The 144,179-nt window shown below is 44.5% G+C and overlaps 1 pseudogene; it reads right to left on the bottom strand.

The window, feature by feature from the left end:
• Nucleotides 1-50,365: 50,365 nt before the first annotated feature.
• Nucleotides 50,366-129,676, bottom strand: LOC144762600 (uncharacterized; annotated as a pseudogene).
• Between the last annotated feature and the right edge of the window lie 14,503 nt (nucleotides 129,677-144,179).

Raw genomic sequence — 144,179 nt, 5'->3', positions numbered from 1 at the left:
TAGTGCAGTTTTATTACAACATATAACACAATACACACTATACACAGCTACAGCAATAGATACAGTTGCATCAGACCTAAGTGAAGTAGTCAAAAAAAATACTAAACCAGTTACCAGCAGACAGTACTAAAACAATGGGCCTGCCATCAATATTACATATTGCATTACAATTAAGATATGACTTAACTTGCAATATAAATGTCAATGATGGATTAACAAATGGTGCAACAGGTATAGTGGAATTTGTAGAAACAATCAATAACAGCCCAACTGTAATTTGGATAAGTTTTGATAAAGAAACAGTTGGAAAACTAACAAGACAAGCAAACAGACACATATATCACAGTAACATTTTGCCTCATTGGACACCAATTCATGCTATAACACGACATTTTCAATTTACACAAAAATATATAACAATTATACGCAAACAATTCCCATTGCGCCAATCATCTGCACGTAAATGTAAATGTAAATGTAAATGTGCTGGACTTGTAGAGCGCACAGCTGCCCGTAAGCGTCCCTGCGCTTGCTTAGGGAACCCGTCCTGGTATTCCCCTGTGGGAAACCCCGGCAGGGTGTCCACAAGGTGAAAGCCAGGCATCCCGCCGCGAGGGGCCGTACTATACATAGGACACAGGGAGAAACTATAGAACCACTTTACATACACTGTAACAATAGCAAAGTACATCATTTGCATTACGTAGCTTTAAGCAGAGCTAAATCATTAGCCAACATATATGTAAAAAACTTCCAGCAAGACAAAATAGCTGTTCATCCAAAAGTACATGAAGAAATGACACGCTTACGCACAGACATGCAATTGCACATATCAGTACCACAGTTAGAGTGCTATAACGAACACTGTAACATAATTGTGCATAACATAAGATCCCTGCAAAGAAATTACAGTGCTATAAAATCTGACAAAAATATCATGAATAGCGACATAATATGCCTCACTGAGATAAACACCACTAGAAAAGCAGATATGAATAGTTTTTTACTAGAACAATATCATCTAGTAATATTTGATAAATTTAACAATCAGCAAACAAAACATGGAATTGCCATTTATTACAGAAAAAACATTTGCTTATTACCGATATATGAAACACTACATGAAATTGACATTTTATATTTCACTCAGCATCTTAATAATTGTGACTACTTATTTGTTACACTATACAAACCACCACATGTACGTCTACAAACATTATTACAAGTTTTAAGTACCATACTCAACTTTTATCCAAATTCTAAATATGTAATCATGGGAGACTTCAACATAGATTTAACACAAACCACACAAAACACAACTTTGCTACTACAATATATGCTAGAACAATTTCAATGTCAGCAAAAAGTACAACAATACACAACAGACTACAATTCAACATTAGACCATATCTATAGTAATGTAGATCTAATGCACTATGGTACATTAGAATCATATTATAGTGATCACAAAGCATTATGGGTAGCAGTTTAAATGCAAACAATCTCCTTTAACATGTGCTTTTATTCCAGCTAATTACAAAGGGGAAAACATGTCAAGAATGTGTACTAACATTTACTCTCATTTCAGATGATTTCCATAGAAGAACTTAAACAAACAAAAGAAGCCGAAAGCAAACCTTACCAAAAATCCATCAGAGCAAACGTTGTGAAATGTTCAACAAAAACAAACTATAAAAACGCAAAACAAGAGGACAGAGTATTATATCACCTTGCTCTAGCTGATCACAGTGCTTCCATAAAAGCAACATGCTACAATGAGGACTTTTATCAACAAACAAAAGAAGGAAATGCAATACTAATTCGGAATTTCCTAACCAAAAACAATGTGGTCATCCTCACAAAGCAAACTAAGATTGCAAGATTAAAACCCTTAACTATACCTCCGGAAATAATGCAGGAAGCAGAAAATATTCTACAACCACCTGCTCATCCAATTTCACCAATAAAAACTGTAAAAGGGGCAAAATTACGCACATTGATGAGCATATCAGGAACAATTACTGAAGTAAGCTCTTACACAATCTTTACACACACCCTTTCCAAAACAATCTTTAAAACACACTCTTCACACAAACTCATTCGCACACACACACCTCACACAGAAAAAACCACAATCTTTCACAAACACACTTCCTCAAACACTCTGTCACTCCCACACTCTGTCGCTCCCACACTCTGTCGCTCCCACACTCTGTCGCTCCCACACTCTGTCGCTCCCAGAGTGTGGGAGTGTGGGAGCGACAGACTGTGGGAGTGACAGACTGTGGGAGTGTGGGAGCGACAGACTGTGGGAGTGTGGGAGCGACAGACTGTGGGAGTGTGGGAGCGACAGACTGTGGGAGTGGGGGCGCGACAAACTGTGGGAGTGTCGCTACTACACTCCCACACTCTGTCACTCTGTCGCTCCCGCACTCTGTCACTCCCACACTGTGGGAGCGACAGAGTGTGGGAGCGACAGAGTGTGGGAGCGACAGAGTGTGGGAGCGACAGTGTCGCTACTACACTCTCTGACGCTCCCACACTCTGTTGCTCACACACTCTGTCGCTCCCAGAGTGTGGGAATGTGGGAGCAACCGACTGTGGGAGTGTGGGAGCGACAGAGTGTGGGAGTGACAGAGTGTGGGAGCGACAGAGTGTGGGAGCGACAGAGTGTGGGAGCGACAGAGTGTGGGAGCGACAGAGTGTGGGAGCGACAGAGTGTGGGAGTGTGGGCGCGACAGACTGGGAGTGTGGGCGCAACAAACTGTGGGAGTGTAGGAGCGACAGAGTGTGGGAGCGACAGAGTGTGGGAGTGTAGTAGCGACACTGTCGCTCCCACACTCTGTCACTCCCGCACTCTGTCACTCCCACACTGTGGGAGCGACAGAGTGTGGGAGCGACAGTCGCTACTACACTTCCACACTCTGTCGCTCCCACACTCTGTTGCTCACACACTCTGTCGCTCCCAGAGTGTGGGAATGTGGGAGCGACAAACTGGGAATGTGGGAGCGACAAACTGGGAGTGTGGGAGCGACAGAGTGTGGGAGCGACAGAGTGTGGGAGCGACAGAGTGTGGGAGCGACAGAGTGTGGGAGCGACAGAGTGTGGGAGCGTGGGAGCGACAGATTGACAGAGTGTGGGAGTGTAGTAGCGACACTGTCGCTCCCACACCCTGTCAATCCCACACTGTATCGCTGCCACACTCCTACACTCTGTCAATACGTCGCTCCCACACTCCTACTCCGTCGCTCCCACACTCTGTCGCTCCCACACTCTGTCGCTCCCACACTCCTACACTCTGTCGCTCACACCTCCTACACTCTGTCGCTCCCGCACTCTGTCACTCCCACACTCCCACACTCTGTCGCTCCCACACTCCCACATTCTGTCGCTCCCACACTCTGTCACTCCCACACTCTGTCGCTCACACCTCCTACACTCTGTCGCTCCCACATTCTGTCGCTCCCACACTCTGTCGCTCCCACACTCTGTCGCTCCCACACTCTGTCGCTCCCACACTCTGTCGCTCCCACACTCCCACATTTTGTCGCTCCCACACTCTGTCACTACGACACTTTGTCGCTCACACCTCCTACACTCTGTCGCTCCCACACTCTCACTCTGTCGCTCCCACACTCTCACTCTGTCGCTCCCACACTCTGTCGCTCCCACACTACCACACTCTGTCGCTCACATACTCCCACACTCTGTCGCTCACACACTCCCACACTCTGTCGCTCCCACACTCTGTCGCTCACACACTCCCACACTCTGTCGCTCACACACTCCCACATTCTGTCGCTCCCACACTCTGTCACTCCCACACTCTCACTCCCACACTACCACACTCTGTCGCTCACACACTCCCACACTGTCGCTCCCACACTCACACACTCTGTCGCTCACACCTCCTACACTCTGTCGCTCACACCTCCTACACTCTGTCGCTCCCACACTCTCACTCTGTCGCTCCCACACTCCCACACTCTCACTCTGTCGCTCCCACACTCTCACTCTGTCGCTCCCACACTCTATCATGCTCCCACACTCTCACTCTGTCGCTCCCACACTCTCACTCTGTCGCTCCCACACTCTCACTCTGTCGCTCCCACACTCTCACTCTGTCGCTCCCACACTCTCACTCTGTCGCTCCCACACTCCCACACTGTCGCTCCCACACTCCCACACTCTGTCGCTCCCACACTCACTCTGTCGCTCCCACACTCCCACACTCTGTCGCTCCCACACTCTCACTCTGTCGCTCCCACACTCTGTCGCTCCCACACTACCACACTCTGTCGCTCACACACTCCCACACTCTGTCGCTCCCACACTCCCACACTCTGTTGCTCCCACACTCCCACACTCTGTCGCTCACACCTCCTACATTCTGTCGCTCCCACTCTCACTCTGTCGCTCCCACACACTGTCGCTCCCACACACTGTCGCTCCCACACTCCCACACTCTGTCACTCTGTCACTCCCACACACTGTCGCTCCCACACTCTGTTGCTCCCACACTCCCACACTCTGTCGCTCCCACACTCCCACACACTGTCGCTCCCCCACTCTGTCACTCCCGCACTCTGTCGCTCACACACTCCCACACTCTGTCGCTCACACACTCCCGCACTCTGTCGCTCACACACTCCCACACTCTGTCGCTCACATGCTCCCACACTCCTACACTCTGTCACTCCCGCACTCTGTCACTCACACACTATCACACTCCCACATTCTGTCGCTCCCACACTCTGTCACTCCCACACTACCACACTCTGTCACTCACACACTCCCACACTGTCACTCCCACACTCACACACTCTGTCGCTGCCACACTCCCACACTGTCGCTGCCACACTCCCACACTGTCGCTCCCACACTCCCACACTCTGTCGCTCCCACACTCTGTCGCTCCCACACTACCACACTCTGTCGCTCACATACTCCCACACTCTGTCGCTCACACACTCCCACACTCTGTCGCTCCCACACTCTGTCGCTCACACACTCCCACACTCTGTCGCTCACACACTCCCACATTCTGTCGCTCCCACACTCTGTCACTCCCACACTCTCACTCCCACACTACCACACTCTGTCGCTTACACACTCCCACACGGTCGCTCCCACACTCACACACTCTGTCGCTCACACCTCCTACACTCTGTCGCTCACACCTCCTACACTCTGTCGCTCCCACACTCTCACTCTGTCGCTCCCACACTCTCACTCTGTCGCTCCCACACTCTATCATGCTCCCACACTCTCACTCTGTCGCTCAAACACTCTCACTCTGTCGCTCCCACACTCTCACTCTGTCGCTCCCACACTCTCACTCTGTCGCTCCCACACTCTCACTCTGTCGCTCCCACACTCCCACACTGTCGCTCCCACACTCCCACACTCTGTCGCTCCCACACTCACTCTGTCGCTCCCACACTCCCACACTCTGTCGCTCCCACACTCTCACTCTGTCGCTCCCACACTCTGTCGCTCCCACACTACCACACTCTGTCGCTCACACACTCCCACACTCTGTCGCTCCCACACTCCCACACTCTGTTGCTCCCACACTCTGTCGCTCACACCTCCTACATTCTGTCGCTCCCACTCTCACTCTGTCGCTCCCACACACTGTCGCTCCCACACACTGTCGCTCCCACACTCCCACACTCTGTCACTCTGTCACTCCCACACACTGTCGCTCCCACACTCTGTTGCTCCCACACTCCCACACTCTGTCGCTCCCACACTCCCACACACTGTCGCTCCCCCACTCTGTCACTCCCGCACTCTGTCGCTCACACACTCCCACACTCTGTCGCTCACACACTCCCGCACTCTGTCGCTCACACACTCCCACACTCTGTCGCTCACATGCTCCCACACTCCTACACTCTGTCACTCCCGCACTCTGTCACTCACACACTATCACACTCCCACATTCTGTCACTCCCACACTCTGTCACTCCCACACTACCACACTCTGTCACTCACACACTCCCACACTGTCGCTCCCACACTCACACACTCTGTCGCTGCCACACTCCCACTCTGTCGCTGCCACACTCCCACACTGTCGCTCCCACACTCCCACACTCTGTCGCTCCCACACTCCCACACTCTGTCGCTCCCACACTCCCACATTCTGTCGCTCCCACACTCTGTCGCTCACACCTCCTACACTCTGTCGCTCCCACATTCTGTCTCTCCCACATTCTGTCACTCCCACACTCTGTCGCTCCCACACTCTGTCGCTCCCACACTCTGTTGCTCCCACACTCTGTCGCTCCCACACTCTGTCGCTCCCACACTCCCACATTCTGTCACTCCCACACTCTGTCACTACGACACTCTGTCGCTCACACACTCCCACACTCTGTCGCTCCCACACTCTGTCGCTCACACACTCCCACACTCTGTCGCTCACACACTCCCACATTCTGTTGCTCCCACACTCTGTCACTCCCACACTCTCACTCCCACACTCCCACACTCTGTCGCTCACACACTCCCACACTGTCGCTCCCACACTCACACACTCTGTTGCTCACACCTCCTACACTCTGTCGCTCACACCTCCTACACTCTGTCGCTCCCACACTCTCACTCTGTCGCTCCCACACTCCCACACTCTCACTCTGTCGCTCCCACACTCTCACTCTGTCGCTCCCACACTCTATCATGCTCCCACACTCTCACTCTGTCGCTCCCACACTCTCACTCTGTCGCTCCCACACTCTCACTCTGTCGCTCCCACACTCTCACTCTGTCGCTCCCACACTCTCACTCTGTCGCTCCCACACTCCCACACTGTCGCTCCCACACTCTGTCGCTCCCACACTCACTCTGTCGCTCCCACACTCCCACACTCTGTCGCTCCCACACTCTCACTCTGTCGCTCCCACACTCTGTTGCTCCCACACTACCACACTCTGTCGCTCACACACTCCCACACTCTGTCGCTCCCACACTCCCACACTCTGTTGCTCCCACACTCTGTCGCTCACACCTCCTACATTCTGTCGCTCCCACTCTCACTCTGTCGCTCCCACACACTGTCGCTCCCACACACTGTCGCTCCCACACTCCCACACTCTGTCACTCTGTCACTCCCACACACTGTCGCTCCCACACTCTGTTGCTCCCACACTCCCACACTCTGTCGCTCCCACACTCCCACACACTGTCGCTCCCCCACTCTGTCACTCCCGCACTCTGTCGCTCACACACTCCCACACTCTGTCGCTCACACACTCCTGCACTCTGTCGCTCACACACTCCCACACTCTGTCGCTCACATGCTCCCACACTCCTACACTCTGTCACTCCCGCACTCTGTCACTCACACACTATCACACTCCCACATTCTGTCGCTCCCACACTCTGTCACTCCCACACTACCACACTCTGTCACTCACACACTCCCACACTGTCGCTCCCACACTCACACACTCTGTCGCTGCCCCACTCCCACACTGTCGCTGCCACACTCCCACACTGTCGCTCCCACACTCCCACACTCTGTCGCTCCCACACTCTGTCGCTCCCACACTCCCACACTCTGTCGCTCCCACACTCCCACATTCTGTCGCTCCTACACTCTGTCACTCCCACACTCTGTCGCTCACACCTCCTACACTCTGTCGCTCCCACATTCTGTCTCTCCCACATTCTGTCACTCCCACACTCTGTCGCTCCCACACTCTGTCGCTCCCACACTCTGTTGCTCCCACACTCTGTCGCTCCCACACTCTGTCGCTCCCACACTCCCACATTCTGTCGCTCCCACACACTGTCACTACGACACTCTGTCGCTCACACCTCCTACACTCTGTCGCTCCCACACTCTCACTCTGTCGCTCCCACACTCTGTCGCTCCCACACTCTGTCGCTCCCACACTACCACACTCTGTCGCTCACACACTCCCACACTCTGTCGCTCACACACTCCCACACTCTGTCGCTCCCACACTCTGTCGCTCACACCTCCTACATTCTGTCGCTCCCACTCTCACTGTGTCGCTCGCACACTGTCGCTCCCACACACTGTCGCTCCCACACACTGTCGCTCCCACACTCTGTCACTCCCACACTCTGTTGCTCCCACACTCCCACACTCTGTCACTCTGTCACTCCCACACTCCCGCACTCTGTCGCTCACACACTCCCACACTCTGTCGCTCACACGCTCCCACACTCCTACACTCTGTCACTCCCGCACTCTGTCACTCACACACTATCACACTCCCACATTCTGTCGCTCCCACACTCTGTCACTCCCACACTACCACACTCTGTCGCTCACACACTCCCACACTGTCGCTGCCACACTCCCACACTGTCGCTGCCACACTCCCACACTGTCGCTCCCACACTCCCACACTCTGTCGCTCCCACACTCTGTCGCTCCCACACTCCCACACTCTGTCGCTCCCACACTCCCACATTCTGTCGCACCCACACTCTGTCACTCCCACACTCTGTCGCTCACACCTCCTACACTCTGTCGCTCCCACATTCTGTCTCTCCCACATTCTGTCGCTCCCACACTCTGTCGCTCCCACACTCTGTCGCTCCCACACTCTGTTGCTCCCACACTCTGTCGCTCCCACACTCTGTCGCTCCCACACTCCCACATTCTGTCGCTCCCACACTCTGTCACTACGACACTCTGTCGCTCACACCTCCTACACTCTGTCGCTCCAACACTCTCACTCTGTCGCTCTCACACTCTCACTCTGTCGCTCCCACACTCTGTCGCTCCCACACTACCGCACTCTGTCGCTCACACACTCCCACACTCTGTCGCTCACACACTCCCACACTCTGTCGCTCCCACACTCCCACACTCTGTCGCTCACACCTCCTATATTCTGTCGCTCCCACTCTCACTCTGTCGCTCCCACACTGTCGCTCCCACACACTGTCGCTCCCACACACTGTCGCTCCCACACTCTGTCACTCCCACACTCTGTTGCTCCCACACTCCCACACTCTGTCACTCTGTCACTCCCACACTCTGTCACTCCCACACACTGTCGCTCCCACACTCTGTTGCTCCCACACTCCCACACTCTGTTGCTCCCACACTCTGTCACTCTGTCACTCCCACACTCTGTCACTCCCACACACTGTCGCTCCCACACTCTGTTGCTCCCACACTCCCACACTGTCGCTCCCACACTCCCACATTCTGTCGCTCCCACACTCTGTCACTACCACACTCTGTCGCTCACACCTCCTACACTCTGTCGCTCCCACACTCTCACTCTGTCCTTCCCACACTCTCACTCTGTCGCTCCCACACTCCCACACTCTGTCGCTCCCACACTCTGTCACTCCCACACTACCACACTCTGTCGCTCACACCTCCTACACTCTGTCGCACACACCTCCTACACTCTGTCGCTCACACATCCTACACTCTGTCGCTCACACCTCCTACACTCTGTCGCTCCCACACTCTCACTCTGTCGCTCCCACACTCTCACTCTGTCACTCCCACACTCTCACTTTGTCGCTCCCACACTCTCACTCTGTCGCTCCCACACTCTCACTCTGTCGCTCCCACACTCTCACTCTGTCGCTCCCACACTCTCACTCTGTTGCTCCCACACTCCCACACTCTGTCGCTCCCACACTCCCACACTGTCGCTCCCACACTCACTCTGTCGCTCCCAGACTCCCACACTCTGTCGCTCCCACACACTCACTCTGTCGCTCCCACACTCTGTCGCTCCCACACTACCACATTCTGTCGCTCACACACTCCCACACTCTGTCGCTCACACACTCCCACACTCTGTCGCTCCCACACTCCCACACTCTGTCGCTCACACCTCCTACATTCTGTCGCTCCCACTCTCACTCTGTCGCTCCCACACTGTCGCTCCCACACACTGTCGCTCCCACACTCTGTCACTCCCACACTCTGTCGCTCCCACACTCCCACACTCTGTCGCTCCCACACTCTCACTCTGTCGCTCCCACACTCTGTTGCTCCCACACTCCCACACTCTGTCGCTCCCACACTCCCACACTCTGTCGCTCACACCTCCTACATTCTGTCGCTCCCACTCTGTCGCTCCCACTCTGTCGCTCCCACACTGTCGCTCCCACACTGTCGCTCCCACACACTGTCGCTCCCACACTCTGTCACTCCCACACTCTGTTGCTCCCACACTCCCACACTCTGTCACTCTGTCACTCCCCCACTCTGTCACTCCCACACACTGTCGCTCCCACACTCTGTTGCTCCCACACTCCCACACTCTGTCGCTCCCACACTCCCACACTCTGTCGCTCCCACACTCTCACTCTGTCGCTCCCACACTCTTTCGCTCCCACACTCCCACACTCTGTCGCTCACACACTCCCACACTCTGTCGCTCACACACTCCCACACTCTGTCGCTCACACCTCCTACATTCTGTCGCTCCCACTCTGTCGCTCCCACACTTTCGCTCCCACACTGTCGCTCCCACACACTGTCGCTCCCACACTCTGTCACTCCCACACTCTGTTTCTCCCACACTCCCACACTCTGTCACTCTGTCACTCCTACACTCTGTCACTCCCACACACTGTCGCTCCCACACTCTGTTGCTCCCACACTCCCACACTCTGTCGCTCCCACACTCTGTCGCTCACACCTCCTACATTCTGTCGCTCCCACTCTCACTGTGTCGCTCGCACACTGTCGCTCCCACACACTGTCGCTCCCACACACTGTCGCTCCCACACTCTGTCACTCCCACACTCTGTTGCTCCCACACTCCCACACTCTGTCACTCTGTCACTCCCACACTCTGTCACTCCCACACACTGTCGCTCCCACACTCTGTTGCTCCCACACTCCCACACACTGTCGCTCCCCCACTCTGTCACTCCCGCACTCTGTCGCTCACACACTCCCACACTCTGTCGCTCACACACTCCCGCACTCTGTCGCTCACACACTCCCACACTCTGTCGCTCACACGCTCCCACACTCCTACACTCTGTCACTCCTGCACTCTGTCACTCACACACTATCACACTCCCACATTCTGTCGCTCCCACACTCTGTCACTCCCACACTACCACACTCTGTCGCTCACACACTCCCACACTGTCGCTCCCACACTCACACACTCTGTCGCTGCCACACTCCCACACTGTCGCTGCCACACTCCCACACTGTCGCTCCCACACTCCCACACTCTGTCGCTCCCACACTCTGTCGCTCCCACACTCCCACACTCTGTCGCTCCCACACTCCCACATTCTGTCGCACCCACACTCTGTCACTCCCACACTCTGTCGCTCACACCTCCTACACTCTGTCGCTCCCACATTCTGTCTCTCCCACATTCTGTCGCTCCCACACTCTGTCGCTCCCACAGTCTGTCGCTCCCACACTCTGTTGCTCCCGCACTCTGTCACTCACACACTATCACACTCCCACATTCTGTCGCTCCCACACTCTGTCACTCCCACACTACCACACTCTGTCACTCACACACTCCCACACTGTCGCTCCCACACTCACACACTCTGTCGCTGCCACACTCCCACACTGTCGCTGCCACACTCCCACACTGTCGCTCCCACACTCCCACACTCTGTCGCTCCCACACTCTGTCGCTCCCACACTCCCACACTCTGTCGCTCCCACACTCCCACATTCTGTCGCTCCTACACTCTGTCACTCCCACACTCTGTCGCTCACACCTCCTACACTCTGTCGCTCCCACATTCTGTCTCTCCCACATTCTGTCACTCCCACACTCTGTCGCTCCCACACTCTGTCGCTCCCACACTCTGTTGCTCCCACACTCTGTCGCTCCCACACTCTGTCGCTCCCACACTCCCACATTCTGTCGCTCCCACACACTGTCACTACGACACTCTGTCGCTCACACCTCCTACACTCTGTCGCTCCCACACTCTCACTCTGTCGCTCCCACACTCTGTCGCTCCCACACTCTGTCGCTCCCACACTACCACACTCTGTCGCTCACACACTCCCACACTCTGTCGCTCACACACTCCCACACTCTGTCGCTCCCACACTCTGTCGCTCACACCTCCTACATTCTGTCGCTCCCACTCTCACTGTGTCGCTCGCACACTGTCGCTCCCACACACTGTCGCTCCCACACACTGTCGCTCCCACACTCTGTCACTCCCACACTCTGTTGCTCCCACACTCCCACACTCTGTCACTCTGTCACTCCCACACTCTGTCACTCCCACACACTGTCGCTCCCACACTCTGTTGCTCCCACACTCCCACACACTGTCGCTCCCCCACTCTGTCACTCCCGCACTCTGTCGCTCACACACTCCCACACTCTGTCGCTCACACACTCCCGCACTCTGTCGCTCACACACTCCCACACTCTGTCGCTCACACGCTCCCACACTCCTACACTCTGTCACTCCTGCACTCTGTCACTCACACACTATCACACTCCCACATTCTGTCGCTCCCACACTCTGTCACTCCCACACTACCACACTCTGTCGCTCACACACTCCCACACTGTCGCTCCCACACTCACACACTCTGTCGCTGCCACACTCCCACACTGTCGCTGCCACACTCCCACACTGTCGCTCCCACACTCCCACACTCTGTCGCTCCCACACTCTGTCGCTCCCACACTCCCACACTCTGTCGCTCCCGCACTCCCACATTCTGTCGCACCCACACTCTGTCACTCCCACACTCTGTCGCTCCCACATTCTGTCTCTCCCACATTCTGTCGCTCCCACACTCTGTCGCTCCCACACTCTGTCGCTCCCACACTCTGTTGCTCCCACACTCTGTCGCTCCCACACTCTGTCGCTCCCACACTCCCACATTCTGTCGCTCCCACACTCTGTCACTACGACACTCTGTCGCTCACACCTCCTACACTCTGTCGCTCCAACACTCTCACTCTGTCGCTCTCACACTCTCACTCTGTCGCTCCCACACTCTGTCGCTCCCACACTACCGCACTCTGTCGCTCACACACTCCCACACTCTGTCGCTCACACACTCCCACACTCTGTCGCTCCCACACTCCCACACTCTGTCGCTCACACCTCCTATATTCTGTCGCTCCCACTCTCACTCTGTCGCTCCCACACTGTCGCTCCCACACACTGTCGCTCCCACACACTGTCGCTCCCACACTCTGTCACTCCCACACTCTGTTGCTCCCACACTCCCACACTCTGTCACTCTGTCGCTCCCACACTCCCGCACTCTGTCGCTCACACACTCCCACACTCTGTCGCTCACACGCTCCCACACTCCTACACTCTGTCACTACGACACTCTGTCGCTCACACCTCCTACACTCTGTCGCTCCAACACTCTCACTCTGTCGCTCTCACACTCTCACTCTGTCGCTCCCACACTCTGTCGCTCCCACACTACCGCACTCTGTCGCTCACACACTCCCACACTCTGTCGCTCACACACTCCCACACTCTGTCGCTCCCACACTCCCACACTCTGTCGCTCACACCTCCTATATTCTGTCGCTCCCACTCTCACTCTGTCGCTCCCACACTGTCGCTCCCACACACTGTCGCTCCCACACACTGTCGCTCCCACACTCTGTCACTCCCACACTCTGTTGCTCCCACACTCCCACACTCTGTCACTCTGTCGCTCCCACACTCCCGCACTCTGTCGCTCACACACTCCCACACTCTGTCGCTCACACGCTCCCACACTCCTACACTCTGTCACTCCCGCACTCTGTCACTCACACACTATCACACTCCCACATTCTGTCGCTCCCACACTCTGTCACTCCCACACTACCACACTCTGTCGCTCACACACTCCCACACTGTCGCTGCCACACTCCCACACTGTCGCTGCCACACTCCCACACTGTCGCTCCCACACTCCCACACTCTGTCGCTCCCACACTCTGTCGCTCCCACACTCCCACACTCTGTCGCTCCCACACTCCCACATTCTGTCGCACCCACACTCTGTCACTCCCACACTCTGTCGCTCACACCTCCTACACTCTGTCGCTCCCACATTCTGTCTCTCCCACATTCTGTCGCTCCCACACTCTGTCGCTCCCACACTCTGTCGCTCCCACACTCTGTTGCTCCCACACTCTGTTGCTCCCACACTCTGTCGCTCCCACACTCCCACATTCTGTCGCTCCCACACTCTGTCACTACGACACTCTGTCGCTCACACCTCCTACACTCTGTCGCTCCAACACTCTCACTCTGTCGCTCTCACACTCTCACTCTGTCGCTCCCACACTCTGTCGCTCCCACACTACCGCACTCTGTCGCTCACACACTCCCACACTCTGTCGCTCACACACTCCCACACTCTGTCGCTCCCACACTCCCACACTCTGTCGCTCACACCTCCTATATTCTGTCGCTCCCACTCTCACTCTGTCGCTCCCACACTGTCGCTCCCACACACTGTCGCTCCCACACACTGTCGCTCCCACACTCTGTCACTCCCACACTCTGTTGCTCCCACACTCCCACACTCTGTCACTCTGTCACTCCCACACTCTGTCACTCCCACACACTGTCGCTCCCACACTCTGTTGCTCCCACACTCCCACACTCTGTCGCTCCCACACTCTGTCACTCTGTCACTCTGTCACTCTGTCACTCCCACACACTGTCGCTCCCACACTCTGTTGCTCCCACACTCCCACACTGTCGCTCCCACACTCCCACATTCTGTCGCTCCCACACTCTGTCACTACCACACTCTGTCGCTCACACCTCCTACACTCTGTCGCTCCCACACTCTCACTCTGTCCTTCCCACACTCTCACTCTGTCGCTCCCACACTCCCACACTCTGTCGCTCCCACACTCTGTCACTCCCACACTACCACACTCTGTCGCTCACACCTCCTACACTCTGTCGCACACACCTCCTACACTCTGTCGCTCACACATCCTACACTCTGTCGCTCACACCTCCTACACTCTGTCGCTCCCACACTCTCACTCTGTCGCTCCCACACTCTCACTCTGTCACTCCCACACTCTCACTTTGTCGCTCCCACACTCTCACTCTGTCGCTCCCACACTCTCACTCTGTCGCTCCCACACTCTCACTCTGTCGCTCCCACACTCTCACTCTGTCGCTCCCAGACTCCCACACTCTGTCGCTCCCACACACTCACTCTGTCGCTCCCACACTCTGTCGCTCCCACACTACCACATTCTGTCGCTCACACACTCCCACACTCTGTCGCTCACACACTCCCACACTCTGTCGCTCCCACACTCCCACACTCTGTCGCTCACACCTCCTACATTCTGTCGCTCCCACTCTCACTCTGTCGCTCCCACACTGTCGCTCCCACACACTGTCGCTCCCACACTCTGTCACTCCCACACTCTGTCGCTCCCACACTCCCACACTCTGTCGCTCCCACACTCTCACTCTGTCGCTCCCACACTCTGTTGCTCCCACACTCCCACACTCTGTCGCTCCCACACTCCCACACTCTGTCGCTCACACCTCCTACATTCTGTCGCTCCCACTCTGTCGCTCCCACTCTGTCGCTCCCACACTGTCGCTCCCACACTGTCGCTCCCACACACTGTCGCTCCCACACTCTGTCACTCCCACACTCTGTTGCTCCCACACTCCCACACTCTGTCACTCTGTCACTCCCCCACTCTGTCACTCCCACACACTGTCGCTCCCACACTCTGTTGCTCCCACACTCCCACACTCTGTCGCTCCCACACTCCCACACTCTGTCGCTCCCACACTCTCACTCTGTCGCTCCCACACTCTTTCGCTCCCACACTCCCACACTCTGTCGCTCACACACTCCCACACTCTGTCGCTCACACACTCCCACACTCTGTCGCTCACACCTCCTACATTCTGTCGCTCCCACTCTGTCGCTCCCACACTTTCGCTCCCACACTGTTGCTCCCACACACTGTCGCTCCCACACTCTGTCACTCCCACACTCTGTTTCTCCCACACTCCCACACTCTGTCACTCTGTCACTCCTACACTCTGTCACTCCCACACACTGTCGCTCCCACACTCTGTTGCTCCCACACTCCCACACTCCGTCGCTCCCACACTCCCACACACTGTCGCTCCCCCACTCTGTCACTCCCGCACTCTGTCACTCACACACTTCCACACTCTGTCGCTCACACACTCCTGCACTCTGTCACTCACACACTCCCACACTCTGTCGCTCACACACTCCCACACTCTGTCGCTCCCACACTCCTACACTCTGTCACTCCCGCACTCTGTCACTCACACACTATCACACTCCCACATTCTGTCGCTCCCACACTCTGCCACTACCACACTCTGTCGCTCACACACTCCCACACTGTCGCTCCCACACTCACACACTCTGTCGCTCCCACACTCTGTCGCTGCCACACTCCCACACTATCGCTGCCACACTCCCACACTGTCGCTGCCACACTCCCACACTGTCGCTCCCACACTCTGTCGCTCCCACACTCCCACACTCTGTCGCTCCCACACTCCCACACTCTGTCGCTCCCACACTCCCACACTCTGTCGCTCCCACACTCCCACTCTGTCGCTCCCACACTCCCACACTCTGTCACTCCCACACTCTGTCGCTCCCACACTCTGTCGCTCCCACACTCTCACTCCCACACTCTGTCGCTCCCACACTCTGTCGCTCCCACTCTGTCACTCCCACACTCCCGCACACTGTCACTCCCACACTGTCGCTCCCACACTCCTAAACTCTGTCACTTCCACACTCTGTCACACTTACACTGTCACTCCCACACTGTCGCTCCCTCACTCCTACACTCTGTCGCTCACACACTCTGTCGCTCACACACTCCCACACTCTGTCGCTCACACACTCCCACATTCTGTCGCTCCCACACTCTGTCACTCCCACACTCTGTCACTCCCACACTACCACACTCTGTCGCTCACACACTCCCACACTGTCGCTCCCACACTCACACACTCTGTTGCTCACACCTCCTACACTCTGTCGCTCACACCTCCTACACTCTGTCGCTCCCACACTCTCACTCTGTCGCTCCCACACTCTCACTCTGTCGCTCCCACACTCTCACTCTGTCGCTCCCACACTCTCACTCTGTCGCTCCCACACTCTCACTCTGTCGCTCCCACACTCTCACTCTGTCGCTCCCACACTCTCACTCTGTCGCTCCCACACTCTGTCGCTACAACACTCTGTCGCTCCCACACTCTGTCGCTCCCACACTCTGCCGCTCCCACACTCTGTCGCTCCCACACTCTGTCACTCTCACACTCTGTCACTCCCACACTCTGTCACTCCCACACACTGTGGCTCCCACACTCCCACACACTGTGGCTCCCACACTCCCACACACTGTGGCTCCCACACTCCCACACACTGTCGCTCCCACACTCCCACACTCTGTCGCTCCCACACTCTGTCGCTCCCACACTAGCACACTGTCACACCACACTAAATATTTCAATTTGTCTTACAGGAAGAAGAAACAAAACCGATTTTTGTCGCTGGCCAAGAAACCAAACTTAAATCAATAACAGTAAACGATACAACTGACTCAATCAAAATAACACTTTGGAGAGATGCCACAGATTTCCCAATATAAATCGGCTCCTACGTCAAAATAACTCACTTAACAGTGCACGAATTTAACAACAATAAAATATTAAATACAACGCGCAATACGCAATTTCAAGTAAGTAAAACTATTTATACAATATTATACCTTCATTTACTACTACATCTATAATAAAAAGTTTTTCTAACTTTCTGAAACTCTAATAACACACTACTACTAATTCTGCTACTTACTCATTACTATATACAACTATAGCTCTATAATCAATTTCTACTAATCACGACGACAACAGTAAATAATACTCTCTCCTACCTAATACACTACTAGAACTTTACTACTCACTCTTTACTTCTCCCTACTTAAAACTAACACTTTACTACTCTAAAAATAATGCTCAAAATAACTCACTTTTCACAAATAAAAATTACCTACTCTACCTTTACTACTCTTCACTTTCATACTCACACTTTACTCTAAAATGTTGTAATACAACTTGAATACTCTATATACTACTCACCCTACTACTGCACTATATACTCAACAAATATATAAAAATGCACTCACAAATATCTAATCCCTCTTTACCAACTCTATTAAACTAACAACTAATCGCAAATAGGCCTATACTAATAACTCTACACTATATGCTACTCCCTAAAAACTTAAACAATATACTACTCCTTTTACTACTCAATACTACTAAACTCACTAATACTGTACTACAAACTACACTAATACTACTATTGCTACTCACCATTAATACTACTTAATACTAACACTTTAATACTCACTCTCTACACTATACTTAAAAAATACCTCATAGTCTACAACACTAAAAAAGCCTATATTAACAGCTACTCTGTCTACTAATAACTCAACTAGTCACCACACACAGTACTGTATTCAATACTTACTATACAACTCTACAACTAACTAATATTCACTATATATTAATACCTCTTTCTACTACTAACTCTATCAGCACACTCTCTAGCCCTTTAATAAACACTATATCATAACTACGTAATATATATACTCACATAAATGCTATCTTCAATTACCCTCACCGTGTATTAACTTCATTTGTACAAAAATATTTAAAAAAAAAATTATCTTTAGGTCTACAAAAATAATAAATAAAAAAATTATACAGCAACTAAGCATTTCTTTTTTCTTCACAGAAAATACAACAGCCACAAGAAGAAATTACGTTAACAATATATGCAATGGAAAAAACAACTCAAGAACAAAGTACTATTGCAATACAAATAGAAAATGCTGAAAACTGTCAATCCGTTGACATAAACAATACAGTTATAATGGACTACTTCAATATACCAGCCGACGTTGATGACTTGGAAGAAGCATTAATAGAACACCTACCAAAAACAGTTAATGTGATTTTCCAAAATGGATACATCATTCAAATACTTACCTAATAAAATACTGCACAAAACTTTGCATTGTTAAAAAGTAAGAAAAAAATACAATATATTTACTTTAATAAAACATTTTAAACTTTTTTTTGTGTCCTTTCATTATTATAAACAAAGTACATAAATATATATTACTGTGCTATCATATATATTACACCTCTAAACAAAATGCTAACATGCTTTATCAAATAACTTGTATTATAATACAATGTGCATCTGCAAATAATTGCATTATAAATGCACTCCAGATTTCTGTGGAAAGTAAAACACATCAACGTTTTAGACATAATTCAAAGAAGATACAAAAGACCATTTATCAAAAGCTCAAACTTTAACAAAGGGAGTGGGGAGTGCAGAGTGGGGAATGCAGAGTGGGGAGTGCATAGAGCATGGGGAGTGCATAGAGCATGGGGAGTGCATAGAGCATGGGGAGTGCATAGAGCATGGGGAGTGCAGAGTGCATAGGGAGTACAGAGTGCATAGGGAGTACAGAGTGCATAGAAAGTGCATAGGGAGTGCAGAGGGAGTGCATAGGGAGTGTAGAGTGCAAAGTGCATAGGAAGTGCAGAGTGCATAGGGAGTGCAGAGTGCATAGGGAGTGCAGAGTGCATAGGGAGTATAGAGTGCAGAGTGCATATGGAGTGCAGAGTGCATATGGAGTGCATAGGGAGTGCAGAGTGCATAGGGAGTGCAGAGTGAGTGCAGAGTGCATAGGGAGTGCAGAGTGCATAGGGAGTGCAGAGTGCATAGGGAGTGCATAGTGCATAGGGAATGCAGAGTGCATAGGGAGTGCAGAGTGCATAGGGAGTGCAGAGTGCATAGGGAGAGCAGAATGCATAGGGAGTGCATAGAGAATGCAGAGGGATTGCACAGTGCATAGGGAGTGCATAGGGAGTGCACAGTGCATAGGGAATGCAGAGTGCATAGGGAGTGCTAGAGAGTGCAGAGTGACTGCAAAAATTAAGCTAATGGCAATGTAAATGACAATGCCATTTACTTATCTGTTTTCAAAACAAAAACATAAATACAAATTTTGGCATTTACAATGCCAATAACTCTAACTTTTCCAAAGGCGAAACCATTGCATTGTAAATGCTTGTTTAATCTGTGGTCCTATTGTGTGTTGGTCTATTATTGATACAGAGGAATCTTTGCTTATTTGCACTTGGTATCTTCTTTAAGGGGCGGCCATATTGGGGATCTTGCAGGGTAGCAGTCCAGTCTTCCATGCTGCCTATTTAAGAGGAATGCTGATGCGGACGCGCTGTTTTGCCTAACCGGTGTCGGAGCTGCGTTTAATGCCCGACCAGTTTTTAGACCTTGAAAACACTTTTTAACTTACCCGCCATACTGTGCACTGAGGATACTTTTTAGGTTTCGCCTGGGGCAGGGAGCTTTAGCTCCGCCCCCAGGAGAAATCTTTAGTTTTCAGTATGGGTGCCTTGAATACGCCCTCTGTTCCATTGGCTAGCTCCATAAATGGAGGCTAGCCATTGGAACAGAGATCTGTCCGTCATTCTTGGACCAGATTCGTGGGCGTTCCTGCATTTTTTTCCCTCTCCACCCCTCTCCACCCTTTTCGCATCGTCATCAAGGCCGTGGGCGGGGTTTATTATTTTTTTTAGTCCGTTTGGTTTGGTCATTGTGCGGCCGATCTCCGTCAGAGGAAGTCCAGGTCCAGGTGAGTGCTGGCCGTTCCCGCCCCCCCTCCCGCTGTCTGTGTGCCTCCCTGCCCCCCTCCCGCTGTTTGTGTGCCTCCCCGCCCCCCTCCTGCTGTTTGTGTGCCTCCCCGCCCCCCTCCCCCTGTCTGTGTGCTTGCCCGCCCCCCCCCTCCGTGTCCTCGTAGGTGCTTGTTTAATCTTTCTTTTTCAAACTTTTTTGTTTATTTTGTCATGACACAAAACAATTTCTACTTGGTACAGGAATAAGCAGAGATTGATGGCAGAGACTGCGGCCGCTTGGAAGACGTCACTCGAGACGTCCACACCCCTCCTATCAGCCGATGAGAGTGCCTGGCTGGCATCTCTGTCAGGGCCGCACAGTGATCAAAGGCACGGAAGAACTTTCCGGACACACGAGCAGCCTCTGAGGTTCCCGCCTCCAAACACGCTGACGGGAAGACTGTGTGGCGTGACTGGCTTTGCAAAGGGGCAGTGGAATCTGCTATTAATGTATGGTTGGTCCTACTGTTAATGTCTCCTGTCGGAGTTAGGAAAGCTATAGCTCTCATATTTCACCTTAGCGCCTCAACTGCGGGTCTTACCAAACATTATCAACGAGGATATTGTCTGGATTTCTATTGACTGTATTCGGAGGGCACAGGAGGTCCGTGTCTGTGGCCAGGTGTGTGCTTCAAAGCCTCGATAAACTGGTGCATGTGCATGGGTAGGTATGCTCATCTAGCAGCCCCCGTCCACGCATACTGCCTTCTGATTTTCATTTGCTATGACATTTCTGTCACTTCCTGGTCTTCTGAGACACGGCTGGAAGGAATAGTACAATATCCATTGTCTGCCTGTGCCTAGCAACAGTAGACACATGATGAAGGGAGCACACTGTTTACAGCCTGCCTGTGCGTCTGATTGCACTAGGCATGGCATACAAACAGCAGTGTTCACGTCTGCCTAGTGTCTGGCTCAACACGCGCATTACACAAGTAACACCGTGTTTACAGCTTGGCTGCGGGTCTGATTGCATTAACCATGCGATACACACAGTTATTTATTAAGATCTATTTGTGTGTCTGCAAAAACAAACACATGATTTGAAAAAAAACATACTCGTAAAAAACAGAAACATAAAAAATGCAGGTCAGGCCTTGGGCTTTTCCATTGAGTTTCACGCAGGTACATATCGCCGTTAGAAATGCGGGTTTAATCAGGCACTCTTTATCAAACTCACAGTAGCAAACAATTTCTATGTTGCTGCCAGGTAGTGCACTTCAGGGGTCGTTGTGCCGAACCTTCCACACTAGACCTGCAGAATCAAATAACGTGAAATAATAATTGCACAACCACTCTTATTATTTAGCAGAAAGTGTTCAAAGGCTCTGATCATATATGCCACAAGTCAAATATTAAAGTTATATGGGATAAAGCAACATCTGTATAATCAAAAGGAACTAGCCTGAAAAAAGAGGGCCTCGTCAATGGCTATTAACGACTGACTCTTTTGGTCTTAGCTTCTGGGGTTCAGGCTGTGCATGAGAGCTATCAGTTGCTCGGCCAGGACCGTTGTGCTTTACAGGGCGGCAGTTGCCTATTGGTCATGTGTTATTTCTAGCATATGTTGAATTTGAAATATGATTTACAAAGCGCAGCTTATGCCTAAAACAGAGCCTCAGGGCGCAAACATCACAAGAAAGCAACAGTATGCGTGAAGGGGTGGCAGAGATCAGCTTTTCGCAAAGAGGCAGTTTTTCTTAGTGAACCTGGCTCTATCAGATTCAAAACGACAAAAGAGAGGGAGATAATTCCTGATCTGCATTCACAAAGACTTTGGCCTACAGTCTGATCCCAATAAACTCCTGTGCCTGAGCTGGTTGAAACATTATCAGGAGTGCTTCATCGTGCCGTAGCCCTGGCAAGATCTGATCATGAGGTGCTTTGATTTGTGGCGCGTCCTAAAACAAATGCAGATGCCAGAGAGCTAAGGTTAGTTCTGGGTATCTCAGGGGGTATGCACTTGGCAGCGTAGCCAGTACTTTGATTCAGGTTCCCTCACGTCCACAGACCTAGCTGTATTTTACAGTTGAGGCAATACGGAGTTCCAGGGAAAGAGTAAGCCTGACTGATCCTACCACACTAGAAACCAAATCTGGGTAGCGACTCTAGTTGGAAGCACTGCTGAACCTAGACCCTCTCAGTACCGCAGTCCTGTCCTAAGTGACTTTTTTCTCTGATCTGCTTTGTTTTTGCATTCATCCGCTTAACAGTACTCAAGTTCGTTTAAGGTGTGACTCCTGTCTTAGATCTAAATCAGGGTGTGTGAAGAGCTCCTCCTTTTCACTGCTGTAAAAGTTTACTGGAGAGTGTGGTAAAATCACTTCATTTTCTTATACTACTGGCTGTTGCCTGGCGATGAGGGCTCCGTGTCTCAGAATTGGTAGTTAATTTTTTTACTTTTGCACACCCAAAGTAGGATGGTTATCAGTCTCTTTGCACCAGTAACTGGTGCTTCACCTGGACTTTGAGAAGTCCTCGCTTCTCAACTGGAAGAGATTGTCAGCGACTGGTCCTTCTTTGCCGGTAGCTTTCCATGTTTGGCACTGGAGAATATGTGCTGCTGTGACCAACCAGGAGAAGGTCAGTGGGGAGGAAAGACCAGCAGGCAAAGGAGGTGATAGCCAGGAAGAGCTGCACCGGGCCCTGCTGACTGCCTCTGGGTGTGTGTGTGTGTGTGGCTGGCTCTGGGTGTGTGTGTGTGGTAGTAATTGCTGTCTGCTGAGCTCGTCCGTAGGGTACAATAGGTCTCACATTTGCGAGAGATTAAGCTAATGGCAATGTAAATGACAATGCCATTTATTTTTCTGTTTTCCAAACCAACACATAAATACAAATTTTGTCATTTACAATGCCAATAGCTCAAACTTTTCCAAAGGCGAAACCATTGCATTGTAAATGCTTGTTTTTATTTGCATTAGATCTTTATAGTGAGTAGGATATTGAAATATATATTTAGATGCTCACTTGTTTTTGTAAAAAATAAAGACATTTGATATCTAGGTCTTTTTGCACATGGAAACTTGTGTTTGTTGTTCAGGATTCCATGTGGACTGTGAGATTTGAATGCCGGTCTGTTGAGGCAGGAACTGTGTGCCACCAGCAGCTAGCCAGTTTGTATGCTGAATAAATGTTTCTTTTCAGTTACCTTTGGCCTTCGTGGTGTTGATTTACGACAGATTACTTGGCACACAAACTGTTTGTAGTTTGTTGATCATTTCTGGGTAGGATGAAGAGCAATTTAAAAAGCCTTTGAAATACGAATTAATGTCAAGTGCTTCTTGAATACTGGTTTTTAAAAGGTCAGCTAGTCAGAGCATGTAGATTGGTAAATACGCTATCCCTAGTCCAGGAGAAAATAAATAAATCACATTATAGGAATTGAGGCGTCAGAGTCCAAACTTGTTTGCAGCTAGCGTGTCATTTGTCAACTGCCTGAATACATTATCAGCTGTTGTTTACATGTATCTTTAGAACTCCCGTGCACAGCCTGGTTATTTCATTTTCACGAGGGCAAACTAGAATGAACCAAATATATCCCTGTGCACAAACACATATTTCACAACATCTGTTAAGCGTGTATTGTTTTGCCTGACAGTAGACCTTGTTAGCACTTGTACCGATTCGGAAGTACACAATAGCATTGATAATGAACGTTTGGTTGTGAAATCAGTCTGAAGCTGAGCATAGCTTTTTCAGAAGAGCTCATTACTCGCCGTGAAAGTGAACAACTATTACACTGGAAGAAAGTGGTCCACACTGCCCTGGTCACTGGGGAGGTATTTCCTTCTTCCCACTGTCTACTCTGAAAGAAAACATTTTGTGTACAGTTGATCAAAGAACTCTACATACTACCTACCCTAATAGATGTTGGAGTTCAAAGGCGCTTTCCTATTGTCATGTCTTTTAGGATAATCCCATTGCGGTATACCTCATCTTTACATACATTGTCCCATCCACACGACAATAACGATTCTAAACAGGTGACCTTTTACCTAGTAGCTTGCTCCTGTCTCCTGGACACCAGGCTCTAATAATTTTATCATAATCCCTGTACCTGACGTACATAAAGATGTCCGCAGGCACTGAAGATTTATTCTGTATAAAGGTTACCACTTTTTTTCCTCCTTGGCCAACAGCCAGCTGTGCATGATCACACTTGTTTAGAAAATCATTGGTGATTGTTTTCAAACATTTATGATTGTTTTCAAACCTTCCATGGTTGCTTTTAAAAAAACATATTTATTCTAGAAAACCCCCAGGTGTGACCACTTTAGTATAAAATACCCTCACTGCCCCGTACAAATTATAGGAAAATTCCTTCCAAGCTGAGACAGGGGTCCTGCATGCTGAATCTCCGACACATAGGGGTCTGACATCCCTTGCGGGTTGTCATCCTTGACGCAGAAACGGGGTCCTTCATTCTAAACCATCAGGTGAGGGGACTGGTTCATCCCTAGAGGTTTCGTGGCTACAGATACACATAGCTTTACGCATATGCACCTATACATCCTGGGATAGGCTAGGTACATTTAGGCAAATTACTTAGGGCATGCATTGTAGGATATATGCAAGTGCTTCTGGTTTTATCGGAACTGCTTCTGTTCATCTTATTAGCACTATGGTATACATGTATATACTATTTATGATATTGGTACTAGCAATCTCTTTCGTATGTTACAGTCCTGATTGTCGCAGCACATATGTTTTACACAAGACTGTCGCTGGACCAATAAATATTTATTGAAACATTCTAATTGCCATCCTTTGTAGTTTCTGAGAGAAAGCAAGCACGAGAGTCTGAGAGAAAAGTACAGGAACGTTTTATACGATCCCTGAGGAATGTTCAGTGGTTGCCAGAAACTACCTACACCACTGTAGAATACAGGGGGGTGGTAGTTGCACTGTAGAGGTAGCTTGCTTAACTGCTGACATATCCTGTGGGGGGTGTCCGGAAGCGGTTGGGGCACCAAACCCTCAGTTTAGGTCATCCAAAACGCACAGGCCCTGGGGGACTCCTAGGCGCTACATGACACTATTTCCATAACCACAGCTTACAAAAACTTGACTTTCCTTTGTCAAATCTCAAATCTCAAGTTACTTTATTTGCATAGTTAATTAAAACCATTGCAATACAAAAAATATACTCATTTAAAAACTGTCATGTACATATTAAAACTCTTGTATCTAAAAAGCCATATTGTCTGGATTCCTAAATCATATCATCAAAGTGTTCACAGACCCCTTGCGTTTATGCAAGTGCTATTTCTGGTTCGGTTCCTATTGTCAGTAATTCTGGCATCTTGCTGCGGCACAGTCTCAGATATTTTACTGTTCTACAGTTCAATTGTGGGTTGCTCGGTTCAAAACATGCTAGCAAAGCTTGCCTCCTGGTGCGGATCCCTCGTTGATTTGAAGGTTGTTTGAGGAATTTAACTTGTTCCTTTGTAAGTTCTTTACAGGAGCATAGTAGGTGCAGCATGTCTTCCTGAGCCGATCCACATAGGCAGCACGCAGAGCCAGCTTGGATCCGAAGCCAGGGAGGGAGATGCTCGGCACAAGGGAGCAGTCCGAGCCTATTTCTCATAAAAGCAATTTTTATGTTTTTATCATAACCCAAGTTGAAATAGGTTTGTATGCCGGGCTTTGTTTATGTGTTCAGGGTCATCCAGCCGTGGGATCTCTTTGATAGTGCATCCTTGTCCTCCAGCCATGAAAGGAGTTTCACAGTTTTCCACACTATGTTTTTTAAAGTATGGCTGGTTGTCGGTATCTCCCAGAGCTGGTTTAGCCTCAAATTATGAAGGCTACTGTGTAGATATTCCGCGTCTGGTAATGCTGGGTGCGATTGTAGCTCCTTCCACAACTGTTCATTTAGCGTGCCGCGTTCTGCTCTTCGCACTTTGTCCCAAATGATGATAAAGGCCCCTTGTCTAGCAAGTGATTGTTTCAGAATGCCAAATTAGAGTCTAATTTGGGCAGGTGAGGTGTATTTCGGCAGCCCGAAGATGACCCTATATGCCGTTGTTACTGTGGCATCCAGTATTTTTGCATCCTTCCCTTTCTGTACCTCACTGCCATAGGTGATTGTTGGCAGGAGTTTTGCCCGAGCAACCTCAACGAGTGGTAGGATCGATGTGCCTGTTAATTTAGAGTTTAATGTTTTTAGGGTAATTGCCAGAGCTTTGTGTCTTATGCTGGTCTTCTGTGCCACGAACCGGCCTCCTGTATCCAACTTCACGCCTAGATATTTATATTCCATTGTGTCCTCTATTCTGGTCTCACCCCAGAACCAGGCAGCAGTTTGACGTCTTTTCCTCCTGACTATCATTGTTCTTGTTTTGCCAAGGTTAATGGTCAGGTCATTTGCTTGGGAAAAATCCCGTGTTGTGTTTAAGAGATGTTGTAGCCCTACTTTTGTTTTGCTGATCAGGACTATGTCATCTGCGTAGAGGAGACAAGGCAATAAAATATCTCCTAATTTCGGGGCATGAGAGTTGCAGCTGGTTAGTAGCGGGACTAAATTGGCAATGTACAGATTAAAAAGTGTGGGTGCTAAGACGCAACCCTGCTTTAACCCTTTTTCCGTCTGTATGCGCCTTGATAGATGCGTTCCGTTTCCCAGCTTCACCTGTAGCCATGTATTCGTATGTAAGTTCATTATTAGTTTGAGTAAAGGCTGTGGCAGCCCCCAGCTGTGTAGTTTGGACCACAGTCTGGTGTGGTTGACATGGTCGAAGGCGGCTTTATAATCAATGAAACATAAAAATAGAGACAACCGTGTGGCCTCAGCCTTGTCCATAAGCATGGCCATGCTTAGTATGTTTGTCATTGTCCCAACCGATTTTATAAAGCCAGTCTGTTGTAGGGGAATTATGGATTTTTCTTCTGCCCAAGCCTGGAGATCCTCCAATAGCAAACCAGCAAAAAATTTGGCTTCGTTGTCTAATAATGCCACTAATCTGTAGTTTTGTGGATCCGACTTCTCGCCGGATTTATAGACGGGGGAGATGATTGAGCCTCTCCATGAGCTAGGCAGGGAGTTCAGTGATCTAGTTTCTCTGAAGAGTGGACCCAGAGCTTCTGCCCAGAAGGTTGCCTCCTGTTTATACAATGCTGGTGGCAGCCCATTTGGGCCAGGGGCGCCTTCTCTTCTCCCTTTTCCTATCTGCCGTTTGATGGCATCTATATGGTTAGTATGGGGGTCCTCGAAAGATGTAACTGTTCCTGAGTTCTCAGAGTCAGTGAGGTTGTTTTTCCGCCCAGGACTTGTGTGTCTTTTGGTGATCTGCTTCGTTTCGCTCTGCTTGATCATGGTCTCTCTGGCCACTGCCTCGGTGGAAATGGGACCTGAGGTAGTTTGCCCAGACTTCCTCAGAGATGTAGGAGCAGATTCCATTTATTGATGAATTGATTTATGGTCCTCCAAAATCTGGAGCTGTTGTTGTGTTTGACGTCGGCGTGTAATTTGGCCCAGAGATCTTCCTCCTTAGCTCTGTTCGCTTCCCTTTTCAGTTTTTTAAGGGCTGCCCTTTGGTTCTGTAATGCTTTCAGTCGAGTTTTATCACTGGGTTTGTCCCGAAGGTATCTCAGAAGTTGGTTAATCCTTTTTTTTGCATATTTAATTTCTTTTTTTGCCATGTGTGACATGGGCCTTGTGCCACTGAATCTTTGCTGGTTTGGTGGTTTAACCTTGGTAGCGTATGACTCCATCCCAGATAAGAAGTTTTTCCATTTCTCGAGTTCTCCGTTTCCGACCCTTTAAAAAATAGTTGTTTTGCATTTTCCAGCATCTCGCTGCTTGCTGCTAATTTGAATTTAATTCGTCTTAGGTCGATGGTAGTTGTTGTTCCTTGAGGCTCCCGGCAGCGTTCGAATGTTGAGGTCACTATTCTCAGAGCTATTTCTTGGGGCCGGTGATCGCTGTCGCCTTTATTGCCCATCTGGAAAGATGTGATTTGGTGGAAAAGGCCTAAAGAAACAAAGGTGTAGTCCAGAAATGAGCTGGTTTTTGTAGAGTTGTGTGTGGCTACAGGAGGATTATCTTCTGGCAGTCTGCCATTTAGAACCCTCAGGTTAAGATGTTCTAAATCCTCCAAGATCGTTTTTCCCATCTTGGTTTGCTTACACATTTCTGGTTTCCCTTGCAGCGGGATATTCCAGTTGACTTTCCTTTGGATAACCACTTCAAATTAAAGTTAGTCTACAGAACGCAGTTTCTTTTACTTAAAATAACTTTGCAACACCCTCACCCAGATCTATCTGCCTGGCCACCCATCTGTCCATCCCCCCATTCATCCCTCCATCCATTCATCCTCCCTCGCTGTGTCTCCCTCTCCATCCCTCCTTCCTTTCACCCTCTATCATTTTTAGCCTTCCTCCCACCACTCCTTCTGCACTTCCTCACAGCTAGTCCCGGTTCTGCTGGGCGCTAATAATGTTTGCGTAACTGACCCTCAAGAAATAGCGAATCACTTTGCTAACCATTTTGATGCAGTGTATACCGCAGTAGCACCCTACACCGAAGAAGACTTTGCTGAATTGTTGAGGGACATAACTCTTCCCACCCTCTCCTTGATGAAGCGGCAACTATTGGATAGCTCCTTGACTGCGAAAGAGATAGCGCAGGTGATCAGATCGCTAAACTCAGGGAAAACCCTTGGCCCTAACGGCATTCCAATTGAATTATATAAACTTAACCCTGATAAATTGGCCACTTATCTTAAAGCCATGTTCGAGGAGAGCAGAGAGAGTGGGGAGTACCAAAGAACCAACGAACAGCCAATATGGTAACTATACATAAGGAAGGCAAGCACAAAACAGACTGCGCCTCATATTGACCTATCTCCCCCGTAATGCTGAGCCTAAGATGCTTGCCAAAGTTCTAGCTAACCGACTAAATAAAATCATTTCTAACCTGGTGCACCCGGACCAGCCAGGATGTATACCGCACCGGAACACGACGCTAAATTTGCGCCGAGTCCATGGGGTCCTAGGTAGGGCGGACACGATCCTGGAACAGGCTGTCCTTGTCTCCTTGGACACCACTATGGCGTTTGATACTATCGAGTGGCCTTATCTCCTGGTGGTTCTTCGAAAACTGGGGTTTGGCCAGGAATTTATCCAGTGGATTCGCCTTCTGTACTCGACGCCACTGGCACAAGTCGTGGTTAATAATAAAAAGTCAGACACATTTGCCTTGAGCCAGGTTACCCGTCAGGGGTGCCCACTCTACCCCCTCCTATTTGCTTTAGCATTGGAACCTCTAGCGGCATGGATCCGACGGGATCCAGTTATTCGAGGTATGCTTTGGTCGCCTGAATGGGAGGATGGCATCTCGCTTTACGCGGATAACATATTACTATATCTAACTTACCCTAAAAAATCCCTGATTGCAGTGCTAGACATATTTGGCAGTATTCAGCGGATATTCTGGGTTTACGGTCAACTGGACTAAGTCCACTTATATGTCCTTCAGGGAGGCCTACCGGCCTTTCCACGTGATTGTCCAATCCAGATCAGTACCACGGGACTCAAATTCTTGGTGATTTTTCTTTCCACAGAACCCGCACTTTGATACGAAAAAACCTTGTTCCTCCAATACTACGGTTAAAACTAGATATAGCCAGCTGGAAATCTCTTCCCCTCTCTCTTCTGGGCAAGGTTGCTTTTTTAAAATGATGTCCCTCCCCCACTTCCTATATGCTCTACAAAACTCACAGGATCCTGTCCCCCTGACATATTTTAAAGAAATTGAACGCCTTCAGAGAGAGTTATTGTGGAATGGGACTCCATGCATAGCCCTGGGTAAACTTACATTAAAATGGTATGATGGAGGCATCAGCCTCCCTGACATAAAGAAATATTACTGGCAGCTATCAATCATGGCACATACGGTGGCCCCGATGATCCAGGATACCGTATGGATAGGTGGCTTCTTCCGGGAGGGAATTATAATAGATCACTTACTCGAAACCGGGCCGACCTCGGTTGACGGGCCCCACTGGTCACTCAGTAAGTGTATAGCACGCCGCAAACAGATCCCGCGGATGGGAGCATAGACTGACGTTGGATACCCCCCTATGGGACTCTGCACAGTTAGGGAATCTATGGACGTCAAAGGGATTTGATAAATGGGACATGAGCGGTATTTCACAAATTAAAGATATATGGGAGAAGGGAGAAGTAAAAACATTTGCCGCTCTCCAAAGCCAACACGAGCTGGCCTATACTGAACTTTTTCGTTACACACAGGTTCACCATGCATTACACTCACTCCTTCCAAAAGGCTCCTCCCTATCGAGTCGTACCCTTTGGAGGATAGGATACTGGATGGCGACCTCCTGGATAAGACCATCTCATTAATCTATAACAAATTAATACATAATATGGAAGATCCTCTCTCCGTATTGTGACAGAAATGGGTGGCAGATGGCGTAAAAATGGATGATGAGGAATGGCAGGAGGCGATATCCTCTCCTCGGGTAGAGGCTATCCCATGACTACGGCTAGTACAGCTTAAAAATCCTATGCAGGATATACATGACCAGCCTCCGGCTAGTACAGATGGGCAAAGCGGGAACAGGAAACTGTTGCAGAAGGTGTAGGCAAATAGGCACCTTTATGCACATCATATGGGAGTGCACACACATTCAGGCATACTGGAGGGAGATACATGAAGTGATGAGGGCAGTACTCACTATTGGTATTCTGCCTAAAGCACGTAGATGACTACTGAACATATGGGAACCGACAGACTTGAACGCCCATCACACACAGTGGCCACTTTGGGGTTCATGCTTGCCAAGAGAAAAATCGCTCAGGCCTGGGGAGCGGCAACCCCCCCTCACTGGGGGCATGGGAGACGAGTATGAAGTGGTGTATGTTCAGGGAAAAGACAGTATAGGTTGCCCGAGGCTTCCCCAGAAAGTGATCCCGCATATGGGAGATGTGGAACTCATATCGAGGAGACATTTGTGCTACCCCGCTGAGTATTGATCTGGATGACCTGCTCCCACCTTGAAACGTTCTTACTGTGTATAATGTGAGAGATTGTTGCCTCCATTGTCATGCCTATATTGATATTGATCTGATTTTATGATTGCTTGTTTGTCGATGACTGTTAATAAAAAGATTTAAGGAAGCTAACGGGAATAGGATGCGTCCCAAATAAAGCTGTTAGGAGAATTTCCCACAGGACATTTGTTGCCAGTTGTTAAAAACAGTCTACAGCATAATCTGGATTCAGTCAGTACAAAGTGAGACTTTTTGTAAAGCCATTTTATTCTCTTGGATGATATTTGACACATTTTCAGTCACAATAAAACTGTAAATGAGGTTGGTGGGCTCGAGCATCAATACAATGTTTTTGAGGGTCTGTGATGTAGCATCTGGACAGTAGTGGCCGGTATGGCTCGTGGGTGGGGGAGCCGGCACGAGGGACCTCGGGGGGATTTGTGGGGGGTGTTGCGGGGAAAGGAAAAAAAAAGATAAAAATTAAACTCACGTTTCCGCTGGCCGGGTAAAATGTAATGTAATGTAAAAAGCACTTATATAGCGCAAAAACTGTCACCCTATGGGTATCCTGGTGCTTTTAGAAATGGTGATGGGTCCCACGTCATCTCTGCTCCTGCTCCCCTGCTCTCCTGCCTCCAGGAGAAACATGAAGGAAGCAGCCAGGCTCCCTCCTCTCAGCCGATCACAATGCTGCAGTGCAGTGTTGTGATTGGTCGGGACGGCCCCCAGCCAGGGGCTAGTGGGGTGGGCATGTTCTCCAAGCAGGCTGCAATGCAGCCTGCATGGAAAAGAGCAGTGTGTGCATGACTGGTTTGGGTGGCCCGAGAGGGTCGACCCAACAGTCTTTGTGCACTCAGGAGTGGGAATACCACTCCTCTCCTGCCCTGCTCAAAGATCAGAGCAGACCCGTCCACCGCCCGCCCGCAATGCATAAAGCAAACATAAAATGGTAATAACTAAAAGTTATGACCATTTTGTATTTTGGCTTTCTCACACTGCGAGAAAGCAGTGGGGAGATGCTCCTCCACCCTAGTGGAATAAAGTGTCTCTTCCCAGCATAGTTGGTGAAAAGGAATGATCCTACCTACACAGCATAACCTAAGGCTCACTGGCACGTACACTGCCCGATAAGCACTAGCGGATGCCCAGCGCGTAACATAGGCATCAGTACCAGAGAGTGATTGGGCCTCAACACGTCCTTTAGGAACTAGAAGAAGTAAGCGGAGTGGGGTCGGGCATGTTACCCCCCTTTAAGGGAAAGAAGAAGATCTGACTGTAAAGGAGGAGAGTACCTTGCACTGGTCCGGTTCTTAGCATACACAGGGGAGGCCTAGGAGCAGAGGAAGTGGTCAAGAGGCACTGGTCCCCTTTTTGGCATTGGGGGGCTCTGCCCGGTTTGGGCGTGATGGCGCCTGGCGGGCGATTGCATCTCTGTCACCAAATAAAAATCAGGGCAACAGGGTCTCAAACTATTTTTCACCAGTGGAGTCACGGGAAAGAGGCATCTGCCTTGCGAGCAGATGGCGTAATGACTAACAAAAGAAGACCTTCTAGCCTGCCTATAGGACATTAAACAGGAACTATGAGCGGACTTGAAGGCAGATATGGCCTCTTCCCTTGAATCTCTTCACTCAGATATTAATGGCCACCTAATGACAATGCAACAAGCTGTAGACTCTGTGGGAGCTAGGACTCTAGACTTGGAAAGTAACCTCCAAGAATTGGAATGCCACACGGGCCAGGCGGAGGAGGCATCGAGGAGGCTTACAGTGCAGCTAGAACTTTACATACTTAATTGTGAAGATTTGAAAACCAGATACCGGAGAGACAATATACGCCTAAGGAATTTGGCGGATGGTCCAGATCTGGAGGCCTTTGTGGAGGATCTCTTTGCCATCATACTGGGAAGCACACACTTGAAGGTCAAACTTGATGGAGTTCACAGTGTGGGACCACTGCTGCCCAGGGAGAAAAGGGCACCCCGGAATGTACTAGCCAGATTACATTCCTTTAAAGTCAAGGAGGTTATTATGCAGGCAGCACACAAATCAGAAGAGGTGACCTATCAGGGGGCCTCATGCTCCATTTTCCAAGATGTGGCACTGGCAACACTAGAGAGGCGCATACAGTTCCTGTGACTGACAAGCTGCGGCATGACCGCATATGGTACCAATGGACCTACCCTTTGGGACTAGCATTTGAGTGGCATAACAAAGCACATCACATCATAGATCTTCAGGAAGCGTTGCAACTCTTGGGCTTAATGGCAGAGGCAGAGGGTCCAGCAACAGCAGTAGCAGGGAGTTCCAAGAAGGTTCCATTGGACCAAAGACCACAAAGGCAATAGCTCGCTCAAGGCTACCCCAGAGCATAGAAGAAATCTGGGAAAGGGGAGATGGAAAGGGGAGATGGTAACCACTTGCAATGGGAGGGGAGCTTAGGGAGATGCTAGTCCCGGCGAGGGGAAAGGAGGACCTTAAGCTGAAATATAAGGAAGACGTCATTCAAACAAAAGGCCACTTAAGGACCCTAATCATGATTATGCTGGGCAAGAAGTGGACATCCGGGAGCACGGGCCAGCTGGTGCAACTGCACTGGGGCAGAGAGGTTCCCTGGAGGGACCCCCTGCAAGAGTTCAGCTGATTCATGAGTACTATTAAGCTGACATGGGCTAGGTTGTCATAACAGACACTGACCTATATGCTGGAGGACAAAAAACGACTTTACGGAATGTTGAGTTCAATAAGTAACTATTACGTCTAAGTGTTCAAATTATGGGGTTTGTATTGTTTTTGTTGTTTGGCACGGGGGACTTACAGAGCTTAATACAGTTACTGGAGGGGTAGTGGTGGTGGGACATGGGATGGGGATTATATGGAGACCAGCATGGGGAGAAGTGATCTGGAAGAAGGCTGCAGCGACTCACAAGAGCGAAATACATCGTTTATAGGGGTCATGGTGTTCACAATCCTTACTTGGAATGTGAGAGGGCTGAACTCTCCTTCAAAATGCCAAAAAATGTGGAAATATGAGCTGGACCAGAGGCATGATGTGGTAGCTCTGCAGGAAACACATATTAAGAGCTCTGAAGATCAAAGGTTAAAGTATAAAAATGGCCCTCTTATGTATAAGTCTTCTGCCACAACTAAAAACAAGCATTTGCAATGCAATAGGTCTTGCATTTGCGCACGTTTGAGCTATTGGCATTGTAAATGACAATGCCTTAATTTATGATTAGATTTTTAAACATAAAACAAAGACATTGCCATTTACAATGCCAATAGCTTAAACTCGCGTAAATGCGAGACCTATTGCATTGCAAATGCTTGTCTTCTCATGTGTCAAAATCCACTACCGACATGCTTTTCGCAGTTGGACTGCTTTTTCAAGGGTGTGTTTACTTTCATAATCTTTAACCGTCTACTGTATATTTTGTTAAATTAGGTAACTCTGTGAGCCCAAATTGGCCCATCTCTCAGGTTGTACCTTGGTTATGTCAAGTGCTTGTGGGTGTTGACAAAGTTGTCCAGTGGTTTTTCACAAGCAATTTGTATATGCATTTTTATGATAAAAAAAGCTGATGAAAGAATGTAAATGAAGTGTAAAGAAGTCCCAAAAATACCCATATTTTCATGGATAGTTTTCTGTGATGGGGGAAATAACTACAAAAAAGCAAATGTGCAATACGACGTGTTACTCCTATGCACTGCCCACAATTAGTAGTAAGTATACAGGAGTAGCAGTACTCATGGAATTCTGTGACTTCTCTAGACCTGTGAGTGTTCTCCTGGGAATTTTTTAGCCCACAAACATTTCTAAATCTGTGCACATTTTACTGTTGTATTGTCGTCCTGTGATGACTGTTGGCGTCCCTGTGCTGGAACTGCATTTGAAGTTACACATTCTTGTCCAGAATAAGCCTTAACAGGAAAACCTAAATTGGACCTGTATTATTGTGTCATGTGAGTTTTGGTAAATCTATATTTCTGTAACCCATTTTACCTAATCAATGAGTGCCATTTTAGGAACTTTAAATCTAGTTTTCAGAGTATTTTCCTGCTTTGCCCCTCTGTAAGGTCCATTTTGTCTTCTGTGTTTAAACATGAATTATTTTATATATTTACAGTAGTGTACGCTCTTAGCCTGCACAACTACTGTAGTGAAAGGGTAACAATTCTGTGGTGGAAGATTGTGATCGGTGTGTTGTACATCTCTGGTTGTACATTTTACATAAGGTGCTTAATTGGTGTGCGTGACGGAGGCACCAGCGCTCATCTGGGTGACACTTATTCTTTTATCATCCGTCGTTGACGTAGAGCGCGCAAGATAGAAATGCATTGTAGGGAAAGACAGGCAAATAGTAACAAAGGGAGGAAGTAGGAGTACAAAGGAAACTGCAAGTAAAATATAAGGAGACAAGAAGTGTACGGTGGGGGGAACGGAGGCATGGTGTGGAATTAAGGTGAGGAAGCCTTGGCAGCCCCAGTCTCTTCAGAAATTCTTTGCCCCCGGCACTTACCTTTAAGTGTTTCATTTTTCAAATTATGCACTGTAAAAATGTGTGTCATGTAAATGCACGCGCTGCTTTTGCCAGGCGAGACCTAAAAAGGGCTTGTGCTCTTCTTTCACTCCACAGTTCGGTTTCAACCTGAAGACTGCAAGACAGACAAGGAGGGAAGAAAGGCACACTTCATGGGCGTAAATGCACATAACGCCTCCCTGTATGCACCCAACACAAATCAAGTGATGTTTCTCCATACATTCCTTGCTATCTTGGGGAGTTTTGCGGAGGGTGACATTATCCAAATGGGAAACTTCAACTTCTCATGGGATGTGAGGGTAGATAGCACACAGCCTCATAGGTCTAGCACCGGGAGTTTCCTGCAAACACTACAGAAAGAATTTGGGGAATTGGGACTCTACGACGCATGGCAGACGGCACACCCGGAAGGATCGAGACTATACATTCTTCTCACACTCTCACAGAAGTTACTCTCGATTAGACTATGTTTTTGGGAGTAGCACATTGGCCCCAGCCATGCAGGTGGTCACCTCCCACCCTATTGCAGTCTCAAATCATGCCCCAGTGGCCGCCATACTGGACTGGGAGGCTCCCTCGCCTAGATGCCAAAGGTGGTTCTTCCCCAATTGATTGCTACGAGACTGCTTGCTCTGAGATGACTTGAGGAAGTCAATCAGTGACTACTTTCAGACAAATGCCCCACAAGACCTTCCCTTCTACCCACTGAGACGCATTTAAAGCAGTTTTTAGAGGACAATGCATAGCGCTCAACACATCCCTAAATAAACAGAGAATAAATGAGAGACAAACCCTGGAAGCAGAGTTAAAAACTGGTGAGCATTCACAAAAGGAAAACCAACCCTAACCCTCCAAAGGCATGTGACTGCATTACGAGGAAAACCTAACGCAATCTATAACAGAACCGAATGCACCCTGTTGCGATTTCAACGCACAACATATGAGCAAGGCAAGAGGATAGTGACTGATCTAGCGAGGCAGCTAAGGATTAAGAGGGAGAAGGAATATATAGAGAGCATTAAAGATGAGGGAGTGAGACGGTTACTTCTGACACTGGGTAAGCTCAGACCTTTGGCCGCTTCTATAAATAATAGTACACTGCACAGGAATCTAGTGGGCCGGTGCAACAAAGGTACTTGGAGGGTGCAGCCCTGCCCAGGGTAACCGAGAGACAGAATGAGGTTTTGAGCAGCCCCATTACAGAGGAAGAAGTACTGGAGGCAATAAAGAGCTTGAAAGTGAATAAACCCCTAGGGTCCGATGGACTGACTACGCGGTTCTATAAGACCTACAGTGTAGAAGTCAGTCCACACCTGGTGTCCCCTTTTTAACTTAATGGCGGGGGCTGGAGCAGACACACAATCCATAGGTGAGGCTCTTATTCGTCTTATACCGAAACCAGGTAAAGACCCAGCGGTCTGTGGCTCATACTGTGCAATAGACCTCCTAAATATATATACAAACTTGGACACAAAGATATTGGCTACCAGATTAGAAGATCTGCTTCCTAATTTAATACACCCTGACCAATCAGGATTAATTAAGAGGAGACAAACCCATGATAACATCCGGAGAGTCCTCCATTTAGTAGAGAAAGTCACTAAAAAAGCTGTCCCAGCAGTCTTGTTGGCACTGGATGCCAAGAAGGCTTTTTACTCGGTCAACTGGCAGTTTCTATTCCATACCTTACGTAAATGTGGCTTTTATGGCCAATTTATTACCTTGATTAGGGCTAATTATGCCTCGCTGACAGCCAGGGTGCTGGTGAATGGGGTGAGCTTAGATCTTTTTCAATTAGGAGGGGAACAAGACGGGGATGCCCCTTTTCACCATTACAATTTGCCTTAAGCATAGAGTCATTAGCAGCTAGGATTAGGGTGAACCATCATATTCGACTCACTAGAACACAAGGTGTCGCTATTTGTGGATAATGTCCTTTTGTCTTTAATAACACCGCAGTAATCATTAGTGGCACTCTTACAAGAACTAGAAAGGTTTGAACAGGGGGCGGGATTTAAAGTTTACCTGAGTAAGACCTTCTTAAACAATTTGACCCTGCCTAACTTTGAGATGGAGGTCCTGGAGAGGGACACACCCTTTCAGTGGGCTAGGAAGAGTATCATGTACTTAGGCATTAACATCTCCCCGAAATTTCAGACCTTTTAGAGCCAATTATTCCCCCCTTACTTCAACAATTGAAATCTGACTTGCACAGGTGGTCCCCAGTATATCTGTCATGGTTGGGGAGAATCTGTGTAATCAAGATGACTGTACTGCCAAAGTTGCTTTACTTGTTTCAGGGACTCCCTATTGCACTGGAACTTAACCACCTCCCGACACTCCACACCCTAATAATCCGGTTTATCTGGCAGAATTATAGAGCCCGCTTACCTTATAAACTGCTACGCCTGCCTTAATCAGCGGCGGGTTTGGCCCTACCAGACTTTATTCTCTACTACAAGGCGGCACAACGGAGGGTGATTCTTGAGTGGTCGGCCAGGGAATCTGATATACACTGGCTCCATATGGATAGGGCAGTGGTAGGTAAATACATTTGTGATCTCCTCTGGAAACCTAAGGCAGATATGCCCTGTAATCCGTGCCTTAGTACCCCCAAGGGGACTACCCTCAGGTTTTGGGATGAGGTGTTTTAACAATTCTCCTGAACAACCTTTCCCTCTCCTCTCACATCGATTCATTTCAACCCCGTATTTCCACCGAAACAACACTTGGGTCCCTTTGATACTTAGAGGGAGAGGGATGCCTGGCAATATTTGATTTATTCCACAACAAAGACATTCTCATCTTTGAGAACTGTCGTTGGAGTTTAATTTGCCAACAGTGGAACAGTTTACTATGCCCAATTAGCCCACTGGGTACTGCAACCAGCAGTTCGAGAGACAACCACTAGAGACCTGACTCATATTGAAAACGTTGCCAGACAAGTGGGAGGGGCTAAGAGGTGTATCCCAGCTTTAAGCACTCTCCTGCTTGACTCCCTGATTACCCCACACCTGAGGCATGTAGAACTCTGGAAGGCGATGCTGGGGGACACCATTTCGAAGGCTGGACAGTCTAGGCTTTGGCGGGACATCCCTAAGCTTAACCACTCCATGAGCATGAGGGAGGCCCACTATGAACTTCTGTTCAATTGGTACCTATACTCTATTTATCACAAACAAATCTTTCCACAGGTGTCCGGATTGTGCTGCAGGGGCTGTGGTATGTTAGGAGACTTTAAGCATGTCTGGTGGGACTGCCAGAGTATTCACCCATTCTGGGCGGAGATCCTTGCTCAGATCAGGAGACTTTTGGTATACCCAATCTCCTGTGATCCTGGATTTGTATTGGTGGATCTTAGGAGTGACTCCTTGAAATATCCAACTGTTGGGGACCAAAGAGTTATGTGGCTGTGTTTGGGGGTGGCGAAAATGGCGGTGGCCGCAGCATGGAAGAGCAAAGAATCACCCTCTGTGACCCAATAGCATGCAAGACTCTGGCGAGTAGTCACTAAGGAGAGCATGGGAGATATATTAAAAGACACATATAAGAATTCTGAATATATAAGGGAAGGACTGGTTCAATACCTCTTGAAGGGTATACCAATCTGTGCATATCCGACCAGGATGAGGGCCTTAAACCTGTTCCAGTTCTAGGAGGGGGTGTGCTGCAGGGGAGGGGGGAGGGAGTGGAGGGCCCACACTGTAGGTGCCACTGGTCATGTCCCAACCTGGTGGTCTGAACTCCAGTATTTTGATAATGGCAACCCCGCCTTACCATAGTTTAAGTAAGGAGCTGAGGGGGAGGGAGGGATAAGGGAGGGGTAAGTGGGCTGGTTGTATCATAGGCACCACTAGTTGCAGGAATCTGTAAATTGGTGGAGCTAGATGGTTCTGTTAAATATGAAATGCTTACTTTGTTTGTAGCTATGTAACTGGGCGGGGGAATTGTACATTTCAACTATCCTGCTGTTTTGTATTTTGTCTTGAAATAATAAAAACAGTTTTGAGGGAAAAAAGGCTCTGCGAAGTGGCCACATGGCTGCCCCTTTAAACTTTATTTCAGTCTCAGCGATGGGGTCCCCAGGGCCTACAATGGCCCAGGGAGTGGAGCTGCATTGCTCTGCCTTTTTGTAAGCAATCAGCCACCGGAGATTGTTTCCTTGTGGCTTCACAGGTTCTGGGAGGGATTCCACGTGGCCCCCACTCCCCTTTTTATGATATCAGCCCCGGGAGATGGAGTCCTGGGGCATTCACAGGCTTGGGAAGGGGGTGGCAATGCAGCTGCCTTCCCTTTCTTTGTTATGTTATCGGCCTGGGGGGATGGGGTGCCTGAGGCCTTTCAAGTCCTTTCAAAGCCACGTGCCCCCTTGCCTTAAATAATACACCTGGTCCTGGGGATAAGGTCCCTGGAACCCATATTGGACTCAGGGAAGGGGGCTCCAACTCCCATCCTATCCCTGCATATTTAGTTTTAAAAAATGGCAGCTGTCATTTTCATTTTTGTTTTTTCCGTAATCCTGCAGGAGTCCCATGAGCTTGTGGCAAAAACTGCCAATTTTAGATCCCTGTCAGAGGAGCCATGGGGCATGGAGGGGCTACTGAGTCTCACTCATGGGCGTTGGGGTTGTTTGCCTCTGGTGTCCTGGGGTACATCCTACTATGGCTCTGCAAACTGGTTAAGTACAACCAAATTCAGAACTTGACTCTCAGAGGCAGTAACGTCAAAGCGTGGGGGTGCATCAAGCTCAGCACTCAACAATCATTCAACATTGCAATACTGGATTATCCAGCCCAGTGTCTGTTTTGTAAAAAAAAAAAGACTTTAATACATTTAGACACAAAATACTACATGCAACACAATGCAGTTATGAGAATTCATTGGCCGGTGCCTCTATACTCAGGGTTCAATGTTGTCTCCCTTGCTCCGCCCCACTTCCTTCTATCTTAAGTTAAAGTATGTGCAGTAGATTTCAGGTGCAGGACTCCATGTCTTACGGAGAATTAATGCGCTATGTTCTACAGACTTAATCCCCGTGTTAGTCTTCTCATCAATGTGAGTCCTCTTGCCAATGGCGATCAAGGGTGCATTATTCATCGGTTTTCACCTCCCTCCTCTGGAAGGAAGACGCATTGGCTGCTAGTGCATTGGCACTCTCCTCTCTGGCCAGATGACAAGAGTTGCAGGTTTCATTTCTTGGAGTCTGGCAGTCTCTGTTGGTTGGTAGGCCCCCTCCCAGACTCAGGGGCCCACCATAGGCACTTCTCAGGGTTGAGATGGAGCAGATCTGATGTCACACATAATGCTGGGTCAATGATTTGAACCACAGAGGTCTGGCCAGTCATTGGGCTGAAGTCATCTGTTCTGGCCACTCTTCAGACTTGTAGAAACTCAATCTGCTTTCGGGCACATCACTTCAGGAACGCACATGCTTCTCACAGCAGGGTCAACTTTAGGTTGGAGCACTCAATACATAGGCACAAAGAGATGTGAGCATTGCATTGCATTGCACCATGCTGGACACACATAAACATACACAATCATGCATTTGGATGAATGGTGTGCCCCTTCAGGTCCAGGACAAGTCCAGGACAATAGTCTTGGGACAGCCCTTATCCTTCTCACACATGCTAGTTTCATGTGAGACTTGGGTCAAAAACCTGGATACCAGATGCACGCAGTTGGACGCTCAAGATAGGGGACCCTGAGTGTGCCCTATGCAAGGGACATTCTGTTGCAGCACCTATTTTCTTTTATAATATTGAGGAGGGCAAGAAATGGATTAATAGAATTTAAAGATTAACATTAAATTCTAATATGTAGAGTGCATCCATAAATGCAAGGCAATCAAATATAAATATAATCAGATGCAACAGATATCATCTATAAATCACATCCCTGTGCCTTTTTAACAGTTAAATCAATTAATGTTTTTGCTCATCTTTTCTTCATCCTAGCTCACCACATAAGTGGTCTAGTTGGAAAGGCATTTTAGGGTAGGTAAAGTAGTAATACTGTAGTACTCTGTACTTACGCTTACATGCCTTTATGGGCTGACCCCAAAATATCTAAAAATTCAATAAATTGGATTATATTAAGGAAATATTCGAAAACAATTTGTACAAACAAAAAAGGGCTGTGCCCTCGATTATAAATAGGGAGTCAATTGTTTTAGGGCCGATTCACAAAGACATGTAAGAGTATCTATAAAAGTACTCCTGCAGTAGTACTTCCTGTACTTATAATCCTTTTGTGAATCGGCCACATAGCGTTGCACATTGCGGGGAGGGGCTTGGGGGGCAAAGTTGCGGTAGTCTACTTTGAAGAGACGCTCAAATCCGTCTCGAATTCAGACTACAGAAACAAACGGTGGAGAGAAGAGGCGCATACATAAAAAGCTGGCGGAAAATTAGAGACGCCGACCACGGATCCCTAAACGCCCAACTCTGGACTGAACTGTCCATTAGAGATAACTCACCTGCAAGGAATTACTAAATGGAATCACTGGAGACCTTAGGACTAACAAACCCCTGGGAGTCATTGACAGACCTTGGCACCTTTAAAAAAGTGGTATCGAAAGGCACCAAGATGATTTCATCTATAGAGGACAAAGACACCTTGGCTAAGAGAGCCCATGGATGGGTAGTGTTGAAAGGCTACAACGCTCTTAAGCCACAAGAGTACCTAACAACGGGCCTCACACAGAAAACAAAAAACAAGTTTCTTAATATGCGCTTTGGCAACATACACATACTACCCCACTTGGCACCCTGGAAAAGGGAAAGTTCAGCAAACTGCTGCCGACTCTGTTCATCTGGAAAAGAGGACCTCATACATATAATTTGTATCTGTACAAATCTCTTGGACATAAGGCGTTCCCTACTTCGGGCCCTATGGAACCAGATGGGCATAACAAGTTGCAGGCAGGCTGTGATGCAATGTTTTAATCCAGAAGAAATCCAGCTAAACTGTAGATTAATTAAATTTTTCGAGATAGTGGCTAGTAGACTAACGAAACAGTCACAGGGCTTACCCGAAGCACCAGCCAAACCAAAGCCGTGCTAACCTCCTCAGAGAACTTTGTCCCATAACTCTGTAAGAACTTTGTCTCCCTAATCCTCATGGCCTTTATTAAATTAAAATCGTGACTCATATGATTTTAGTTTGCGAGCCTACTGCTCTTTTTATGTTTCAAATGCAACTACGGTTTTCTTTTATACATTTGTATGTTTTAAATTGTGAGTTTTTATTAACTGTACAATAAACAAACCCAAACCTACTTTGAAAAGGAAAACATTTTTGTAAATGCTACACATGCCCATTCTATTACATAGTTGGTAGGTATCTAATGCAGATGTTTGCATTTATGTATTCATGCAATAGCTCCTTTTGTTATCAAGGGTCAATTCCTGGGATATACTTGTATGTTTATTTTTATGCTTATGTTTAAGGAATGTATAAAGCACAAACTGTCACTGAAAGGCATATCCTGCCGCTCAAAGCTCTGAAACATGAATAGTACAAACCACTTCAAAAACTGATCTCCAACTACTTGGCTTGAGGGCAAACTATGACTAAATACATTGACGGTTAAAAAACAGGTCTCAAGACCTTTCCCAAATCTAAGAAGGTGTGTTTCTTTCCTGAGATGCCCAGGAAGTTTATTTCATCTTTGGGCAGCAGAAATAGAAAAGTCTATTCCACCAAGTGTACACGATCGATGTGAGGAATCACTAACAGAGAATGATTACTATATCTCAGTGATCGTAAAGGGTTGTACCACTTAAATCAACCTTTGATGACATACTGCTTTGCATAATACACCGCTTTATGCATAAGGCACACAACTTTGAAGGCAATACTGTCCTTGACTGGGAGCCAGTGAAGAGAATCTAGCACCTGGAAAATATGATCTCTAGTTTTTAAGCCCAATATTAAATTAATAAAGCCCTTCAACATCACAAGTGAATAACAATTCAATGTGACTATTGAAAGCTCTGTATTCAATGTTGTCTATCATCATTTGTGGATCTCTCATGTATGAGGGCTTCCCACTGACAAAGGGGGAGGGAGACATCTGTAATGTTGCTCATCAATTTATGCAGGAGATAAAAGGTTTGTAGAGAGACTGCAGCTTTTATAAATCGAAAAAATTGCTGCTACACCAAGGTTATAAATATTTTCCGAAATCAAGGGCTATGTTTATCACAATTCACAAAACACTACACAAGACACCCTGCTGAGCTGCATTAAAGGTATAGGGTAGTAATTCACCATATCAATCAAAATATGGCACCTTCCTGCTCTCTGCCACCTGTGCTGGGGCACAAACTGCTGCACCATGGTGCAAGGGTGCCCGCATTTCAGGAAGGATTGTTTTTGTATAAGATATAGGTATAAAAAAAGACAAAACCCTTCCAAACACACAGGCTCCTCAGTGTTGCTTGCCACCCATGTAGGCAAGTGCTTCAGTGTCCCACATAGGGGTCAATCAATCAATCAATCAGAGCATTTTTAAAGCACGCTACTCAGCCGGGAGGGTCTCAAGGCGCGGGGGGGTGCTGCTACTGCTCAAATAGCCAGGTCTTGAGTAGTCTTCTGAAGGTTAGCAGGTCCTGGGTCTGCCATAGGAGGATGCGGAGGGTGTTCCAGGTCTTGGCGGCGAGGTGGGAGAACGATCTACTGCCGGAGGTCGTTCTTCGGATGCGGGGGACGGTGGAGAGGGCGCGGTCGGCAGAGTGGAGCTGGCGCTTGGGGGTGTAGAAGGTGAGTCATCTGTTGAGGTATGCTGGTCCGGGGTTGTGGAGTGGCTTGTGTACGTGGGTGAGGAGCTTGAAGGTGATCCTCTAGTTGACGGGAAGCGAGTGCAGGTCTCTCAGGTAGGGTGTGATGTGGTTGCGGCGAGGGATGTCGAGGATCAGGCGTGCGGAGGCGTTCTGAATGCGTTGTAGTCGTTTCAGGAGTTTGGCAGAAGCTCCTGCGTAGAGGGCGTTTCCGTAGTCCAGCCTGCTGCTGACGAGGGCCTGGGTGACCGATCTTCTTGTGTCGGTGGGGATCCACCTGTAGATCTTGCGGAGCATGCGGAGGGTGTTGAAGCAGGAGGACGAGATGGCGTTGACCTGCTTTGTCATGGAGAGGGTGGAGTCGAGGATTAACACCAGGTTGCGTGCGTGGTTGGTGGGTGTTGGTGCTGTTCTCAGTGCAATAGGCCACCAGGAGTCGTCCCAGACCGAGGGGGTGAAGCCGAGGACGAGGACTTCTGTCTTGTCTGAGTTTAGCTTCAGACTGTTGTTCCTCATCCACTCTGCGACAGCTTTCATTCCTTCATGGAGGTTGGTTTTGGCGTTGAGGGGGTCCTTGGTGAGGGAGAGGATAAGCTGGGTGTCGTCGGTGTAGGAGATGATGTTGAGGTTGTGCATTCGGGCGACGTGGGCGAGTGGTGCCATGTAGATGTTGAACAATGTAAGGCTGAGGGATGAGCCCTGGGGTACGCCGCAGATGATCTTGGTGGCTTCGGAGCGGAAAGGGGTGAGGCGGACGTTCTGGATTCTGCCGGAGAGGAAGGAGGGGGTCCAGTCCAGATCCTTGTCTCGGATTCCAGCTTCGTGGAGGCGTGTGCGGAGGGTGCAGTGGCAGACAGTGTCGAAGGCGGCTAACAGGTCCAGGAGGATGAGGGCCGCGGTTTTGCCGTTGTCCAGCAGGGCCCTGATGTCATCGGTGGCAGCGATGAGGGCAGTTTTGGTGCTGTGGTTGCTGCGGAACCCGGACTGCGACAGGTCCTGGATGCTGCTCTCCTCGAGGTAGTGGGTCAGTTGTTGTTGACGGTCTTCTCGATGACCTTCGCTGGGAACGGGAGCAGGGAGATGGGTCGGAAGTTCTTGAGGTCCTCAGCGTCATCCTTGTTTTTTTTGAGTAAGGCGTAGTAATCATTATATAAATGCGGCAATATATACAATAAGTTAAGAGATATGTTAAAGTTTTTGTGTTTCTGTTACTGAAAATGAGATGTTATCATGCTAAATCCACTGTCACTGGCTCTGGAGTGTGTAGCTTACAGAATGGAGTCTCAGTGCATGCCACTGAATGAGGAATGAGAAACATTCAAGCAGATATTCATGGTTGGAGAAAAAACTTTTGACTGTCTTATTTGACAACGTCAATCACTAGAGAGCGCATAGGAAAACCTCACGCTACTTGTCGCACAGCTATGGGCAGAGGGCCTCTGTATAGTATTCAAAATATCAACCATAAAATAATACATACATCTTCTCTGGTTAATTTTTTCATTAAGTCATGATTGCTCATATGATTTCAAAATCAGCATATTTTTCATGATTCTCCAGTTCATAAAACAAATTATACAATCAATTTAGAAATTCTGCTTTCACTCAATTCAATTGTATGAAATTAATCTTTCCAAATTTACAAAAATCAACATAACACCCAATGCATTTCGGGTTCTGAGCCGAACCCTTCGTCAGGGGATGAGATTCCATAACATATTTGTAAAGACTCTGAATTTCTTGACAACTGTTGTATGGTTACTTTCCAGATCTACAACACAGAAAACAGCAACAATTGTTGTATGTTTAACATAACGTCAACATGCAGTCTATGCTTGCTCAATTGAAATTCCAAAATAAACTGGGGAATGACACCGCATACAACGAAAGTAGGGAAAGGAGAAAAATAATAATAAGAAAATAATAATGGAGTGAAAATCTCCACCCGTGTAGAGCTCAAAGCAACAGTAAAAAGTGAATATAGAGTGTGTAAAACAGTGCCTCTTTTCCAATGTATAGCACCGAAGAGCAAACTGAAACGTCTCTGATAAGGGTATGATGTACCATGCTGCATTCGTACACCTGCACAGTGATAAAAATGTTCCAGTATACATATCACAATATGCGTGCCCACAGACAGATCCTTAGTTCACCACACGTGTGAGCGTTAAACAGACTCATAGGGAAGATGTCTCTTACCCAAGGCTACGTTAAAACTACTCGAAGTATTCAATGTGTGACCACAATAGAAATTCTTAAACTCAAGTGACACAAATCCTGGAAAAAACGGACACCATGCATAAGAGAACTACCTAGATCCGTCAAAGTTCACAAGTCTTTACCAAACTACGGAAGGTCATACCTAGTCATGTGTTGAATAGCCCTCGGGGTTCACACGATTCTGACGTAGATGTTCTGAAAACAAATGGAGATAACATCACCATCTGCCTCAACGCTGTTAACCCAAAGTCCAGAAACCACTTATAATTGACACTCACCACAGTTCGTGGCGCGCCGCCATAACGTCCCTCTCGTAGGAATCTCGCAACCGGGGTCACATGATCTGAATAATCACACGTGATTATATGAAAGTTCCCATGAGGAGTCATGAAAATCAATGAGAGACTATGCGTCAAGCGACACTAAAAGTGGACTATTGTGCAAGTGTATTCCAACGGTTAAGTAATCGAGAAAGTTAAGTGCTCTTCGTGATGTGTTATGAACAATAGATCTCTATATATATATATACGGCCATTGCCCAATCAACTGAATAAAAACAAAAACCTACGCTCATCTCTCACTAAATAAAAACGCACAATTATCTGGAGCAAAAAGTGAAAAAGCAGTAAAAAGAGAAAACTATGATGTATATACAAAGATGGACCTAGTCCATTATCAGTTGTGATATTCCTGCATGGACTGCTAATGGCATGAAATTCTGAAATTTTTATACAACAAATAAGTGAATAAAAAGTAAATGAAAAGTAATAAAATAAAAGACAGAAAAAAGCAGTGTCTTCCCTCACAATCTAAGTTTAGGTGTTACAACCATCATTTACAGATAACATAACAATTCATAGTGATCATTGAGACCTCCTGGTATCACAGTTCCTAAAGATTTTATCCAGTGGGTTTCCCTACGTGCTAACATAGTGTTTTGGTCTGTACCTGAACCTGATTGAATACACTCTAAAATGGTATATCGTAATTGTGGGATGATATGAGGTGTTTCTATCCAGTGTCTAGCTAATGATGAGTTAGTATTCTTGTTTCGAATGCGACTCTTATGTTCAACTATCCGTGTCTTTAACTTCCTGCTGGTTCTACCCACATATACTAATCCACATGGACATTTTATGGCGTACACTACCCCTTCTGTGTTGCAATCTGATGTGTGTCTCAACTCAATGTTTTTTCCTGTATGAGGGTGTGTGAAATTCTTGCCCACCATGACATTGCCACACTGTCCACAATTGTAACATTTCATCATGCCCTTATGTACAGAATGTGATACTTTCTTTACAGATTTCAAAAGTTCTCTTAGATTGCTTGCTCTAGTATGCGCAAATAACGGAGTCCCTTGGAATACATGTAGGAAATCAGGCTCATTTTCAATTAATTCCCATCGGTTCCTGATAATGACCTTTATAGCTGGTGCCTGGGCCGAATGTTTGATAACACATACTTCTCTCTTCATGTGTAATTTGTCCTGCTTTCTCAAAAGAGCCTCACGAGGAATTTGCAAGACTTTATCCTGAGCTTCCTTGAGTATGTTTTCTGGGTATCCTCGATCTTTGTACTCAATTATTTGCTGCTCAATCAATCTCAGGCAGGTTTCAGGTTCAGAAGTAATCCGCTTTGTGCGCATCATCTGGGAGTTAGGTAAATGCTTTTTTAAAGCATGTGGGTGTGCACTTGAATATAATAGTGCAATGTTCACATCAGTTGGTTTTTTGTATACTGTTGTCTCTAAGCCTGATGTTGCTTTTCTGATTTCTATATCTAAAAAGTGAATGGATGTAGTACTTATTTCAAAGGTAAATTTGATTCTGGGGTTACATTGATTAAGTTAATTGATGCTCTCTTCCAACAGTTGTCTCGTCCCTGTCCAGATTACCAAAATGTCATCAATGTAACAGATAAAAAGCGCTGCATTCTCTTTCCAAGTTGTTTTTGACAATATATGCAAGTGCTCAAAGTGTGACATGAATGTATTTGCATAGGAGGGCGCTCCGGGAAATCCCATGGAGGTCCCCATGCGTTGAATGTAATAATCTCCTTGCCAGGTGAAGTAGCTATGATATAGCGCGAAGTGCAATAGTTCCAACAGAAATATGCTCTTGTCTTGCGAAATGTCTGATTCCAGTAATCTCCATTCTAATGCTTCGATACCTTCGTCATGGGCTATTGAGGTATACAATGCTACCACATCTATGGTACATAGGTAAATGTCTTGTAAAACAGGTGTCGTACAGATTCTAACTTGTGTAAACAGTCCGTAGTATCCCTCACGTAGGTTACCCATGCCTGCACCAGTGGTTGTAGATGAAAATCAAGATAGTATCCTAGTGGTTCATTGATCGATCCACACCCAGCTACAATGGGTCTGAATGGAGGTCTGGTTTTGTGCTTGTGAATCTTAGGTAACATGTATATTACAGAAACTTTCGGGGTAGAATTGTACAAAAATTTCTTGGTGTTCTCATCAATGTAACCTTCTTCAAAAGCTTTCTATAATATAACTCCTAATGTCTGTAGAATTTCCCTCATGGGGTCTTGATCCACTTTGATATATGTGTCCTTATCGGCCACATGTTGGTTCACACTATCAATATAAAAGTCAGTGTCCAATACTACCAGAGCACCTCCTTTATCAGCAGGATGAAATGTAATTGTTTGGTCTTGTCTCAATTTGTTTAAGATACGCCGTTCCCTTGTGGTCAAATTTGGCTGTGATGGTGGGCCATACCGTATGCTCTCCAGGTCCTTTTTCACTAGGATTTCAAATGAAACCAAAGTTTTATGAGAAATGGGTGAGATAAATTTGCTCTTCGGTCTGAACTTGTGTTGTTTTTGTACATCTTCGTTTGATGACACTATAGTAGAAAAGAACCACCTTAACCTTAACTTCCGCATAAATAAAAAAAAAAAATCACCTCAGTTTCCAGAGCATTAGATACATATGTAGGAACTAAGGATATTCCTTTGCCTAGAATAGCTTCTTTGTCACGAGTCCGGGGTCTTTTTGAAATATTCACTACTAGTGATTTCATTTCTTTACTGTCCTCTGTGGCCTGCCTGTTTCCTTTGTAACTTTTGGTTTTTCCACGCCTGACTGGGCGTCTGGGTTGACTAGGCTTTTGTCCGGTGGCATCTTGGCGTTGAGGCCTTCCCCTAAAAAAGGCACCATTGTAGTGGACGTAGTTGCTGTCTCCCCTGTGACGATCTGAGATGTTTGCGGCATATGGGATACACTGGGACGTTGTAATGAGAGTTCCTGGTCGGTCACAATGCTTTCTTCCGATGATGTTGCTCCAGGCTTTTTGAAAACTCTTCTTTGTGCGTATTTTTCAGCCCACGTATACACCTCGCCCAACTTATAGTCTATGGTGTCCCTGCGGAATTTTCGAGTCTTGCTTTCATGAACTTCTTTCGCGTGGGTGTCCAAGTTCTTGTTTATGTTTTCAAGTACCTGATCCCAATCCTCCTTCTCCATACGTTCAGTAATTTCATCCTTAAGTTTATTGATATCTATGGTTAATTATTTCAATAAAGAGGAGATCTCCTCTATAATTAGGAGGATGAGATCTAAAGAGCATTTATTTAGTATAGCATACCATCGTGCCATAAATGTCTTGTCAAACTTGAATAGCATGGGGCGTAGGGCAATCCTTAAACCATGTGGAATTCTCTTTACCTTATGATATTCAATTAATGTAGTTGCGTGTAAACGCTGGTTGATTTCGTTTCTCATCAAGTATTCAAGTTGCCGTAATTGCTGCGCCGTTGTTCCAGAAGACGAACCATATTCTCTAACCTCTTTAAAAAGTGCATAGATTGATTCAGCTTCTTCTGTTGAGTATGCTTTAGTGTCTGCTTGATTAGTTGTCAGATTTGAAATGTCCTGACAACGTAACAGGACCATTTCAGACAACACTGGCCAACGTCCTTCCTCCTGTAGTGCCTACTTTAACTTACCCATCCTCTGCACAGTGTGGAGCCCAACATGTGAATGCACGTGTGGCCGTTTATACTATGGCCTTCAGCAGCTGCGCTGCTTGTATATTAGTGCCCAGCTCCAGTTCTCCATTTTATCCAGTCCTCAATGCCTGTCACTCGTGCACCTTCACCTGAAAGCAAAGATGGCTGCACATGAACCTAACATGGTAGCAACTTTGTCATGTTTATGTAGTTCTTAGAGGTACTGCTGAGTATGAGCATCAGATGCTGCTGCTGCTCTAGTCATGGGGCTGCTTTTCAAAAGGGTCCAGCAGTGCTTCCCTACATCTCCTGTTTTTCATCTTAGAAAACAACAAACAGCCTTTGGAGTAGACAAAAATAGATATTTTGCCATTGTTTAATCTTCAGGTTCTTCTACAAAAATGTTGAATAGTCCCATTCTGTTCTTCGGGTTTTGCAAAGCTCCATGCTGCCACACCTCACCTATACATCATCTGGTACAGAGTCACCATACAGTTTCTCCTCTGTCCTGTTTTAATGACCTTTTTAATGTCTTGCACATTATCTTCCCATTGACCTCTCTCAAATTCTCATAGCAAATGTGGTTGACTTCCCACTCGCTCTTGGAAAGAATAAAAAAGTGATGGATATGCGTGCATGATTCAAAATTTGTTAACCACTGAGTCTTTCTTTGGCTTTCATTCCATCCCATCCTTTAGTATCTCATTTCAGCCAGAGAGAAAGAATCAACCATTTGGAAATCATTTGGATCCTGCCTCAAATGATGGCATTCATTTGAGCTACTAGAAAGCATCTCATCTGCATGGGAACACAATCAGTCTCAGATTTATGTTGGCCAAAAAAATCCTAAAATTACATTTAGATACTAAAAGTCTGGCTGCAGGCACTCCACACCGGGAACATCCTTTATCTAATTTTCAATATAAGAAGGTTAAGTAAGAACGTTAAACACCCCTTGAAAATGACCTCTGGTGGTAGGCAGTAAGAGCCCTCTTGGAAAAAACATAAAATAGGTAAACAAAATAAACACTGTGTTCCCTCCACCCTCTCTGCTGGCACCTCTTCTTGGTGCATCACTTTGACAGGACAATATGGACCCACATCAGGCAATGCCCATAGTACGTAATATCTATGAGAGAAAATATTACCAGTAAGTTCTTGTATTTCTATCACATAGCCTTGCGTTGTCCCAGTGCTAAACTCAAGGAATCATCTTAAGATTCTTTGGAAGATGGGGAGGCACATGAAACATGGAGTCCTCGATTATGTATCGTTGCTTTGAGCACTGTGCGTGTGGGCATATTTAGAAGTGCACTTTAGATGAAGCACAAGACTGCACAAAAAAGAAAGAAAACAGACATGTTAAAAAAAACAAATAAAATAAAAATCCAAATAATTCATAACAAGCAAGAAGGAAAGAATAGGGCATAACGCAATATGGATCTATGGCACCAGAATGTCATTATCAGAATATTGTCTGACATAAATATTGTGTCCTAAATATGGTTTGCAAAAATATCGCTCCATTGGATTGAATAATAGAAAATCTACACCCAATGTGACAATATGTATTTCAACAATGCTTGTCATGCAGTAATTCGGTACGCGATGTTCTGACATGCAAAAGGCTGGATTCCAACTTGAAAGAGCAATAGATGAAAATGAAATCCCTCTCACTTCTGTGACTGGCACAATCTCTTTGCCACCTTCCTCCTCCATCATGAATCTTTACGGCCACATTTTCTTAAATGACGATTATTCGAAACCACCAGTCTTGAAATTCGATGGACATCACATCATATAGATGATGGAATGCAACTTGTTGTATTTTGTTGCTGCGATAGGTTTTAATCAAATACACACTCTTAAATCTGGGCCCTTTGCCTTTTTTCGAGAAAGGTAGCTCATAAATACATCATTCATGCAACTGGTAAAACAAAGGGAAACTACTCCATTTTCACATAAAACTGAATTCTGAACTTTACACGTTTATGGATGCCACACTTTCCGACTAAGAACTTGACTGGAGAGAAGAAAAGGTTATTTGTATCCAAAAATACACTTAACATAAGGCAAGTGAAAGCCATTAGATGCCTATGTTAAGAGTGAATGAAAACTAGACAACTGAGAAAACATTCAACACTTGAGAAGAGGAACATGGGACCACCCTGTAAAGAGAGCAAATGGTGAGAACCCGTATCCCAACGATGAACCTGCGGATGGCACGAGGCCACACAATATGGCGGGAATGGGTTGCATCATATCGAGGCTATTGCACGGCTTTTCTTGGCATAACGTGAAACAATCTTCACGTATTTTAGATCTGGAGGTGACAGACATTTTGAAGAAAGTCTGACAGAACAAAACTTGATTGATCTGCCTTCGTTTTGGTAATACGTGTGTGTGGGGAGGGTCAACCATTGCGAAGCGTCATGAAAATGGAACCCGAGATAAATATAGATCGCCGGGAGGCTGCTAAACTTCAGGGTCACTGGTCAAGCCCCTGCAGAGGCCTCAGCTTTGGAAAAATAAACCTGAACATGCGTGAAGACACGTGCCTCGCTTCACATGAAAATCTGCGCCTAATTTAGTACCGCGAAAGAAAAGGAATCGAGCTCTGCTAAAAGATCCAGCATAAAAAAACCTGCATATTCTGCAGTCAGTCGGTGGTTCCCAGGCGCTGGGCATGATTACATTAACTTTACTTTGCACTTGTGAAAAGGCTTATTTGGTTTGTCTATTTGTGTAATAGTAAACCCAATTGATAAAGTTTTCTCCAGTCCACACTAGGCCCTTATTCTGACTGGGCCAGAAATATCACGCACCAAAAAAGGTCTAGAAAGAAATATCATGGTATCAGTGGTATTCTAAAGCATATTTACAACATGTATTTAAAACCTTTTTACATTATCGCCCATCACAGTGAAAAAAACATATTTGTTGCTAAAAAGAAAAAGTAAAATTGTCTGTGGATTGCTGTAACCTGAAGACATAGTTTAAGCACACAAGGTGACACAAATGACTTTTAGAGACAGGTTAACGATAAGAAAGAACACAAGCATTGTTAAAGTACAGTATTAACTCATCCCCCCAGGAGCTAAAGCTCACTTATTTATAGGCAAACGTGTCCATGCAATCAAGCAAAATGCTGTCACTCACAGTGCCAAAGAGCTAATGGAGGAAAAAGTCTGAACCATTGGCCCAAGATGTATACTGTCATGGGCGAAAGCAAAATGTGAGTGACAGTTAAGCAGACCAATGGTTGAAGAGGGGTCACTCAAAGTCCCTCTATTTATATATATGTATATACTAAAAAGAAAATAATAAAATATATGTATGTTATTTATGATTTTCTTTTTAAGTAGGAGACCAGTGAGATCGCTCTTTTAGAGTGTTCAATTTAAAGCTTTATTGAGCAATACTAGTGTTGTTCTATTGTATATAAAATTAATTCTCTTAGACCGTACATCAGTTTGAATAAAACTTCGCAAGAGTTTTGGGCAGATGCCCTAACAATTTGTACTGGGTTTTCATCACAAAAGTGGGGCAAACCATTGCGAAGTGTTGACTTGGGTTTTAATTTTCAGCGCAAAGGGTCGACACACGGGTGAAATATAGGCGTTTCCATGCTACCACTATTAAGGTTTTGATGCAAATACCTATCTTGTAAAGATGGTAGTCAGGGCTGTGTGCATAGAAAAACATTGCTTCAAAACAGGCATTAAAATGGTGAAATATTTGTATTTCTCCAAACGTTTTCAACTTTGAATGTGTGCTGCAATGTACAGCACACATACAAGTCGGAAAAGTTTTAAAGTTAGTCTTAGCATAGTACTTCCAAGTGGAAGGGTACCCATGAAACCTACACCAGAGAGTATGCACACACCTGTTAACTATTGCACAAAAGTGTATCCCTGGAACTAGACAACCTGCACCAGCTCTATGAAAAGAACAATAGCTCCATATCTTGGTAGACATGGCATGGTCTAGCTCTCTTCCTCTCAAGCTACACAGCATGGCAACTTTGCTTGTTGAGCTACGTTTTGTGATATATTAGTAACTATACCCCATACTGTGAATCCACAGGACTTCACATGTGGCCTTGTTCTGTGTGATGCCATGTGACTCCTTGAAATGAGCAGAGCCTGATTTTGTAAGGTTCCAGGTACTGTATCCCATATTTAGGGGGTCATTAGGATGGCGGACGGACTTGCGTCCGTCCGCCACCCCTGAGTTTGAGGGACCGTCCGCATGGGCAGCGGCGGTCCCTCCATAGCAAGTAGGATGTGACCGCCACCCTGGCGGTCACATCCTGTATGTTTTACATTGCGGCGGATGCTGCTTGAAGCAGCATCCGCCGCAATGCAAAAAACGAAAGGTGTGCATTTGCATGCACAAAGCGGCAGGCACCGCGTGGTGCCTGCCGCTTCGTGCACGCAAGGGCAGGGGGGTACCATAGGTACCCCCCATGTGCACCCCCCACGCAACCTTCACCCAGGGGGCCCGCAACGGGCCCCCAAAGTGACTGTCCGTATGCTTTTCCACGGCGGAAAAGCCGCCGCGGAAAAGCATGACTCACCCTGCATCCTAATATGGCTGGCGGTGTCTGATAGACACCGCCAGCCATGTTATTGCTTTTCCGCCGTGGTCGCCTTCCGACCACGGTGGAAAAGCGGCGGACGGATTGGGAGACCCACCAGCCATCCTGATTTGGCGGTGGGTCTTTCAGGCCTCCTCGGCGGATTTCCCGCATACTCCGGGCCGGCGGTGGCTTCCGCCGGCCCGGAGTATGCAGGAAATCCGCCATCCTAATGACCCCCTTAATGTGAAGCCTGCCTCCCTGATTTTTGCTATCCCTAACATATGCAGCTCCTTGTGTTAGACCTGTAACTCTGTGGCGATCACATTGTGTACTTTTTTCCTTGACATCGTAAACTGTGATATGTTTTTGGACAGACATATTAAGAAAATATGCAAAACATTTTGCATTTAGAGCCAGTTATCACAGCTTTGCTGTTTAACTACACTATGCACAGCATACATTACTGGTGATTGGTGGTACTCAATTCATTAACCTTGACATTAAAGATTAAAGGCTGATTAAGTCCTGATTGAAGTTGAACCTGTTGTCAGCAGGTTTCACAGAGATTTCTTTGGTTGACCCACAAACCAACCAAGGTAACTTGCATGTAAAAAGGAACACATCCAGCATTTCTTCAAAGCTATGTTTCTGCATCCAGAGTTCAGTGAGATAATTTAAACTTTATTTCTCTGCTCCCCAAACAATTTTTATGATTATGAGTGGAAAGTAATTTAGGCATGTTTCCCCGAAGAGTGGCGTAAAATACGATTTAAATGATTTTAGCTTTTTGGTTACACTTAAAATTGTGTTTAGTCCTCTTACTACCATAATTCACTAACAGTTCAGTATTAACTTCTCAAATCACCTCAAACGGTATATACTTCACACGTTTCATGAATTTACATGCATTCTACATCTTTTTAGGCTATATTAAAAATTCCAATAATGTATTTATTCTTATTTATTACACTCCAATACTATATTCGTTCCCTTCCTTAGAAACCCTCCTTTTTAACCATTTGTAATACTATATCAAAGAATTGTTTATTGTTAACATGTCTCTTTCTATCATAACTAGATATGTAGACAGTGCATGACTTTGCACAACTTTGTTATTTATTTAAAATATTTTGTTAAAAATATTATATAGGTATATTAAAATGTCATAGTTGATGGGTATCCTTCTATAATAAATATCTTACAATAAAGTTTTCAATCCTAAAAAAATATAATCTCATCTGGATTACCTTAAATTTTTGTTTTTATGTGAAAATGTATCTTACTTTCTTTAGACATTCTTTTTATTGCAGTCTGCTCATAGTATGAAGAGGATCGGCAAGCCCATAACCAAACACAGTATGTAATGTGGTATTACTGTTGATTTTGTCCAGCATCCTACAGAGAAAAGTGTATGTCCTAGCACCGCACCAAGATCAACATGAACCATGAAGGGACCGAAGAAAGGCCTTTTCAGGATCAACTGAGAAGAAGGTGGACAACTCAGGCAGGACATAATGGCTCTAAGAGGTCATGGATGGTTAATATTTAGGCAGACATTGCAGTTGAGGTGCAAAAAAAGTGACTACAAAGCTGGACTCTGCTGCTGACAGTATATTTCCAAAGGGATCATACAGCATTAATTGTGCATTTTACGCAACCAGTGCAGAAAACAACACTGGCGAAGATCCACTGTTAGGCAGCTTAGTTCAGCAATTGGTTGTTCTAAGTTCAAATAAGATCTAACAAATTATGTTTTTATTTAAATTTGAACGTTCTACATTGATTAGAGACTAACACAGAGGTCGGGAAAATTCTCTTGTTGTCCATCACGTTTTGTAAAAATGTGAAACTTTGGAACTTACATTGTTTTCAAGATTTGTCAGCTCTACAGAATGTTACCTGTGGGCGAAATTCGAGTAAAAACAAGTTGTTGTTGAGGATATTTCAAGAAAAATCTTTTATTCAATAAAATGACAGTGCAAAGTGTTTTTTTGCAGAGTTAGTCCCCCGGTAAACTGCTTCTGTTTGAGAAGCCAGTGATGAAGTTCACAAGTTTGTGACGAAACCATCCCACTTCACGCAGCTCTACAAGAAATCATGTATAGTTGCTAAGAAGTAAAAAATTTGAAGCAGGGAACCAAATATTCTGATTTTAAAGGATAAGTAAAGTAGAAGGATGCAAAGAAAAAAGAATAGAGAACAGTTCAGAAAGGCGTAAACATAATAAAATATGGTTTTGAGTTAGGGCCTAAATGAAACACAATTTCAGAAACCTTATTTCCGCACATTCACAAATTCTATGCTCTAGGAAGCACCGTAATCTATCTCATGCCACAACTGAATATTATAAATCACCGAGACTCAATTAAAAAAATTACTGGAATAGTTAGTGAGGATTTTGCCTAGTAGCACTCAAGTAGTAACAACTGCTGTCCATGAAGCTTTCCACGAAGAAAGGGTACAGCTGGACTAGTGGTAGTATAGGTGTGTGCATAATTCAGATATCCAATCTAGCTGTACCATGGGCAGCAATGCTATTGAGATTACCAATACAATACCATGCAATAGAGAATTTATATGCAACCAGAGTCATGTTGATTTGTCATCGAGTTTTGAGGGTTTGGGTACAGAACCCCACAGTTCTACTCACAAAAAGAGAAACATTGTTCTTTATTTTGACTTAGACTAAGCAAATGAAAGATGATCCATGAGTTTTGAAAATCTTTTGCCTGAGCAGATCACAGTTGTGCCAAAGAATTTACTATATGCTGCTTAAATAAATTAATCATTAATATACCATAAAAAATATGACCACATTTCCACTCGTACCTAGTTGAGAATCTACCTGTAAGACAGCAGGCAAGCACGTTCCTGAGTAGGTTTAATACAAAATTTTGGAGTTAATATAGCCTTAGAGTCTGCTGTAGTGGGCTCCACTGGCCATTAAAGGCCAGCTCCAGCGTTAAAGGCCTGAGCTGAAGGCGTGGACCTTTAACAATGAAGCGGGTCTAAGACTATTAGAACAAGAATAGTTAGCTAAAGGAACAATAAAACCTTACTTCACTATTTGTCCTGTGGTTACACTAAAGCCTTGAGTAAACTCCAGAAGAGCGAAGTACTGGTAGATTGAGCACTATACTTTTAACAATACCTAATAAAAACAAATGTGACGTAAAAGTGAGACGCTTACTTAAAGAATTTATTCTATCAAGCGGGCAGGTTATGAAATTTACCAAACATACTTGAAATACTGAAAATTAAAAAATGCAGATATATTCAACGTACTAATGTGTTTGCTTCTGTCATAAGTGCCCCCCACTCCGTGTGCATAATGTATGTTGCAAATAAAGGATGTATTCAGTCAAATCATTACTTAGGCCTTAAGAAAGTGATATGGCTAATTGTGTAATTTTTACAAAATGGTAATGTCAAAGGATTTTTCAAGGGCATGCATGGCAATTGTGGGTCGAACCCAAAAGTCCAAAAGGTTTCAGATATTGACAGTTGGTTAGTAAAACACAGACCTCACTCCTCTGAGCACCTGACAGGGGCATTCTGGCCACTTATTGTATTAGGCAAATGCCTGGAGGGTGGGCCAGCGCCCTTAAATCTTTAATTGCTGCCTCCTGCTATTCTAGGACCTCTAATGATCATTGCCTCGCCCTTCCTTTCCCAAGAAACCAAGTGCTGTCTTAGAAGAGAAAATAGAGTAACACTGTATCACTGCAAAGCCCAGTGTAACATGCTGCCAGTGTCCCTGGCTGTGTTAGAAACATAAGGAGAAAGACCTACCAGAGACCAACCATGGTAAACCGAACTATTTACTTAATAATTTCCTATAACACTATTGTAAGCAATAGTAGCATATTTTACATAGAAGAAAAGCAGGAATATATTTTAAAAAGTTGGAAAATTTTATGAGAAAATGAGAGGTAAAAGTTGTAAAATATTGTAAATGTTCCTTTAGAGGAGAAAGAGATAAAGAGATACATGAGAAAAGGAGGTTAGGACAAGCACACTGTCTGCAGAAAATGACCCATGACACTGCGACACATGCTTCTTGAGCACTGGGAAAATAGTCATCATTTTCTTTCTTCATCATACCACCAGGACACAGGTGGTGGCATTCAAGCTGGATCATCATCCAGTTTACTCTGAATCGATAGTGCGAACATTTTTAAAGTGCCTCAACCAATTAATATGTTATCGGATATGAGTAGGGAAATTGTACACTGTAAAACACCAAATATATTTCTCAAACCTCACAGCCCTATGTTACAGCTTAAATTACATGTACATCGGCATAATGAAATGGGTGTCGGTCACAATTCTGCCTGTAAACAAAATACATACTTTTACACCTCCTAAAATACGTCCCCGATACCAGATACTAAGATACGTGTGTGAATTATTAAAAATCCATTATTTATATACACACACACACACACACACACCACATTGCACCAACAAGCAGTTTATTCCTACCATGTGGGGGTATTAATTCCAAAATATTGTCACATTGCAAACTTAGAGGGCTATCTGTAGGAGGCCCAATACCGGTCGGTAATGGCCGAAATTACCGAATTTCGGCCGTTACCGACCGTTATTGGGCATTTGAGATGTAGGGGCTAAATTTAAGGATTCGGTAATTTACCGAATGGGTAATTTAAGGAATCAGTATATTACCGAATTCTTAAAATCCTTCTCATTTCAGGATTCGTTATTTACCACCAACTACAAGTTGGTGGTAATTATCGAAAACCGTTAAAAAAGCAATTTATTGCAATTTATTGCAATTCCAGGCCCATAGGAATGAATGGGAATTACCGAATTGGTAAATACCGAATCGGTCATTACCTTTTTTTACCGTTTTGGTAAAATTTACCGATTTTTTTCCTACATAGCATTTACCGATTCGAAAATACAGAATCGGTAAAATTCCGTATTTTAGAATTGGTAAATGTAGATTACCTACGTATGGCCAGAATGTCTAAAATGTATTGAAAATGGCTACACATGCAATGCAATAAAACACCAATATTTATGTGTTCATTTATTTATTTCAAGGACTTTCAAGCACTTCTGCTCTATTGCGGTTATACGGGTGCTTTACAACAAACTCGGATCAGCTTAAAGCAGAGAGTGAAAACATGTCAGATGAAGAAGTACATGCCTGATGAAGTTACATTTCAGATTTCACTTGTTTAGAACATGAAACATGAGTCACGAAGCAGGAAACTTTGAAAACTGAGTTATGATGAGAAGGAGAAATGCTGAGTGCAAACATAGGTGGAGCAGGTGTGGACTATGTGTTTTCTAAAAGAGGATTTTATTTTTGGATTCTTATGTTAACGGTCTAAGCATGCCAAGTAATAGTAATAGTAGTTGTGAAAGAATGCCTTGTCCAAATCAGATTATGAGCAATGGTACATCGCGCTGCAGGAAGTTTCGACTTCTGAGACTTGGGGGCTACTGTATCATTGTTTTGGTCGCCCTTGCGTCACGCAAGGCGATCCAGGGGGATTCAAAACCTAGATTCAGCTTTGCCAAGCATGGCCCCACTACGTGGCTTGTTAAATCTGGTGTAACGACAGTAGCTGCTTGCGTTACACTGCATAGGGTGGGTATTGTGTGGGTGGAGGGTAGGTGTTACCATGTTTCCACCTATGTATTCTGATGCATTCCCGGATTTGCTATCACATGTGTACCTGGGAATGCTTCAGAATTATTCACCTACCCACCAGAGGCACAAAGAGGAAAAACATCTTTATTTCTCCTCCTGGCTTCCTCTTTTTAAGAGTGCTGCATTTTGCAGCACACTTAGAAAGAGCAAAATGCTCCTGAGGATTGTTTTTAGGAAGGAAAGTGCTTCCCATTCCTGCACAAAAACAATCCTGCCTACAGCACAGGCACCCTTTACACCATGGCGCTAGGATGTCTGCTTTGGCGGAAGGCAGACCCTTGTGCACCAGAGCAAAGAGAGGACAGGAATCCACCATATTATTTTAAGTATGGCACATTCCTGCCTTCGCCTTTCGCGTATTTCAGCCTAGTAAGGTGTATTTCTGTGTTGCAATGTGTGAAGAATCTGTGTCTGCACACGATGGTGGGTAAATTGGATAAGTTGGAGGGTTGATGATTCTAGTGAATGATTTTGTAGAAGAAGAAACACATTTAAAAAATAATTCCAGAACTAAGAAACAGTCAATGAAGATCACAGAGAATTGGAGAGGTGTGGTTACTTTTGGATACATCTCGCAGAGGAATGTGGAATTGTCTTGATTGGAGAGAGTCGGGGATTGTGGCAGTAGCGGCTGGCACAGGTAAGAGCGGTGAGGCGGTAGGGCGCGGTGGGGTGGTGGTCATATACGCTGACATACAATGGGGGAAGTAAAATTAAATTAATAAAATAAAACCACTTACCTTGCGCTCGCCACATTTACGAGTTTGCGAGCGCAGGGTAAGTGGTTTTATTTTTTTAATTTAATTTGACTTCTCCCATCGTATGTTGACTTACCTGAACCTCCCCACCTTGCCCTGCCCGCCGCCTTACCACTCTTACCAGTGCCAGCCACCACTGGAGTGTGGGGTACCACCCAGGACTGGATTCCAAAAACAAAGATTCAAATGGATGAGGGCTTATACTGAAGTTTTCAGGTGGTGCAGAGAGATTAGGGGCCATATGTATCATCAAACTATTTTGCATTTCCTAAATAGCGAATTTTAAGGAATCGCTATTTAGGAAATGCAAAACGGTATGTATGTACAAAATTGCTTTTCAATAGCGATTCCTTAGCATTCCTAATTTGCGATTAGCAAATTGCTAATCGCAAATTAGCCATTCATTTCCATGGGCCAGGAGGCCCATAGGAATGAAAGTGCAATTTGCGATTAGCAATTTGCTAATCGCAAATTAGGAATTTTTCCAAGGGTGCAGGGGTGTCTCAAGAACACCCTGCTGCACCCCTGAAAAAGACATTTGGGGGCATATGGCGCACATACATGCCCTAAGGGCATGTATGGGCGTCATATGGCACCTTTTGTTTTTTGGAAAAAAGCTTTTTGAAAAGAATTCGCAAATTACCACCAACTAGAAGTTGGTGGTAATTTGCTAATCCTTAATAGCATTTTTTGCATATTTTTTGTTTGATACATTGCATTTAAGGAATCGCAAAATTTGTGATTCCTTAAGTGCAATCGCAAAATAAGGAATAGCAAATTTTGCTATTCCTTATTTTGCATCAAACATGCTTGATACATACCATTTGTCTAATTAGCATTCGCAAAGGCCGAAATTCGCACAATTTCGGCCTTTGCGAATGCTAATTAGCTTGATACATATGGCCCTAGATGTTTTAACTTTTTCAAGGCATGAAGGAAGAAGTTGTCAGACTTTTGTCCTTTTGGTTTGTGTGAGAGAATGAGATTTACTGTAGTGTCTGAGATAAAAGCCAGATATTTTACTGTGAGGGAAGTGACAGTGGGTGCCTTTTGTATTCAATATGTATAAAAGTGCAGTCTCGCGCTTATCTCTGTGCTGGAGAGTGATGAGAAGGAACTGTTTTTTGCGGATTAAACTTTAGAAAATCTTGTGACATTCAAGCATTGAGTTTCTCAGGCAAAGGTCACAGCGTAAACATGTCAATGGTAGAGGTGTTCCTTTTTTTTAGGTAAATTGAATGACATTTTGACACTTATTTTATTTTGTTTTCTTTTAAATTTACAAGGATAACGTTTAAAATACTAATGTTAAAAATAGTAATTGCAAAACCCAAATATACACAGCAATGAATGCACTTTGCTTTATTGCTTAAAACACCAAACCGGGGTCAAGCTTCAAGAACAATTTTTTGTGCTATGATAAATCATTATAAACCAAAGCAGCACATCTTAAAGTCTGGAATTTGTTTTGGGATCAAATAATTCTATTTTCATTTTTCAACTAAAAACGTACCCAAAAAAGGAAAAATTGCATTGACGTTTTATTCTACACTGTCAACTACTCGAACGTCCCATCCTGCGCCCCTTAACTTTGAGAACATCTTTGTTTGAGGAAAAATATTGGGGTGCTGTAGACCTTTATTTTGAAAAGGTTTATGTTAAATATGCAGCTTTGCTGTATAAAGATTTAAAGCTTGACTGACCTGTCTAGTAATAAATACACTCAGGTCGGCGGTTCATTTATATACATTGTCTCAAACCTATGAAAATCATTTGCATTGACTCACAAGTGCATAACCACATGTAGCACTGGTCAATTGGACAACATTTCAGTTCAAATGTAGGTGCAAAATCTAATTGGCACTGGTGGAATCTATATAATTTCATATGTTAGTACACTGAGGCATCATGAGACATTGACACGAGATCAGTGGAGTTTGCATTTCTCTAGATGTCTACAAACATGCAGTTCTTTACGAATATCCCCAGACCATAGAGTCGTTGCAGACAATCTTTTCTCGCTACAAAGTCTCTGGTTTTCTCGGTAAGCAGGACACTTTAGTGGAACTCATCTGAACTCAAAATCCTCGGACCCTGATTGACTTGATCATCAAAATAATAAATACAAAAAAAAACCTTCAAGCTGTGACAGAGCTCAAAATAGCAGGGGCTGCTGCTGATTTAAAAACCACTTGCAGCAAGCCCAAGCTAGTATTTGGCAGGCAGCATATGCAATTTAAAAAAAGAACATACCCTTGTGGCCCGTGCAAGCAATTAAGCTCTTTGTGGAAATGTCAGGGCATAGGCACGAAGGACCAATGTGAGCTTCTGACATGCTGTTTACCTCAAATTAATAAGAAGACTTTTTTTTTGTTATCCCTTCTTACTCCTGGCCCTTGCTTTATTTCTAGCAAACCAGGGTGGGCTGAGGCACCCAGGACAGCTGTTCTCTTAAAAAAGAAAAAAAAATAATAGTCATTCTTGCCAAGCCTGACCCCATGATTCTTGCCGAGAGGGTGGGAGAGCAAATGCCTTTCAGCTTAGCAGTATTTAAAGATACGTAAGGAACTTTGCCTGAGAGCTCTGCTGACGACGTAAAACAAGAAGACATTTCCAGAAGTGTCTGTCAAACAAAGTATAAAAATAATCCTAGGCCCACGCTTCAAGCCTGCTGGCGCCCTGTTTGTTGTCCCTCTCTGGCCACTTTCACCAGTACCATTTCTTTTTTTGCGATTGAGATTGACTTTATTAATATATTGTACAGTTCGACGTAGAGAACACCATTTTGGTCCCATTACATTGGTTAAGAGAAATTAACTGTTTTTACAGTGCTTAGAATGGGCAGAAGTACACGATGAAGCACTGTTATAGAAATAAGTAATTAAAAATAGACACTTACAGACACTATCTCTAACTTTCGAGAGAATTCATTGACGAATGTGTTTAATTTTAAAACACGGAAATGACGTATGGTACTGTACCACTGAAGTATTACAGAACTGCTCAATCTAACTTTCACTGAGGTGAACTTCCTAGGCTTGAATACAAGCTGTAGTTTTTTTGGAACCAAAAAACTACAAATAGTTCAGAGAAACTGAATGACAAAAGACTCATTTTTGTTTTTATTGTTAGAATCAACTACAACTAATAATTTTGGTCTCGGTCTCAAAAACAAATTCTTGCAGACGCCCTTGCAAATGGATGGCTCCTAAATGGTGATACACATAGGATTCATTGATAGGGTCGGTCAGTGGAAAACAAAGGAGCCTCATGGATAAACGGATAGCCTCGCCTTTAGAGTAACAAATGTGCAGAGGTGCATTTTTATTTAGTATTTATTTAGTAGAATTTTATATAGAATTCTGAGCTTCGCTCACCTAGGTCACTTGATTTTATTTGAAAGAATGTTCCTAAATTTCGCCAGCCAGCCGCTCTGCCGGATTCGGATCCATATGGAAACCATGAGCTCATACTCATGGAGTAAGCTTTTTGAGCTATCTAGTATTAACCCGCGCTGCCCTGGTCGTTTTTAACTGTGGCAACAGCCTTGGGACACAGACTTGCCCCTTCTGTAAACTCATGCTTACAAAAAGTAAAAGTACACTTTACACTAATAGTCATCCCAGAAAGCCCCAGAAAGGAAGAGGAAAGGATGTATCTGATTCTATGGAAAACAGGGCTTCACAATGGATATCTTGTGCCCTCTCGGATACACGTTCACTGATTAAACACAAATACGATTTTGCAAATTTCGCAGAAGCGCATGCCCTCGAAATAATATTTGTCGTCCAATCTTGGGCCGATGAGACCTCTGGACCAGATCTGGTGGTGGCAATCCCACCCGGGTTTTCAATCACCAGGAAAGATCGTATAGGGGAAAAAAGGAGGAGGGTTGGCCATAATCTATCGGGACTATTTGAAAGCATCTTTGAAGAGATCCGTACAGGCCCGGATTTGGAAGTGCTATCCTTCAATATAGTCATTAATCACATTTACACCTTTATTGGGCTGCTGGTCTAACGCCCTCCAGGGCCTAGGGCTAGTTTCACCCATAGCATGGGGCAGTTACTTGGACATAAATTTAACTCCCAGGATTACACTATTATCAGGGAATTTAATGTACAGCTGGATAACCTTCAAAACAAAGACTCTCGTGCCCTTATGAATCTGCTGACCAGTGCAGGTTTAGAACGGGAAACGGCCACTACAACGAGGCCGTTTCCACGAATACCTTAACCACGCATGAATTACAACGCATGCGTGGTTACTACGAAAGCCTTTACCACGCATACCTTTACTACGAGGTACGTAGTAAAGGCATGTGTGGTAAAGGGTTAAAAAAAGGGGGGCTTGGGGGGGTCTACCCCCCAATAAAAAAAACTCACTAGAAGAAACGTCGAGATGTGCAGGAAAACGGCGTCGTTTAAGAGGAAACAGAAAAGAACTTCCGCATCCTCTTAACGACGTCCGACGTCACCACGGAAGAAATCGAGGTTAAGGTTATGCGTAAAAAAACATTCCGTTGTAACGCATGCGTGGTAAAAGCATGCGTTGCAACGGAATGCGTTGTAAGAACATACAACCGTTTAGAACAGGTTACGGGAGGCCCCACCCATAGAGCTGGGCACCTTCTGGACACCGTTTTTACAGACTGTCCTTTTCTGAAATTGAATAATAACCTGCAACTACATTGGTATGACCATGTAGCGGTTATGCTAATGCTCACATTGCCTTCTACAGCTGGCAACAGGCCTTTCCCAGTTAGAAGTCTGAGGAGATATCAATGGCATTGCTTGGATAGAATTAAGTTTAATACCTAACTAGACATGAGCAGACCCTGTCTATCGCAAGTTCAAGAGACAGCATCACTAGATTATCACAGTTGGATTGCCTCATCAGCACAAGCAACAATCCCTCTGAAATCAGGGAAAATTAGCAGGACGGCCCCCACTGAACCTTGGTTTTCAGAGGAGCTAAGGCTTCTTAGGAGGCAATGTCGCAGACAAGAAAGGCGTGGGAGGCAGTTGTACGACTCCAAGGAAAAAGAATCTTATAAGAAATTACTGATGCAATATAAAAAAATGATCCATAAAACTAAAATCAACTAATTCTCGGAGAATATTGAAGGTGCAAAGAATAATTTCAAAGAACTTTTTGCTATGGTCCAGAAACTTAGCCGCACACAGGAGGCTCGACATATTGTAATAGGTCAAGCTTTTTGCAACACCCTTGCATCTTCTTTCTGTTAAAAGGTCTCTAGCATCTATGATATGTTTCCCTTGTGCCCTGCAAATGACAATTGCACCTTTTCTTCACAATCTGATGCAACAAGAGCAGAATAAAAAATCCCCAATATGCCAGGGCTTCCAGTATGGCGCAACTATTAGATTTTCTGCCTGTCACATATGAGCACATAGCTTAAGTTCTCTCAGCCACTAAAACCACATAAGCCGGATCGCATTTGGATCTGTGTCCTCCTAAAATAATGCACACAGTGGTGGAGATAGCTGCACTTCACCTCACAGAGATATTCAGCCATTAAAACTGGGACATTCCCTAAAATCCGGAAAAAGACCTCCATTCTACCACTCTTAAAATCTAACTTGGATAAAACAGATCCAGGCAACTATCGTCCAATTACCCGTCTGCCTTTACCAGCAAAACTGCTTGAAAAATACATGAACCAAGAACTATCCACTTTCATTAAGAATAACCATATACTGGATTCAACGCAGTAGGGCTTCCGGAGTGAGCACAGTACTGAGCTTGCTTTGATCACAGCGACAGAAGAAATCAGGCACTCAGTAGATAAAGGAGGCATGGCTGCCCTGATACTGCTGGATCTTTCAGCAGCGTTTGATAAGGTAGATCATAGCCTCTTGATAAGCCACCTTCAAGAAATAGGTATAGCATGCACAGCCCATTCACTTTTTAAATCCTTCCTGACAGATTGTGAACATTTCATACAAATGGATGGCTTCAGGTCACATAGATTTAAGCTCCCATGCGGGGTCCCACATGGGTCGTCATTGAGCCCAACCCTTTTTAATGTGCATGTTACACCTCTGGCCAGATTGAGTAAATCATACAGTTTTGCTACGGTATCATACGCGGAGGATACTCAGATTATTGTCTCCATTTCAGGACACAGCCTACAACTTCCACGCCTGCACGCGACATATGAGCAGATGGATGTCGGAGAATTGCCTCAAGTTAAACTCTAATAAGACCGAAGTTTTACTTTTAGGCAGAGACCCATCCTTTTGGTCCTCTAATTGGTGGCCTGTGGAGTTGGGTCCCCTTCCAATTCCAACCACTAAGGTGAAGAATCTGGGAGTCATTTTTGATAATTCCCTGTCCTTCTCCCATCACGTGAAGGCACTTACATCATCCACTTTTTACACACTGAAAATTCTGATAACATTTTTTCCTTTTATACCACCAGAATTACAAAAATACAGTGGTCTCTGCACTAGATTTGTCTAAGATATTTGATATTTATGGGATTTTGTAAAGCGCGACTATCGCTCCGGAAGGAGCATCTTGGCGCTGAGCGTGCAGAAAAAGAAACATAGTGATGAATGAATCAGATGGCTGCGAAAACTGAGGAGTCGGATTGCTGGAATACCCAGGTTTTCAAGAGTTTCCTGAAATGGCTCTCAGTAGCAGCTAGCCTAAGGTTAACGGGGAGGTTGTTCCAAGCTCTTGATGCTAGGAAGGAAAAGGTCTTCCCCCCTCGCGTTTTTAACTTAAATCTTGGGATAACGACAAGGTGGGTTCCTGAGGATCTCAGGCAGCGCGTAGGATTGTAGTACATAAAGCGCTTGGTAAAATACAAGGGACCAGTTTTTCTAGTGGCTTTAAATACAGTGAATAGGAGTTTAAACAAAATTCTTTTGTGAAGAGGTAGCCAGTGGAGGGTGTTGAGGGCTGCTGAGGCTGAGGACCTTCTGGGGAGTTTAAGAACGAGTCTGGCAGCCGCATGTTGAACACTTTGCAGTTTCCTCAGGGTGGACTTCTTCACTCCTGCCATTAGTCCGTTGCAATAATCAAGTCGGGAGAGGACTAGAGCAACCACGACTGATTTTCTGGCTGAGATGGGGAGGAAGTCGAAGAATTTCTTCAGTGTTCTAATAAGACTAAAACAGCTCCCGGCAGTGATGCGAACATGGTCATCAAAGCTGAGGGATGCGTCGAATTGGATGCCAAGATTGCGTGCCGAGGAAACAGCACTCGGCGGGGCTTCTGAGTTTTTTGGCCACCAGTCTTTTGGGGGAAAGGACAAGTCTTTCCCTAGGGGTATGATCTCAGTCTTGGCACTGTTACATCTGAGGGGGTTACTATTCAACCATAGAAAGACCTCGGAGAGACAGTTCTTAAATCTAAAGACTGCATCTGTGCATTTTTTATCGATGTTGACGACAAGTTGAGTGTCATCAGCATACGATGTAACGAGGATTCCGTGGGATTCTATCAGTGCAAGGAGGGGGGTCATATAAATGTTAAAAAAAAGAGGGCTAAGTATGGACCCCTGGGGGACTCCTGATGTAATTGGTCTTTCTCTGGAGAGGTAGGGACCTAGTGAAACCGTTTGGGATCTATTGGACAGGAACGATGTAATCCATGTCAGCACAGTATCTGTCACACCGATCTCGCGCATTCTGTTGATAAGAATGACATGCGAGATGGTGTCAAACGCTGCTGTTAGGTCGAGCAGGAGGAGTACAGCCTGTCTCCCCTCATCCTGCAAGAACTTGATAGAATCAGATAATTCAATCAAGGCGGTTTCAGTGAAGTGGCCGGGACGGAATCCTGATTGTTGGGGGTGCAGAAGGTGATTGTTCTCTACAAAGGTTTTTAACTCGCCGTATACTAGCTGCTCTGTGATTTTGCCAAGCGCGGATAGTAAAGAAATTGGGCGCATGTTAGTGAGGTCAGTGGGGGATTTGTTTTGCTTCTTCATTAAAGGCTTTACTATAGCCTTTTTCCAGTCATCGGGAACGATGCCTGATTCGAGGGATTCGTTGATAATAGCGTTAATCGTGGGATTTACAGCCTCGATGAGATGATGAAGAATGCTAGGGGGGCATGAGTCCGTGGGGGCTCCCGATTTGCAAGCCAAGATGGCCTTATGGGTTTGTTGAAGGGAAACTGGTGAGAAACTGCCGAAGGTGGAGGGAATTGTAACGGCGTCATGGGTGGTAGTAAGGGGTTGAGGGAAATCTTTCTGAATGTTAGCGATTTTATCTATAAAAAAATCAGCAATTTGGTTGCATAGGGTTTGGGATGGAGGAATTTCAGGTAGGAGGGCTTTGGGATGAGTGAAGGACTTAACTATAGAGAAGACCATTTGTTGTTTTTGCTGGGCTTCCTCTATGGCTTTGGTAAAGTACTCCTTTTTGATTGATCGTTTCCAATGGTATACTCTGTCAAGAAATCTTCGGGCCTCTTCTCATAAACTTGTGGAGGTGTCCAAACCCCGACTCCTGAACTGGGGTGGTAAAACCTTTGTAAACATCATGACCAGACTGTGGAACCATTTTCCTATTAAGGTTAAAAACTCGCCCGACCTCCTCTCCTTTAGGAAAGGTTTAAAGACCTGGGTATTTAACTAATAGTTTCCTAAACTCAGACCGCGAGCGTTCAATTGGCATCTCAGTGATGTCATGTGGTTAGATGCCAAGTGCCAAGACGCCTCAGGGTATTAGTTGTGCTATATAAATAAATAAATACGTTTTAGATGCATTTTAGAAGCTTTTCTTGAATAGGGTTTTCAGATATTTATTTTAACAAAACAACTGTGAAGGCAGGAATGCGGGTTTGTCACCAAATCATTTTTACAAGAGAGAGAGAAGGAAAATTAAGCACTTTTAGGCTCGGGTGTTGAAAGTTGAATATTGGGCACAAAAGCTTGAAAAATTGGCATACTTTGCCCAAAACAAAGCCTACTAAAATGTTCGTACTGATGTCATCATTTTTGCATATAATTTATCTGAGGAACAATAATCACACCAAACATGGTTTGAACAGGAATCGTCCCACCAAAGCATGGGTTTGCTAGTATTGTTCATTAATTCCAACATATTTACAAAGGCCCCAATAATCATTTCGATGTTTGAGAAGATTTTAATAAACCTATTTGTGGGAGGGAATTGTACGCAGGTTTGCACATCCCTATTTACCAATACATCCATTCATTTTTTTGATCAAACTGTACACTTTTGAGGGGAACTAATGATAAAGGGCTGTCTCATATTTGTGGTGAATAATCTCCACTCAGAACACACTGTAGCACTGTTGTGGAGGTTCTAGTTGCTATTTTTGTTAAATGTACATGTTTTAGAATAAAAGTGCTATGTCTCTAATGATGTACACCGCCTAAAGACTTGCTACAAAAACACATAAACACCGTAGACTCATCATGGTCCCCAAAATAACTTGTTGAAAGCTTCGCTGTGTACAGAAATGTCCTTATGTGCATAATAAAACCCAGAACCATGTGACGATTGCCCCCCGACTGGCATAACGTTTCATCCATAGTATTTATTTCAGAAGTAAACTCTCTCATAGTAGAAATTACATTATCTTTACACAAAAAATGGCCGCATCAAAACAGCATACAACTGCTCTTCCCTAATGTAAGTTTTTTAGATTTTCCAAAAAAGAAGGACTGAACCCCTTAAGTAGTAACTGTCTGAAGTATATGTAATCACTGTGACAAATGTAACACTGAGAGTAACGTTTGGCAGCCAGCTTTCACTTTCTATCCCCTGGGTCAGAACGAGATGACTTCTCCAAAGCCTTTGATGATTCAGTAGAACAGCATGCTAGTGTCAAGCCCGTCCAGGGGCCCTGTTACAGATAGTGTGCCAGGGTGCAACTGGCATGTGTGCCCTCAGAGCCCTTTGGTTTTACAGAAGAAGCTGCAGATACTTGTGCGACCCCTTCCGTAATACAGATAGTGCTGGAGTACATGTCATGCCAGTGATATCTTTAGAGGGTGTTTCTTCATTTGTATAGGGCAGTGGCCCCATGCAAATGAGGGAATCACTTTGCTTCTGCGCCTGCACCATATTATGGATGTGAGCGCAGAGGCAAACATGCCTTTAGGAGGTGCACTGAAATTACGCAACAAAAAAGTGGCGCATTTTCAGTGCACCTCCTAAAGGCAGCCCTCTGGAGGGGGGAAATGGGGTGCCATTGATCCCCCTGGACATGCCCTTGAAGGTGGATGCACTCGCTGAATGCACCCGCGTGCAAAGCGATCTTCCTCCCCCCTTGAAAGTACAGGTAGGTTGCTGCCTGCACAGCGAAACACAGAGCAACTTTGAGACAGCCGCTCCATATTTCGCTTGAATGCACTGTCCCCAGGGCAGTGCAACTTTGCGGCTCCCCTGAGGGCAATGCATTCACCATAATAGGGCGCACTTTCTGTTTGCACCTGGCACACCTGGTTTAAGGTGCGCTGTGGCACAAACCGGGGAGGAGCACCCATATTGAAATACAAGCCCTGGTCCGGCAATGAAACTCCCCAATTTTGGCTTTTTATGTATGGGGCAATTGGCAGCTATCAATCCCCAGTCATCAGGGTTGGAGCTATCGCTCTGAAAGAGCGTCCTAGCTAGATAGAGGTGAGGGACCACCTATATCTAGTGTTGAAGGAAGGAGGGCAAACTGGAAGCACCCTGTTTGTTTATAATCCAGTGGGCTATGGTCAGAACCTTAAACCAAATGTGTTTCTCTATCCAGAACCACTGCAATTTACAGAGTGAATAGAATTTTGGCAGGTGGAAAAGTAGTTTCGCTGCTGCATTCTTAAAAATTTGCGGCCTGTTTTCAGCAAGCCTGGGGGAAACCAAATACAGGATGCTGCAGTAATTCAGGCAAGAGTTGATTAAAGACTGGATAACCATCCACCGAACTTGGGGGTGAAAGAAGCCGATGATAGTTTGTAGGCTTTCGAAGGTGCCAACACATACTGCAGACAAAAGATTGACATGTGACTTGGAAGATAGCGAGTTGTAAAACTAGACACCTAGATATTTTGCCACAGATTTGGGCTCACAGGGAGACCATTACACATTAGGCTACCAGTGATCTCCCCATTGTTGCAAATGTTTACCAAACACGAGAATCACCATTTTATTGGCATTCGGTTTCAAACAATTAACATGAATTCAGTTGGCAATAATAGCCATATGGTTTAGACAATTGGCAGCGAAATCTGCAAACAAAGATACAATAAGCTGGGTGCCATCTCCTTACGATACCAGAGAGATCCTTTAAGATTTCACCACATCAACTAATGGCTTTGCATAGATATTGAACACTGTGGGACTTAGGCAGAGCCCTGAATGACGATCATAGGATAAATAGGGGGAGATATAACCGGAAAGGTTTGATCTCTTAAAAATAAGTGATCCAGGCCCAATCCCTGCCCTGAACCCCAATCTCATGTAGTTACCGTAGAAGCACCTTGTGGGAAACTGTGTCAAAAGCAGTGCTTAAGCACAACAGGATAAGCCCTGCTTAGCCTTCCCCATCCATGCTGTTTTCCATATCTTACATAACACTTATACAATGTGTCTTTGCAAGGTCAAAACTGCCCCAATTTGCGTAGATGGGCCACTTTTTTATCTAATTTACTAATGAAGGCTAATATAAGCTAAGTCCCTGAAAAAAACACTTTGCAAAAAAAGAAAAGGGGGCTGAGTAGGAATATCCTGACCCCTTAGCTCTGGTACTGGGGTCCGGAGCAAAAAGCATTAAAAAGAAATTCTGCTGATTCCGCGGCTCCCACTAAAATTCTTTTAAAAAAGAAGCGTGGGCTCCTGCAGTTTTCTTTTGTTTAACCACCAGGTTGTCCAGGTTCCAGGGGCATCCAGAGTTATAAAGACGGATGGGGCGCACAGAGCCCCCTCCTGAAGCTGTTTTAAGCTCTGGGGACTACCACCTCTCAGGGGCTTTTATAGTATGGTGGAGGAGGTCTCGAAGACCCCCCTCCATGTTTTGTTTTAACCCTTGGGACTACCACCTCCCCGGGGCTTTATTTATTTAAAATTGGGTGAGGGTAAGTAAGTAAGTAAGTACATTTTTATTTTCAGAGTTAATTAAAACCATTACAATACAACCATTAAAATATGTCAACATGCAAAAACGTTTCTCACTACAAGCATAAAATTGCATCGGCATAAATAAAATAATATATGTTCTATTTCAATTTTTCCATTTAAAATCATGAAAGTGACAATTTTTTAGATGATCATTATTAAACGAGATTCAGCTTATATTTTTTATGTTATCTGCCAGTCAATGTGGGTCAAGTTTCGATATTTCCTTTTCCACCACCTTCATAAACTTCACAAAACTACAGTTCAACTGTGGGTCGGTAGGTGCAAAACAGGCAAGAACTGCTTGTCTTCGTGAGCATATTCCTCGTCGGTTAAAATGAAATTTTAAGAAACGTTTCCGTTCCTCCAACAATTTATCACAGGAACACAACAGATGCGGCATATCCTCAGGTGCCATGCCACATACGTGACAAAGGGATCCCGCCTTATCCTTAAGCCAGTGTGGAAAATGGCAGATACAAGGTAACAGGCCCAATCTATACTTTAAAAACTTCAACTTTATACTTTTTGAGTATCCCAAGTCAAGATAACTCTGTTGTGCTTGAGCGGAGTAGGAGTTTAAGGTCATCCATCCATGTGACCTTTTGGCAAGAGACGCCTTGTCTTCAGACCATGAGAGATGTTTAATTGTTTTCTTTACCAATTTTTTAACTGTTGTATGATTGGTAGGGGTCTTTCACAGCAGTTGCAAGCCGAGGTTCGCCAGACTGTTTTTCAGATACTTAGAGGATGGTGAGGCTGGGTTTCGCTCTAATTCCGCCCATAAATAATCATTTAAGGTTCCCTTTTTGGCTTTCCGGACTTTGTCCCAAGTGATTATGTACGCCCCCTGTCTTGCCAGAAGCTGCTTCTGGCCACCAAACTCAAGCCTAATTTGAGCCGGGGAGGTGTGTTTGGGCAGGCTAAAAATAATCCTATATGCAGCTGTAACTGTATTGTCCAAAATCACTGCATCCCTGCCTCTCTGTACTTCACTCCCATAAGTAATTGTGGGCAGGAGCTTGGCTCGTATTACTTGTGATAGGGGCAGGAGTGATGGGCTGGTAAGTTTACTATTTAGTGCTTTTAAAGAGATTGCTATAGCAATGTCTTTACCTCTGATGCTAGCTTTCTGAGTAGTAAACTGGCCACCATTGTCAATTTTGACTCCTAGATATTTATACACTGTCGTATCCTCAATACAGATATGGTTCCAAAACCAGGTGTAGGGATTTTTCCTTTTCTTGTTAATTGACATTGTCTGAGTTTTCTACAGATTTATCGTCAATTGGTTTGCATCCGAATATCTCTGTGTAGCATCCACAAGGTGTTGCAGCCCTATTTTTGTATGGCTGATTAGGACTATGTCATCTGCATAGAGTAGACTTGGCAATGTTAGTCCTCCTAATTTGGGTGCATGAGAGTTGCAACTATTGAGGATTGGAACAAGGTCACCTAAAAACAAGTTGAATAGTGTGGGAGCCAAAACACAACCCTGTTTGAGACCCTTATAGGTTAGAATACGTCTTGACAGGTGGGAGCCATCGCCCAGCTTTACCTGAATCCATGTCTCAGTATGCAAATTAATCAGCAGGTCTAACAGTGGCCTGTGGATGGGCATTTTAGTTGTTTTGGACTTGTCAATTAACAGGCCCATGGCTAAAATATTGCTAGTTGTCCCAACCAACTTAGCAAAACCCGTCTGATTAACTAGAATTAGGGATTTTTCTATAGCCCAGGCCTGCAATTCCTCCAATTCCTCCAAAATTATCCCAGCAAAATACTTTGCCTCGTTCTCCACAAGGGCGACCAATCTATAGTTTTGTGGTAGAGACTTATCCCCAGATTAAAAAATCGGAGCAATGATAGAGCCCTTCCAGGAACCAGGCAGTCTATTGAAGTGTTGAATTTCCCAAAAAAGTGGCTTGAGTGCCGCAGCCCATTCGCTTTCCTCCTGTTTGTAGAGAATAGGCGCAATTCCGTTCGGGCCTGGCGCCCCCTCTCTTCTTCCTTTTTTGATTTGGCGCATAATTGTTTTTTGTAAACTTGTCACTCCTTCATTCGTGGTTGCTGTATGGCCTTCCTGTTTAATGCGGCTCCCGTGCGTTGGCATTAAGTTGTTATTGTCAGTTTCTGTCTCCAAAAGGAAATCTCTGTCTTGTTTAAAATGATTTCTAAGATGATTTGCCCATACTTCTTCGGTGATATTAGAAGAGACTCCATTATGCCTAGGTTTTATGAAGGAATTTATGGTTTTCCAAAAATTGCCCCATCATTCTGTTTGGTATCTGCGTGTAGTTTTGCCCACATGTTATCTTCCACAGACCTATTCGCTTCCCATTTTATTTTTTTCAGTGATGCCTTTAATTCCCGTAAAAGATCGTGTTTCACTAAATCCATTTGGTTACACCTAAGTTGACGCATTGTATGATAGATGAGTTTTTTTGTATACCTTATCTTCTCTGTATATTCTCTTGTAAAATGATTCATGTTGCTGCCGGTCTGTCCCACTTGTAGTTTTGGATTTGTAGAGTAAGCTGCCATAGTTGTTAGAAAACTCTCCCATTTCTCAACTTAGTTAGCTCCAATTCTTTCATGAAAGTGCTGCTTTGCCTTTCCTAGCATGCTTTCATCGTTCGCTGCTGAGTACATGATCCTTTTGTAGTTAATGGTATAAACTCAATCTTTACGTACTAAGGATAACTCGAATTTAGGCTTGTTAATATTGAGAATGATTTCCTGGGGACAGTGATCGCTGTCGGCTTTTTCCCTTATCCGAAATGAGGCCATTTGATGGAATAAGGATAATGAATAAAGGTGTATTCCAATATTTTACTGATTCTTGTCGTGTGGAATGTAGTCGCTGGATGATTATCTCCAATAAATCTCCCATTAAATGGTCTGATGTTAAAGATTTCGAGATTCTCTAATATCTGCATATCTAACTTGGAGTATTTGGATATTTGTGGCCTCTCTTGGAGTGGTATATCCCAGGCTATGCTTTGAGAATGATTATCATCGTCTGTCGAGATTCCCATCAAAGTAAGATTGAAGTCCCCGGTGATCATAAGATCTGTTGACGGTATTTCGCTTATGCACTCCTCCAGGTACTTACATAATTCTTTTGTAGCCTTTAATTTTCTCTTTGGGTGAATATAGACATTGATTAATATAACATTAATTCCCCCCATGCCTGGTTGCAAATTGGAAAGGTTGACTGCCATTGACTCAGGAGAAGTTGCTCCGACTTCTTTGATGACATAGGCACTTGTGGCTGAAAGATAGGTCACTAGACCACCTTGAAGGTGTCCATATTTAGCTATCCTTATAGCACAGGTAAAGAAACGCAGAAATCCATGAAGGTGCGGGGGCTCTGCTAGCCAAGTTTCTTGCAGTGCCACAATATCAAAAGATCTTATGTAACTGACAAAGTCTGAATCTGACATTTTGGAGGCCAGGCCAATTATGTTCCATGAGCATATTTTAAAAAGGTTACGCCTACTCGATCTTGAGTGTGTACTTGTTTGTCAATTTGCTTTATTGTTTATAGTTCTGGCGATCCATCTTACATCTATTGGACCTGTTGGGGGTGGCGCACCATCTTGAATATGTCCTGTGATTCAAAGATGTTCCACATTTCTTGCACCACCTGTCCTCATTGCTCCTCTAAGTACTGATATTCCAGGTCTGTTGACAGAGATCTGTACTCTATCTGTTGCTGCTGGAATTAGTTAATCAGGATATCTAGGTTTTACATAAGGAGCTATTGTTATCCCCCAATTTTTGAATGAGTCTCTGCCAGTATTTTTTGTGCAACTAGAGATGTTGTCCAAGTTGCCTTTGTTTTTTCAGCACTTGTTCCATCATCCCTTATGAATTCAATTGAAACCAGGCCCATGGTTGTCACATATGCCAGGGAGAGAATGTGAGATAGCAGCCATAAAATATTGCCTCTATTCAGTATATCATGCCTACCTTTTGAGGTATAGTCCGTATTGAGCCATATAGCATTTGTTGCATTTCTTAAGTCTTCGGGGCTTCTGTTCTTTTTTTTGTCATTGCTTTCTTGTCTAAGTTCTTGTCCTTGTGCTGCTGTCAGGGTTGCTTGGTATGTAGAGGATGCTGCTTCATCACTCACTTTCTGACAGAGTGTTTGTTGTCTTCTTGTGTTTAAATTGTGGTCCTCTTCTCCTTGACCGGGGACAATTAGCTCAGTTTCCAAACCCAATACATGTGCTTGTGTTTCATCTCTCAGGTTTGCCCTCATAGATGTATTGATGTAGTCAATTGTCTGATAGAAGCCAGTCCACTGTCATTTGTCTCTTCTTTTGTATCACCTCTTGTTGTATTTCCTGATAATTTAGGTAATATATGCTGGCCGCTTTCACTCTCACGCTTTATTGCCATAGTTTGTGCAGTATTTGTTGTTTTATTGAGGATATTACAAGTCATGGTATTGCACTTTTGTCGTTGTTCCTGGACTGGCTCAGTGAATTTATTTTCTTTTATTAATGGTGGTGGAAGCAAGCGGGTCCTTTCCTGATGCGGGGCTTCTCCTTCATCATTCTTGTTAGTGTCCTTATCGGTCTTGGGTTCGCCTTGTTCTAATTGCGATGTCGACCCAAAGAGACGCTTGAATCCTTCTAGGTTTAAGTTGGTTTTTTGATTTCTGCCTTTCCGTTTTTTCACTCGCCTTTGTTTTGCATTCATTTGTTTATCTACCTGTCTTCCCCTGAGACTGCAGGCATTTGATCATCTACTATTTCGGTTTCTTTGGCCTCTTCTTTTTGAGTCGTGTGAGTCTGTGGATCCTTTGTCCCGGGGCATACCTTTTTAATGACTTTTGTTGATTCTGTATTTTTTGTTTTGTGTATTTCATTCATTGTATTGCCTTCAGATGAGTGTTTATCTGTTTCAGTCCCAGTGTGTCCCTCAAAAGAATGCTTATCTTGGCCCTGTGGGGGCATTTTAAGTTGTGTGCATAAGTCTCTCAGCATTAATGGAAGTGAGGCCAGTTTGTCAATGATTGGGCCACATCCACAACCCAAAATCGTACCTTGAGATTGGTCATACTTGTTTTATAGGAGTGTATTTAATGTGCCCAGCTTCCCGTCGATGGCAACCACAAAGACAGCCAAGGTATCTAAGAGAGTCAGTTGGGTGTCCATCTTATCTGATTGATAATGGAGGGCCTCTATCAAAAGTTGCATTGTTTTTAACAAGCTAGGCCAAGCAGTTCCCTGAATTGAGTTTTTGGGTGATCCCTCCTCAAGTGCTGGATTAGTTGTCTCATTTTGATCTTTTTTTATATCTCTCCCCAAATGTGGTTCCTGGTTACATTCACTTATCTTTTCCAGTGTGTTTGCAATGAGCCTGCTCCTACTCTTATCGTGGGTGTAGGCGGCCATAACGTCTTCCCACTCTTCTTTTCCCAGATATGAGGATACCTCGGACTCTTCTGTCACTTCCGCAGAATTTGTTGCTGACATCTCCTCTTTGTCTTTCTCCCCCCCCCAGCATTTGGCTCTATTTTATAATCTGGTGTTTGTTTATTTGGTTGTAAAATTGGGATAGGCGCTACCTGAGAGAATTCTATTCCTTTCTGTACCTCCCTTATCCTCATTTGGCTGAGGTCAGTGTTCCTAATCAGCGTTGCTGCCTCTGGACTTGTCTAACCATAGATCGTCAGTGCTTATTTTATCACACAATTGCCAATTATGTTTTTATTGTATGTTGGTCCACTATCGCCAGCCGTATCATAGTTGTTTACTTGATTTTCTCCCTGAACATCTTTAGACATTTCATTTGCTTCGTTCGATCTATGTACTTGGACTAACTCGACGTCAACTGTCGGTACTTTGCCTATAGTTTCACAGATCATCCGAATTTTATTGTGTTGAGGAGTTGATGTTGCTTGTAAGGGGGGCTGGTGGCTGTTATACTGGCATTACTAGTTGTGCTAGGACTTCTTTTTATAAGTTGTTACCTGTGCGCCGGTAAATTGTAGCGGTTGTGTTGGTTGTACTGGCTGGAGAGGTGATTGAAGGCCTGGTATTTCTCTTGTGGTTGAAAGTAAAGTATCCCCCGCATTTTTTAGAAAACAACATTTTATAAAAATTTTTGGTTGGTAGGAGAATTGTTGGTTTTTTAGCTTGTTGCATGTCTCCAAATTTAAGGAATGCCCACTCTTTTCTAACCCTGAAGTATTTACCTCTGCGGTTATTTCAATAAGGGAGCAGTTCTTCTGTATCGCAAGTCCGGTTTTAGGTGGCGGTTCCTCCCTGGCGCCCTCGAGCATCGTGGTGGTTCGTTTCCGCCTTTTTGTCACCCCTTTGACCACCGTACTGCCGCGGACATGACCTGGCCTCATGCTATCCTTTACTTGCTCCAACTATTTTGTACCTGGAAGTTGGTGTCCAATGTAATGCAATTGGGCTAGGTTTGACTTGTTTAGATAATAAAAGGCCACGCCAGGCACGCCAGTCTCAGCAAACACTATCGCCTACCCTACCTACAGTTGGTTAGCTAACACTTATGTCCCTCGTGTAGGGAGCTTGGTGAATTACAGATTTCTTGGTGAATTAAAGTAACAATAATAATGGTGATACTTTGTTGTTATCACTGCAAGAGCAAGAGCGAAGAACCATTGCGATTAAGTCCCAGTTCAAGCACACCCCACGCTCTCACCGCTCACCTCTGCTCTGCTCTCCTGCTCTTCGGGCTGCTTAGGCTGCTTAGGAGCTCAGAGGTTGAAGAGCTCAGCTCCCAAGTTCGCTGTCCTGCCGCTTGTTATCCTACAAGCGGTAGTGCTTACTTCTCCTCTTCTCCCCACTACCCACCGCTCCACAATGCACGGGTCCTTCAATTGTTGCTAACTGGCTCTGGCTGTAGAGCTTACCCGGGACACCTAATACCACCGCCACTCTCAGGCGGGCTCTGCCACTCTCCTTGTAGGGCCTTCTTTCCCTCTGTTTCCAGTGTCTCCACGCAGACTCTCGCAGGGTGCTCCGCTGCTGCTCCTGGGCGAAAGGAACTGCCGGTGAAGTCCTGTGCTCACTGTAGGCTTCTCGTGCAAGCTATGCTCACCAGTGGAGGAGGAGCTCGCCCAGTCAAAAGACCTGCTATCTCTGTGTAGCCTATGATGGCCTTATTGTAGCTTTGTCAGCTCCTACTGTCCCCCGCAGTTCTGCTACAGTTCCTACTACAGTTCCTAGGATCCACGGTACCACACACCTGCGTCGAGTCAGGCAGGTAGCAGGCAAGCAGGCGGCGTTTCTGCTCCTTCGCCACTCCTGCTTCTGCCCCACCTCTCACCTACAGTTGCGGCTCGTAGTGGCTCACGTCTCTCCACGTTCTCCAGGCGACTCTCCCCCGCAGGGGTTCTCACCAGCGAGTTTACCCGGGTTACCCGGATTACTGCTATTTACTTCGCTGCACCGTTTCTCCTCCTCACCACCTCACCACAGCTCCCGCGCTCAGTCCGCTTGGACCACCAGCAGGGACAAGGAAGAACAACGGCAAGCAGAGAGCATCGGCAGCAGCAAACTCAGCAAGGTAGGCTCTTCTCCTTGCCTTGCCTGAAGCAGGGGGCCGCAGGGGGTGCCACGTGGCAATCCTGGGTAAAACCTAGGCAGTCCTGAAAGGTGGCGGCGGTGCGTTGAAGCAGCAAGCAGAGCAGAGCAGGTCCTCGCACTCCTCACACTGCTGGCAGGAAGATCGCTAACAGCTGCAAAACGCGGACCGGAGTCTTAGGAGAGCGAATTGGGTGAGGGGGCTGTACTGACCCCCTTCCTACGGTGGGTTATTGCCCCGGGGACCACCACCTCCCTGGGGCTAAATTTGAAGTAATAGGGGGCCCTGGTCCTGGGGCTCATCTTCGTATCGGGCCTATACTATAATTAAAACTGGGAAGGGGCATGCGGCCCCCCTGCTGGGTCATATATGGCCCGAGGGACCACCATTTCCCTTGGGACGGCCTGTGCAGATCAAAGCCATGGCCCCCCTCCTAGAGCTATATTTAGTCCTAGAAACCTTCATCCCTAGGGCCGCTCCTACAATGTGCGGGGGTGTCCACCCTGGGGCATAGATGTTTGCTCTAACTTAGCGAGAGCTTTGACAACTCCCGTCAAGATAGAGAAAGTTCAAACTCTGCTCTCTGCAAGCAAGGGCTGTGAAACTACTCCCACTTGCTGAGAGCAGAGTTTTTGTCTATTTCGGGAAACAAACAAAAGGATTGCTCTCACAGAAGGGAAGCTGCATGTTTAGCAGCTCCCTCTCTCTTAGAGCTATCCCGCTCCTGCAGGAGGCATGGAGTCACCTATGACAGCGGGGGCCTTGAGGCTCCCTTGTAGTCCCAGGGGGATAAGAGGAGAAAGAGGCAGAATAAAGGCCAGCAACAAGCAGAAAGAGGCAAGATAAAGGTCAAAACCGAGCAGAAATAGGTATAAAAAAGGTAATCAATGAGCAGAACGAGACAAAATAAAGGTGAGAAACAAGCAGAGAGTGGCAGAATAAAGGTCTTACTTACAGCCCCACTCATATTCTCTTACTCCCACTTACAAACCTACTCAGACACTCATACAACAACTGAGACATTCATGCAATCACTCACACACTCGGTGTCAAAGGTTAGTGGTTACAGTTAGGAAATAAAATTTAAAAAAACCTTACAAATTCACTTAAAAACCAAAGCATACAGGGATGTTGTAGTTAGGAAATAGAATTAAGAAAACGGTTGGAATTCACTGAAAAAAGAAAAGGTTACAGGGACATTATAGTTAGGAAATAGAATTAAAGTAATTAAAGAAAACCTTAGACATTCACTGAAAAAAACAAAGGTTACAGGGACATTTTCAAACTAATGTACATTTCAGTAATTTACACTTCTAATGAAGACGGCAGAAGCATTATAGACAAGCCATCAACTTTTTCCCAGGAATTTAGACCATTAAGGCTACAAGGCTGGAGAAAAGCAAGAGATCTAAATGAAGGGACGATCAACCGTCCGTAATTTTCATGAACAGCCCGTAAATTAGCCCTTATACCCATTGTCCATGATGAATGTCATCACATACATCATTTGGCCATAATTGTAGCCTCTCATAAAATACAAAAGTGTATTTACACGGTTTAGATTCACCGGCTACACTACAAGGGAGACTCCTGTGCTCACTCCAAAGGGGGGGGGGAGGTGGCAGACGGCTGAAAAGAAATAAGCCTGGGTGTCGGATACCCAAATAAATGCAAATATATGAACGGCTGCTTGGGAGGCGTTAATTGCTGCATTCCTTGAAGCTTCCTGAAGACACAATATTCAGTTTTTGGGAGGTAAATTTAGTAGACAGAGTTCATGAACTCGAGAATCTACTGAAAAACAAGACTAGGACAGAGCAAGCTGTGAAAAAGAAGCTCAAGTGACACAGAGAAGCATAAAGCAAACTTGAGAAATAAAAAGGTACAGTGATCGAGCTGCTAAATATCAGCTGATGTGTGATTTATTTTCAGCTGCTGTATGACAAGTCAAGCCATGGGATAGCAATCTAGGAGTTTGTCAAAGAGAATATGGTCCTCTAAGTATACAATTTCTTCTTGATGAAATAGTATGCAAAAGTGTGCAATAGCACTGTAAACTGTAAGATGACTCAGTGAGTCAAATTCCCTTCCGTACAGCACACAGGTCGGAATCCTGTCAGCGCTCGCTTAGCTATTTATCCTTCCAACTCTCATAAACTGTTTACAACTCAGTTAGGCAAAAAAGAAACACTGTAAATAGGAAGTTATTCTTGTTCTCTGTTCCTCTAGGACATAAAAAACGTATCTTGGTAGTCTATTTACTTACTTGGATACTAATGCGCAACCTCCTCTGATGTGTGTGTAATACTTACCTTTTGTCCTGAATTTTTGTCCTGAAGTTTTGTCCTGAATTTTTACACTCGCCGTCCTGATTTTGCACCCATGCCAGTTGGTCACTCTAATCAAGATGCAGGAAGAAAAGGTGACAGAGGAAAATGCAGATGCAAAAAAAAGAGAAACCCAAACCCTGGAAGATCAAGGACAGGAAGGGTCACCTTCCAATGTGACTGTGGCCAACTTAACTGATAAACATTTGACTGGGGAGGAGGAGTCTATCTTATGCCTGTGTTTGTCATTCTGTCCCAGTCATAACTTAACATAAACACACAAATTGATCTAGTCCAATTTATTAGAAGATGTAAATATGAAAGATTCATGAACTAAGTAAAGGTGTCCATAGTAACCCTGGGCAAAGTACTACGCTACGCTCGCGTAGTTTGCGACGTTTGTGCTATTTTGCACTACGCTTATTGCACGTAACACAGTGGAGACATGCGTAGCGTAGTGCAGCGGTAATTTTTTGCTTGCTCGCGGTCCTCAACGTCAAGTTGGCTACCACGAGCGAGCGAGCAAAATGATATCTCTGCAAGACTTTTTCCTCATTCTCGATCAGCAACATCAAGTTGCCGATTTCGAGCGTGGAAAATAAACCTCCTGGAGAGATTCTCAAAGCGAGAAGGTCAGGTTTCTCATTGCGAGTGGTCGCGTATGCTCGCGACCGCTCGCGATGAGAAACTACCAGTCCGCGTTAAGAAAGCTGCTGCTCGAGTAGAAATCTACTTGAGCGGCAGAAAACGACCGCTTGCACTGTGCAAGATGATGTTTGCACTGATTGCACAGTGCGAACAAGCATCCAGCACTGTGCAATCAGTGCGAACAGCATTTTGCACAGTGCACAGTGCACTACGCAATTTGCGTAGTGTGAAGTGCACTTTGCGTAGCTTTGCGTAGCGCTACTACGCAAACTACGTGAACTACATCTATTCCATAGGAAAAACATGACACTAAAATGAATAAGAAGATATGGACAATGGGTGATGTAGAGGAATTATGAAAACTGTATGAACTTAATTAAACAAATGTCATCCTAAATACTTTCGATCTGAAGGAAGTAAAAGAAGAGGGTAACACTCTACAAATATTGAACAAAAAAAGCTTCAAGACAGATGCACACAGTAACACTGGTTTTAGACGCAAGTTTCGTATGATACCCAACATGCCACCAGATAATATAGATGACTTTCATAAACGTATGATTAAAGACCTTAAATTCCTTAGAAGAAGGCTATAACAAAAGGAATATTTACTGGTCTCAATATCAAGTACTCAGTTGGTTGAGGGAAGATTCCAACATAATTATCAAACCTTCTGACAAAGTATGCAATGTGGTGTTTTGGTGAAAAGATGATTATTTAAGAGAAGCTATGTCACAATTATGTGACCCTGACTGCTATGAAAAGGTGGACACAACTATGTATAAGCTTTTGGTGACTAAATACAATGAGAAACTTGTGAATTGGAGAGACGTGGGAATTTCTGAAAAGGAAGAATATCTCTATTTTAAAACTGAATTTCCAGCAATTTCCATGTTCTTTAAAATACAAAAAAAAGGAAGACACCCACCCGGGAGACTTATTGTCTTAGCCTATTTGAGAAGCGTTCCTGTTTCTCTTTGTGGAAACCCTATCCAGCTATTTAAACAACGCTACTGATTTTATAAAGAAAACGTATACTTTACATATTGAATCTGGTACCCTTTTAGTGATAATGGGTGTGAATAATTTGTACATAAGTATTGCCCACAAATTGGTGGTAAGAGACAGTAGGGCATTTCTAATACAAACACACTTAAACGATATTATAAATTATGCAATTGTGTCGCATAGAGAATCTATGAATACACATGATGCAATTGTGCCTCATAGAGAATGTATACCTGCTTCAGCCCCAGTTCTGTGAATCTTTTCATGCGCTGGTTGGAAAAGCAGGTGTCCAACGATGACAATTTATCTTTCCAAATGAGGTGAATGATAACAGCTAAAATATCAAACTTAGTATGGAGTATAGTGATAAATGTGTACGTTTTCTAGATCTAAAGGTTGGGGTAGTGGCAAACAGTTTACACAAATCATTATATATGAAACCTACAGCGGGCAACAATGTACTACACACGAACAGTTGTCACCCCACAGATCTAAAATGGAATATTACATACAGTCATCTGGTCAGAATCAAGATAAATTGCAGCACACCTGCAAAAAATGAGGCAACGAAAATGATCTTACGCAGCTACTCCAAGCAGTAGGCATCCCAAGTAATGTTGGAAATTTCTTCAGGGAGAGCAGGCGGGCTGCAGAGGGAACATCTCATTTTTGGTACACAATAGGGTGAATACAAGGGATCTGCTCTTTCACCCTTTTTAATAAATAATAATTTCCCTCCAAATCCTGCACAATTCACACCCTTGATGCCATAAAACAATATTGATCACAATTCCACTCCCAAAGCTACATATATTTTACAGAATCTTCTCATCACCAAATTCTGGACGATTTAAAAACTCTATTGAATTGTTATGAGAAAGTGACCTTTTTGTATCTTTTTCCTGTCCATCAGTGGGATAGAATATGGCTTAAAATGTTTAATACTTCTAAAGCTGCCCGTATCACGTAGTCTCTGTTTTTTGTTTATAATAGAACCGTTATCACCCCTCAATAGATCTCTAAATTTGATCCATACTCTTCTTTATTATGCTGAACATGTTCATCTTTCAATGGTACTTAACTCATTTGCGATACTATTCTTTTCATGTGTTTCATTTTTGGAAAACTATATGGTCCAAATGTTCAAATATCTTTCAGTGTAACTTTCCATTATCAATTCAGAATGTTTTCTTTGGAACAATGTCATCTGATTTTGATCACATTTTGCCCACACATGTGCTATTTGAACTTTTCATTGCACTTGCTTTTAAGGTTATACTTTAAGGTTATACTTTCTTGCTAGAAAGATACCTCTAAACTATCTGTGTTAACATGGTAGAATCTTGTTTGTGATTGTTGGACCCGGCCCTTTTGGCAGGTTCACCCCAAGACTTTTTTTTGCTTTTTCCTAGCCTGTTTCTGTGACCTGGTGTTGGTGATTTTAGGCCTCTGCGCACTTTTTCACTGTGGTACAGTGTAAAGTGCTTGAGCCCTCTGTGTATGTGTGGTGAGTGACCTGCCCTCCCATAGGAATGAATGGGGAATATGTGTGCCCATGGTAGTTCCTGATGTGTGGGGAGTGCAGGGTCGAGTTTGGTATGTGCGAACTCATGAGATTGAATGCTGCGTAATGGTATATGCGGCATGATTGTGTCTAGTGCAGAAGTGCCACTTTTAGAAGTTGGCATATTTGTGTAATTTGTGTCTGGCGTGTGATTGGCTGAGGCTGGCTGGTGAGCCTGGCTCCAAGAGTCTGGGAGGGTCTGCCCCGGTGGTGAATGGAGTGTTTAGCATGCTGATGTGAGGGGAGGAGTGAGCCTGGGCCTGCTTGTGGATTGACTGTCTGGTCTGAGGGTCCAGAGTGAGGCTGGGTTTTCCCACACAATGCTGGCTCCACCCCCTGGGGTGCGTCTGATGTCCCTAGCCTGGTCAGTGAAAGGAATTCCCTATAACCAGTTCTAGCTGGTTCTCACACTACCTGCACCCTGCTAGACAAAGGATTTCTCTGTATAAAAAGGGACTGTGTCCCCTTACAAAATGTTCTTGGGTATACACCCGTTACAACGGATCTTTCACTCCGCACTACCATTACAACGCGACTTTTACTCCGCATACCATTACAACGCATTGCGCTGGGGGGCGCTCTAGGATAGGGAATAAGTATAATTTACTATCCAACACCTTCCCTAGGGTCCACGGGGACTGGAGTTAGAATAGTAAATTATACTTACCACTATCCAGCGCCCCAAAGCGCTATGCGTTGTAATGGTATGCGTTGTAATGGTCGCGTTGTAATGGTAGGTAGTTGTAACGGTATGCGGAGTAACGTCATACATCCATGTTCTTGTTTTTGGACTTGAATCCTGCCAGGGGCGTGCTGCTGCTTGGGTTCAGGGGAAGGCTTGCCTCCCTGAGCCCTGCCCAGCCCCTGGACACCTGATGGACTTTCCTGGATGCTGGAGGACTCTACTTTGCAGGGAGCTGTTTTGCTCCACTTTTACTCCTCCAGGACTGCTGGGACCTTTTTGCTTGCTAGTAGTGGCTGCCCAGGACCTTGTCCTTGAATCCTGAGCTACCTGTGACCCTTCTTGATGCAGGGGTTACCTCTGAGGACTTGTGGGGCTGTCCGTGCTCCCAGCGCGATGGGAGCGATTAAATGTCCATAGCGCTTAGGAGCGCTGCTTTCCTTGCTCATAGCGCTTAGGGGCGCTTCATTCTGCCATAGCGCGGGAGAGCGCTGTATTTTATTGCTAGCGCCTGAGAAGCGCTTTATTTATCTTTACCGCCGGTGCCCACCCGGCATTGCCCGGTGAAATTGTCCCTGTTGCCGCCCGGCCGCGAGCAGGAAGTCAGGCAGGCCGGGGGCGGGACTGAGGGACACCCCGTGTAATCATTCCCCGGGCCGCGCTCTGATTGGCTGCCGGCCCGGGACAGGAAAGAGGAAGCGTGGCCTGCTGCGGGGCTCCCGTGTGCTGAGGGAGCCCCGGGAAGGGAAGAGGAGGTGTGGCCTGTGACGTGGCTCCCGTGTGCAGGGGGAGCCCCGAGAGAGGAAGAGTCGCGGCTGCAGGTGCCGGCAGGGCTCCGGTGTCATGGAGAGCCCCGCCGCCCAGCAGAGAGATCCGCCCCCCCCAGCAGAGGAGCAGCCCGAGGAGCCCCGCACAAGAGACAGCCCGGTGAGTAGGAAGTGCCGGGGGGGCTCCGTGCGGCTGCTGTTGGTGCCGGTTTAGAGGCACTGAGTCAGGACGGCCCCGGATGGCAGTGGGCCCCCCACCGCGTTTACGAGTCTGTGAGAGACTCATGGGGGCATATTTGTTGAGCCTGAGAGGCTCCCTGCCCACATGATTGATTTAGAGCCACGAGGACTCTGGGGGCATTTTCTGTTCTTCGAGCCCCGAGAGGCTTCCGCCCATATTTGATTTATGAGCCCAGCGAGGCTCGAGGGGCCATTGTTTTGCGAGCTCTGAGAGGCTCTTGAGGGACACAGTCAGGTGGTCGGAGCCCCGAGGCTCCCACGCTGTTTTTCTCCCCACCAGTTTAAGAGCCTGTGTGGCTCCAACGTTCTGCGCAATGTGACACGAATGTTTTCAGAGCCTGTGTGGCTCCAACAGTTGGCGCAGTTCTGTTCTAGGGTCAGTGAGGACCCTGTCGCAGTTTTGACTCCCAGCTGACCAGCAATTAGTTGGCAGCTGCACCGTTTAGGTCTTGTGATTGTTCCCAGGTGCCCAGCAAGTAGTGGGCACCTGCAACGTTTAGGTTTTGCGCCGGTGGCGCACCCCTGACTGGCGCTGCATTGGCAGCGCGCCCTGACATTCTGGACGCAGGGCTCTAGTCCCTTTTTTAGATGGGGGCTGGTATGTGATTTTATTTAGGCGCAATGTGATTATCTATGTGATGGTAATTGCCTAATGTGAGTTTTGCGCAATGTGATGTGGTGCTAGGAAATGTAATGCATTTAATATGATTACGCACCTTGATCTTACACCTCTGAATGTTTTTATGCATCATGTGTTTTTTGCGCTATTGAGTTATGTTCTGGCACCTCTGAATGTTTTTATGCATCATGTGTCTTCCTTGATTTTACACCTCTGAATGTGTTGGTTTATGCATCATGTGTTTTTCCTTCCCTGCACCTCTGAATGTGTTTTTGATGCATCATGTGCCAAGTTCTTACACCGCTGAATGTATGTTTTATGCATCATGTGTTTTCTTTCCCTACACCTCTGAATGTTGTAATGCATCATGTGTAATGTGTTCTTGCTGATACCCCTAAATGCATTTTATTCATAGGTGGTTGTTCTTTCCAGTATAGGTGGTCCTAGTGAGGTCCTGGCCCCCTGCGTGATATTCTCCTAAGGTGGTTAGGGTTGCGTAGGTGGTACTTACCTGTTACCAGTAGTTACCGGTTGTGTTCTATACTTGCTAATTTGTGCTACAGTGATTTTATATCCTTTTATTCTAATTTATGACAGTATTTCTATTTCTAAAAGTGTTGATTCTGACAGTGGCCCATGTGGCCCTGTCTGGTGAATAATCCCTTGTGAATATTGCCCGTGCCAGTTGGCACAATGTACATGTGTGATTTCTATCTGATGTGATTTTGACAATACAGAAGTTATTTTTATATAACCTTGTGTGGAGTTCCTTTTGTAGTGTGCCTAGGATGTTGTTGCTGTTGTGTACTTGCGCAAATGCTTTACACATTGCCTCCGAGTTTAGCCTTACTGCTCGTGCCAAGCTACCAAGGGGGTGAGCAGGGGTTATCTTGGCGTGTGACTCCATTGCCCTGACTAGAATGGTGGTTTCTGCCTGGCTTTGGCGTCAGCTTTAGCCTACCAGAAATAGCCAGTTCTAACAGTGATGAACATAGGATATCTAACGTTTCTTCATTATCGTTACATCACAAGATTAAATCACATTTATATTGGTTACCCTTTACTACTTTTTTGTCATTACACTAACCTACGTCTTAGCTTTCACATTTCTATTTCCCCTTCAGTCTCCTCCTGCTCTCTTTCCTTTTTTTCTCTCTATTAGTTTTCATTTCTTTTCCCTCCGTATACTTCTATTTGTCTTTATTTTCTTTTATGTATAAAGGTATGAACCCATTATAGTTAATAACTGTATCGTGTTTTATTTTCTAATTCTCTGTTCTAGCTTAAGTTGCAGTTGCACTACTCTAATATATAGAATTGTTATATTATTTCTATTACATATACTGTTTCTGCTTTCTGAATCTTTAAAAAAATACTTTTTTTTTTAAAGAAAGAAAGATTTATTTTATCAGCAACCATTTTGCTTTTTCGAAAGCAGACAAAACCTGGCTCTCCAAAGCTTAGATAGCTTGACTCACTGCTTTTCCTCTGAATCCTCCAGCACCAAGGCACTTTTTCAGGTAACAGTGTGATTAATAAACATGAAAACATAACGTAACAACTATCATCAGCATATCATTCTCCGGATATTTTGGGGATCATTACTATGGCAGACGGACTTCCGTCCGTTCGCCATCATACCGGTTCTTGTGACCATCCGCCTGGATTGCGGCGGTCCTGCACACAAGATTACAGTGCAACTGCCACCGTGGTGGTCACATTGTGTACCTCTGAAATTGCGGCACTCCACGGCGCTCACACCAATCACAGAGCTGTGCTGCAGCATTGTTTTGGCTACGAGGAACCTGGGTGCTTCCTGTGCGACTCGTGGATGAAGAGCATGGAGGAGAACCGGCCATCAGGAAGGTAAGTGCATTTTTCTTTTTGTTTATTTTTTCTTCCCGTTTTCTTTCTTTTTTAACACTCTCCCTCCCCCTCCCTTCTCCACCACTACACCCCAGTAGCAGCTTCTACCTGAACGTCTTGGTGTCTGCAGAAAATTGCGACTACTGCAGCCTGGTTAAATATGATGTAAACAGGTAGGTGAAAAGATTATAGAACTTCTTGCTGCTAGTTATTCATCAGAAACAATATGTCACTTGAAGGATTAAAGGCTTCTTAGCTGCCATTACAGATTACCCAGCTAGAGACCACAGTTCATGTTTGATTTAGTTGAAAAACAAAATTATCAATTAAAGTAAAAAAAACTAGGACCCTATAGGTCTTTCCCTAGTTGTTAAGTAATCTAGGTGTTATTTGTTACATCTTTATTTAGTTCTGGCTTTTTAGCCGACAGTGCTTTGCATTTTTGAATGATGTTTTTATGGCTAATTATAGCAGAGAAAGTCATCCACCACAATCTTTACTCACTTCCCTTGTCTTTAGCCCCAGTGCTGAAAATTATGAAAAAAAAGAATGAACTCGGCAAGCCCACACACATTTTATGAGGATAAAGTGATGGCAGCCCAAATGTGATTACATCACGAATCATGGAGTCATGAGGGGTGGGTTCCTGGTGGCAGCATCAATGATAGCCTTTCGTTTTCCGGTGTTCTAACGAGCAGCGTACCCTTATCGAGCGCTGTACCCCCTACGTCACACTACGTCACAGGGGGTGCAGCGATTTTGAGAACCAAGCTATTGGCCGTCGTTCCCCCATCGAGCTTTGTACCCCCTTATGTTATTTGCATGTTTAAAGGAAGTTTTTTTTCACGTATTGTTGTAATCGTTCTTTTTAATTCTGTGAAGTTTGACAAACATGTTTTTTTCAAAATTGATTTTTTAATATATAATTTAAAATATTATATTTATCTTTTAATTTCTTATGCAATATATAATAAATGTTATAATATATCATGATATAATAATTATGAAGAATTAATTCTTTTTATTAATAGTAATTAATTCTTAATAATATAATATTTATGATTTATAAAAAAAATTCAAAAGGGAGCTTATATCGGCCGACTGTAGTTTGCCTGTGTGGGTTTACTAGGCTTTGTCTGGCGTTGATGCGGAGCACGTAGTATTTGTGCTCCCTGTGCTTTTGTATACCCCTTTGGTGAAAAGGGACCTTAAACAGCCCTGATCTATGCTTTTATTGTGCGTTTGCTAAGGTTTGGCTGGCGTTAATTGTGAGCAGCTAGTATTTATGCTTACTGTGGTTTTCTGTACCCCCTATGTCAAAAGGGAGTTTATAGAGGCCTGTTCTTGGTTTTTAGTGTGTGTTCACTAGGGATCGGCTGGCCTTCATTGTCAGCAGCTAGTATTTCTGCTCACCGTGGTTTTGTCTACCCCCTAAGTCATAAAAGGAGCTTAAATACATACCTGTTCTTGGTTTTTTGTGTGCGTGGACTAGGGTTTGGCTGGAGCTGATGGCGAGCGGGTAGTATTTATGCTCACCGTGGTTATTGTGTACCCCCTAAGTCATAAAGGGAGCTTATAACGGCCTCTTCTACTTTGCCACTGTGCGTGGACTAGGGTTTGGCTGGAGCTGATGGCGAGCGGGTAGTATTTATGCTCACCGTGGTTATTGTGTACCCCCTAAGTCATAAAGGGAGCTTATAACGGCCTCTTCTACTTTGCCACTGTGCGTGGACTAGGGTTTGGCTGGAGCTGATGGCGAGCGGGTAGTATTTATGCTCACCGTGGTTATTGTGTACCCCCTAAGTCAAAAAGGGAGCTTATACAGGCCTTTTCTACTTTGCCACTGTGCGTGGACTAGGGTTTGGCTGGAGCTGTTGGCGAGCGGGTAGTATTTATGCTCACCATGGTTATTGTGTACCCCCTATGTCATAAAGGGAGCTTATACAGGCCTTTTCTACTTTTGCCACTGTGCATGGACTAGGGTGTGGCTGGAGCTGATGGCGAGCGGGTAGTATTTATGCTCACCGTGGTTATTATGTACCGCTAAGTCATAAAGGAAGATTATACAGGCCTTTTCTACTTTGCCACTGTGCATGGACCAGGGTTTGGCGGGAGCTGATGGCGAGCGGGTAGTACTTATGCTCACCGTGGTTATTGTGTACCCCCTAAGTCATAAAGGGAGCTTATACAGGCCTTTTCTACTTTGCCACTGTGCGTGGACTAGGGTTTGGCTGGTGCTGATGGCGAGCAGGTAGAATTTATGCTCACCGTGGTTATTGTGTACCCCCTAAGTCATAAAGGGAGCTTATAAAGGCCTTTTCTACTTTGCCACTGTGCGTGGACTAGGGTTTGGCTGGTGCTGATGGCGAGCGGGTAGTATTTATGCTCACTGTGGTTATTGTGTACCCCCTAAGTCATAAAGGGAGCTTATACAGGCCTTTTCTACTTTGCCACTGTGCGTGGACTAGGGTTTGGCTGGAGCTGATGGCGAGCGGGTAGTATTTATGCTCACCGTGGTTATTGTGTACCCCCTAAGTCATAAAGGGAGCTTATACAGGCCTTTTCTACTTTGCCACTGTGCGTGGACTAGGGTTTGGCTGGAGCTGATGGCGAGCGGGTAGTATTTATGCTCACCGTGGTTATTGTGTACCCCCTAATTCATAAAGGGAGCTTATACAGGCCTTTTCTACTTTGCCACTGTGCGTGGACTAGGGTTTGGCTGGTGCTGATGGCGAGCGGGTAGTATTTATGCTCACCGTGGTTATTGTGTATCCCCTAAGTCATAAAGGGAGCTTATACAGGCCTTTTCTACTTTGCCACTGTGCGTGGACTAGGGTTTAGCTGGAGCTGATGGCGAGCGGGTAGTATTTATGCTCACCGTGGTTATTGTGTACCCCCTAAGTCATAAAGGGAGCTTATACAGGACTTTTCTACTTTGCCACTGTGCGTGGACTGGGGTTTGGCTGGTGCTGATGGCGAGCGGGTAGTATTTATGCTCACCGTGGTTATTGTGTACCCCCTAAGTCATAAAGGGAGCTTATACAGGCCTTTTCTACTTTGCCACTGTGCGTGGACTAGGGTTTGGCTGGTGCTGATGGCGAGCGGGTAGTATTTATGCTCACCGTGGTTATTGTGTACCCCCTAAGTCATAAAGGGAGCTTATACAGGCCTTTTCTACTTTGCCACTGTGCGTGGACTAGGGTTTGGCTGGAGCTGATGGCGAGCGGGTAGTATTTATGCTCACCGTGGTTATTGTGTACCCCCTAAGTCATAAAGGGAGCTTATACAGGCCTTTTCTACTTTGCCACTGTGCGTGGACTAGGGTTTGGCTGGAGCTGATGGCGAGCGGGTAGTATTTATGCTCACCGTGGTTATTGTGTACCCCCTAAGTCATAAAGGGAGCTTATACAGGCCTTTTCTACTTTGCCACTGTGCGTGGACTAGGGTTTGGCTGGAGCTGATGGCGAGCGGGTAGTATTTATGCTCACCGTGTTTATTGTGTACCCCCTAAGTCATAAAGGGAGCTTATACAGGCCTTTTCTACTTTGCCACTGTGCGTGGACTAGGGTTTGGCTGGAGCTGATGGCGAGCGGTTAGTATTTATGCTCACCGTGGTTATTGTGTACCCTCTAAGTCATAAAGGGAGCTTATACAGGCCTTTTCTACTTTGCCACTGTGCGTGGACTAGGGTTTGGCTGGTGCTGATGGCGAGCGGGTAGTATTTATGCTCACCGTGGTTATTGTGTACCCCCTAAGTCCTAAAGGGAGCTTATACAGGCCTTTTCTACTTTGCCACTGTGCGTGGACTAGGGTTTGGCTGGTGCTGATGGCGAGCGGGTAGTATTTATGCTCACCGTCGTTATTGTGTACCCCCTAAGTCATAAAGGGAGCATATACAGGCCTTTTCTACTTTGCCACTGTGCGTGGACTAGTGTGCGTTGATAATGTTTGTGCACCTCCTTTGTTGCTCTTGATACATTTGGACATATACTTTTTGCACTTACTTTTCTGTGTTGTACAACAGTGTTACCCCCCTAGTGTGCTTGGCATCATCTATGATGTTTTACCTTTCTTATTTTTTTGGAACACCACTTTTTCATACTTCCTTTACACCTCCCATCGCAATCTGTTCCACATTGTGTGTTCATTGTACTTTTGGAGACTTGTTCTTTTGCTGATTTTCCACTTTGTGTAGAAGATATGCTTTCCTTTTCATGCAGCGTTGCTTTGTTTTCTTTTTTATATATGACATTGGCTCTTCGGTGCTCTATCCAGTGTTCTGACCGCCCCAGTACATGTGTACACATGTATTTTACCCCTTTACATTCACTCCCTCCACCCTAATTTACAAAATAATTGGGACACATAGAGTAACGGGCTTTGGTTGCTACTGGGTCTTAAGTTTGCAACATAGTAGGTAGGACACAGATTAACAGACTGAGCCTCCACCATCCATGGACCTTCCAGCCCGTTGTTTCCGCCTCTTTTGCAATGCCTTGTGGACTATTTCTTATCTTTAATTACAGTTCTGTACTAGGGATATGTCTGTTGTACTCATAATCAAATGAATATTGCCGCCCATGTGTGTGGACCCCTGGAGTAATCTAAATTGCTTTGTTAAGCTGTCTTAATTGCAGTCATAGAGGTAAGCGAATATTGAAGACAAATATTGTAGCCTATAAATACAAAGCAACACTGGCCATTACTTTCACTTCAAGTGAAAAGGATAGCTAAAGTAAAATCTCATTTTACACATATTTTAAAAATTCACACATACCGAAACTTCCCTTCACCAAAATCCTTAAATTCACAAAGAGGAAGGGTAGGACAGACAAGTTCCCTATATAGCTATCATGTGTCTTGAATAGTAATACGGTTCCTTTTAGCAACTTGCCAGAGATCCTTTGTATCCCAGGATGCGCAGCCAAACTTGTTTAACTTTGTTCTTTTTGAAGGTGTATAAGGCATGGTCTGTAGCATATAGTACATTATCATTTTTTTTTTCGGGGGTAGTGGGTTGATGCATGACTATAACAGAGATACCCGCAGTACAGAACTTTAGTGACTGCTAAGAAAGTACCCCATCAAATCTGTTGACTTAACCTCTTACTCGTCCATTGTTTTCTCCTCATAATCCAAGCCTGTACAATTCATCTGCCGTTGCCCTCTCAGTGCATGTTGGATCAACCACTTGATATTTATCATTAGACACCACCTTGTGCGTACCCACCCTGAAAATGGTTACACTGGCCATTGTACATGCAGACTTTCTTCCAGCCTTTTCATGGATTCTTGCAGTACCTATGTAACCTCCCACCTTCTCTGTTCAATTGATTTTGAAAGTCCTTATCAACTATTCAAGATAAAAACAACGAAGGCTGTGAAACAACTTTATATCCGAGCTCTGCATGCCATCTTAATACCCAAATCATTAAACTAAATGCTTTGTTCTTTTCTGTAATGTGCTTCGGTTGCACAGTCTATTCTTGTGTGTTTGTGCGCTTCACAACAATTGAAAGCACCATCTCCATGCATATTGTATAATAAAGCACTTGACACAATGCAGTGACACTATTGATTTTTAGTAATTCTTTATTTCATTTTTCTTAAATTAATTTCCACAAGTACAAAATAAGTTCCTTTAAATAGCATAATAAATATGAAATACATTTTACATTATACATCACAAATGCCGATATTACAGTAAAGAAATGTTAAGAATGTTTCAAAACTCACAATTGTTATAATCTTTGCACTTCCAACATTAACATTTAAAAAACAATTCTATATATATATCACTGTAAAATTTGTGGGCCCACAAATGCCAATATTACTATTTTTAAACAGTCTGTACTGATCCAGTGTGGCTCTAAATTCAAAACATGATGACCACAAACACTGATATAACAGTACAGAACTTGTGAAAATAGTTTCAATGTTTCAGAATACCTCATTTCAATTTCCTGACAACATGTTTCTTTACTACTGACACATCTTAGATATGGTAAATGTCACTTACACAGTAAGTGTTTGGCATGTTCTGCTGTACATTAACATGGTTGCCATAATCCTGCCGTCTTGTTTTTAGATGTTTTCAAGAACTCTATCTAGTCACGGGTAACGCTGTCTCCTTCTGATGATATTGTGCCAGGGCCTCGACTCTCTTGTTAGCATTATTGTATTAAGATGGTGACAATGGAATTATGAAAGCTATAATATACTTCTATGTATATGTTAGTAAACGCAACAGGGAAAATTGCTAACTATAATAATCCACATTTGTAAAGCGCACAATCACCCGTAAGGGGCGCTGGGGGCCGTTGGGAAGATTAAGCACGCTATTGCCCAGAGTCACATGGTGCTGGGCTAATCTGCTGCCGGTACCAGGGATCGAACCGTGATCCCCAGATTCCGGAGTCAGTCACCCTAGCCGTGGCACCACACCTCTTCCCTAACTATACAGTGCAGGCCTGACATAGTAGTGACAGACGACATTATATATAACCCTTATAAATTACTACGACATTGAAGCGCCCTTTTAAAAAATATGTATGTGCACACTTTTTGACGTATATTTTCCTCAATTACATTTTATAATTAGCCATAATTAATCATCAATGCGTGTAAATAAATCGATGACATTTACTGTTAAGCAATATATGCAAGTGTTGTCCTCTATATTTCTGGGCAATTATTGTTCTTCTGCTTTTTGAGTAACTATTCAGATGTCGTATGTGATTTGTCTCAGTTACTGGTTTCACACCATATTCTACATTAATAATTCATTACATTTATGTTGGAGTGTAAAGTTGAATTAGATTGATGTTTTGAATACTTTTAAAAACTGAACATGTTTTCAAACCTAATATTCTTGAATTTTATACATTTGTCCTGTATGTCAAGTGTTCTCTGAAAGCACCCATCTAGCCCTAAAACACTGATGCCGAAAGTGTTCCATGAGCCATGTAGAAATACAATCGGACCCTGGTGCGAAGAGCCATGCCATAATACAAAAATCAAGTGCACTTTCAATCCCAAATGGCGTCTACAGAGGTAGCCATGTGCTTTTCTAATGTGTTATGCAGTTTCATACTGTTGGCTATCTCTCTCAACTTTCTTGCTCAACATGTTTATGCCTTATGACTCGAGCATGAAAGTTAATCTACTCAAGGGTACCTATTTTTAAAGAAATGATTCTTGTGTGCCTGATCCTCCTTTTATACTATACACGCACCTTATAAGAAATTGGAAACTGTTGTTTGTCTGACAAATACTGGCGTTCATTGGATATAAGTGCTTAATTATTAAAATTCTCGTTTACTCTAAATCATTTTCTTTTGCAATGTGTTAAGAGCACACATCTGTAGTATTACTTCTGTATTAGTGGATGTCTGTCTAGTCATACGGTAATCACCCCGGAGCAATCAAAAATAATCTCATAAGCTGTCTTCTCTGCAGTTCAAGATTGTCACTTAAGAGGAAATTCAAGACAAAAAATGCAGCCTATCACTGCAAGGCAACATTGGCCACCACTTCATTGCGAATGAAAGTGTAAAGGATAGCTGAATACCATCACATTTTACATATTTTTCCTATAATAGAACTCATGTGGAAAGAGGGGCTGAAGATCTTATATTGTCTATAACAAATTGTATGCCTGGAGTATTGCCTCACGTACACCAAAAATTTAAGGCGGCACACACCTCACCTGCATGCCTTATCAGCCAATCAAAGACTGATTTACTCATCACCCAGATGGTCCAGAATCCCCTCTTCACCAGTAACCAATATACCTAGCAGGGGTGGTATACGTCTGGACTCCATTGCCAACAACGTGTCAACTATAGCACTAACTACAGTTTTGCAGCATGATTTTTAATAGATTCACTATGCTGTGCATTACCACGGGGTCTAGTGGTTGGCTGTGGAATCATAGCCTAATCTTTGTTTTTTCCTCGTACCAGATGTGGGCGTCGACGTCACACCTTTTGGTTTCCTTCATGTGACATCGGCACTCTTCCTGCGGACGCTCCCACCATTGGGCGCTATTTTGCGATTCTTTTTTCCCCTTTTTGATCTTTGTTTCAGATTCCTTTGCAATATTAAAGGAAGTCTTTTACACACCTAGTTCGTCAACGTGTCTTTTTTCAGTATTGCCCACGTATTTGCAACAGCTTCTCCAGCATCATCTTTATTACGGAGGTGTGTGGGTTTGCTAGTGAATCCTGCGAGATGTTCAAGATGCAGAATGAAAATGACTTGGATTACAACAAAAGAGGGTGTCAACAACCCGTCTGCCCGCCGAGACTGGGCAGGTGCGCCACACTGGTCTGAAACCTGTATTAAAATACAAGATTATCAAAGGAAGATTAAGAATCTGCCTTCCAATGGGTCTACTCTCTTGAGTACGCTTAAAATGATGGAGCAGGTAGCATCAGACAATAGCACAACAATCTCTGAACAAACAGGGAGGAACCAGGAGGTGGTTAGTGGCAAGATCAACATAAAAGAGATTGACATAGATGTCAAGGAGAAGACATTCGACGTCTAGTAGATTGACGTTGAGAAGTATAAATTAGAAGAGGTCGCCGTCAAGGAAAGAAAAATAGACGTCAAGGAGACAGTAACTTGTTACATGAGAAAGGTCAAAATTCAAAAAATAAATATCTAATTGTAATTATTTAGTTTGCTTTCTACAAAAGATCACATTGAAATGTGCTTTATGTAGCAGCTGCGAATCAAATATGTTAACATTAATGGAGTTAAATGTACCTTGTTTTTCGAAGTTCGATTGTAATGAATGTTTGAATAGTGAAGAAAAGTTATAGCCTGTGTGTTTTTTAAAAATAATTAAACATAATGACTATCTTACAAATCAAAAAGATACCCAAACGGTGAATGATGTAGCGTTCTAGTGTTCCACCTACACTCAGACGCAGAGGATGAAATCACTCCAGCACAAAGGGACATGCATACTTAACCACCGGCATGGTGGCAGCTCAGGAGCCTCAAGGAAGAGGGCACATGTTCAATCTGTTTGGAATATGTTACTGAGCTGCTCATTCAGTAACTCTTGACGGCAGAAGAAGGTGAACCAAAAAAAGAGCTGGAAGCCAAGAAGGTGGCCAATTGGACATACGCAAAAGTAGCTGCCCCCCGCCCAGAAGCCCAGAAAGGCTCCCAGGCAGGGTAACGGAGACACGCTCAAAGGCAAGCCCGTCGACCGTGATCCCGTTGACAAGTATAGTCATGTGATGTATAGCAGTATACAACAAACACCCATCTATTAACATAAAAGATAAGATGCGAGAGAACAGCAACTGTTGATGCCCTTGAAAGAAGAAGGAGGTGAACAAAAAAGAGCTGAAGCCAAGAAGGCGGACAATTGGACATCTAGGCAAAATAGCTGCCCCCCGCCCAGTAGCCCAAAAAAGGGTCCCGGGCGAGGGAACGGGACACATGTCGACGGCGAGCCAGTCGTCCGTGATCCCGTTGACACACACCAGTGTCGAAGCATTTGGACTTTTCAATCTACATGTGAATACTGAATGACAAGCAGGGGCAGCGTTTCACAACATAATGTCTCTGAATTTACGAGACGTAAGAGAACAAAAAAGAGGTGGAAGCCTAGAAGGCAGATGGTGGCAAAAAATGACCCAAAAAGAGGTAGAAGCCTAGAAGGCTCACAAGTTTTGACTAAATTGCTGCCCCCTGCCCAGAAGCCCATAAAGGGTTCCAGGCGAGGGAACCCTTCGAGGGAACACGTCGACGGCGAGCCAGTCTTCCGTGATCCCGTTGACACACACCAGTGTCGAAGCATTTGGACTTTTCAATCTACATGTGAATACTGAATGACAAGCAGGGGCAGCGTTTCACAACATAATGTCTCTGAATTTACGAGACAGAAGAGAACAAAAAAGAGGTGGAAGCCTAGAAGGCAGATGACGGCAAAAGATGACCCAAAAAGAGGTAGAAGCCTAGAAGGCTCATAAGTTTTGACTAAATTGCTGCCCCCCGCCCAGAAGCCCATAAAGGGTTCCAGGCGAGGGAACGGGACACACGTCGACGGCGAGCCAGTCGTCTGTGATCCCGTTGACACACACCAGTGTCGAAGCATTTGGACTTTTCAATCTACATGTGAATACTGAATGACAAGCAGGGGCAGTGTTTCACAACATAATGTCTCTGAATTTACGAGACGGAAGAGAACAAAAAAGAGGTGGAAGCCTAGAAGGCAGATGACGGCAAAAGATGACCCAAAAAGAGGTAGAAGCCTAGAAGGCTCACAAGTTTTGACTAAATTGCTGCCCCCCGCCCAGAAGCCCATAAATGGTTCCAGGCGATGGCGAGCCAGTCGTCCGTGATCCCGTTGACACACACCAGTGTCGAAGCGTGTGGACTTTTCAATCGACATGTAAATACTCAATGACAAGCAAGTGCAGCGTTTCACAAAATTATCTCTCTGAATTGACGAGACAGAAGAAAACAAAAAGAGGAAGATGAACAAAAAAAGAGCTGGAAGCCTAGAAGGCGGACAATTGGACATGTCGGAAAAGTAGCTGCCCCCCGCCTAGGAGCCCAAAAAAGGGTCCCGGGCGAGGGAACGGGACACACCGAGAACGGAGATCCCGTCGAGCGTGATCCCGTTGACACACAACGATGTCGAAGCGTACCAAGCCATAAAAGAACACTGACTCTTGGCGGCAGAAGCAGCAGATGAAAAAAAAGAGCTGGAAGCCAAGAAGGTGGACAATTGAACATCCGCAAAACCAATACAAATTTTAGGCTGTTATAGACAGCTCAATCATTGTGAAGGTTGAAGAAAATGAATTAATATAATGATGTTCAGCTTCCAAGTCCATTACACAGAGACATGACCCTGTGCACTATGGCACACTTTCAAATAAAATCCATCATTAACAAGCCATTGCTTGAAATACAAGCCGGCGACCAACTGAGTATCAGCTCATTGAGTACTGACACCTGTCAAAAAAAATGAAGACATAATGTGTCCTGTTTGGTTTTTAACCTCCATAAACAGATATGTGGCTTTGAGCAGTACAGCAAACTCCAACTAAGAATAATTACTTGCGCAAAACTGATAGGAGTGTTGGTTCCCAGTCAGGGGATCGTTTGAATGCACACGATCTGCCATGGAGTTGCCTCATTCAGTCATTAATGGACCCGTCAACTCTGCCGTTCAATGGCGTACAAATTGATGTGTTGCATTCTGTGGATGCTGAATAAGGTTATTGTCAAAAGTCAAAAATTTTATGCAGTTTTGAAAATAAGTGAACACACGAGCCACATCGAACGGAACCAGATAGCCAGGTGCGACTGACTGGAGTTCAAGCGTGCAGCATTTAACAACACCACAACAATCTCTGAACAAAGGGGAATGATGAGCACAGCTCGGTGAATAACCTTTCACACACAACTTATAAGGCAGGCTAAGGGCGGCCTGTCAGATCTGATCTTGAAAGTCATAACCTCCTCGGCCGACATGAATGCAGTTTCCCTGGCGGCCGCGAAGAAGTCACAGTCAAACCACTGTCACAAAATACTGCGATCTGCCTTGAAAACGAGGCTTAGATGCGGCCAAGAGCCTGGTTAGGAAAGGCGTCCTAGTGTCCAAGACTATAGAGGAAATTACCGTTGCAGAAAACAATAAAGACTAAGGTGAAAATGAATGAAACTAAAAAACAAACATTTCATACACATGGCCCGGTTTGTTCAGATAGCATCATGGGAGTGCAAGTGACAATTATTTTCCCGGGGGACAGACAGACCTTTATGAAGCACAGTGAAGATATTGCAAACGGAAGAGCAGAGACCAGACAGATGCAACCGAGGTGCTGCGATGGGAGACTGGTCAGACTCAGACTGGGGTCAACAAGGAGAGTCCAATGAACGCAAAGACTCGCGCTCGGATCAAGAAGAGACCCCCAATTGGTGTTATTGTGTCCAGTGTGAATACATTGAAGCAGAAGAGGATAATATCTGGTAACATCAACACAATTGCATGTGGAAGAACATGTGCAACTACAATCTGCACTGCATTACTTGAGTCTGTGGTGTTTGATCCATTTCTCCAAAAAATGGACTACTAGAACTAGCGAATGACCAATTATAACCACCCCTTCCTGCAGTCAAAGAAATTGACGCCCCAAAAAAAGATCAATGGAACAGCAGAAGAACATCAAGAATAAAAGGGCCTGTACTTTAGAAATTCGACAATAAAAGTACAGGCCCAGGAGGGGCCTGTACTTTGGAAATTCAACCAAGTTTGCAAGGAGTTGGCCGTCTGAAAAGAGGTTTCAAATCTCACTTCCAGATAAAGTTAAAGTACCAGGCATTAACAAGCTGGATGAGATTATCCAACTCCACAAAGAAGAGCAAAGTGACACATTGCCTGATTTAAAGACAATGGAACAACAGAAGAACATCAAGAATAAAAGTACAGGCCCAGAAGGGGCCTGGACTTTGGAAATTCGACTATAAAAGTACAGGCCCAGAAGGGGCCTGTACTTTGGAAATTCGACAATAAAAGTACAGGCCCAGGAGGGGCCTGTACTTTAGACATTCGACAATAAAAGTAAAGGCCCAGGAGGGGCCTGTACTTTGGAAATTCGACAATAAAAGTACAGGCCCAGGAGGGGCCTGTACTTGAAAAATTCGACAATAAAAGTACAGGCCCAGAAGGGGCCTGTACTTTGGAAATTCGACAACAAAAGAACAGGCCCAAGAGGGGTCTGTACTTTGGAAATTCGACAATAAAAGTACAGGCCCAGAAGGGGCCTGTACTTTGGAAATTCAACCAAGTTTGCAAGGAGTTGGCCGTCTGAAAAGAGGTTTCAAATCTCACTTACAGATAAAGTTAAAGTACCAGGCATTAACAAGCTGGATGACATTATCCAACTCCACAAAGAAGAGCAAAGTGACACAATGCCTGATTTAAAGACAATGGAACAACAGAAGAACATCAAGAATAAAAGTACAGGCCCAGAAGGGGCCTGTACTTTGGAAATTCGACAATAAAAGTACAGGCCCAGGAGGGGCCTGTACTTTAGACATTCGACAATAAAAGTACAGGCCCAGAAGGGGCCTGTACTTTAGACATTCGACAATAAAAGTACAGGCCCAGAAGGGGCCTGTACTTTGGAAATTCGACAACAAAAGAACAGGCCCAAGAGGGGCCTGTACTTTGGAAATTCGACAATAAAAGTACAGGCCCAGAAGGGGCCTGTACTTTGGAAATTCAACCAAGTTTGCAAGGAGTTGGCCGTCTGAAAAGAGGTTTCAAATCTCACTTACAGATAAAGTTAAAGTACCAGGCATTAACAAGCTGGATGACATTATCCAACTCCACAAAGAAGAGCAAAGTGACACAATGCCTGATTTAAAGACAATGGAACAACAGAAGAACATCAAGAATAAAAGTACAGGCCCAGAAGGGGCCTGTACTTTGGAAATTCGACAATAAAAGTACAGGCCCAGGAGGGGCCTGTACTTTAGACATTCGACAATAAAAGTACAGGCCCAGAAGGGGCCTGTACTTTAGACATTCGACAATAAAAGTACAGGCCCAAGAGGGGCCTGTACTTTGGAAATTCGACAATAAAAGTACAGGCCCAGAAGGGGCCTGTACTTTGGAAATTCAACCAAGTTTGCAAGGAGTTGGCCGTCTGAAAAGAGGTTTCAAATCTCACTTCCAGATAAAGTTAAAGTACCAGGCATTAACAAGCTGGATGACATTATCCGACTCCACAAAGAAGAGCAAGGTGACACATTGCCTGATTTAAAGACAATGGAACAACAGAAGAACATCAAGAATAAAAGTAATTTCAACACAGGCTCAATAAGTGGCCAGTACTTTAAGTGACAGAATTAATAGACAAACAGAGCCCAGAATGGGCCTGTAGTTTGATCCAAACCGATCTTGACGATGGTGATCGCTTCAGCTGTACTTGGGAATATCAACAATAAAAAAACAGGCCCAGAAGGGGCCTGTATTTTTTAATTTCGACAATAAAAGTAGAGGCCGGGAAAGGTCCTTTACTTTGGAAATTCGTCAATAAAATTACTGTTAGGAAGGCTAATTTAGAATGATGCATTAGACGGTGAACCCGGGACATGGCAATTCAGTCAACCAAAAAATAAAAAGGATCACCAGAGACTAAAGAAGGCAGACAAGTTGGATATTTGAGGAATCAGCTGCCCCCCACCCAGAAGCCCATAAAGGGTCACGGGCAGGGGAACTGGACACACATGTAGACGTAGATGTAGATCCGTGTTATTGACTTTGACTACATGGCAAAGTACAGTAACGCTTGATGCCCTCGAAGGCAGAAGAAGAAGTTGAAAAACAATGTGTGGTGCACATTTACTGACTACAAAATCGTATCTTATATTTGGCAAACACACACCAAAAGGCAGCAGGTGTGCAAATTACCACAAATGAACAATTACTGACATGTACTTTGAATTTGACTAATAATTGGCAAACACAGCCCAGAAAGGGCCTGTACTTTGAAGTTCAACAATAACAAACAAACACAGCCCAGTAAGGACCTGTAGTTTGAATTAAAAGAATAGAGAAACACGATAGGAAGAATATTTCTGAATTTCAATAAAGTTTAAAGCAAGCAAGGCAGCAAACACCTAATCTAACCACTGCAGTGTCAGGGGAGTAGTTACTTTGGCTGCCCTGAGCAGTACACAGAATGGGGGTTTGGATTCCACAGTGGGAGCCAGAGAAATGGCTTACACATGTAAAAAAGAAGAGGGAGGCAAGTGCACAACAATCCCACTTAGCAGAGTCGCAAACGCAGCAAGAGCTGCAAAAACAGCCCTGGCAGTAGCAACAAAGAGGCCAGTCCGGTCTTGTGAGTGGAAATCGACGTGGACAGAACAGGAGAGGGGGCCTAATAGATGCCTACCTACACATCCCAATGAACGGCTACAGGGCTCAAGAACAAGCCACAGATTGCGAAGGAGGAGCCTTAACTTTGGAATTTCGACCATAAAAGTGTACTTTGGAATTTGGACAATGAAAATACAGGCACAGAAGGGGCATGTATTTTGTAATTTCAACAATAAAAGTACAAGACCCAGAAGGGGCCTGGACTTTGTAATTTGAAAACATGCTTAATAAATGGCCAGTACTTTAACTTACAGAAATAATACACAAACACAGCCCATAAAGGGCCTGTACTTTGAATTAAAAGAATAGACAAACACAGCTCAGAAACGGCCTGTACTTTAAATGTAAAGAATTATTGTCACTGTACTTTGAAATTGATGTGTTGCATTCTGTGGATGCTGAATAAGGTTAAGGTGATTCACATGGACCCTCCTGCCTACCAAACCAAAACCTACAGTTGTTTGATGTTATTAGTAGTTGTGGAAAGGTGTGGCATCGCGTCAAAAAATGAAACAAAGGTGCCTTGATTAATGCCTTGTTTAATGTCCCCGACAGCCCCCTGCACCTAGAGACCATTGTCAGAAGTGAATTGGACGCTTTTTGGCAGAGGGCCTGAGAGCATACCACTTTTCTAAACGCACATGGCTGGCTTCTTTACGTGGATGCCATTTGCCAGACAGGTGTTATATCAAAGTGCGTAGCAAATGAAAAATAAAACATGGCTGGCTTTCACTGATATTACATTAGATTCGCACATACCATTGGTCACCTAGCGACCGTAACGGATGATGGTTGGTTTGCACTGGACAAACCAATATTATTATTAGATGATAATCCAGACACATTTGTAGAAGGCAGGAAACTAGACACCATGTAAATCTACAGCCAAAATGCGGAAAAAGGTCAAGCAAAATACATTGCATTTTTAAATACATTTCTGACAAGTAAAACCTTGAGAAGGTAACCAAGACGAGGGGTCACTTGGAATGCACTCCATGTGGATCCATCTACAGCATACTTGGCATTGTGCCTTAGAGGAATTCAGAACAAGCTGTAAATTTTCTTGGGTGCAGACCCCGCAGAAGTGTTGAACTGGTTCTAAATATGACAGAGGACAAGAGTAGCGCATCAGTAAAGGAGATTATGGACAGGTTTAAAACAGTAATGAAACGAAGTACATAGGCCAGTCACTGCTGTTCGAAAGTCTTTCAAAAAACCAATACAAAAACAAGCATTTAAAAAACTACAAGTTAATTTCCATCAATTACTATCTTGGATAAAATGAAATACTTGGCAGTGCTCGTTTGATCATTGAAGAAAATAAAAATTGCTACCACACACATAAACTTTGAAAGTAACCTAGGGCATTACAAATGTAGAAACATGTTTCGTACAATCTAAAATTCTAACCTGAATACTCCAGTAGCTTTATTGCAATAAACATTCTATAATCACTCAGAAACGTGGTATTGATTTCATTTGCCGGAACTGGTCTTCTAGTTATGTACGATTCTGCAAACTGGACAGAGTTTAAAAACGTACATGTTACACTAATAACATAATGGAAATAAAAATGAACTGATACATTTAAGCGCTTTTTACTTTTAAATTCTTTTGTCCAACGTCTCACACCTACCACATCAGTAACATCTTCTTTGCCAGACAAAATCACAGGCAAATGAAAATCACTACCGACAAGCAGTACCATCAGGATCACTTGGCGTTCAAGACAGTAATTAAAATATAAAGCAGTCTTTAATGTGTGCAACTACTACAAAGGCGTCAGCAACATTTAACATAAACCTATCTACGACAAATTCAAACTTGTAATTAAAGTATGGAAAAATTACCAGCATGCAAAAAACACCACAATTGTAGCTATCCTGTTGCTAGGCGTTACATTCTACCACTAACTGCCAGAGCTCACTGTGTGGACAGTCGATTGCCTGTAGGAAAGCCCTTTAGAAACATACGAACGGTCCGGTTAAATATTAGTTAGAAAAATGAAACACAAGTACAATTACAATATAATACCTATATCAACTTAGAAGAAAAAAAAATGTTAGCCAAAAAGTATCTGCGCACTTTTGACATAACATATGCAATAGAAAGTAAAAGTAAGTGCTACCTCCAATTCTGTAAAAAATTATGGTAGGTCCCAAGATTGCCATCCAGCGAATCATACACTATTATTTTTCTGGCAAAAGGTTTCAAAATCTGAAACGGTAAGCACAATAGGAAATGAAATATTAAAATATGGACATTTTTAAATGCATTTGTATGCTACAAATGTGATTAGTAAATCAAGAAATGGAAATTAATATAGTGTTCAACAGTTACTAGTAATACTAAGTCAAACTTAGGAAGAAGAATATGGCAAAAGTGACAAAGGTGAAAAAAGATAAAAATTACCAAAAGTAGCCAATGAACGCCAGTATTGGTCGGACACAGGACTGTATCCTTCATCTCAAAAGGTATCTATACAGTACAAAATAAACTTATGAAAAAATGCAAGTCAATTACAACATCCATACTCAATGTCTGCAGAAAAATGATAACAAGTAATTAAGTATTAAAAGAAAACTGGAAGGGAACAATAATCACTTCCAAGACAATGACAAAAATAAATGACATACAGCATACACCTTTCCATGTTCCAATATTAATAAATGGCATGAAAATTATTTGGAACAGTCGAATAATCATTAACAACCCAAAACAATATTGTAATCATGATACAGATTTCAATATTTACCCGGCAATGAGAGGAGCGATATGATCCAAGGAAAATGGATGAAGAGACTGTTGCAGAAATCAATAGGCACTGAAGTCAAGATAAAATAAAGTAGCTTAGAAACATTTCATACAAATTTACTATTTTTGGTTGGTGCATTAATAATTAATGACAATATACGTACATTAGTGGTTAACAGGCATAATCTGCTGAGATACGCATCAATGACCTTTGAAAAAATGAAGAAAACACATGAACTCTACCACGGGACTCACCATGTACATCCTACATAATTAGATACTATAGTAAGAATACATTTTATGTAAACCAACCTCATCAACTATCCATTGGCCCTCTTTTAAAGAACAAAAAGAATCATCATATAGTTTGAAACCCGTCACTACTGCTTCTAACCGTCCAATCGCCGGTTTCCGCCATACATCAAGAACTTTTTTAAACAATTTGGTCGTAGGACCTAAGGGGGATACAGGCTTTGTGGGAGATGAAGCGGGCGTTGAGGAAGATGCAGGCGTGGCGGGAGATGATGCAGGCGTGGCGGGAGATGATGCAGGCGGTGCGGCAGATGATGGGAGCACGGATGGCCATCGGTCACTGGTCATGCTTCCTGAAAAAGATTTTTTGAAGTGGTTGTTAATAATTTAAACAGACTACTCAAACATGCAACCGCAAACAATACTGAAACAAGAGTACATATTCATAAATCCCAAATGTAAAGTAGTGTTCTTTACACAACAAAATGTTCATAACAAATAACTTTGCGCATATTAAAGAGACATTTACACAGGCACAGTGATCACCATAATAAAAAACATAAAATTAGGCCATTACTTTAAAAAAGTTAGCCCTAACAAAATTACCTGTCACACTCAACTGATAAGGCCTCAACATGTCCAGATTATAAGTTCTACGTAAGACCAAGTTGCTACCATTGAGTAACTTTACACGCTTCCCTTTAATCTCATGTATATGGTAGGGTCCTGCAAAATTATGCTCCAAAATGCCGCCTTTCCTTGCCGATTGCCTACAATTTTTAGCAAGGACTAACGCTCCTTCGCTGAGCAAGTACGGCTTATATTTCTTACAAACTCTTTTTTTAAACTTTTCTTTTTGCTTTTCCTGAGCAACCTCTATATTCTGCTTTGTCTGCTTCTGCAACTCTGCTGCTCTAATTTTCTTCTCTGCAACAAGTGGTGCATACTCGCTTTCTGTTGGTAGTTTAAACAGAAGCTAATGAAGGAAACAAAAATAAAAAAATGCTGTTTACCGATTTTAAATGGAGCGATTTAATATACAGCTATTTTGCAAAAATATGATAAACAAACTTTGTTTCAAATCCCAAAAAAACACGGCAAACATGTATGTCAAAGTACATCAACTGCCAGTTTAAAATATACATTGGAATACTCTAAAGATCATACCGGTCAATCCATGACCTCACTAGGAAATCTTGCTTCTCGGCCATACATAAGTAGAAAAGAGGAAACTTTTGTGGTGGTATGCGGCTTCGATTGTAAAGCAAACAATGATTGGTCCACATAAACATCCCAATCAGTCTGATGCTCATTGACGTACTTGGACAATGTGCTGTAATAATAAAAACAATTAACCGGAAGCATAAATAATACTGTCAGATCAATAGACACATTACTTTCCAGTTACGATTGCACTGCAGCAAAACAAACATGTCAGAACACATTAGAGAAAGTAGTAAAATAGTAAAGTGCAAAAACATCACCATGACAGGTAACTCTCAAGTAACTAACAAAGTCAATGACAAACTTGCATTACCTTTTAATGTTAGCATTTGTACGCTCATCTAACCCATTTGTCTGTGGATGATAGGCTGCATTTACAGAACGTTCGATTTGTAAGAGCCTACATAACTCCATATTAATCTGAAAACAAACATCAATATATTGGGACATGTGGGTGAAATAAACTTTAGAACTGTTAATCAATAAAAAAAAACAGTACACAAAGATCACAATAGACATCAGAGCATTATAAGTTACGGCAAAATGGATCACTCACTTCATTCACAAACTCACGACCTTGATCGGTTAGGATCCTTTTTGGAGTGCCATGGCGGAGGTACATTTGCACCAATCTTGAAGCAACCTCAACTCCAGTCTTTGATTGTAAAGGGAATGCCTCAACCCATTTCGAAAAATAATCTGTGGCTGTCAGAACATATCTGTATCCTATAGGAGTGGTAGGCAAAGGTCCAATCAAATCCAATCCAATAAGTTCCCAAACTTCTTCCACCTGTTAATAAACACAATCATAGGTACAAAAGTTGAAGGCAGAAAAAACGCAATACTAAGAACAAAATCAGGTAATGGACAGAAAGTTTGTAACAGTAGAGTCAACAAATTAAAAACATACTTTGATTGGTTTTAATTCTGGGCAAACCTTGAGGGCTGGTTGTTCCTTTTGACAAACGTCACAGTGTTTGATCTGCAAGTCAAAAAAATACAAATCTGACAAGTACAAAAAATAACCAAGTCACAGAGTGCACAATCGAAAAAACTTGATGACTAACATCCACAGTGCTAAGGCAGAACAAGAACAAAACATACCCTATAGAGTACTTCATTGAAAAACTGTACATACCATAGTGCCGAGAGATCCCTCTGGGGATGATTCGCTGCGCTATATAAGTCCACAAGTAAAGTAAAGTATAGTGGAGAGAGAGTGAAATAAAACATAAATATACGGGTTCTGTTTTTGTATTAAAAAAACAGTTGCTAAGGAAAAAACATATATATTAAGTTTTTATAAAAACAGGGCAAATGGAAACTCACCCATTCATCAATTTGAACTGACATATTTGGCCAAAAATAACGGGAGGAAATGCATTTCAGAGTTTTATTGATACCGGAATGGCCACCAAGAGTAGAGGAATGAAATTCTTGAAAAATTTTATAAGCAGATTCAGCACCAATGACCACTTTAGTCTTCTTAGCTTTAGCAGTATAGAACAAACACCCACCTATTATCAAAAAGAGAAAAAAAATTAACAGTTACGCAAACTATGAAAGGCAAAAGTGAAAACATTAACAAAAAACATGCAATAAGACATAAACCGTTAACACATGCCACTTACAAATAAATAAGGAGATATACTACCATCAACGGTGTAACTTTTCGACATTCGGCGTAATCCATGCTTCTGAACTTTTGTAAAACCATCTGGATAAACATTACGGCTCACATAATCCACAAGCTCATTGTACTTTATGGCATCCATTACTATAAAAAGAGAAAGTTTAAAGAAAAATATACAGTCATATATACCATTAAGACATTTTACATGGTGTCATTCAAATAATTACAAAGGCCAATAGTTAACGAAGGTGTAAATATACACCATTACTATACATATCACCCTTGTCAAGAACACTACGCATTTGGAAGAAGGCCCGAGTTCGTAGCACATGGCAAGCTTGGGGGCATCGGTCATGGGCGTAGGCGCACGTGTTTGCTAACGCACATGGCTGGTTTTCAAAGACATTACATTGGAACTTGGCACACAGCGTGGGCATAAGGGAAAATAATGTACAGCATATAAACCAAAAGGATATCAGTCAGCATACCATTGGCCAAGCCTTAGAAAGCACAATGGAGCAACGCATTTGGAAGAAGGCCCGAGTCCGTAGCACATGGCAGGCCTGAGGGCGTCGGTCATGGGCGTAGGCGCACGTGTTTGCTAACGCACATGGCTGGTTTTCAAAGACATTACATTGGAACTTGGCACACAGCGTAGGCATAAGGGAAAATAATGTACAGCATATAAACCAAAAGGATATCAGTCAGCATACCATTGGCCAAGCCTTAGAAAGAACAATGGAGCAACGCATTTGGAAGAAGGCCCGAGTTCGTAGCACATGGCAGGCCTGAGGGCGTCGGTCATGGGCGTAGGCGCACGTGTTTGCTAACGCACATGGCTGGTTTTTTAAGACATTACATTGGAACTTGGCGCACAGCGTAGGCATAAGGGAAAATAATGTACAGCATATAAACCAAAAGGATATCCTTCAGCATACCATTGGCCAAGCCTTAGAAAGCCCAATGGAGTCACGCATTTGGAATAAGGCCCGAGTTCGTAGCACATGGCAGGCCTGAGGGCGTCGGTCATGGGCGTAGGCGCACGTGTTTGCTAACGCACATGGCTGGTTTTCAAAGACATTACATTGGAACTTGGCGCACAGCGTAGGCATAAGGGAAAATAATGTACAGCATTAAAACCAAAAGGATATCATTCAGCATACCATTGGCCAAGCCTTAGAAAGCCCAATGGAGCAACGCATTTGGAATAAGGCCCGAGTTCGTAGCACATGGCAGGCCTGAGGGGGTCGGTCATGGGCGTAGGCGCACGTGTTTGCTAACGCACATGGCTGGTTTTCTAAGACATTACATTGGAACTTGGCACACAGCGTAAGCATAAGGGAAAATAATGTACAGCATATAAACCAAAAGGATATCATTCAGCATACCATTGGCCAAGCCTTAGAAAGCACAATGGAGCAACGCATTTAGAAGTAGGCCCGAGTTCGTAGCACATGTCAGGCCTGAGGGCGTCCATCACGGGCGTAGGCGCACGTGTTTGCTTACGCACATGGCTGGTTTTCAAAGACATTACATTGGAACTTGGCACACAGCGTGGGCATAAGGGAAAATAATGTACAGCATATAAACCAAAAGGATATCAGTCAGCATACCATTGGCCAAGCCTTAGAAAGCACAATGGAGCAACGCATTTGGAAGAAGGCCCGAGTCCGTAGCACATGGCAGGCCTGAGGGCGCCGGTCATGGGCGTAGGCGCACGTGTTTGCTAACGCACATGGCTGGTTTTCAAAGACATTACATTGGAACTTGGCACACAGCGTAGGCATAAGGGAAAATAATGTACAGCATATAAACCAAAAGGATATCAGTCAGCATACCATTGGCCAAGCCTTAGAAAGAACAATGGAGCAACGCATTTGGAAGAAGGCCCGAGTTCGTAGCACATGGCAGGCCTGAGGGCGTCGGTCATGGGCGTAGGCGCACGTGTTTGCTAACGCACATTGCTGGTTTTTTAAGACATTACATTGGAACTTGGCGCACAGCGTAGGCATAAGGGAAAATAATGTACAGCATTAAAACCAAAAGGATATCATTCAGCATACCATTGGCCAAGCCTTAGAAAGCCCAATGGAGCAACGCATTTGGAATAAGGCCCGAGTTCGTAGCACATGGCAGGCCTGAGGGGGTCGGTCATGGGCGTAGGCGCACGTGTTTGCTAACGCACATGGCTGGTTTTCTAAGACATTACATTGGAACTTGGCACACAGCGTAAGCATAAGGGAAAATAATTTACAGCATATAAACCAAAAGGATATCATTCAGCATACCATTGGCCAAGCCTTAGAAAGCACAATGGAGCAACGCATTTAGAAGTAGGCCCGAGTTCGTAGCACATGTCAGGCCTGAGGGCGTCCATCACGGGCGTAGGCGCACGTGTTTGCTTACGCACATGGCTGGTTTTCTAAGACATTACATTGGAACTTGGCACACAGCGTAAGCATAAGGGAAAATAATGTACAGCATATAAACCAAAAGGAAATCATTCAGCATACCATTTGCCAAGCCTTAGAAAGCACAATGGAGCAACGCATTTGGAAGAAGGCCCGAGTTCGTAGCACACGGCAGGCCTGAGGGCGTAGCTCATGGGTGTAGCCGTCTGCCTTTAAACGTAGAGGCAATTTGCTAACGCACATGTGTGGCTTTCAACGTCGAACAAAGCCATTACCAAAAAAAAGGCACATTGTTGGCTATCAGAAATATTAATTTGCATACGACATAACATTGCAAAAAATATATAAAAAACGCACAAAGCGGGTTTGAAATAAAAAAAAGCAAATAGCTACACTACTCACTGACTCAAAGCAACAGAGTCAAGCCCAAACGATGCAAGGGTTGCAAGTAGACGATGCAAAGGATGTAGTACACACCGCAACACACGCAACTGCAAGCGATGTAGGGATTGCACCCTATTAAAACAATATAAAAATTCTATCTTACAATCTAAATGCACATATTTCTCTCAAAAAATCATTCATTCCTCGTCCAAAGCCAAAGATATTTTCTCCATTGTTAATGAGCTCACTCTACCGGACCGGGTACTAACTAAGCCAGTCCCCTCTCAGGTATTGTGTGACTCACTAAACGTTTTTTTCATTGAAAAAATTGCCCTTATTAAAAACAATATTCAGCCCTCTATCCCTTCTTTGGTCTCCGCTAGCACCTGTGGGAATCCACTGGTGCTAAACCATATCCCCCCAATCTCCATGCCAGAATTTTTAGCCCTCTTAAGTAGAGTAAACTCTGGCTCCCCAAATGACTGCTGCCCCCCTGAGGTCCTAAAAGAAGCCTTTCGAGCCTGCCCCACCCCCCTTTCACTGCTCAACAGCTCTCTGACTACGGGTATTGTTCCTGATTTGTTTTAAATGTGCCGCTGTGGTGCCTATTCTTAAAAAGCCCAATGCTAATCCCTTAGTATTGAGTAACTTCCGCCCTATTTCCCGCTCCCTTTTCTTAGTAAAATCCTAGAGGCCCATGTGACCAACTGTCTCAGCTCTTTTATTGAGTCTTCCCGATTCCTGGATCCCCAGCAGGAGGGTTTTCGGCCGGGACACTCCACCGAGGCCGTCATTGTGGCTGTGATGCATGAGCTTAGGAAGGGGGCTGATAACAACATCCATCAGGCTCTGGTGCTCCTGGATTTGTCGGCTGCTTTCAACATGGTCGACCATTCTCTATTGGTCGACCGTGTCGGCAGCGCCGGCATTCGGGGCACAGCGTTAGAGGGGATCAGATCCTTCTTACTCCATCGCTCCCAGGCTGTCCACCTATCATCCTTCTCAGCCACCCCTGAGAAACTAACCTGCGGGGTTCCACAAGGGTCGGCCTTATCACCACTACTATTCAATCTATATATGCAACCGCTGATTCAATCTTTACACAATTACCCTGTTACTATCTTTAATTATGCTGACGACATCCAAATGGTCTTCAACCTTAACTCCACACCCACATCCATCGCCGATTTTCAGTCTACTATGACCTTTATTGGCGAATGGATGTGTCAAAGCCAACTGAAGTTGAATCCCAATAAAACGGAGTTGGTCTTAACAGGAGGTCCTCTTAAACCCTGGAATTCCAACTTTTGGCCATCGTCCTGGGGCTCTGCTCCCTCCCCCACTGATTCTGTAAAGAGTTTAGGGGTCATTATTAGCAAAGATCTTTCCCTCACATTCCAGATCAAGGCAGTTACTTCGTCATGTTTCTTCCACCTACGGCGAATTCGAAAAATGTCCAGGTTTCTGACTGCTGAGGCCATTGTACTAGTCATTATGGCATTGGTCATCTCCCGCCTTGACCATGCCAACGTCCTCTACGTTGGCCTTCCAGCCTATCAACTTCGCCAATTACAACTGGTGCAGAATCAAGCGGCGAGACTTGTCTTTCACCAACCTTGTTATTAACATGTCTCCCCCCTACTGAAAAAGCTCCACTGGCTGCCAGTGTCGAAACGTGGCATTTTAAAACTTGGTTGCACTGTTTTCAAATCACTGACTGGCAATGGTCCCGCCTTTGTAACATCTAGGATCCATCGCTATGTCCCCTCCCGCAACCTGCGCTCCTTGCATCACAATTTTCTTTCTGTCCCTCCCTTTAAGCGGAAGAAACACAGCGGCCTTGGGTTTTCCTTTCTTGCACCCAAGACCTGGAACTCTCTCCCCTATGAACTCCGGTTAACCTCCTGCTACTTATCCTTCCGGAAACTACTAAACACCCACCTGTTTCGACAAGCATACAATGCCTAACACCTGCTCCTTGTCTCCACCCATGCTCATTTGTTCTATAGCGCCATGAAACCAGTGGTGTCCGAGCGCTCTACAAATAATTTTTACATTACATTTTACATTTACATTGCACTACTAAACTCGAGCGGTAGCCAGGGGGTGGTAAAAGTTCAGCAGGGCTGTGGGAAAAGTTCCAGAAAGTTGCCGAATAATAAATACATAGAAATGCGATGATTGGTTGAAGCTAACAGTTTGGAAGCGATCTATTGGATGAGAAAAAGAGTCTGACTTGTGATTGGATGAAAAAAAGAGTGAGACTTCTGATTGGTCAGAGACGAAAAACAAAAGGGGGTACAGCAAATAATGATGCACGTCACGAAACGTCATAAAACGTCACAGGGGCATAATATGCGCATGCGCAGGAATGTTGGGCATGCGCAAAACGAGGGGGGGTACAGCGCTCGATAGGGTACAGAGCTCAATAGTACACCGGCACATAGCCATTATTTTTACAAACATTTCCTCTAAAGATATTGACAATAATTTGACAATTTACCAAAAAATTTGATAATAAAGCTTTTATATTGACATAATTGGTTTCTAAGAGATTGTATTTTATGAACGTTTACTGGCTTTTGGAACCTGCTGCAGCATGTTTTGGGGTTTAATACTGGTAAAGTAGCTCATCTAATTTTAGAGAGATCTCTCTATTGCATTTTCTTATCTTGTGGTCCGGAGACCACTTGGTGTCTAAAAGGAGTCTTCAGGTGGTTTTTGGATGTTTTACAAAATTAAGTTATATTAAAATTACTACATTTAAATAAATAAAGTAGAAACAAATAATGATTCAAAAGTGAAAATTTGAAAACCTTTGCAGTTTGATTGTGAATTAAACTAAATATTCCAATATTTTGGCATTTGTGTGGTGCATTCATGATTTTGTGAATTGTTTTGAGGTTAAAATTTCTAAAATTGTTCAGGTTAGGGGTCGCCAGCTTCCATTAAAGACTAAGTGATGGTACCAGGATTCCAGTAATGATTCAGTGGGGGGTCCACAGCAGTCAAACGATTAGGGATCACTGCTCTATTGTCTTTGGTCACAGATCTGAATCATCATAAAATAGTGATGAAGATTCAGGCCTACTGCTGTGCTTTATGTATAATGTGTATGCGTCAGATTTGAATTTTCTTTAAGATAATTTAGTGGGTTAATGCATTTGGTGTAAAGATTCTTGTGTATCTTGAAGATCACAAGTTACCATTTTCCTGACAAACACTTCACTGAGTAAAGCACTGACTGAATACTGCTGCATATAACCTGGTGGGAATAAGGTTACATTCTTGAAGATTTTAGCTCAATCGTTCATGTATTTTTTCTTTTAATTTATTTTTAATGTATATAGCCAACTGCCAGTCATGCATACAATACAGTAATCAGCAATTGTCCTGTACCATAATGATTTAATTTGTGGAGTATGCAAGAGTTGCGTTAAATAAAACATCAACAACATAAGAGCATAACAGATTGAACATTCGGTAAAAATCACAGTACATGAGTGATCATGTAGCCTGCGGAGTGGCAGCAATAAGGCAGTATGTGTTCATCATGTTGTGTACATCATCCGGGCACCACCTAGTAGGAGCGTTTGTCCATGAAGGAAATAAAATGAAATAAACAAAGTGGGCATGATACCTCCACTAGTCCACCTGTAGTTCACTAAGGCATCTCAGCAAATGGATGAAGCTGCAGGTAATCTGGCTGCCATATGCCCCAAAGTCCAGAGGTCAAATGCAGCAGTGTAGCATAATCTTTGCTCATAGTGTTACAATAGATACGATCTTGAAGCCATTTCTTTATCGTTGGAGAGTGTTCTACCCCAGTGCAAGGAAACCTGTCGTTTTAACTAAGAGCAGGGCTATTGCCGTGAACCGTCTAATGCATCTTTTAATAGGCTTGACATATCCCAATAGGTAACTAGACATAATATCAGATACATAATATAGAATGGACATAATTTCGAAGTAAAAATATAGAATGGACAAAATATTGAATGGACACAATATAGTGGTTAAAAATATCGAATTGAAGGTAAGTAATATAATATCGATTGTCAAAATATAGAAGTTTAAAATATCGAAGTATATAATACAGCCATTAAAATATATCGAAGTTTTAATAATAGCGATTTTTTTAAAGTGTTTTGTATGTTAGTATATGTGTGAAAAGTGTATATTATTTTTGTAATATGTGTTTAATTTATTTTAAGTAATTAATTTTATGTTATTTAATTTTTGTGTAATTTAATTCTGTAGGGGGTTGTGGGTTTATAGGGGAATAGGGTGGGAAGTAATTTAATTATATTAAATTAAATATTATTTTTTAGCAATTATTAATTATTTTTAATTTAATTTTGCTTTTTAGTTCTGTAGCGGGTTGTGGGTTTTTAGGGGAATAGGGTGGGAAGTAATTTAATTGTATTTAATTAAATGTTTGTATTTATTTATTGGTATTCATTTTGGAATGTATTGTTAATTATTTTTTAATTGGTAATTACTTTTTATTAATTGGTAATTAATTTTTATTAATTAATTATTTAATAATTATGATTATTTTATTAATTTATTTTCTGTAGTGGGTTGTGGGTTTATAGGGGAATAGGGTGGGAAGTAATGTAATTGTAATTAATTACAGATTAAAAATAATTTTTTGTATTGATAATTCATTTACTGTTAATTATTCATTGGTATTAATTTTGTAATTAAAATTGTATTAGTTGTTAATTAATTATGCATATGTAATACATTTTTAATAACTAATATGTATTTGTATTTCTAATTAATTAATTAATATATAATATTGAATTGGGAATTGATTTTAATTAATGTTTTATTGGTATTGATATTTAATTTATTTTTATTAATATATTAAATCCTTACTTTCCCTACTGTTGCACTCTCTGGAGTGGGAATAGTAATTTATACCCTCCCGCTATCCAACGCTTTTCCTACTGTTGCACTCTCTCGAGTGGGAATAGTAATTTGCTTGAGCATGAGTGATAGGTGGTGGAAGACTTCTTCCCAATATGACTGAATGGGTATACAATTCCATGCTAGATGCCCAAAATCAGCATCCATCATCGCGCATTTTGCATATGCACTAGAGCTATCGGGATGTATCCGGAAATTAATTTTGAAGTGATATATATTCTATGGAGGTATTTGTAATGTAGAAGTTAATGTCTATAATTGGACGAGACACATCACGTCTGTGAGCAGCAGTATGTCCAGAATGCATCTGTCAGTGGAACCCCCATGTCCTGCTCCCAGGCAACTCCTGCCTTAAGGCCCCTCACAGGTGAGTGCAGTCCGGGGAGTTAATGACTAAGGTGAGAGGAGGAAAGTCCTCCGGTTCAGTAGCGGTTTCTGGCAAAACGCTCAACAGAGCACCCCGCACTCTGTAGGAGGAGAAAACTGTCCATATCTGTCGCGCCCACACTCAATGTCAGTTCAGCAATCGCGTGCAGGCAGGAGTTGTGAAGCAGATCCCCAGCAGTGCGTAATCTATGTTTGTCCAGCGTTTGTATGCTTAGTGTTTCAGTGGTAGGAGGGAGCAATAGGTTGTCAACTAAGGGTATGTGGGGAGAATATAAGATGTATCGTCGCAGTGTAGCCCATGCCCAGCATGTCATTGCCATAGTTTCTATCTCCCTGGGTTGACGAAGAAGGCCCAGTGGCAGAACTGTTAGGAGTGGGCATGGATATATCTGGGAGTGCTCGGGTCGAAGGATTTTTATACGAGGGCCTGGGTGGTACCAAAAGTATGTGAAATGTGTGTGCGCAACTAGATAGTATATATAAAAGTCTGGGACGTCAAACCCTCCCTGTTCAAATGGTAATGTTAGAGTGTCAAGGGTTATACGTGGTTGTTTACCCACCCTAATCAGCCTGATCATTATTGATCGTAGGGTGTGAAAAAATGATGTGGTCAAAGCAATTGGAATGTTTAAAAATAAATATAGTACCACGGTAAGACTACCATTTTAATGATAGCGATCCTCCCAGCTATAGAGAGAGGGAGTTGAATCCATCTATCAATCTGTTCTGTCAACCGGGCGATCACAGGTCCGTACTTAAGGCAAATGACCTCTGCAACGCTGCAATGCAAATAGATGCCCAAATATGTTGGAGGATTGGCACACCATTTCAGTGGAAATTCAATGTCCACTGGGGTAGTAGCAGAGGTAAGTGGAAATATTTCCAACTTGGTCCAAATAATGACTAATCCTGAGTGCACCCCAAAGCGGACCACCTCCCTCAGAAGCGGAGTAAGTTTTCAGCCGGATGACAAAGGAACAGCATAATAGAAGGAGGTAGCTAGTGGTCCAGTGTGGAGTTGCAAACCCCTATGGAGATGCAGCTCCTGAATATGGCTGGCAAGGGGATCCATTGCAGAAATAAACAATAGACAATAGAGGGGACAGTGGACATCCTTGTTGAGAAGCTCGGGTAAGTGGAAATAGTTTTGTAACTGTCCTGTTTATGCGGAGTTGAGCAATTGGTTGAGAATAGAGAAGGCGGATCCAAGTTAAATATTCAATGGGTAGTCCCAGTTTTTACATCACTGCATACAGAAAAGACCACTCCAACTAATCAAACGCCTTCTCGGCATCTAGCAGAACAACTATTGCTGAGAGTGACGGTTCCATCTGATTCAGCACTGAGAATACCGTACATAAATCTAGTGGAGTTGACCAGCCAGGCACGAACCCCCCCTTATAGGGACATAACGTGGTGTCTACGAGCAGCGCCAAATGGGTGGCCAGTATTTTAGCCAAGATGTTATTGTCATGGTTAAGGAGTGATAACGGTTGATAGGACTGGCACTGATTGTGGGCTTACCTGGTTTAAGTAATAATGGTATTATTGCTTCCTGCATGGTCGGAGATAGGAAGCCGCTCTCCAGAGCCTCAGGATACACCTCGAGGAGGCGTGGGGCTAGTATACCTTGGTATGCTTCATAGAAATCCCCGGTAAGGCCATTGGAACCAGGGGCGCACCCGACAGCGCCTATATTGCCTGCTTGACCTACTCAGCGTCTATTGGCGATGCTAGAAATTCACGCTGCCCATCTTCCAGCCACAGCATGGCTATTTCTTGTAAATAATCCCCTGGAGCCTGCCATCCCAGAGGTTCTCGAGTTTCATATGAACGTGTATAGTAGGTTAGTAGAGTAGCAGTTATATTTACGTTGGAAGTCAATATCTCTCCCGTGTCAGTATCTAATTGAGTAATATATGTTGCCTGGTATTGTGGACGAAGGAGCCTGGCAAGCGTCCTCCCGGGTGGCTCCCACCCACCATACAACCAGGCTCTGGCATATTTACCCAGGTATTTGGTCTCTCTGGCTGCCGCATCATTGAATTCAACCATTAAAGCGGCTCGTGCATGGAAGGTCGTCGACGTGGGGTCCGTGATCGCGCCCGAAGTTACTGTTGAAGGTTACTGAGTTCAGTACGAATAGATCGAAGCACATCCGCATGTTTGGAGATGCACACTCCGTTTATAACCACCTTGAATGCATCCATAACATCAATTGCGACTCAACTGTGCCATCATTGAAATCAAAATAATCCTGTGTAGCATCCACCACCTCACATCAGAACACGGAATCTAGAAGGGCAGAGGCAGGAAACCTCCATAAGGGGCGCTGTTTAGGAAGCAAAGAATATTCCAATTCAAGCAAGACCGGGGAATGGTACGACAGTGTGCGGGGTAGATGCTTGATATTACTTACGTCTAGCAGGAGTTGTGGGGTGAGATACCAATGATCTATACGGGACCATGAATTATGCAAAGCGGAGTAAAAGGAATAACTACAGACTCCTGGGTGGTGTATCTGCCAGGGATCAGTTAGTAGCAAGTGTTGTAAAAGATTTGAAAGGCTTTGTTTGGATTAGGGTTTCATTACATGCCCTGGGCCGGTAGTGTCCGTGGCGGGGTCAAGTGTGAGGGTGATGTCACTCCCCCATAACTATACTGTCCGCGTTCATTTTGTCAATCACAGAGTGTCACCTGGGGGAAAAAAACTCGGAGTCAATGTTTGTGGCATATACGTTCACAAGAAATATGCTGTCTCCCCTTAGTAGTCCTGAGCTAAGACATACCGTCCGTCTGGGTCTTCTATAACTAATGCTGTGAAGGGGATATAGTGATATACCAAAATACAGACCCCCGTGAATATGAGCTGTAGCAGGAGAAAAACGAGTTCACTCCCCAATTGGACGCAAACTTATGGACAGGGTGGGGCGAGTAATGCATTTACTGCAGAAAAGCAATTTATATATTGTGCCTGCACAGGTATGCTAACACCTGCCTACTTTTTTCCGGATTACCCAGGCCTCTTACATTCCACAAGAGACAACTAAGATGCAACCCGGAGCTATGGGCCCTATTAGCAGTCACGAGGCAAGAATATTGGCAAGCTGAGGTCAGCAATGCACACACCAAGTACTGCGAATATCAATGATGCTCCAACTATTATTAAAAAACATCTAAAACTATTACAAACAAGGAAACCCCTTTCCCCCCACCTCGCCCCACCCACATTGGATACACACAAATTAGGCAACCAGTATATGCCAGCAAACAAAAGATCACTTATTACAACAGATGAACAAAGAAAAATAGGGAAGGGGAAAAAGTAGGGAATTATCCTGTAGTGGGTGGCAACACTCCATTGGAGCCTCGGAATGAAATAGTGTTTATATCTGGAATGTTTCCCTCACCAACGATTACCATACAGTCTTAAGGCAGTTCCGCTCAGATGAAAGTTTCAAAAATAGCCACAAATGGTGAAATACTTATACAGTACACCAATGGAATGTCACAGATAGCTGCCAATTCAATCAAAAGCCAGTTGGAGGGAGGGCACGTTTGTTACAGTCAGGGGACTGACGGTGATAGATCATCAAAAAGTCAAGAGCCAGAACTGGTGCCATCCTCCTTTCGCTGCTTTGCTAGAGATGGTTTTTGCTGTTTCCAAAAACGCTCGGCTTCTGCAGGGGAGTCAAAAATGTGTGTCTTGCCACCCAGTTGGACGCGGATCCGGGCTGGGTATAGCATGGCATATTTTATGTTTGCCTTCTGGAGGGCATGCTTCAGATCGATATATATTTGCCACGCCTCCTGCACAAGGAGCGTAAAGTCTTCAAAGAAGGATATAGTAGAACACTGGTAGTTTAGACGCCATGCTCTCTCGCCAGCCGGAGAGCTTCGCCCCGGTTGCTGTAATTAAGGATCTTGGCAACTATAATTCCCGGGGGAGTCCTGGGTGCTGGGGGAGGACCCAAAGTCCTGTGGGTACGTTCCATCGCAAATGTTGCAGAGAAGGCCTCCCTTCCAAAGAGGTCCACCAGGACGGATTCTATAAATGTGGCCATTGGGTACGTGTTGGTCTACTCCACAGTTCCCACGACATGGATATAATTTCTGCGGGAGCGTGCCTCTAAATCCTCAGCCTTGTTGTTTAAGGAGGGAGTCGTCACGGTCGAGGCACTTCTGAAGAGGGGGCTGTGCATCCTCCAGAACGGCGATACGCTGCTCCGCCCCGCCTATCTGTGCAACATGGGACTCTAGGTGGCCATTCATGTCATCCAATTGGTTATTCAAAGCATCCAAGAGGCTATCGATGGACTAGAAGCCCGCCAGAAGTTCCGCCATTATGGCAGCAGCGTTGTCCAGCTGGCCCTGCTTCTCCACAGTGGCATTTTTGGCATCCTCCCTCCCAGGGGTCTTCCCTGCATCAAAATTCAGCTGGCGATGCTTAGGGTCGCTACGGCACATTGTAAAGAAAGGGGGCAGGTGGGGGGGCGCCTCCTGCGCGATAGAGTGATGATGAACCCCAGTGATGCCTGGAAGTGTGGAGGAGGCCCCAGCCCCACGGCTCCAGATAGGGAAGGGGGGCTTTGCAGTGATATGGCAGCCATCCAGTCCGTCCATTGTGCCACACCCAACCTGGGCTGTTGGGTCAAGGGGTCTGCAGGCAAAGGACTGGGGGCTGATATGAGAAGTGCTCCCCCAACAATTTGCACGGCATTCACCAGAATCCTGCGTGGCAGCAATACATGAGAGCTCGGTTTGTGCGGGGTCTCAGGCAGCAAGGCTCCCGTTCAGAAATGTGCCTAGCGCTAGTCGAGCGGGTAGAGCAAGGCAGTTTGAAGCGAGGCTTCCCCACCTCCCATGTCATGCCGCGATAGGCAGCGGCGGGGAGTGTGTCCTATCCACATGTGGAGAATGCAGCTCCGGTTTACCTCCTGATGGTGCTGGTAGTCGCTGTCGGCCGTGGAGCGCGCGTCCCGGCCCCGCCCTCAGGCTCACCTGAGTCCCCTGTCAACTCAGGGCCTCAGAGGGACGCGTCAGGGCCAAGGACGTCGCTGCACAGATCTCGACATTGGTGCAGACTCTGGGGTGGATCAGTGGCTCAGACTGCTCTCCGCTGCATGCTGCATCAGCGTTGCCGCATTCAGGCGGATAACATCGCGGCTACGTGATGTGTGGTGAGATTTGCCGTCCGAGTGCTCCGTAGCTCCTGAGTCAGGAGGCTATTTAGGTCGCCAGCTCGGCCACACCCCCCCCATGTATTTTTTTTCTTTTTTAGAAAGGGAATTGTGTCATAGGCCTTGCTTTACCCAAGAGTATGTGAAATAAAAAAGCATGAAATAATTGGTTTCTCATTTAAAAATAATCTCACTCTGGCCTGATTCACAAAGGTAAAGTTGGACCAAAAGCCTAACTTCAATCACCTTATCAGAGTAATGGATGCAATACTTATAAAGTATATGCATCATTGGAGCAAAAGGAATGCTGTTTTCTGAGGGCATTCTGGGACTTGTAGCGTTCTAAACACAACTGGTTAATTACGCTTACATTTGCATTTCTGTGAAAGGAAGCACTTACATAATCATGACTAGTGAACTAAGGACCTTATTACTGTTGTATGCTATGGGAAATGAATGGCTTGGCCAATGCTTATTGTTGGCATGTGAGGGGTTTGGGTGTTGTATGCTGTAACATACATGGTTTATGAGTGTTTTTATGCATGATGACTATTATATTTATGTGCAATGAAGTAAAGGCTGACATTGTGTGACTTGTCTCATTCAAAATTATACAAACATATCCAAGGTGTCCAAAATACAGACATAATCTTAACAGCTGCACATATGTCATTCCAGAAATATCGGTAGCGGTACTAGGACGCACATATATTTGCCAGTGTACAGACAAAGCAGTCTTGCCATGCAAAATGTGGCCCTTGCCGGATAGAGTGTTTGATGTTGATGTTGGCAAGGAATATGCCAAACATTGGAACCACAAAGGTCATATCCAAGGCATTGTTTGCAAATGTGCAACAAATCTATTAGGTATGTTGTGTTTCATTATGCTACACAACAGATGACAATTTTCAGTAAGTGTATGACTGTTGTACCTGCCCTTTACACAATAAAACGGGATCCACTTTTCAGGCATGGAGATATCAATCCAGACTGTGTACTATAACAACATGTAAAATTATGGGAAGGTAACCATGTGTAAACAGTAGGGACCTCATATTGCACTAATGCTGAAGGTGAGAGTTAGTAAACATTGAAGAGTATACTGACCTAAATTGAGAAAGATGTCAATTTGTAATTCATTTCTGGACATTACAGTGACAGTACACCTATGTTTGGGTTCAACCAACATATTACTGGTTAGTGAGATCGAGGAAGTACAAAGTCAAAACTTGCTTTGTTGTGTCAACCATTATCATAAATTGTACTCCAAATATACAATTCTTTGTCTTCATTTTCAGTGAACCAGACTGGCCACGGTACATCTGGACAGGACTTGGGGTAGACTAATGGATCTTCGTCTTGTCAGAGGGCATGTCCTCTAGAAACCACTAGCGAGGGGGAGGAGGAGGGAGACCAAGCAGCAGTCAGGGGTAGTACACCCACCTGGACCGAGCCAACACAAGCAACATCACCAGCCAAGTGGGGGCTGAGGAAACTAAAGGGGGGGACATTGAGAGAGATACCACCAGCCAGGGCGAAGATGAATTTGGGTCTCCCCCTGGCCCACAAGCACTTGGCATTGGAATCGTGTTCCTGGAGCAGGCCATAATACCATTTTGGCCTGTCACCGACCCCTCCCTAACTCTTGAGGCCCACATATCAGGGCCTCCAGCTACACCCCCTACCACTACTCCTCCTCTACGTGCCTCCCCAGTAGAGCTGAGGGAGACATCTGCCCCGACACCCCACATCCTTCATGTTCAACCCAAACCCCTCTGTGTGCTGTATCTCCAGTGTCTGCATCCCAGGGATTGATGGAGCCAAATGCAGGACTGTGGCCTCTCAGGGCTTCCAGGAACTGAAGGATGAAATCAGAATGTTCTGAGAGTCACAGTTCAGACATTTTGACAGCCTCCCTTCCTCCATCACTTCCTTGGGTGCAGCCATATTGTCTGTATTGGCCCAACGACCCGCCCAGTCATCTGTTGTTGTGTCCCAAAGTATATCTTCCCTCTCTATTTCCCCTGCTCCACCTCATGCACCTCATGTTTTCCCCTCCCGTGGGGTGTCTGGTCCTGCATCAGCCAGTTAGGAATAGACCACAGGAATAGCTAATTTGGACACTGTAGTTCAAGGATGCCATTGAGGACTGCCAGTGACTGAACAATGTTTTGGAAATAGCCTGGCTCCCCTGATGCTTCCTGGCGTGTTTTATTTGTTTTGCTCACCTCTCTCCAAGTTCCATTGCCCATTCTACCAGAAGATTTTATTTAATTTCCTTTTTCCCTTTCCAATGGACAGTATTTTATTTTCAATTATTTCCTTATATTTCCTACAATATGTATATATTTTTCTTCAAAACCATCTCTGTCTTGTGTTTTTGAATATATATGCTACATTCAAAGTAATGATGTCTACATCGATAGGTGTTTAGCTATGCTTATAACATGATACCTTGTTACACAGATGGTCCTACAAATCTACGTCTTACTAACACACATTTATCATCACATATATGGCATACAACCAGAGTAACCAATTGACCATCATCAACTATTACTCAAGTTAGTATTGAATTGTGAAAAATACATTTTCATCTGCAAATATTGTGAGCATTTACATTTTACATGGATCATGGGGACTCTCTCTTGAGATTTTGCAATTGTGGTGGTGAGCATCTCTGTGAGTAAGTGCATTTACTGTGTTGGTGCTGATGTGTGAGTGGGTATGGTGCAGCTTCCGGTACAGTTGGTGGGTGTGCCTGTACAGGAGGTGTAGATGCTGGCACAGTTTTTGCTTTTGCCTGCTGTACAGGTGCAGAGGGTGCTGGCACAGTTGTTGCTTGTGCCTATACAGGGGCAGAGGGAGCCTGTACAGTTTTTGCTTGTGCCTGTACAGGAGCAGGGGCTAACTCTGCAGGTGGGTGATGTGCCTGTACAGGTGGGGGACATGCCTGTGTAGGGGGGATGTGACTGTACCGGTGGGGGACATGGCTGAACAGGGGGAGGATGTGACTGTGCAGGGGGGCATGTGCATGGGGGTGCAAGTGTACATAGGAGGGGTACCAGTGCATGTTGTGTGTACAGGTGGCTGGGTAGGGTGGGTGCAGGTAGGTTGTTGGGTCCCCTCTATGATTTGAACATGCAGGAAGACATTTAAACAGATTCAACATACCCTCGTTCAACTTAATGGCCAAAGCATGGCACTTTGCACTCTCTTCCCTGTCATATGACATCATTTTCTACCCATGTCTTCGTGAGATGTCTCAATCCTGTCAAAAAGATGGGTCTGCCTGTCAATCATCTGAGGGACTTCCTGTAGTGAGACTGAAATCTTGACCAGGGTAGCCCCTATGGCACGAATGATCTGCCTTACATCAGCCTGTTGTTGGAAAAATTCATTTTTCCATTCATTACCATGACCATCTGCCAGCCTCCTTCACAAGGGATGACTTCTGATACGACCGTTGGGTCAAGCAGCATGGAGAAAGGTTGCATGTATGCATCTGTGGGGAGGAGATTCACGCCTAGGGAATGCCTACTCCTCATCAGGGGTGGTAGATCCTTCAGATGCTTGGGAGGAGTGTGAAGGAAAAGCGACACGTCTGTCTTGGACGTTAAGGCTGCATGGAGGTGATGGTTGTGTTGGGGTATGTGAATGCTGTGGCTGGTTGGGTGACTACTGGGAATGGGCAATTCTCAGAGGTGAAGTGGGAGATACAATGTTGGCCAGTCCTGATGTAGGCTTTAGGGTTTTGGCATTTTACCAAACAATGCATTCCTCATAATCCAGGTTCTCCCCCGCAGCCAGCATCTGCTCATCTTCTTCCTCATCATCATCTTCTTCTTGAGCAGTGCTGACGGCTGACATTTCTGCTTGGAGGAGGATTGGGTTCTCTCCTCAGACTGTCTGCTGCCCTAGACTGGTGGTAGTTTCATCCTCATCAAGCGACTCATTGTCCTCAGGACCTGAAAGACGGAGGTTGCAACATGAAAAGTATTTGCCATAGTATATTGTGCTACAACTCAAGGGTTCTAACCATTTTTCTTTGCCTCTATCTGAAGTTCCACATGTGATCTAGATTGTGAAAAGCTACATTTGACAGCCTATACTGTAGCATTGAAGTGTTCAGTATAGCTTTGCAATTCCAAATCAAATTCTCCAGCTCCAGCTAGAAGTCTGTGTAGTACTGAGTTCCCCCATGATGTCAGCTGCTGATCCTGGCTCCTTGATTGAATGGCAGAAGACATGGTCCTCGATTCAGCAAATTCAGAAGGAAGTGACACCTTAATTAATGTTCAGCATGAATTGTAAGCGAACATGCAAAATAAACACAGACATCACTGATTATGTTGGGAATATATCACACATCAGACGCTTCAAAAATGTGGCAATATATGCTAATTTCCTTTCACAATGGTGTGGTTACTGTGCACTATTTGGAATTAATAGTTTACAACACAATAAGACACACTTACCTGATGGACAAATGGCAGTGGGTCTGACTGCTGCGGCCAAAATGTCTCACAAATCCCCGAATGAGGTACTTCGATTCACTGAGGAAATCCTGATAGCAGCTGTAATGTATCATACATAAACATATTTTAATGCAAAGAATAATGTGAATCATTTTACATGTATATGTGATAGGTATTAATCTTCTGCACTGTTGGGGCAACTCCTCTATTGATGAGACAATACAAGCAATTTGTTACATACTGTGTTATTTAAATGTAGAGTCATCCTTTCATTAGCCAACATGTTATGAAGTAGTATGGTCGTAAGAGCCATATCTGAGCATATGGAGATAAGTGACAACAGATATATTAGACAAACACCACATGCTGCTAAGATATCATCCAATTTAAAAGAATATGAGCTGTCAATAAAGTCATTTTTAAGTGTACTTACCAGGGTCTATCATCCACACAGTGTGTGGTACCTGACCATATGTCACACCCGTAAGTGGAGCAGAGATCGCCGTAGTATGTTTTTTACTGGCCAGCGTCACAGGGCCTACAATGATATGATTGTATTTAGTTTACATTCTAGTTGACACTTGTTATGAACAACATATTATAGTTCAGTTGCCATGTGTGAGGCTATTGATGGATTGTATGTAAAATATCTGTAGGTTGTTTGATCACATTGTAATAAATGGAAACCTCTTCTGGCCATATTTCCATACCAGTTTGCACTGACAGTATAGATTAATCTGCTCCATGATGTTGATTCCCTGCAAGTGCAACAAGCTCTGCTCTAGTGGGTGTAGCAAATGATGATTCTGTACAACTTTTCACGTATTTACTATGTGCCATATACCAATATAAAATGAAATCACCAGCAGTGATGGACCACTGTTTGTGAATAAGAAATTGAAAGTTAACATTTCCATCACATATGATTCTGGGAGTTGTAGTGTGACAAAATGAGACATGAGAATTTAAATCACCATGAATATTTGCACAAACTTGAAGTGACTTCCATAGTCACATTTGCAGTTCATAGTACACATTTATCAAAATGAGTAATTGTTTCAAGTATCCTTTATTACCTGGCACCACATTAAGGTCATCATTCATAGCTAGCCCATGCGGCAGACGGGGTTGCATGGTGGAGAGGATGTCCTTCTCAATTGGGTTGAGACAGAGAAGAGGTCTATTTTGCCCACCATGGAGACTTCTGGCCACCCCCATGCTGGTGATGTCTCCTTTACCCACCTCCTCTCATCCTGCCACTTCTTTTTTATGTCTGTCATGGGCCAAACATCCTCACCCAATGCACTGACTAAAGTAGCTAGCTGCTGCCATAGGGCTGCCTTCTGTGTTGTACTGCTGATGTATGAATGAAAACCACACTACAAAACTTTTAGTTAACTGGGTCCCCTCCTCAGTAAAGTTCTTCTTCTTCCTAACATTTACAATTTTGATGGTAAGACACAGAACAGGCAGGTGAAGTGTGGGTGTTGAAAAAGCAGAGCCTTGGATGTGTGCTGCTTTTATGTGGTTTGTAGTGCAGGGGTTACATGTGGCATTAATTGTCTGTAAGTGCACGAACTTACGCTTACTCTACCCAAGGGTGGAGATTTTGCCCCAAGCATAGAGATTCTGCTCCGAGTGCAAAGACTATGCCTGAGTGCAGAACCTCCGCCCTGAGTGCAGGACCTCTGCAGTCGCAAATATAGTACTTATAACTTCGACTTTTGGTCTAACTTTACCTTTATGGATTGGGCCCTCAGTGTTTACCATCACTGGGAGAGGTACTACGTTATTAGTAAACTTGATTTTACGGTGAACATTTCAACCATGCCTTTTAGGTTTCTCCTGAGACAGTGCAAGTACTGTCTCCTGGGAGACATTTTGATAGCTTACAGGAGGTGAAAAAGGCTGGCCATTGCTTACCATAGAATGGATTCTTCATCTCTCGCATTTCCTTGCTTCTCTTTGGTGCGTGCATGCTGGCTTCACTTCCTCTTTGTGTGTTTTTTTCCACCCCTGTAGCTGGGCCCAAGTATTTCTTCCTTGTTTCAGTATGTGTCCTTTGACTGCTCGCACTTTTAGAGGTACTTTTTTCCTTTTAATTGCATACCCCCCCACCGTTGCTTGCACGTCATCATTGTTTGCCCCAATGTCAATGCTTGCCTGTAGTCGTTGCTCGCTTCTCCTGTCCCTCGCACACCCTTCCAGCATTGTGTTACTTGCCCTGTTCTCTCCCATGTTGAGTTGCTTGCCCCACACTCCACAGAAAAAAATGCTGTGCCACTGCCTGCCAGTGTTGACCACATCATCCCACTTTTTTTCTAAATTTCATCCATGCTGCATAGTAACTGCACTGCTCTACAACATGGCTAAAAGACATTGACAAAGTCAATTGCTCTCTCACAGGTGAGCCCTACTGGCTTTGCCAATGCTTGCTTAAGTTGCATTCAGGGGGACAGCCAGTAATAGTTTACCAAGATACCAGTACTGTGATCTTCATGGGAAGAGCAATGTAGTTTGCCTCTGAGAAACTGAGTGTGGAACAATCTTACAGTGCAATAGTATCAATGAACGATACATAGTTAAGGAGCTAGCAGGCTGCTAAATGTGAGCACAGGAAAGTCGTCACACTCAAACATCTTGCTGCTATGAGTCACCCAGTAGAAAAATATATCTGAAAATGTCTAACAGGTTCCCTGCATTGTTAAGTAGACAATTATATAATTCTGCATAACCCCTCCAGCTGTGTTGATGGCCCAAGAAAAACCTCAATGCTTAGTGTCCAAATGGACACCATAATGGCTATGGTGGAAGGGAGAGAGGGCATAGACTGTTCTGGAAATAGGTGTCTGTGGACTCCATCAACCTGAATTAGCAAACCAGGAAGAAGTCAGAAATTAACTGCATGGTTTGTTGGCTTGTTACACCGTTGCTGCAACAAACCAAAGATGGGATCTCTTCATGAGTAATACTTTAAATGAGGTAAAAAGGAGAGGTTGCCTACTCATGAAACAACAAGTGATTAATCATTTTCTTGTGAAGAATTGTGGGATTCTCACAGGTGAAACTCCACATTTCTTCTCTGGTACTTCCTTGCCAGCTCCTTTATTTTGCACCATAGGGCCAGATGTACTAACGGGAAGGTGCAAATAGTATGCGCAAATTGTGCACTGAGGGTTTTGTCAACATGCCGTTTTGTGATGTAACCTATATACTAATAGACTGCCCTCAAAATTCACGTGGGTAGGGGGTTGCTGATTTACCTGCCTAATGCCCAAGCTACTATTTGCGAGCTCCGGTGACTGCTTCGAACAAAGGGACACTGGCCTGCAGGGGCCAGCAGACCACCATTCGGGCATTTGCATTCCCAAATTGATTTTTTCTAAAGCACCTTGTGTTCCTTTTAAAACGTTTTCTGTTAAGGATGACATCAGTGAGGGGGGTGGGTTGTTAGGAGGCAGTAGTTTCACTGAACATAGACTACTCCATCTAAGAGCGCCAACACAATTAAATTAGTGGGAGGTGTGAAGCGGGGACAGTTTCTTCTTAGTGAATGAGTTACCATCTCATTAGAGGTGTTGGGAACTTTTTAATTTTGTGTGATTGCAGTTGCGGTCACAAATTATTGATACATCTCAGAGCAAATCTCGAGTTCAGGAGGGGGCTCCTTCATGCACTCTTCTGATTTGAAATGAGTTGTAAAACCCTTTTTGGGATTTTGAAAGATTTCCAAATGCAATAAAAGGGTTAGTATAATGTAAAAAGTTATTTTGCAATTAAAAACCCAATGATTTTCCGAATCATAGTCTTTGCGATGGTATAAAAGGTTGGTACACCTGGTCCTAATTTTGTAACTCAGAGTACATTGAGCTGAATATATGATGGTAATTGAGAACTTGGATTAAGGTTCATGAGATCTCTGTTCAGTTCAATGAACTGATTTTGGATGCAGAAAAAGAACTTGGGTTCAGTACTCAAAACACCAAGATCAGATTAAAGAAGTCAAGAACTTAGGTTCACTTCTAGAAATCTGAGTCCTCCTTTACAGTACCCTCATGAGCCAAGTCCTCACTATGGCATTCTTTGAAATTTCCTGACATTTCTGGGGTTCATCCTTGACTTTGATATGTTTGCAACTGCTCTTGTAAGGTTGCTTGAAATGAATATGCCCAGGAAAGGGTTCAATATCAAAATATTGAGCACAGAAATATTGTTCTGCAAACCTATCATGGCTAGAATATTGACAAACAAAAGATCTTGATGGTGAGTATATACATAGGTAAGTACAGGTTTGATATACTTAACTCTGCATCTACATTCCTTGTTGATGTATATATGATGTATAGGTTCATAAATGTAAATCTATACTTATCTATATATACCTAGCTTCACTATATTTTTGTTATCAATATTCTTACCACAATATTTTTATAGCAATATATTTAGGACTCAATATTCTGGTAGCGTGCTCCTCAACAACACATAATCCTAGTGGGTACAGCAGAAGTGACTATGTGGGCTTTAAGAGTGAGAGGCACTCTACCTCACAAAATCAATTTGTTTAACATCATCCCTTTGTTCTACCCCCCTACAATACATTTTATTTTAGTTTCTTTAACCTTCATCATTGGACTTGTGGTATTAACAGTACAGCTTTTCGGTAGTTCGTCTCTCAGCTGACTCCAATATGTCTCTATCCTTTTAGATGTGGCTTTCGTATTCTGAACCAAACATAATACCCAGTGGCGGCTCCTCTACTAAGTTGGAGGAGCATTTCCCCATTGCTTAGCAACACTAAAAATTTATGTTATTATCATTTTATTTGTTCCTGCTGCTGTGTCTTGACAGTTCTGCCCTGCTCACAGAGCAGGGCAGTAGAGGAGTGGTGGGCACATTGTAAGTGCGAATGATGCTTTGGCCGGCCTTGTTATTTTAAATGTTATTGTTACATAATACAAAACAGTTACACTATATGGCTCAAACAAATCATCAGCTCAAGAAAGAACAAAACGTCAAATCAAGATGAATAGAGACAGTAGAGAAGGTGAGACAAGATACCCACAGAGGAAGAGGAACATTAGATTATTAAGTACCTAATTGCTAAATTGTACCTTCATCAATATAAGCTGCCATTGGTTTCCATTTACTCTAAGATAGACCACCTTATTCTTTGGTGTCCCTCAACACTGCTTGTGTAAAATGCATTATCTGAGCAAACATTATCAGTCGTCAAATATGTGGTGCATGCATCCTTTCCAATGTCATGCAATATTATGTCACCCTATAACAATCACAGTAAAGTGTCAGGAAGGGCTAAAATAAGTAAGGCTCCTTGACTGAATTTTAGAATCACCAAACTCCGAGAAGGAAGAGAGTACAAGTTATGGAAGACTTGGGAATGGGAAGTCTGAAAGCTAGACTGCTTACCACCACAGGTGTAGGAGCCTCCAAGTTGCTCCTTGGTTCAATAGAGGTAGAAATCTATTTAACTGCTACTTTCTTGACATTCTGCTCCTGGAAGCACGTTGTAGGTGTAGTGGCTCTATGCTTCATATATTTCTTTCCCCGATTATGTATCCTTCACCTGTGTTGTCTTTTCCCTTCCTTGGTTCCCTCATGCATTCCTTGGCATTTATCCCTCCTTGTCTTTCTGGAATTCTTTGTGTAAATTTATGTCATTACTTTGACCATCCACTGCCAAACCTTTGTGACTGATGCTTGGAGAAACAAATGTATCCAGGTCTAAGGCTGCTATATTGATTGCACCATCAGCCTGGATCTCTGGTGAGCTTAATAAATTGCTCGGGCTAAGGGATTATGAGAAACTACACCTGAAAAGCCTGTCTCTTTATTGACCTCTACCTCTTTCTCACCCTTATTCCACTCACTCCTTATGCAATCTAAGAGTAAGTTGTAGGGCTTATCTGCAAGCAGATGCTATTCCAGAACAGGGTTTTGCTGACCGGTGGCAGCAGGCACTCCTGTGTTTTCTCTCTCTTTTCCATATTTTCGCCTTTTCTCTCCTCTAAGGTTATTAATTATTCAGTACCTCCAGAGATAGATGGGGACAGCTGGTAATCTCAGTGGATCTATACCTTCGCCATAAGCTTGACAGTTTGCCAGGCCATCAATTGGACTTGGATCCTGCTGTGAGTCCACTGCAGGAAATTGCTCAAGCCTTTGTTAAAATTCAGGCCAAACTTGTTAAGGCTGGTCATGAGAGAGCATTCTTACTTAATTGGATTAATCAACCATGCCCTTTTTCACAAACTTCTGCAAGCTTTAGTGTAATAACCAATATTATATTTTTGCAAGTTTAGCACTGACGTGTGTGCACTAATGTTTACTTTAAACATGAATCATTTATTCTTTATTTTTTTAACACAAACTTTATTCAGTTTCAGTGTTTGCAAATGCAGATTACATTGCGTATTGTTCTTATGATATAGTGCAGGTACTGGACAAATGTCCCATGTAACTTTACAGATATCTGATAGAACTTTGCACCGATGCATAACATTAGTAATATTAGTGTAACTGATTATGTATTCACATACAGTTGTCAGAATATTTACCCATATCAGTAAGATTTTTATAACTCTTTTTTAATCCTCCCTCTAACTCCCTCCCACAAATCCCACCCTCCCAGCAACCAATAAAACAATGCCGCTGTGGTCTAATCATCTATATCCGAGGTTGCAACCAGCTGGGGTGACATAATCGAAACAATGGGGACAGGGGGTGTTGGTGAGAAAGGAGAAAGAGGGGATGGGGGATCGGATGGTTCTTTCCACCTAAAATATCAATCACAAGCCAAGAAAATAGGGATATCTTGAATATTCTGTCAATCCTTCGGCTCCTCTGCAGACTCTAATCTAAATTGTTCTACTAATTGGGCCCATTTCATGGGAATCAGCTTTTTTTCAATCCCCTATACTCCTCGCGCTCCAGCGCCTTTTTTTCGGCCAAGGACCATTTGATAACTTCTCCCCTCCCCTTTCCCTCGCGCGGAGGAGCGTGTGATTTCCAGGGTTGCGTGATTAGCCTTTTAGCCAGCATCAGGACAAGTCCGGCAAAGCAACGTAATACAACTGCCTTCTTTTGGGAGAGGGAGAAGGCCCAAGAGGCAGGCCTCAATAGTAGTTCAAGGGGAGCGCTCATGAATTTGGTGAAGGCCCCGTGTGACTTCAGTCGAAAACTCTCTCAGTGAGGGACAAGACCATAACATGTGAATAAAGTCAGCTTCCAGGACAGTCCGAGGAAGCGGTGGGGTACATTTTCTGTATCGCCAGCAGTGTGAGGTAAGCCTTGTGCAGAATTATCAGGTGTATTGCTCATAGTCACATTTTGTGTGAGATCCATCTGGGATGTTCCAGGGCCTGTGCCTATTCTCTATCTTCTAATTCCCTGGCTATCGCAGTTTCCTATTTTTGATGAAGGACCAGAAGTGGGGTGCTCAAATGTTTCCATATCCCCCGGTATAACCATCTGACCAGGTGACACCCGTGACCCATCATGTGGATTGTCTGTAATAATTGGAAAGTAGGGGGTTCCTTCTGGTCCACCAACCAGTGCTTGCGTATAAACTGTGTGTTATAAGCCTGAGTCAAGAATAATGTATCTGGGACTGTATTAGTTTGTACAAACTCATCATGGGGCATCAAATTTCCATCCAAAAATGAGTCTCCCACTGTCTCAATTCTGGCCTCTGTCCAACTCTGTAATCTAGCAGCTGATAATATTTTGCGCCGGGTGGGCAGGCCACAAAGTGAAATATTTGGGGGTATATGGAGTAGGCATTTTTACATATTTCAGCGCCAGCTTCCAGTAAGGAGAAAAGGAGGATCTCTTACTCTTCCCACCCCGGGGCATAAAAACGCCTGCATTGTTCCAGGTTGTAGCCGCTTGGGGGAGTAACCAATTTCAAATAGTTGTGGCCGGCCAACCAGTATGAAAGCCTCTGCAGCTGGCCGGCAGTGCAGTATACCTTAAAATACAGTGCCCTCATACCCCCGCGCTGCTCTGCAACTGCATCTTGACAAGGGCCAACCTATGTTGGCCCATCCCCCAGAGCAAAGATGACAGTAATGTATCAAGTGTTTTAAAGATCCATGCTGGAAGGGCTACAGGGAGATTCACAAACTGATATAAGATTCTGGGCAGCACGGCCATTTTAGACACTGCCAGTCGGCCAGCAATTGTTAATGGTAAGGTATTCCAGAACACTACTTGAGATCGGAGGGAGTTGAGTGTTCTAACCACATTTCCATCTATAGTATCAGGGTGGTCCTGTAGATGTGGATTTCAAGGTACTTAAAAGTAGCGGGCTCTAGCCTAAACTGTAACGGGTCAAACTGCAGACTGGGTATATTTTAGGTATCCTTCAAGGAGTGAGCTACAGACTTTGAGGCGTTGAGATGTAGGCTGGATACTTCCCCAAACTGCGAGAATAGGGAGGATATTGGTTGCATGTTTGCATTTAGGTCTTTAAAATATAACAACAGATCATTGGCATGAAGTGATACAGAATGTATTGTTGGTCCAATTGGGACACCATATGGGATCATAGCGCGGTGCAGATGTTAAGCTAGAGGCTCTAATGCCAGCACAAACAGTAAGGGCGACAAGGGGCATCCTTGTCTTGTACCACGATAAATATGATATGTGGGAGAGATGGTGGCGCCAGTCTTTGCATGTGCAGTGGGTCCTGTATGAAGCAATTCCACCCATCTGCAGTATTCCGGGGGAATTCCAAACTTGTTAAGCACAGCCAGCATATATATAACCAACTCAGGGTGTCAAACGCTTGATGAGCATCCAATGACAAATATCCTGCTTGTGGAGTTAGGGTATGGGTTACATGTAACAGGGCATGCAGACGACAAATATTTAAGGAGGTGCTACATTTGGGTATGAAACTATTTTGATCTGTATGTATTAATTTGGGGAGCAGGGGAAGCAGTCTTGATGCTAGGATTTTACTGAGAATTTTGAATTCTGTATTGAGAATTGATAGGGGTCTATAGGATGTAAGATCAGTTGGAGGCTTATCAGGTTTCAATAAGGAAGTCCCTATTGCCTCTCTGGTTGTGGCAGGCAGAGCGCCCTCTGTGAGTGAGGGGGTATAGATTTGTAATAATTTGGGAACTAGTTGTTTCCCAAATGTTGAATAAAATTCAATGGCGAGCCTATCCACTCCCGGTGTTTTATTACAATCAAGTGCCTTTGTTGCACCACGGATCTCGATGGGGGAAAGCGGGACTGCCAAATCCTCGGCATTTGCATCTGAAATAGTAGGGCGCTCTATAGGTTCAAGAAACACAGTGGTTGCTTCTGTTGTATCAAGGGGAAGAGCTGCGTAAAGAGTCATGTAATACTCCTGAAATGCCCTGTTTATTTCTGCCTGGGGGGTGACCAATATGTGGCGACTTTTATGAACCGCCAGGATTGGTGTGGGTGGTGTCTTTGGTTTTATCAATCGTGCTCATAATCTACTGGCCCTATTAGCCTCTGCATGCGTGCGCAATGTGTATGCATTCAAATCAATTGTTCGCAGATGTTCAAATAATTCTGCATATTTTATTCTAGCCTATTGTAGTTCTTCTGCTTCCCTCATATCCGCCCGGGCAGCTATCCCTAGCACCTGCAAGTTACTTTCCAACTCTGTTATGTCTCGGGCTATCTCCCTTCTGGCACCTACTAAAGTCCCCATGGAGACCTCCCGTATTGTTACTTTAAGAGCTTCCCATTCCACTGATCTAGTCGTGGCCGAACACTAATTTTCATCAAAATATGTATTGATGGCAGTTGCCAGTGTATTACGAAACACTGGATCTTCTAATTGCAAGGTCTGCAAACGCCATTTTCGAATAAGCGTAGGGATCCGGCCCCAACTAAGTATCAATTCTATTGGAATATTGTCTGCGATGGTTTCCCCAAATAAGTACTCTGTATGATTGATGGAAATAAGTCTAGTGTGCAATGGAAGTGATCCAGACGGGTGTGTAAACAGTGCGGATGGTAATAATAGGAATATTCTCGCATATCAATATGCTATAATCTCCAGATATCAAGTAAACCCCACCCCTGACCCATCTAGTTAAATTAGTGGCTTGCGCTATAGTAGTCGTGTTTGATAGGGGAGGGTGGGATCAGTCTAGCCTCACATCGAATACCACATTAAAATCTCCTCCCAGTATCCATGGATACTGAGTCCAGTCTTAGAGAGCATGCGACATTGGGGATAGGCAGCATCCTGATCAACATTAGATGCGTAAATGTTCCACAATACCACTTGTTTGCCAGATGGGGCTCCTCGTTGAAGCACATATCTACCTTGGTCATTTATTTTGCTCTCATTAAGAGAAAAGGGAACCCCGGCCTGTAACCAGATTGCTACCCCTCATGAAAAGGCGGAATAAGCAGTTGGATAAAGTTGGCTCCTCCTACGTCTCTGCAATTTACAAGTTTCTGAGGATATCAAATGTGTCTCTTGCAAATATACTATTTGAGCTCAATGGTGGTGTAATTGAGCTACAATTCTATGGCATTTGTGTATCGATCTCACCCCCCAAACATTCCAGGAGATGATAGTGTAAGATTTGGTGATCAACATCGTGTCAGAAACACAGGAGTAGTTTTAATACATCCCTCCTGACCCCCCCCCCCCCCAGATTGCGGGCAGATAGACCAGTGGCAGTTTACTAATATAACATTATCCCAATACTGGGTCAAACGATTGAACTTCGCTCGCCAAACTGTGCAAGAAACAATAAGATAATACACCTCCACGGAAACAATTTCTTTTGCTTGTGGGGAAAGCTACAATTCAATGGCGTTTGTGCATTAACCCCATCCCCTGAACATTCCAGGAGATGATAGTGTAAGATTTGGCGATCAACATCATGTAAAAAACACAGGAGCAGTTTTAATCCATCCCCCCTGACCACACCCCCCAGATTGTGGGCAGATAGACCAGCAGCAGTTTAACTAATATAACATTATCCCAATACTGGGTCAAGCAATTGAACTTCGCTCGACCAAACTGTGCAAGAAACAATAACATAATAAACCTTCACGGAAACAATTGCTTTTGCTTGTGGGGTAAGCTGCGTACTTGTTATACGTATATATAATTTGCAATGGGTGGATTTGCCCAGGACGGGCCCGGCCACGGGACATATCAAACTATTTTACCGTACAGACTCTTAGCATATAATCCTATCCTGGCATATTTTTCACTAGCCGGGGCCCAACTTAAACCATTTTAGAACTTTCCTCAGAGCACACATATACTATCTGAGTAGTAAAGGGACATTCTCCCAGTGCACCCACAACAGATTCAGGCCAGCGAATCAGTACTTCGTTGCGTGGACTCTGATGGAAACAACACCACACCCCCCTTACCCCCGAGTATGAGTTGGAGTTCACCTCATCAGAGAGACTGGTGCTGATAGGCGGGTGGAGAGTCTGCAAGGCAGAGGCAGGCCGGAGGGCTTCCTGTCTGGTATCCAATACCACCTGAAGAGTTCTCAGGGCTTCTAGCGGGTAAGGTGTCAGGAATGTTCCTGTCCAGCCAATTTCATGCACTCTCTGGCGTGTCGAAGAATAAGGAACAGTGGTTGTAAATGATTTTTAACATGGCCGGGAATAAAAGAGCGGATGTAAGGCCTGCAGCACGTACCTGAGCCTTGACTTCTATGAATTAAAACGTTTGTGTTGGACCGCTGAAGTGTAATGTGGGAAGATTTAAGTTTTGGCATTGTCTAATTGTAGCGGGCCATTGTCCCTTGCTGCTTGTAACACATGGTCCCTATCCCTGTAATTCAGGATCCTGGCCAATATCGGTAGGTGGTTCGCACCAGGAATGGGTCGGCGCGTGGGGACTCGATGGGCCCGCTCAACCATGAAGAGCGCAGACGATTCCGTAGGTGCCATGCTGGTTTTTAGCCACTTATCTATAAATATTGTTGGGTTAGGGCCTTCCGATCCCTACAGTAGACCCATTATTCTCAGGTTATTGCACCGGGCCCGTCCTTCTGCATCATCCGTGCGGGCTTGGAAGGATTCGATTTGTTGGCTCATAAGTTGCAGTTGTTCTTCGTGCTTTTTCACCTGCAGTACTATAGGGTCTACATCTGCTCAGTTGACTTAACTTTATCAGCCAGTTTTCTGTCATCATCCTTGAGCAGGTTTAGTTCCGCCAATATTGTGCCTAGCTGTTGCGCTAGTGTAGATCTGGAGTCACAAATTTCCTGCAGGATCATGTCCAGTTTATCAGTAGAGGGGGTAGATGTGGTCCCATCTTCAGTCTGTCTGGAGCGCACCGATGAGGTTTCCGAAGGTGGTGAGTGGGATCCAGCCCTTCTGGACCTCAATATTGTTTTTGTCTATCCTCTGCCCATGTTCACAGGTGGTTGGACTAGTTATAAGTAAGGCTCCCTGTTTTCCATTTTTACTGATTTTTACAGAAAAATACAGACAGAAACTTTTATTTTCCTGTCTGTATTCATTTTCAAATGTGGATAACAACGGAAATGGGGATATTTTAAAGTGTTTCTAAATGATATCAGTCATGACTGCCAGGCCTATAGCTATGCGGATTGACAGACAAGGGGATTAAAAAAATTAAGGAAATTTAATAAAGAGCCTTAAACAGCAGTAGATTTGCACAAACTTGATACTAAAATGTGCATGGTTTCTTATAAGTGCATGTTTTATCATCTGAGTGTGTATATATCATTGCAACCAGTCAGGCGTTCAGGCACAAGAGGACGTTAACTAGTTAAATAAATGCTGAAATGTACACATTTCAGCTTTATTTTTTCACAAAAGCTAAAATAAATATGGATAAACACTAGTAACATTTGCAAAAAATAAATATGGATAAATACAGACGGAAAATACAAACGTATAAATACCATAAAACCGGGAGCCCTAGTTATAAGTTATGGCTCAGCACTTGAGAACACCTCTTTAATTAAGTTACAGAACCTATTGAATGATGAATGAAGGTACAGGAGAGGATAGAGCCTAGGAGGGTGTCAGGTTGGTATTTGTAGGCTCTCACAGCCCCCCCCTCGTTGGTCTCTGGGGGGAAAAGAAAAAGAGGCACAGTGCCTAAGCTCCTGTAGCCTCTCACAAGTTACAGCATTGCTCGGTTCCTCTCAGTCATCAAGGCGAGTACGGCACCAAATCCATGGGGTAACAGAACTGATAATCTTTTAATTTTCCTTGGTGGTGAGACCCGCCCTTCCTCTCTGTCCAGTGCGTAATGCAGGAGCCCCCAGACGTATATGGTGGGCTGATCCAAGGTTCATGTTGTGCATGGGGGGGACAGCCCACACAAGAGGGACCTCAGCATGATTGATGCCTCCATGTTATCTTCTTCCGTGCCCCAACCAGTTGATGAAGTGGAAGCCATCAATTCAAGGACCCCCCCGGCTTATTGTGTCCCCCTTCAAGGACCGTTCCAACTATCCCGTTAGGCCAGAATTGAGGAGAAGGGCCCGTATGTGTCCACGTTAAGTCGTGGGGCCTCGGGGGGTTCAGGCAGCCACCCGCAGCCACCAGAGGGTAATTAGGATAGTTCCCAGGGCCCCCGCTCTGGCTCACACGCCCAGAAGATCTGTGCCAGTTCAGAGAGGGGGGCCGACGGGGGAAGCCGATGCCCAGTAAGGTACCTCAGCGCTCAGGGGGCTTGCCTCTTCATTGGGAGGGGGGGATATCCCAGGTCTCCAGCTGCCCCCAGTCTCCGGGTCAGTATCTGCACCTCTACAGTCCTGCAGATATTAGAGCCGCAACTGGTGGGGGAGAGAGACGATCCCAAAATCACCCCTTGGGTCTACCGCATCCGCTGAAACGAGGCCTTAGTAATGAATCTGCTGGATCCGGTT

This window comes from Lissotriton helveticus, chromosome 6 (genome assembly GCF_964261635.1).
Source record: "Lissotriton helveticus chromosome 6, aLisHel1.1, whole genome shotgun sequence".
Taxonomy (NCBI): domain Eukaryota; kingdom Metazoa; phylum Chordata; class Amphibia; order Caudata; family Salamandridae; genus Lissotriton; species Lissotriton helveticus.
The sequence above is the reverse complement of the archived record's forward strand: the minus strand, read 5'-3'. Positions and strand labels throughout refer to the sequence as shown.